The 144,179-nt window shown below is 40.6% G+C and overlaps 1 protein-coding gene across 1 annotated transcript; it reads right to left on the bottom strand.

Annotated features, from left to right (window-relative positions):
- Positions 1-34,971: 34,971 nt before the first annotated feature.
- On the bottom strand, positions 34,972-129,077 carry LOC134286182 (uncharacterized). Its single transcript, XM_062847758.1, has 3 exons — positions 128,963-129,077; positions 35,140-35,852; positions 34,972-35,067 (listed from the first exon to the last, which is right to left on the bottom strand). The coding sequence occupies exons 1-3, from the start codon at positions 129,075-129,077 to the stop codon at positions 34,972-34,974; spliced, it is 924 nt and encodes a 307-aa protein (XP_062703742.1).
- Between the last annotated feature and the right edge of the window lie 15,102 nt (positions 129,078-144,179).

The raw sequence follows: 144,179 nt of genomic DNA, 5'->3' as shown, positions 1-144,179 counted from the left end.
CTTTTCTATGTTTTACGAAAGTGACCCCAAACTTTTGGCCGATACATCATATTGAGGGGTGACCCCAAACTTTTGGTCGATGACATCAAGGATTAATTTACTTAATAACTTTTTTTTCTAGATTTTTTAGCTAAGTTCTGTAAAAAGCAGTTGAAAGCTAATAGAAAATGGGTCATATTACCGCTCTCATCTTAAAATTTGGTCGACCCAACTTCCAGCGACACTGCCGTAAGTTTATGTTCATTTTTTAGAAAATTTGGCAACTTTGGGTTAAGTTTACATACAAAATTTTTTGAAAAAGTTTCTTTTAAATCATGTTCAAAGTTTCTTTGACTTATTATCTTTTGAATGAAACCTAGGGTTTTGAAATCGGACGCAAATTGGCTTAGATATGGGCCTAAAAAAATGACATGTTTTTGAGGGGGTGACCCCAAACTTTTGAACGGGAGTGTACCTATGTCGCATTGGGTAGAATGTCGCAACAAATTTAGGTTGCGACATTGTCGTTATTGTTGCGCGATGGTTGAATTTTGATTCACTGGTGAGAAGTATGATGAAGTGAAAAATGAGAAGCAAAGAATGAAAAGTGAACAATCAAAAGAGAGGGTGAAGGAATGAATGAGAAGTGAGTAAGAATGTGTATTGAAAAAAAAAAAGTGAGTGAGTGTTGATCAGTGATAAATCTAAGTGGGTCAAAGAGGGTCCTGTGGGACCTATGGCCATTGGTCAATAAAACATCGTTTGTAAGATTTGTAATCATCAGAACGTTCCACATGTTCAACATATAGTTCAATTCTTAGTATTCTAGTGCCCTTTTGACTTCTCTACCTCATAAGTAAGCAGATAGAAATGCAAGCACGTGACAATCGGCCTCAATTGGTATGACGTAATGACATCAATGCAATGTTCAACCCCCTACCAACAGGTCAACATGTGCTGAATCAACCACAATAGTTTCAATTTGCAGCAGACGTTGCGCCATATACCAAATGATTTGACGACAAGCTGCTCCAAAAATCTTCCGACAGCCACACTAATCACAGACTTCCTATAGCCCTCAGCTTACCTCAGTTTTTCTCTGGTCTTGCCTTTTTGGGTCTCGTTGGAGAGAATGGGGCAATGTGCATGTTCAACCAATAAAATTAATCGGCAGCCTATTTATTGCACCCATAAACAAACAGAAACGCTCCATAGACAAAAAACATATGTTCCATGAAAATGTACAATGTTACCCATAAATAATTGAAAACGTCCCATACTTTATAGAAAATGTACCGGTAAAACATAAAATTTTCTCATTAAAAGTGCAATTTTGTACCAATAAATAATACTGAAATGCTCCATACTAAAACACAAATGCTCCATAATAAAATGCAAATGCTCCATGGAAAATTAATATTGTACTCATAGTAAATTGAGTATTGCTTCATAGAAAAATTAAATTGCTCCATAAAAAGTTGAAATTGCACCATAGAAAATAGATAAATGCTCCATAAGTATTATCAAATTGCACCATACAAAATATGAATTGCTCCATGAAAAATTGAAAATTCTCCATAGATAGCATATTGTCGTAATTTAAATTCGGCAGTGGTGAACTGCTTTACGTAGCACTACTTTAGTGGTGCAGATGTTTAAAGTTATGGAGAATTTTCAATTTTTTTATAGAGCAAATCATATTTTATATGGTGCGTTTGTTGATACTTATGGAGCATTAATCTTTTTTCTATGGTGCAATTTCAATTTTTTATGGTGCAATTTAATTTTTTTATAGAGCATTTGCATTTTATTATGGAGCATTTGTGTCTTAGTATGAAGCATTTCAGTATTATTTATTGGTACAAAATTGCACTTTTAATGAGAAAATTACATGTTCCACCGATACATTTTCTATAAAGTATGGAACGTTTTCAATTATGTATGGGTAACATTGCACATTTTCATGGAACATATGTTCATTCTTTAGGGAGCGCTTTTTGATTTTCTATGGAGCATTTGTAATTTGTTATGGTCGCAATAACATTTTGCCAAATTAATCTGAATTATGAAACGTTAAGCGAGTCCATAAAGCCGTTGGACAATTAGAGAAGGATTGTTAGTTCGGAATTCATAGCTAGGAAAGACAGCTGAATCCTCAGCATCTTCTGTATTGCTAAAATGTGTTACTATAAAGAATACTATTGACAGGGACTTTAGCTCCATGGGACCGTTTCACGCCCATCCCTTCTTCATATTAAGAAACACGACCGATACTGGTGCCTCTGCCCATGTTCCCCCTTGTTCCTTGGTGATGATCGTTGGTAATATCGTCCGGGTGTGAGGTGAGTGCGATGACGCAGACCCACAGCACAGCAGAGGAAGTAGCTGTTTAGACGGTTTTCACACCGTAAATAAAAACGCAGATCCGCCCCAACATGATTCCGAGCTTTGTTGTTGGTTGTTGTGTGTTGTTATGTTGTGCAGTTTTTTTTTGGTAGTTGCTCCGGTGCTTGCTTGATTCTACTTTGTGTTCTTTGTTCCATTGCTACGGGTCGCGCTGTGGTCTGGTTGGCGCGGTGGTGGCTGGCCCCGGACTCTCTTACATTGGCATTGGTGGTGTCCGTCCCTTTGAAATTGGAGCTTTCTTTGGGTTTTTTTGTTTCCTCCGCCCCCGAGCTATCCGGAGTGATGTGAATACTTGTCTAATTTCCGATGGTACTGCTATGATGCTACGTATGAGTACTGTGAACGATTTATGTTAATGTGGCATTGAATTAAAATGACGTCATATACACTCACAGCATCCATCTGCTTTGAGTTTACATTTCATGTTTACTTACTAACTTTACCATTTACTTACCTGCTTACTTACGTATTCACGAACTTACTTATTAATTTACTGACCATCTTACTAACTACTTACTTACATTCTCACCTTCGTACTCACTTATTAACTGACTGGCTTACTTACTTACTCATTTACTACCTGACTTACTTCCTAACTTACTTTCTTACTTACTTTTTCACTTATTTACTTACTTACTTGCTCACTTACTTAAATACTTTCGTACTTAGTTACCTACGCCCTTACGTACTTACTTAACTACCTACTTACTTACCCTTTCATTAACTTACTTTTTAACTTAAATTACTTACCTATAAATTCTCGAAACGATGGTCGGTGGATCATTTCCAACCATTGCTGTAGAATCAAAAATCTTTGTCCATCCCTTTCTATGTTCAAAAATTTTACACGAAATTAGGCATTTCATAGAGAAAAAAAAATACAATATACTATCTTTCATGATTCCGGGTTGCGCTGAGGTGTTAATACATTTTTCCTCTTTCATTTCACTGTTTCACTCATCAGCCGGAAAAGTTACAAATCGCAAAAATGCACTCCAACTGAGCTGATGCAATACGTCCGAGTACGACGAGAAACCATTCCAGATCTGTTCACTTATCCCGTTTGGTACGGTGTCATGTCCGAGTTGTATTTCATATTTATAATAATTATTAATCGTGCGCATTTTCGGAAAACAGTTAGGTCGTGTTGTTCGTTAAACAAAACAATATTTCTGATCATTTGTTGTTTTTTTCGGGACTGGCAGACGAAGTATTAATCACTTACCAAACAAGTACAGGGTCTGGCTGCGGTAAGTGATCTGTCTTGAGTTCAAGTGACACAGTTTACTTTCAGTGTGTCCAACCTTCACTTGACATTCAATGAACACTTTATTATTGTAACTTTAGTTCCGTCTCCAAAATATCTAACAAAACAATCACACGAAGTTTGTTAATCGTTACTCTGTTATGTGTTTCGCGGTAATGAAGTTTCCAGTTCCGGTCATAAAAAGCATATTAAAGCTTTTGCATTTTTCTTTCAAGTCACCAAAACACTCAAAACTAGTCCAAATGGTAATAACAAATAACATCCAATCTAGATTGAATTCACGCCATAAAGTGATAATCAATTCGTGTGTTGTCTCTCGACGATGCTTCATTGCAGTAGAATGGTGGGGTTTTACGAGGGTCTTTCACTGTGGTTGCCTACTCGTAACCAAGTTTTACGGGCTTTGCGCTCATTGGAGAGAAAACGTTCTGCGTCATTAATTCGTTGATTCATCTATTCGAATTATTCATTCAGTGATACAATCGCAATTAATTGGTGTTTGTGTGAGGCAACAAACCCCCAGACTTGGATACACAAGTTGTTTTCCTCTGGATTGAGTTACATTGAAGATACAGTAACATGAAGAGTGCAATAGAAAAAAAAAGAAAACTTCAAGGCAAAATTAATGGGTTCATTTGTGTAGCATATGACTAATATTTATGATAATGTAACATTCAATGTCTTAATCCATTCACTACGCGGATGATTGCCAATACGTCGAATGCCAAAACGTCGAAAGGACAAAATGTCGAAGGGGCCAAACGTCGAGAGGACAAAATGAGTTTCCTTTAAAAGAGGTTTACTAAGATTACTCGCTTTCGACATTTTATTCCTTTCGACGTTTTGGCATTCGACGTTTTGTCCATAAGCCCTGTGCCTTCTAATTACAAGTTTTTCTGCAGAAATTATGCAGAAAAACATGTACATAATTAGAAGGCACAGGATGTTGCTTATTGAAAAATTGAGAGATGAATTTGTGAAAAAAAAATCGCGTTCGGGTGGGATACGAACCCACGACTCCGTGTTCGCTAGACCGGCGCTTAAACCAACTAAGCCACTGAACTGATAATTACTCTGCGGAATAGAAAGCCATACTGAGCCCGAGCCCATACCATAAACACTCGAGGATCCTCACATGATTATGAAGTTATATTTTTTTCCTAACCGGCTGTTCGGCGAAATTAAACAACTGCGTCAAAACAGCTGAATTTTTGTAGCATGTAATCATGTTTGCATGATTTTCAAGAGCAATTTAAGAAATTTAAAATGTCCGTGAATTGAAAAGGGCATAAATAGCGGAAATTTTGTGCACACATTCAGTAACGGCTTTAATGAGGAAACTTTAAAAAAACACGGATACTGTCTTCAGTCAGAGACTGTACAGACTGAACGAAACCTAGCACTAGACAACGGACATGACACACATTACGAGCATCAGTATACGAAGAAGAGAAATCTCTATCGCAAAGTTTTCATCACTCGGAGTAGGAATCGAATCCTCACCCCATGGCATGGTACGGTTTTACGCTCGGTGTCGCTAATCGCATGGCCATGGCGAGGCTCCGCAACTTAGTTCATGAAAACAGGTCTTGCTCCTGGGTATTTGGGCCAAGGGGGTTTCCAGGAAATTCACAGAGAGCCAAAAAAAAGGGGGCTCTAACAGGCTTCAGGGACGTTTCAGGGAATCTTTTGAGGCGTTCCGATAGGTTTCATAAGCGTTTCAATATTATAACGGAAGTTTCATGGACATTTCACGGGGCTTTAAAGGCGATTTAGAAAAAGGGGTCTCAGGAGCCTTTACAAGGCGTTATAAGAGTTTTAAGGCATTTCAGGAGTGTCAGGAGTGTTCAGGAACGTATTCCAAGAAGTTTCAGGGGCATTTCAAATATAATATGAGGATTTCAATGGGGATATGGAGGATAAAAGGCAATTCGATGCATATCAGGGACATTTCAAGTTTCAGAAATTTAGGGCGTTCAATGGTATTTAAAGGTATTAAGGATAAGGTACGAGGATTTCAGGAGCGTTTCAATGTTGTGATGTGAAGCATTCCAGAGACCCTTTGGAACCTCTTGTGACCTCCTGAGACCTTCAGGTACCCCTTAAGACCCCCTAAAACTCCGGGTTCCCTAAAATACCCCGCTCTAATACACCCCTATTTCCCAAATGAAGGAGAACGTGCCTCTGGAGCCGACCTACTGAATACACCCCTACGACTCCTTAGATCGTCCCTGAGACCCCCTCAAGCGCCCTTGGGATCGCCTAAAACGCCCCTGAGATTCCCTAGAACGCTCTTTTCCCCTGAAACGCCCCTGGGGAGCCCCTGGGATCCCCTGGAACTCTCTGAAACCCTTGAAACTTTCTGGGACATCTTTGAGATCCCTTGAAACGCCCGAGAGAGATTCTTTAAGTCTCATCGAGCCCCCTGATACCACCTGTAGCAATGCAGCAAAAACTCATTTGAACAGTCACCAAAATATGTGTTTAGCCATTTTTGTTTCTACACAGCAAAAAACTTTGAAAATTACTCCCGGCATAAAACAAATGCATGTAGGTTTCTATTTTATTTTACTTAATTTTACATTTAAGAATTTCTTGTATCGAATGTTGAATACAAGCTTCATACTGAGAGCAAACAGTAAATTTATAAACAGATGCAGAAATGTGTGCGATATGACGGGGTCCTTCTGTTACAGGTAATATGCTGTAACATTTTTTAACTGTGTAATGATGTTTTAAATGATTTCAGTCAACAGGAGTGAAGAATGCTCGTGATTTTTTGTAATTTTAATGAATTGTCACTCAAATGATTGGCTGAACAAACGAAAACGAAAATCCTTAAATATGGTAAACCGAAAAATTATCGGATATGGGTCTCATTTTATCGAATGTTGGATCACAGCTGTTGGGCCCACATCGGGTAACTGCTAAAATAAAATCAGGTCAATAGTAGTTTAATAGTTAAAAAGCATTATTAGCTTTAAACCTGTAATTTAGCAATTTATGCTTGCTTGCTGGGGTTCAATTGAACGATTTGTGGTAGTCATAAGTCGTCGGAGAGTCTTGGTTGATGCTAAGGTTGGTGTCAATATAATGATCGGATGCCATTTAATTGATATCCTGATGGAAAAATTCAGCATGAAATGTCGGTCGATATTGAAAATTCACAACACTGCCTTGCAGTACTACTTAGGTCCCCTCAAACGCCCCTGAGATTTCCCTGGACCTCCTTGAAACACTCCTGGGTTCTTTTGGTACCTCCTAGAACCCCTTGCTATACCCTGAAACTCCAGTGTAACCTTATTCTTTACTCTTCTCTTAAAACGCCCTCTGACCGCCGTTGCCATAGTTACCGTCATTGTTACATTACCTTAAACACAATATTGGTTCCAAACGGCTCTCCCTCTTTTTAGGCACGGCATAAAAAAGGTGCATAAATCCAAAGTGCGGGGGTGGAAGCTCAGGTAAAATACTATCTCCTGGGCGCCCATTAAAAACACCACCCCCGGCGAAGGCTGGCGCTTGAGCCTAGCTATTTAGCACTGTAGTTGGAGGAAATGCCAATGCAGAACCCGTAGCTTCCGGGAAGGTAAGCCCAGCTCCTTGGGTTAGTGGGTTGGTGTCAGGCCCTGCGAGCCAGCCGTAAAAAAGACAAGCACCGGAAAATCAACAAGAGAAGAATGCGAACCGATACCAATGGCGACGACCACAGCGACGAAAAGAGACTTGCGATTGGAAGCTCGGTACGTGGAACTGCAGATCTCTCAACTTCATCGGGAGCACCCGCATACTCGCCGATATACTGAAGGACCGCGGATTCGAAAACGTAGCGCTGCAGAAGGTGTGTTAGACAGGATCTATGGTGCGAACGTTTAGAGGTAATCATACCATCTACCAGAGTTGCGGCAACACACGTGAGCTGGGAACAGCTTTTATAGTGATGGGCGATATGCAGAGGCGCGTGATCGATTGGTGGCCGATCGACGAAAGAATGTGCAGGTTGAGGATCAAGGGCCGATTCTTCAACATTAGCATAATAAACGTGCACAGCCCTCACTCCGGAAGCACTAATGATGACAAAGACGCATTTTAAGTGCAGCTCGAACGCGAGTACGACCGCTGCCCAAACCACGATGTCAAAATCATCATAGGGGATCTAAACGCTCAGGTAGGCCAGGAGGAGGAATTCAGACCGACGATTGGAAAGTTCAGCGCCCACCAGCTGACGACCGAAAATGGCCTACGCCTCATCGATTTCGCCGCCTCCAAGAACATGGCCATTCGTAGCACCTTCTTCCAGCACAGCCTCCCGTATCGTTACACCTGGAGATCACCACAACAAACGGAATCGCAAATCGACCACGTTCTGATTGATGGACGGCACTTCTCCGACATTATCGACGTCAGGACCTATCGTGGCACTAATATCGACTCTGATCACTACCTGGTGATGGTTTAACTGCGCCCAAATCTCTCCGTTATTAACAACGTACATTACCGGCGGCCGCCCCGGTATGGCCTAGAGCGACTGAAGCAACCGGATGTCGCCTCAGCATACGCGCAGAATCTCGAAGCCGCGTTTCCGGACGAGGGTGTGCTCGATGTGGCCCCTCTAGAGTACTGGAGTACAGTCAAAGCAGCCATCAACAACGCAGCTGAGAGCACTATCGGGTACGTAGAACGGAGTCGACGAAGCGATTGGTTCGACGAGGAGTGCAGAGCGGTTCTGGAGGAGAAGGATGCAGCGCGGGCGGTAATGCTGCAGCATGGAAAGCGACAGAATGTGGAGCGATACAGACAGAAGCGGAAGCAGCAGATCCGTCTCTTCCGGGAGAAGAAGCGCCGCCTGGAAGAAGCGGAGTGCGAGGAAATGGAACTGCTGTGCCGTTCACAAGAAACACGTAAGTTCTACCAGAAGCTCAACGCATCCAGCAAAGGCTACGTGCCGCAAGCCGAAATCTGCAGGGATAAGGACGGGAGCCTCCTGACGGACAAACGTGAGGTGATCGAAAGGTGGAAGCAGCACTTCGACGAGCACCTGAATGGTGAAGAGAATGTAGGCACGGAGGACCAAGGCAGCGGAGGAAATGACTTTGTTGGTGCAGCAGAGGACGCGAACGAACCAACTCCCACGCTGAGGGAAGTTAAGGATGCTATCCACCAGCTCAAAAACAACAAAACGACTGGTAATGACGGTATCGCAGCAGAACTCATCAAGATCTGGGAAACCGAACAGCTACCGGAGGAGTGGAAGGAAGGGATAATCTGTCCCATCTACAAGAAAGGCGACAAGTTAATGTGTGAGAACTTTCGAGCGATCACCATTTTGAATGCCGCCTACAAAGTGCTATCCCAGATCATCTTCCGTCGTTTTTCACCTAATGTAAATGAGTTCGTGGGAAGTTATCAAGCCGGTTTCATCGACGGCCGGTCGACAACGGACCAGATCTTCACTGTACGGCAAATCCTCCAGAAATGCCGTGAATACCAGGTCCCAACTCACCACCTGTTCATCGACTTCAAAGCTGCAAACGACAGTATCGACGGCACAGACCTATGGAAAATATGGACGAGAATAGCTTTCCCGGGAAGCTTTCCAGAATGATAAGAGCAACGATGGACGGTTTGCAGAACAGCGTAAGGATTTCGGGTGAACTATCCAGTTCATTCGAATCTCACCTTGTCGTTGGGTGATGAACTTTCCTGTCTACTATTCAACATCGCCCTGGAAGGTGTTATGCGACGAGCCGGGCTCAACAGCCGGGGTACGATCTTCACGAAATCCGGCCAATTTGTCTGTTTTGCGGATGACATGGATATTATTGCTAGAACATTTGGAACGGTGGCAGAACTGTAAACCCGCCTGTAACGTGAAGCAGCAAAGGTCGGACTGGTGGTGAATGCGGCTAAGACAAAGTACATGCTGGTAGGTGGGACTGAGCGAGACAGGACAAGCCTTGGCAGCAATGTTACGATAGACGGGGATACTTTCGATGTGGTAGAAGGGTTCCTTGCTAACGGCTGACAATAACGGGAGCCGTGAAATACGAAGGTGCATCATCAGTGGAAGTCGTGCCTACTATGGGCTCCAGAAGAAACTGCGGTCAAAAAGATTCACCCCCGCACCAAATGTACCATGTACAAGACGTTGATAAGACCGGTGGTTCTCTACGGGCACGAGACATGGACGATGCTCGAAAAGGACCTGCAAGAACTCGGAGTTTTCGAGCGACGGGTGCTAAGGACGATCTTCGGCGGCGTGCAGGACAACGGTGTGTGGTGGAGAAGGATGAACCACGAGCTCGCTGCACTCTACGGCGAACCCAGCATCCAGAAAGTGACCAAAGCCTGAAGGATTCGATGGGCAGGGCATGTTGCAAGAATGCCGGACAACAACCCTGCAAAGTTGGTGTTTGCTAACCATCCGGTTGGTACAAGAAGGCGTGGAGCGCAGAGAGCACGATGGGCGGACCAGGTGGAGCGTGATCTGGCGAGTGCTGCGCGTGACCGACGTTGGAGAGCTGCAGCTGCAAATCGAGTATTATGGCGGCAAATTATTGATTCAATATTATCATGAATTTGATGTTAACTAAATAAATAAGGGGCTGGTCAAATAATGCGGGTGTTTGTAGAATGAACTGCTAAAACAACATTCAACAGGAAACCAGTAATAGGTTGGTAACTTCGAGGATGGTCGCGAATCCCCTGGGCGCTCGTGGTTTAAATAGACTTTTATTGTGAACTATTCGACGTAACGGGAATCCATCCCAGATATTATCATCGTGATCTAGGTGAGTGTCTGCATTTTTGTCGCTTTGCCAACATAGGGTTATATTCCAAAAATAGTGTATCACTTATTTGTCTTTAAGTTCCACAAATGTGTTCCAAAATTCTAGTTTCCCCCGAAAAACACCGCTCTCAATGATATCTCCACACTAACCCCTCAGTTGGATCATATCCTCCCTCGGCTAAGTGATTACCATGCCGAGCGCCACCCATCCAGAATCGTCCCCCACCGCGGCGGTGTCGACCAACCGAGAGCATCCAGCACAGTGGTCGAATTTTGGCCTGGCGTTTGGTTTGGTGAAGAGAATACCACAACAAAAAAAAAAGACACCATCACTCCAGCAACAAAAAAGAGAGCCATGCTGTGACGATTTAACCGTGTATATGTACTGCTAGGAGGGAGGCTCCAGGGCAGACGATCAATCGCAAAATTCGACAATGAGAAAAAGTTTCGTTGGCCGCGGCGGAGTGGAAGGTAAGAAACACCGGTGGAGTCTCGGGGAACACACTGGAAGTGCACACAGAGAGAAAGAGAAGAAAGTCACGTAACAACGTCGTTGGTTCGTTTCACGCAGGTGTCAGTCAGTGCCAGTGGTAAGGTGGTGGCGGCAGTGAAGCCTCCGGGAGGCAAACTCAGTGAGCGCAACTCGAAACTAAACCGAATTTGTTCCGTCGAATCGCATGGTTCCAAGTTGCCGACGGCTTTTTTGCGGCGGCGGTGGCGGCGGCGCGGGTTTGGATGCAGCAGATATACTGGAGCGCGCGCGCTGCGTGGAAAAATGGTTGTGCGACACGCATCGGTGGATATTTGGAGATTCGTTTTTATGAGGAATAAATATCTGGTTTGAGTGTGGGAAGAATTAGGACGAGAGGAGTTTTTGTTCTGAGGATTGCCGAAATCGGTTTGAACTGGTTCATATGAAATACTGAGGCTTTTGGTTCATTGCTTAGTATTAGTCTAGTTGACAAATCTCGGGGTATAAATGTTCATGACAGTTCTGGTCAACACCATGGAGCAGAAGCTGTTGAATGTAGTATCACAGTTCAGTTCTACTTCTCATTGATTCTGGTTAAAGAAAAACATTTAATTTGAAAATTTGAGGAGTTCCTTGGGAACCATCGGAGAAAGAGTCAATGAGTGCATTGATAAATTCCTGAATCTCTGGTGAAATTTCTGGGGGAATCACTGGGGAAGTTATCAGAAGAATCCCTGGAGGAATTAGCGGAGATATCACTAGAAAATTTCTCGAAGGACAAGGAATCACTGGATACAATAAATACTGGACGAATGCTCAGAAGAGGCATCCCTTGAGAAACTCCTGGAAAAATCCCTAAAAAGGTTATTGGAGAAATATATATACAGTGATTCCAAGCATAATCTCTGGAGCAACTTTTAGAGATACTCCTTAGAGACATTGGAGTGTCCAAAAAGAAGACGAGCAGAGGAGAAAAGCTCAAAAACAAGCATATTTTGATATGGAGATCAAAAAGTAATATTTATTTGTTTGAGATAAGAAGTAAAAGTATTAAAAATAATATTTCAAATTTACTCCTGAAACATCGTCATCATAGCACATTTAGCTCTTGGTAAGATCTAACCAATAGCAGTGAGCTATTTTACTGATCTCAAATATCAAATTTTGCTATTCGTTAGATGGTTCAAGAACACATTTTTGCCATTATTTTCACAACTTTCACCAGTTATCTCAATCAATGCAATATCACATTTGATTTTATGCTCGTTATTTTTAAATATTTTTAGGGCCATTTCCAAGAAAATAACTAACGTCACCAATAAAAAAAAGTCAGACAGTTTTTTTTTTTTATCTAGTTCATTTATTTGGGGCTCAATCGCGTATAACGCTTTACGGAGCCGAAGATCTTTCTTTGTACTTAATAGTATACACTATACATAGTAATAACTTTTTAATGATATCTGTTAGTAATGGGTGGAAGCCAGGGTACTCGTGGCAGCTCGAGGTTAGAAGGTCACATTTTGAGGGATGGACAGGGTAAGGATTGGGCCAAAGGTTTCACTGCTGCTCATCCGGGGGTAATCGCATCTTGCTAGCGTATTCGGTGCCTTGTGGTGTTGGTACCAACTTGTTGTGGAACTTGGTCTTCCGGATGGCCAGGAGTAGCTTGGTAACACAAAGAGGACAAAACAGAGAAAAAAAACTGGAGAAGAAAACACAAGCGAATTAAACTTTTATACCAGCAGAGCGAAGAAAGTCGAAAATACATCCCATATATGTGACATCGCGGGTCCCCAACACATCTCTCACAAGAACAAAGGGTTGTCTACCTCGGGCCTCAAGGGTATCCAAAAGTAGTGCTCTGGAGGCGTCATTATCCGGGCATTGCCAAACTACGTGGTCGATGTCATCATAACCGGAACCGCACTTAGTACAAACATTGCTCAACGCGAGGTTAATCCTGTGTAAATGCGCGTCTAGCGAGTAATGGTTGGACATAAGTCTTGACATCACGCGAATGAAATTGCGACTTACATCCAGACCATACCACCACACTCGCAAAGAAACATTAGGAATAATGGAATGTAACCACCGTCCCAGCTGGCCATCTCGCCAATCATTTTGCCAACTTTGAAGAGAACTCTGGCGAACAAAATGGAAAAATTCATCATGTGAAATTCTTCTATCATAGATCTCACCTTCCTGTGCGCCCACCTTTGCGAGAGAGTCCGCCTTCTCATTGCCATAAATTGAGCAATGTGAGGGGACCCATACAAAGGTAATCTTGTAGGATCTTTCGACCAGTGCACCCATCTGCTCCCTTATTTTTGTAAGAAAGTAAGATGGATGTTTTACAGGTTTCATCGACCGGAGTGCCTCAATCGAACTAAGGCTATCCGAGAAGATGAAGAAATGGTCTACGGGCATGTTGGAAATCATCCCCAAAGCGAAATTGATTGCTGCCAGCTCAGCAACATAAACCGAACAAGGTTCCTGAAGTTTGCGGAAGGCGGTGAAATTTTCATTGAAGACACCGAAACCAGTGGATCCATTTATGCGAGACCCATCAGTGAAGAATCTCTTACAGGAATTGACATTTTGGTACTTTTCGTTAAAAATGCGAGGAATAGATAGACATCGAAGTTGATCTGGTATTCCATGAATAGCTTGTTTCATGGACAGATCGTATTTAACAGAGGAACTGTCATTAGTGAAGTGTACACGGGGAGGATTATAACTTGGTAGGCTTATGTCAGATGACATGTAGAACAGATAGATTCTCATGAATTTTGATTGAGTGTTCAGACTGAGCATTTCTTCGAAGTTTTCAATGACAAGTGTGTTGCTCACTCCACACTTGATAAGTAACCTTAGCGAGAGCTCCCAGAATCGGTTCTGGAGAGGTTTCACCCCTGCCAGGACCTCTAGGCTCGCATTATGCGTTGAGTGCATACAACCGAGAGCAATACGCAAACAACGGTATTGAATTCGTTCCAACTTTATTAGGTGACAGTTTGCTGCTGAGTGGAAGCAGAAAGAGCCATACTCGAGAACAGAGAGAATAGTCGTTTTGTAAAGTTTTATGAGGTCTTCCGGGTGAGCACCCCACCATGTTCCGGTAATTGTGCGTAGAAAATTGATCCTTTGTTGACATTTTTGCACCAAATACTTGATTTGGGCACCCCAAGTGCCTTTTGAATCAAACCAGACCCCAAGGTATTTCGAAGTCAAAGACTGGTCGATTTCTATTCCCAAAAGATTGAGTTTCAGTTGGGCTGGGTTCCGCTTTCTAGAAAACACAACCAATTGAGTTTTTTGCGGAGCAAACTCGATCCCCAAATCTCTTGCCCAGATTGACAGATTATTTAGAGAATTTTGCAATGGTCTTTGCAACATTTCTGCATGTGGGCCTTTTAGAGAAACCACAGCATCATCTGCAAGTTGTCTTAGCGTGCATTGTCCTTCCAAGCAACTATCAATGTCTTTCACGTAAAAATTATAAAGCAAGGGACTTAAACATGAGCCTTGGGGTAGGCCCATGTAACTAATTCTGGAAGTTGTCAGTTGTCCGAGATTGAAGCTCATATGTTTTTCTGACAACAAATTATACAAGAAATTATTTAAAATTCCTGGAAGTCCACTATTGTGCAGTTTTTCTGACAATATTCCTATGGAAACTGAATCAAAGGCGCCCTTAATATCCAAGAAAACTGAAGCCAGTTGCTCCTTTTCCGCAAAGGCCAGTTGAATATCTGTTGAAAGCAACGCTAGACAATCGTTTGTTCCTTTGCCCTTGCGAAACCCGAAATGTGTATTTGAAAGCAAATCATTCGATTCAACCCAATGGTCGAGTCGTGATAGGATCATTTTTTCTAACAATTTCCTTAAACATGATAACATAGCAATTGGGCGGTATGAATTATGATCAGACGCTGGTTTACCAGGCTTTTGAATAGCTATTACTTTGACCTGTCTCCATTCTGGCGGAACAATGTTATTCTCCATCAATGAGTTGAACAGGTCCAGTAATCGTCTTTTCGCGATATCTGGGAGATTTTTGAGAAGATTGAACTTGATCATATCGCGTCCCGGAGCGGAATTGTTTGATGAAAGAAGAGCCATAGAAAATTCCAGCATAGTGAATGGTCTGTCCAGAGAACCGTCTCCTGAGGATGTTTCCCAAGAAATCGGTTGTGCTGGGACTGAGTCTGGGCAGACCTTTTTCGCGAAGCTAAATATCCAACGGTTGGAGTATTCGTCACTCTCATTAGAAGAAGAGCGGTTTCGCATGTTGCGAGCCACTCTCCAAAGCGTTGTCATTGAAGTTTCTCTAGAGAGGCCCTCAATGAAGTGTCGCCAATAACTACGCTTCTTCGCTTTCAGCAGGTTCTTCAGCTGTCTTTCGAGCTTAGCATACTCTTGAAAAAGATCTGAAGTACCATGCCTACGAAAAGCTTTGAAAGCATCAGATTTTTTAAGATACAACTGGGTGCAATCATCATCCCAGCCTAGTGTGGCGGGTCTTCTTTTGAAAGTTGCACTTGGAACTCGTCGTTTTTGTGATTCTAATGCACTCTTGTATATCAGTTCTGATAGGAATCGATATTCATCCAAAGGTGGGAGGGGGTTGAATGATTCGATGCCAAAAGATACCGCTTCTGCATATTTTTGCCAATCGATATTCCTTGTGAGGTCAAAAGGAACCTGAATTGGTTGGTCTGACCTTTCACTATTATGCTTTATGGTGGTTATAATGGGCAAGTGATCACTACCATGAGGATCCTCGATTACCTTCCACAAGCAATCGAATGATAGTGAACTTGACCCCAGTGATAGGTCGAGACGACTTTCTTTGCCGTCAGATGCAATACGTGTCACTTCACCTGTATTTAAAATGTTCAAATTGAAATCGTCGCACAAATCATAGAAAATGGCCGCTCTATTATCGTCACATGGTTCGCCCCACCCTGTACCATGTGCGTTCATATCACCCAGAATTAAAACTGGATGTGATAGTGCAGCAACCGCATTCCAAAGATGACGGCGGTTAATTGAAATTCTTGGAGGAATGTAAACGGAAGCTACGCAAAGTTCTTTACCCTTTACGTTTATTTGGCAAGCGACGGTTTCTACGCCAGGATGAGTCGCGATTGGAATTCTATAAAATGAGTAAGTCTTTTTGATCCCCAAAAGAACCCCTCCATAATGGTCATCTCGATCCTGGCGTATAATGTTAAAATCGTGGAAGTTGAGTTCATCTTCAGAAGAAAGCCATGTTTCGCAAAGGGCAAATATATCACAGTCAGAGTTGTGAATCAAAAACTTAAACAGGTCTAATTTAGGTTTTAGACTATGACAGTTCCACTGTAGCACAGTGATCATATCTTGTACCTCACTTGATGAATTATCCATCGAAAGATATGATCGCAGCAAGGAGGGGCCATGATTGTGTCAGATTCCGAAGATATTCTTCTACTGTAGGTATAAACATATCAATAATGCCTCTAAATGTTTCTGGAAGGCTGAGGGCATTATATAAGCGATCCACGAGAACCCTAAAAGTAAACAGTCCTCGCTTGGGTCTAGGAGGCTTGCTTGAAGTGCGAGGAACTTTGGTAGCTTTTTTCTTGCTACCTTGTCGAATATTTGTCTTTGAAGTGTATTTAACAGGCGGAGACGGGGATGACAGATTCTTGCTACAACATGGATCTGAAGCTAAAGGAACCTCGGAGTTTTTAAATTTACCCCGCCTCCTTTGACATTAGGCAAACTTTTGAGGGAAGACTTCAAAAAGACCTTTCGGCGCAATCCCGGGGAAGATGATGACTTCCTTTTTCCAGGTGCGTGTACCTCCGATAGAGATCCACCCTCATCAGTTTCGCCATCGTCCTGATCATCGGAAGACAACTCCTGATAGGGATTTTCAACTGGGACAGCTGATTCAGACACGGAATCTGGTGTTTTAAAAGATTTCACCATCTCCGCATATGTCTGTTTGGAGCGCCTTATGATAGAGCGACTCTCATTTCGAATGCGTCTTTTGTAAGCCGGGCAAACTTGCAAGTCATGTGGATCTCCACCACAGTAGCTACATTTTTCCGCTTCCTGTGTGCAAGAGTCCTCCAAATGAGCTTGGTTGCATTTGCCACAACGGGGCTTGTTGTCGCAAAAGCTATCACTGTGACCAAACTGCTTGCATTTGGTACAATTAAAAACCTTCGGCCTAAAAAGATGCACTGGGTAAAAACCACCATCGATTACAACAAATTCCGGGAGGACGGAACCTGGAAAAGTCACTCGAAAAAACGCTGAAGGCGAGTACACCTTTTTATTTTCTTCCATGGAAGCCTTAGATAAGCGTTTACAGTCTAGGATAGCCACATCAGGAATTGACCTATTTTTGAATCGACCAAAGCCGGTCTTGATGTCCTCACATGTCAGCATTTCGTCGAGGATCTTCCCCTCCACCTCCACTTCTCGTGCTGGCACATAGACCACGTATTCAACAGTAAACGCTTCGTGTTGAACAATTTCATTTGCTGCTTTGTAGCTAGGTGCGGTAACACGCAGCTTGGATGCTTTCACTTGGTGAACAACGGTCCCAGGATACTTACGCGTCAGCTCTCGAGAAATCGAAAGCATATTCAATGGTTTGCATTTGCGCCGGAAATAGACAACCCAAGGCCCAGGCGAAGATGGCTGATAAAACCGCGTACGAGCAATGATATCATTGGGAGGCGTTTCGCCTCCATTGGATTCATCCATGCACAGGAGAAGAATTAATACAAAATTGGTTTATATTTTTATATTCTTATTCACTTAACCTAATTTACAGCTCTTTTTGTCCACTAGGGCACTACGTGAGCGATTCCAATTGGACGCTGCACTTTGTACAACGCCTACATGTATTCTATTCTTATTTTAACTATATCGAACTGGTGCCTTGTGCTGCTTCAACTTTTCTACCCTGTCCACGGTAGAATGATGAGCACGATGATGCTGATGTTTGGCTGCTGTTCCTTTTCCAGTACGATTGGGGGGTCCATTATGAGTTGCGGTTTGCCGATATCCAAATTCCGGGTCCGTTGGAGCTATATGCTCCGAAGAGGGTCAGGTGCCAGCTGCTCTCGGGGGGAAGAGCAACTGACGAAAAACTGCAAGTGCCGGGGCTGGGTTCGAACCAATGTGTGGAACGTTAGCTAATAAGAAGAGAAAAAAAACCGGCAAAAAAAAAAAATTCACAAGAAAAAATATATATATAAAGAGAAAAAAATTTTACAATTGCTCACTCTGGCCTCAGCCCACTGTTGAGCCTCAGCCCACTGTAGAGCCTCAGCCTACTGTTATTGCAAAGTGGACAAACAACTAACACGTGATGACGTGATGAGCGGAGGAATGGGACAACACAAAACGAGATCGAATATCGATTATACTTATCGAGTGTATAGATAGCTGTTTGTTGGTGATGCCTCGGATGCACAGACAAAACGCTGCTGCTGCTTTTGTATCACCCGTCACACTCGTCACCGCCGCCGCCGCGCGCCGCCGTTGATGTCGGGCCCGCTATTGATGGCGTGGGTAATTAAATTTCTGTTGCACAGTGCACTATTCCAATGCCTGCTTCCTTCCCGCGATCGCGGATCGCCCAAGACAATCGTCTTCGTCCTCGGTAGGATAAATAACTCGCGATATAAAAAACCACTAGGTGGGCAAAAAAACTCCACCGGCTACAAAGCGATTGACTGCGATTCAGACACGGTACACACGACCGCACAGTGGGATCATTCTGAAAAAAGACGATCAAAACCTCTAAGAGCCGTTAGATGACATTTCAGCATATAGGTGTCTTTGGAAGATATGTTCAGAAAAATCTTCTCTATTTTTATGCATATTCACTGTATGGTAAAACTGTAGGGTGAACCCTCTAAAAAAATATTTTTTCAAAATATTTTTTTAGAGGGTAGATGTCTTCGGCAAAGTTGTAGAACAAGTAATTTCAAGTAACTTTGCTGAAGACACCATATAGAGTAAAGTAGTAAAGTAGTAAAGTAGTAGTAGTAGTAAAGTCAACCACAGTGTTAGAAATGTAGACTATTTCAACAAGAATACTATTTGGATTAACAAATATTAATGTCGAAAAGTTTTCGTGAGTTTTCAGTTTGTATTAATTGATTTGTATGAAATTTGTGAATATTTTCATTGAAAAATGCCTATTGAAATAGCATCAGAAATCAAAGTGCCTTATCAGACCCGATTGTTGAGTCACTTTTGGCCTATTATGGACATGATAAAGCATTGAAATTTTGATAGCACGGCTGCCAAAAAGTGCCTATTCAAAAAATATTCAATAGTGAAAATAGTGAAAAATTTTCAAAAAAATCGGTTTACTGGAGCAATTTTCAATTTTACAGAGTTGGTGTCTTCGGCAAGATAGTGTATTCCAGTAGTATCTACAAACTTGTAGAACATATCACTTTGAAATTTTACGATATAATCATGGAAAAGTTCAAAAAACTGATTTTGAGGTAGTTTTTTAAACTTTCAAATTTTCTCCCAAAAAATGAAGTCCAAACTATATGGTGTCTTCAGTAAAGATACTTGAAATCACTTGTTCTATAACTTTGCTGAAGACATCTACCCTCTAAAAAATATTTTGAAAAAATATTTTTTTGCTCGGGTTCACCCTACAGTTTTACCATACAGTGAATATGCATAAAAATAGAGACGATATTTCTGAACACATCTTCCAAAGACATCTATATGCTAAAATGTCATCTAACGGCTCTTAGAGGTTTTGATCGTCTTTTTTCAGAATGATCCCACTGTGGACCGGCTGCTTCAAACGATCGGTAAGGAATGAAGTCAGACAGTTGATTGAATAAAAATTGCGCAACCTGTCAACGAAAAACGTTGTTTCAGCTACATACCACACGTACGGTTTCAATTGAGCCAAACTATTTACACACCTAAACAACCTTCGCTGCACCGATATCGGCAAGATCCCTCCCCCTGCACTGTTCCTCACAATCATGCACCACACTGAAATGTGTCAGAGTTGGGACCCCCGAAACGCACACGTTCCGGAGAGTGACGCCGGCCGCCGCCACCACGCTGCTCCGTTTAGAGATTCAGCCGAATGCGTCCAGCTGCGCGCGCGAGTCCACTTCTCAGCTTCTTTTCTATTTTTGGAATATCGCCTTTTTTTCTACTTCTTGGTTGGGCTGGCTGGTGATCGCGGTAGTCAGGTACCCCGTTTTTCAGTTACAGACAGCGGTAAGGAGTGGATTTCATTTCATTTATTTAGTATTACATCAAATTCAAGATAAAACTGAATCAACAATATTTCTCCATAATACACGGTTCGTGGCTGCCGCTCTCCATCCTCGGTCGCGCCCGATGCTCGCCAAGTCACGCTCCACCTGGTCCACCCATCGTGCTCTCTGCGCTCCACGCCTTCTTTTGCCAACCGGATCAGTTGCAAACACCAGCTTTGCAGGGTTGTTGTCCGGCATTCTTGCAACATGCCCTGCCCACCGTATCCTTCCGGCTTTGGCCACCTTCTGGATGCTGGGTTCGCCGTAAAGTGCAGCGAGCTCGTGGTTCATCCTTCTCCGCCACACACCGTTCTCCTGCACATCACCGAGATCGTCCTTAGCACGCGTCGCTCTAAAACTCCGAGTGCTTGCAGGTCCTCCTCGAGCATGGTCCTGGTCCATGTCTGGTGTCCACAGAGGATCACCGGTCTTATTAGCGTTTTGTACATGGTGCATTTGGTGCGTGGGTGAATCTTTTTCGACCGCAGTTTCATCTGGAGCCCGTAGTAGGCCCGACTTCCGCTGATGATGCGCCTCCGAATTTCACGGCTCACGTTGTTATCAGCCGTCAGTAAGGATCCGAGGTAGACAAATTCCTCCACCACCTCGAAAGTATCCCCGTCTATCGTAACATTACTACCCAGACGGATCCGGTCCTGTTCGGTTCCGCCTACCAGCATGTACTTTGTTTTTGAGGCATTCACCACCAGTCCGACCTTAGCTGCTTCGCGTTTCAGGCGGGTGTACAGCTCTGCCACCGTTCCAAATGTTCTGGAAATAATGTCCATGTCGTCCGCAAAGCACTCAAATTGTCCGGATTTTGTGAAAATCGTTCCTCGGCTGTTGAGCCCGGCTCGTCGCATCACACCTTCCAGAGCGATGTTGAAGAGTAGGCATGAGAGTCCATCACCACAGACAAACAGACGTAACACTCTGACATCCCAAGCAACACACTTGTTATAATAGAGTTACGACAGCGCAAGTTTTGGTTGTATAGAAGTTTATTTTACGTAATTCTAACATAGTGTTGAAATAACGTAAAATAAACTTCTATACAACCAAAACTTGCGCTGTCGTAACTTTTATATAACATGTGTGTTGCTTGGGATTTCCCATCGTACACCGATTTAACGGTCTATTTAAAAATTTGATAGTTGGCCAACTTCCCACCCGTGGCGCTCGCATCGTTTTTGTTCGAGTTTGACGTTTGCCCACTACCGCCACCTAGTTGATGGTCGGCCAAACTCAGTCCATTTAGTATTGGGCGAACAGATTTCCGGGACTATAATTTGAATCGGAAAACGTTCGTAGTGTTACGTCTGTTTGTCTGTGCCATCACCTTGTCGCAGTCCCCGGCGAATCGAATGAACTAGATAGTTCACCCGAAACCGTTACGCAGTTTTGCACACCGTCCATCGTTGCTTTAATCAGTCTAGTCAGCTTCACAGGAAAGCCGTTTTCGTTCATGATTCTCCATAGTTCGCCTTCCTTCCCCGGTAAGAAATGTATGTATACTCTGAAGTTCGAACGAAGTGATTACCACAAACTCGGGGAGCCATAGTTCAACCTGGGCTAGTCAGGATAGATAGATGAAAGAATAGCATCATAGGATTTTTTTTCCTCCCCTGTTGGGGAAATTAAGACACTGCGTCCAATAGTAAAAATGTAAAAAAATGTAAAAAAATACATTTTTTCGAGAAGATCCAAAAAGAAAAAGTTTCAATCCATGATAACTTTTTTCACAGTTCAAAAAGTACCTATGTTTTAATGACATGAGAAGCATCAATGTATTGTTGATAAACGTTCATAATTTCATTCAATTCGGTTCACTGGTTTCCGAGATGTGACAGTTCAAAACTAAGTTGTCTAGAAAATGGTGTTTTACCAGAATGATTCTAGCTTCGCGAAAGATTAACCAATCGAGCTTGAAATTATACCAATGGTGCACATATAGGTTAAAATTTGAGAATTGCACTTTAGGAAAAAGTACAGCGTTTTGAACTTTTTTGTGAGAGAAAAAAGTTTCCTATCCCAAATATTTTGACCACCCCCTGTAGACAAGCTGCAGCGTTTGTTTTTTCTGGAATAACGTTTCATAAGATATCATATGATTTTCATAAGAGCCTTCTTATGAAATTTTTCATAAGACCACTCTTATGAATTTCTTGAGAATTTTTTGCCTTAGTGTCTTGAATTTATTCAGGGAATTCTACAGACATTCCTTCAAAAATCTCTCCATTAATTTCTTCAGAAAATATTATAGAAGGATACTTCCAGGAGAATCCAGGGACTCCGCCTGAAGTTTATAAAGTAAGAGTTTCTTCTAAGATTCCTTCAGGATATCTCTAGGCGATTCCACGAGAAGTTCCTTTAGGGATTCTTCTAGGAGTTCTACCAGGGAGCGCTCCTGGGGCTCTTTCAAATTGTGAGATTTTCCAGGAGGACTGACGGCAGCCATCAGGAGTTACATCAGGGATTTCTCCAGAAGTTTGTTCAGAAATTCCTACAGGAGTTTCTTCAGGAAATCTTAATAATTTCCTTAGGATTATAATCAGGCATTTCTCTAGGATATTTATGAGGAATCTTTAATGGGGTTTCTACAAGTGTTCCTCCAGGATTTCCTTCTGGAATTCCCCCAAGAATTTTTCAGGAGATACCTCTTGCAAATCCTTCCCTCTACCCGGAAGAAGATTCCCTTTGGGAGATTCCGCAGAAAATCCTTCGAGGATTCCGCCTAAAAACCCTCCGGAGATTCCTACCGGAATTCTTTCGGCGTTTCCCCGTAGAATTCCTGCAGGGATTTTTCCTATAATTTCTTCAGTGATTGCTCCTGGACTTCCTTCAGGAATTCCCCTGGGATTCCTGCAGGGGTTTCTCCTGTAAGTACTTCGGGGATTTCTCGTGGAATTAATCCGAAGATTCCTCATAGACTTCCTTCAGAGATTTCCCTTAGAATTTCTTCGAGGATTCCTCCTGGAACTCCTTCGGAGATTCCTCCTTGAATTCTTTCTGGGATTCCTTTTGGAACTCCTCTGGGGATTCCTTCTTAAGATCCTTAGGAGAAACTGCTGGAATTCCTTCGGGGATTCCTCCTGGAATTCTGTCGGGGATTCCTTCTGGACTTCCTTCGAGAATTCTTCCTGAAATTTCTTCGGAGATTTCTCCTGGATTTCCTTCGGAGTTTCTTCTTGGAATTCCTCTGGTGATTCCTCTGGATATGTTCTGTTGATTTCTCTTTCTCTTTCTAGAATTCCTTTGAAAATTCCTTCCTTTGCGATTCGTACTGGAATTCCTTTTGGAATTCCTGCGGGGATTCCTCCTAGAATTATTCCAGGGGTTCCATGGAATTACTACGAGAATTTATTTAGGAACTCCTTCGGGCATTCCTCCTGGATATTTTTTGATGGTTCCTCCTAGAAATCCTCCGGGGATTCCTTCTCGATTTCTTTTGAACATCCTTTGAACTTTCTGCAATTTCTTTGGGGATTCCTCCTGGGCTTCTTCATTTCTCCTTAATTTTTTTCAGGAATTCTCTTGATATTCCGTCTTGGATTCCTCCTATAATTTCTTTCGTGATTCCTCTTAGAATTCCTTCGGAGATTCCTTCTGAAATTCCTGCTGTATTTCACTCTTGATTTTTTTCGATGATTTCTCCTGGATTTTCTATGGGGATTCCTCTTGAACTTCCTCTTGAAGAACCTTTGAGGATTCTGCTTGGAATTCCTTCGGAGATTCTTCCTAGAATTCCTTCGGGGATTCCTCCTAAAATACCTTCGGGTTTCCTCCTGGAATTCCTTCGGTGATTCTTCCTAGAACTCGTTCGAGAGTTTCTCCTGGAATTCTATTGGGGATTTCTTTTGGAATTCTTTAGGAGATTCCTCCTAGAGTTTCTTTGGGGATTGCTTCTAGAATTCCTTCGGGGGTTTATCCTGGGGAATTCTTCCTTCTAGGATACCTCCCAAAATTCCTTTGGGGATATCTCCTGATATTCCGTCGGGGATTCCCTCTTGAAATTCCTTTGGTGATCTCTCTTCGAATTTTTTCGGAGATTCCTCCTGGAATTCATTAAAAAAATGTTGTCATGGTTTTCATTACCACGTGGTTTCTGAACGGCTTCTTAGCGTGACAGTGGAGGTCGAGGGATCCAAAATCTCCAGAAAATTAAGAACCTCATATTCCTTAGCTGACAGCTCTGACAGCATATTTTACTACAGAAAATGTAGAGCATTTATTAATGTTTTGTTCCAGCACAACAATGAGCAATGAGAAAGTAAAGCACGTCCACATGAGTGAAATATTTTCTGTATCGCCCGCTTCTCCACCGCAAAACTAGGTTAATATTGAAGACAATACCTCAGCAGCAGCAGTGCGATCCCGTCCCTTATGATAACGAGCTCCGTCAGCATCAGCAACAGCGGCAGCAGTGTGATGATCGCACACAAGCTGAGATAAATTATGCTTTCACTATCAGATGGAACGAAATTTGAGTCCCCGGTCTTCGTCGCCAGCCGCCAGATTTTCAAGCTTCTACCGCACAACGATCATGGTGGAAGATACGTTGCGCCGCGCGCCGAGTTGTAAAACATCTAATCGCATCTGCTTTAAAATTTTGATTTGGCAATAAAGAGGGGACCCGGGAGATTTTACTCCACACTGCTGCGCGGTAAAAAATCGGGGAGCGACCATCAGCTATGTGTGCCACTCGAAACAATGTTATCAGTCAGTCAACCCGTTCGTGAAACTCGCCGGCTCGGTTGATGGCTTCGACGGACGTGATTTTCAACGACGACGACGACGATCGGTCGGAGAGACCAGAATTCCGTTCCAAATTTTCTCTGCTGCTGCTGCCGTTGAGTGCCAAATGACGGACCCCCGAATCCGGCTCTTCGGTCGACAGTCAGCGGTGGCGTTGATGTTCCCAAGTGTTCGGACAAACGTTTACCTCATGTATCTATCACGGAGGGGAATCAGACAGATAATAAATGTTTTACTTTCTTATCTTGACTGGACCGGGCTGCTAGGGAATAGGTGAGGGCTTCTTCATGGCCAGTTTGTTTTCATTTTCTCCGTTGCGCCACCGGTTTTGTGGAAGCATAGAAGCGAAGTGTACATCAGGAGATGAAGGGAAGACAGCAAGTCGGTGTGCTATGACATTGGTGACGGGGCGGAACGTGACCCTGGGAAGCGGAGTTGTGGTTAAGTTGAAGAGGTCTTCAAAACTTATAATGGCACAATATTTTGAACGAAATAATTACAGAAAGAAGATCGTAGATGTTTGATTCAACATTCAGATTCAAATCAAGTCAAGTGGAATCTACGGATAAGAGCCCTTCAGAATTTTGAAGCTCTAGTCTACAAAACGACAAAGTAATGCTTTAACATCGACGAATCTAAAAACGTAGCTTTGAATGATTTAATTTTCGTCTAATACCTGTCTTTGCTGTGTTATACAGGGGGTGGCCAAAATGTTTGGGATAGGCATTTTTTTCTCTCACAAAAAAGTTTAACAAGCTGTAACTTTTCATAGAGTGCATCAAAATTTCTCAAATTTTGGCTGCTTGTCAACTATATTATATGTGCATTATTGGCACAAATTTGAGCTCGATTGGTTAATCTTGCGCGAAGCTAGAATCGTTCTCGTAAAACACTATTTTTTAGGGAGCATATTTTTGAACTGTCATAACTCGGACACCAGTGGACCGAATTGAATGAAATTTTGAACGTTTATCAACAATATATAAAAAGTTGTGATGGAGAGTGTGTTTTTGGAGGCAAAGTCGAAATGCCGCTTTTTCATTTGATTCGGCCGCGAGTGCATCGTCGTCGTCTATTTCACAGTACTCATCTTCGTACGGGGCAGTTTGGTGTGTTTTAGGAGGCAAAGTCGAAATGCCGCTTTTTCATTTGATTCGGCCGCGAGCGCGTCGTCGTCGTCTATTTCACAGTACTCATCTTCGTACGGGGCAGTTTAGTGTGTTTTTGGAGGCAAAGTCGAAATGCTGGAGTGTGCGGTGGACGTGGATCGAGTCGGTTCCAAATTTTTTGCTTCCCGTCGGCGCTAGTTAACAATACACATTAAGTTGATAATACATATTTTCTTCCATTTTTTGCATTTACACAAAAGAGTGAAAAGTGTTTGATCGGGCTCGCCGGTCGAGAAAAAATCCGGGCGCCGACAAGTGAGTCGCGTTCAGTGTATTTCTGTGTGGAATAGACTAAAGGTTTCTGCTCCCTAGTGGAGTGGAGACGCGCGATAGAATCTTCTTATGGAGGAATTCCACGGAGTCATGTCAGTCGATCCTGAGCGACCATTTCAAAAATATCTGAAACTTTGCACAGTTTTTCAATTTCATCTAAATCGCCATTTTTCGATATCAAACCTTCATATTCACTCACGACTAACTTTTCAAAAGGGTGTATGCGAAAATAGTTCAAAAATATTCTAAAAGCTGTACAGCAAAAACGGATTGTTCGATTGTTATGAATTTTTCAGCAAAGTTAGATAACTAAATGATGATTCCTTAGAAAATATACACTGTAAAAAATTTATTTTTTTACTTAAAAAAAATATGATTTTTGTCACAAAAACTCAAATATCTCAAAACCCTATCTTTTTACCAACGTTAATTTTTTAGGGGAAATGGCCCTTTATATCAGCTATCTACCATAAAATTTTGGTGATGGTAAACTGATAAACAAAAAAGTTATGACATTTCAAACATTTCACAATTTTTACATTTAGTAACAAAAAAAAATTTTTTTTCTGTGTAAATTATTTCGAGAACTATATTTTGATGCTGATTTTATTGTAAAGGCTACCGCATGAATTAAACAAGTTGTTTTCATGATATTTTTGTTTGATTATTTATAATTACTATAGTATCTATTTGAACCTTACACGCGATCCAGTGTTGTGATCAAAAATATTGAGATTGTCATACTTTTTATTGTACGTGACTGGTGAAAAAATCCCTTGATAGTGTTGAAAAGCTGTTGATCATAAGAAAAATGGAATTAAACTTATTTTGAAGACGAAAGCTGCATAATAAAAGTTTTATATATACGCGTATACGTCTAGTTGATCTGCAAAAAAATACCTCTTAGAGAACAGACTTTATGATCGGAAAAATGCGAGTAACTTCAACAACAACAAATGCATGAGAGGTACATACCACAGACAAACAGACAAAACGCCTAGAACAATTTTCGTGAAAATCCATCGCCCAGTTCACACTACCACCACCTGGTGGAAATGTTTCACGAAACACAGCGTTGTGCAATATCGTCATCAGAAGGCGCTAGTGTGAAACGTCAAACGCAAAGAAAAACGATGGGCACTCTTCTGGTTATGAAAGCCACAACCAAGATTCAAAATGATCGTTAAAGGCGTGATCAATGAAAATTTCGTCAGTGTTACGTTTGTTTGTCTGTATAATAAATACCATGAAAAAGCAAAAAAATACTACCGCTATGGATATTAAAAATTTTATAGTAAATTTTTTCTTCGTCCAAGCAAACAACACCAAACTAGTCAGTTAAAACTAATAAGTGATTTTGTTTATTATAATGTAACGAACAACATGAACAGTCGCTTTCTCAAAGGTCTTCAACTCAACGCTCTCTTGTAGACCGCTTGTGAAAAAAAATGTTCAAAAGAGTTACGAAATCTCATAGATAAACTGAAAGAGACTGGTTATGCCCAAATTGAATACAAATTTACGCATTTGCACGTCCTGCCGTCTAGACTTTGACAAACGAGCCATCTGTATATCATCGGTAAAGCAGGGCGCAGGAAGTTCGAAAACGACAACAACTGAGAAATTGCCAGAAGTGCTAAGTGCAGAGAGTCATGCCACCGTACCATCAGCGACATCTGTTTAAACAATTTAATCACGCCTCTTTTCAAAAATGCTTTGAAATATACTTCAACATTTATACCCATTTCAATATTTTTAACGTTGCAAAACACGCTTTCAACATTCATCTTGAAGAAGAGGGAAAACACTTGTCCTCAAATGTAACAGCAAATTAATCAATAAACGACTAATGCGCGGAGGGCGTGATAAAATCGGAACAGTACTGTACATATAATATACATAATCTATATATATAAAAATGTAGTGGCATACGTGGGACCGCGCATAACTTGCGAACGGAAGGTCCGATTTTGATCGTCTTAGTTTTGTTCTGTAAGTTTTCACCCAAGGAAGGTTTATGAGGCAAAAAACATGGAAATATTGAGAGTTTTTGAAAATTGATCTTTCATACATTTTGTGAACGGGGACTTGGTCTTGGATAGAAGCTTGAAACGTCAAAAAACGCAGTAGGCAAGACAAAGTTTGCCGGGTACAGCTAGTACATAATAAAAACAGATTGTTTTACTCACGCAAGGCCATTAACAATAAAATCAGCATCAAACTGCGCTTTCCGGCCGAAATAATTTACACTAAAAAAAATTATTACTAAATGTGAAAATTGTGGAATGTTTGAATTGTCATAACTTTTTTGTTTATTAGTTTATCATCACCACATCAATTTTTATGGTAGATTGCTAATACAATGGACCGTTTTCCCTAAAAAATTACATTGGTAAAAAGATAGGGTTTTGAGATATTTGAGTTTTTGTGACAAAAATGATATTTTTTAATGTTAAAAAAAGATTTTTTTTTCACAGTGTACATTTTCTTAGGAATCACCATTTAGTTATCTAACTTTGCTGAACAATAAAATCTGCATGTAACTGCGATTTCTGATCGAAATAATTTACACAGAAAAAAATATTTACCAAATGTGAAAATTGTGAAATGTTTGAAATGTTATAACTTTTTTGTTTATTAGTTTACCATCACCAAATTTTTATGGTAGATTGCTAATACAATGGACCGTCTTCCCTAAAAAAATTACGTTGGTAAAAAGATAGGGTTTTGAGATATTTGAGTTTTTGTGACAAAAATGATATTTTTTAATGTTAAAAAAGATGTTTTTACAGTGTATATTTTCTTAGGAATCACCATTTAGTTATCTTACTTTGCTGAAAAATTTATTGCAATCGAACGAACCATTTTGGCTGTGCAGATTTTTGAATATTTTTGAACCATTTTCACATACACCCTTTTGAAAAGTTAGTCGTGATTCAAAATAAAAATTTGATATCGGAAAATGACGATTTAGATGGAACTTAAAAACTATGCAAAGTTTCAGTTCAATAGAAAATCATGAATTAAAAAATTTCCTTAATTTTGATGCTGTTGCTTGGAATCGCTCTATGGCTAGTTTTTGCGTCGAAAAGTGGTCGGTTGTTAACGGCGGTTTGTGTATATTGATCCATTGTCAAATCATATCACCAACCATAGGTGACTCCCGGACTGACAATGTACCTTACCCTACTAACAAAAATTCCTTCCTGAGACAAGCGTGGAGATGCAGCGATTCGCGGTCTTTATAACAACGTTTGTCTAACTAACATTCCCTCCCATCCTCGATGACCGTAAGGACGTGGCCGGCGCCGTTATTGACCTTATTAAAGTTGAGAGCTCTCGAACTGTGTTCATTGAGAATAGTAAGCTAGTCCCGAGCCCTATTCATTGGTTCCTTGTGCAATTTCGATTGCTCTGGTCAATCACGGAGTAGCAACTACGAATTGTGCGGTCATCTATGCTCATGCTCATGCTATGCTCAATATATAAAAAGTTGTGATGGATTGACACTTTTTGAATCTTTCCTGAAAAATTGTAAATTTTTTACAACAATGTGGTTCATTTTTAGTTTCGATATCCAAAGATTTTCTACTTCTGTTATCAAGATATCTTTACTTAATAAGATATATTGGAGTCTATTTGGAATAAATGAAGAACACATTTAGTATTTTTTGTGTGATATTGTAAATTTGAGTTATTTTCCTCTTTATGGGTGAAAATGTCAAACCACTATAACTTTATTCGCTGTAAGAAAATTTTAAATTTTAGAACGTCGTAGCAAGTATCAATATATTGTAGATAAACGTTCAAAATTTCATTCAATTCAGTTCACTGGTTTCCGGATATGACAGTTCAAATATTGGTTGTATAAAAATAGTGTTTAACGATTCTAGCTTTGCGAAAGATTAACCAATCGTGCCCAAATTTGTACTAATGATGCACATATAATAGGTTAACAAGCAGTAGAAATTTGTGAATTTTTGATGCACGCTATGAAAAGTTACAGCATGTTGATCTTTTTTTTTTTTATTCTTAATCACTTAACCTAATTACAGCTCTATTGTCCACTAGGGCACTACGTGAGCGATTTCAATTGACAGCTGCACTTACATTTTGTGCAGTGCCTAGATGTATATTCTATTTTACTTTATCGAACTGGTTGCCTTTCTGCTGCTTTCACTTTTCTACTCTATACATGGTAGAAGGATGAGCACAAGGATGATGGATGGCCGATGTTCCTTTCCAGTCCGATTGGGAGTCCATTATGAGTAGCAGTTCGCGATGTCCAGGTATCCGGGTCCGTTTGAGCCACGGGGCTCAGAAGAGGGTCACTGCCAGCCGCTCTCGGGAGAAGAGCAACTGACGAAAAATTGCAAGTGCCGGGGCTGGGAATCAAACCCATGACCATCCGCATATGAAGCGAACGTGTGACCAACTACGCCACGGGCCCCGGCTATGTTGATCTTTTTGTGAAAGAAAAAAAAAGTTGCCTATCACAAACATTTTGGCCACCCCCTGTACTTCTCTTCTTCATCTACATTCAGGGAAACCCTATACGCATACAGATGGACAGGAGATAGACAAACTGATCGGGACAGGCAAAATTTTCACTTATCAAAAAATGTTAAACTAGCTGTAACTTTTTGAATAATGGATCAAATATTCTTAAATTTTCACTGTAAGTTGATCAATTAGTTGTGTATCAGTGGTCAATATTTGTGAAAGATCGGGCTATTGTTATATTCTCCATTTTTTGCCTCTTAAACAACACAGTGAACCAAAGTTTGGCATAAATAGCATCAAATTTGGTAAGAAATCATGATACACTCTTTTAATACAATTCTGTTGCAGAAACGAAGATTTTACCTTCTCACCATACAAAAATGTATCTTATTACTACAAATCTAGTACTACACCGAACGTGCTCTGCAGGGATTACCACACAAATCCTTTGGAAAATCTTGTGAAATTCCAAAAGATATACTGGGGACGACTTTGAGGAAAATTCGATGGAAAAACAAATGCGATTCCAGTGAGAATTTCTATTAGCGTGTATATGAAAATTATAGTAGTATTCTGGGAGTAAATGTCACTTTAACTTTAACAAGCAACAGAATAATGCTGATTTTCCGTTACAATGGTTTTAAAGGGCTGGCTCGTAAGGCCTGACCACCAACCCCCTACTTTCCGGAGGATCATAGTGCACAGTTGAGCTTAGAGCCCTTCCCTGGCACTCGGACGTAGATCAGCCGCCCCTAACATGGGGATCAGACGCTGTTGTGAGCCGCTCCTCCTGGAGAGCAGACGCTCAGGTTTGCCGAAGCAAACCCCCCCCCCTTCCCTGTCATTCTTAGGTTCCCTAAGGTTGCTCATAGTTTCCGGCCGGTACCACGACGAGGTAGGGATAGGAGTTGATGGGCAGAGGCTAGTGGATCACAATGGGATCTGACTTGCGCAGCATACCCAGCCTTTACCGTGCCACGGTAAAGCACTTCGATCAGCACCAGAACGGCGTGGAGAACGTAGGCACGGGCCCACGGCAAGGGAGGAAACGACGACGCCAGTGCAGCGGAGGACGGAAATAAACCAACTCCCACGTTGAGGGAAGTTAAGGATGCCATTCATCAGCTCAAAACCAACAAAGCAGCTGGTAAGGATGGTATCGCAGCTGAACTCATCAAGATGGGCCCAGAAAAGTTGGCCACCTGTCTGCATCGGCTGATAGTCAGGATCTGGGAAACCGAACAGCTACCGGAGGAGTGGAAGGAAGAGGTAATCTGCCCCATTCACAAGAAAGGCGACCGTTTGGAATGTGAGAACTTCAGGGCGATCACTATTTTGAATGCAGCCTACAATGTGCTATCCCAGATCATCTTCCGTCGTCTGTCACCTAAAACAAATGAGTTCGTGGGAAGTTATCAAGCCGGCTCCATCGACGGCCGGTCGACAACGGACCAGATCTTTACCGTACGGCAAATCCTCCAGGAATGCCGTGAATACCAGGTCCCAACGCATCACCTGTTCATCGACTTCAAAGCGGCATACGACAGTATCGACCGCGCAGAGCTATGGAAAATCATGGACGGAATCGGCTTTCCTGGGAAGCTGACTAGACTGATTAAAGCAACGATGGACGGTGTGCAAAACTGCGTAAGGGTTTCGGGTGAACTATCCAGTTCATTCGAATCTCGCCGGGGACTGCGACAAGGTGATGGACTCTCATGCCTACTCTTTAACATCGCTCTCAAAGGTGTGATGCGACGAGCCGGGCTCAACAGCTGGGGAACGATTTTCACAAAATCCGGACAATTTGTGTGCTTTGCGGACGACATGGACATTATTGCAAGAACATTTGGAATGGTGGCAGAGCTGTACACCCGTCTGAAACGCGAAGCAGCAAAGGTCGGACTGGTGGTGAATGCTTCAAAAATAAAGTACATGCTGGTAGGCGGAACCAAAAACGACCGGATCCGTCTGGGTGGTAATGTTACGATAGACGGGGATACTTTCGAGGTGGTGGAGGAATTCGTCTACCTCGGATCCTTACTAACGGCTGACAACAACGTGAGCCGTGAAATCCGGAGGCGCATCATCAGCGGAAGTCTGGCCTACTACGGGCTCCAGAAGAAACTGCGGTCGAAAAAAATTCACCCACGCACCAAATGCACCACGAACAAAACGTTAATAAGACTGGTGATCCTCTACGGGCACGAGACATGGACCATGCTCGATGAGGACCTGCAAGTACTCGGAGTTTTCGAGCGACGCTTGCTAAGGACGATCTTGCGCGGTGTGCAGGAGAATGGTGTATGGCGGAAAAGGATGAACCACGAGCTCGCTGCACTTTACGGCGAACCCAGCATCCAGAAGGTGGCCAAAGCCGGAAGGATACAGTGGGCAGGGCATGTTGCAAGAATCCCGGACAACAACTCTGCAAAGCTGGTGTTTGCAACTGATCCGGTTGGCACAAGAAGGCGTGGAGCGCAGAGAGCACTATGGGCGGACCAGGTGGATCGTGACTTGGCGAGCATTGGGCGCGACCGAGGATGGAGAGCTGCATGTATTGTACGGCATTTCCATTTGCGCACATTCCGCTTCTTCCAGGCGGTCCTTTTTACCCGGAAGAGTCGGATGTGCTGTTTCCTCGTTCTTGCATGTCGCTCCACGTTCTGCCGGATCCGGTGCTGCAGCATGGTCGCCCTCGCTGCGTTCTCTCTCTACACTCATCGCCGCTTTTATCGTACACCAACAGTCCTCTAGAGGGACTTCATTGAGTTCAACAAACCGAAAAAAAAATCAACAAACAAGAAATATAAAACTCAACGGTGACCGAAACCCCATAAAGTGAAAACGGTAGTTTGTTAACTGCCCGACGTTTCGGCTGTATTTGGCAGCTGTATTCACCACTGATCTCGGACACTGTTCAACTGTCTGTTCAAAATGTGATACATTAGGTTTTGTGTTGTCATTTCTAGCCGAGTTGTTTTTAGAAGTGTTTTGTATGTGTGAAATATCCCTGCATAGGTGATACTAAGACCTTCTACATCGGTTCTCCGGTTCACTGTATTGGCCGTTTTGCTTATTTATATGGCACATTTCCAGTGTGGGGAGATTGCTTGTTTTGTGTGTTTTGACAATGATTTCAACCCGATTTGTGTCAAACATGTGTTTGTGTTTGATTATGTGTTCTATTAGAGCTGTTTGTCCACCTACTGTATCCATCTGCTGTTGTGTATCGTTGATACGGTTGATACCGTTGGCTATCATGGTGTTGTATTTGTTGATTCAGTTTGATGTCCGTATATTCCGGACAGTCGTTGCATGGTACTCGATATACGACGTTTGACTGATGCGGCGGTTCCATTGGATCTTTGTGATTGCCGATAATCTTCGCCGTGGTGTTTATTGCCTCGGATGCAATTTTAACGTTCGAAAATTCACTTTGTAGGATTCTGCTGATTTGGGATGAGAGGACAGGAACATACGGCAGCGAGCGGTACAGGTCGTTTTCGGTGGGCGCCCCACGATCATTGTTGCTGTTTGTGTTCACGGCTTGGCTGTTTTCTGGTGGATTTTTGGCCGTGGCGATTTCGTTTTGATGCGGCTGGGAGATTGTCAGCTTATTGGTCAGCCTGTTGATGAGCTTTGCCGGATAATCGTTCATTCGGAGTATTTTCAAGATTATCTGCTTCTATTGTTGAAGTGTTTGATTGTTGGTGAAGCGGTGGGTTTTCCGCAACGTTGATTTTCATGCTCATGGGACGGAACGACCAATAGTTAAGCAAACGGCCAGATGCAATTGGCTTTGCATACCATTGAGTGGATAGTGTTTGGTCAGGGTTTCGAGTAACGATCATATCCATGAATAGGAGCTTGCCATCAATGTCTTCCTCTTTAGTAAACTGGATATGTGGGTTGTAGGCGTTGAACATGTCTAGAACCATGTCGATCTGGTCTACAGGAAGCGTTAAGATCAGATCATTAACATTTTTTTTTTTTGAGGACAGGCATCTGTCGGAATCTGCCTTCTCATGTTGTGGAGGAGACTATTCATCACTATAACCGCCAGGATGGGCAATAGAGGGCTGCCCATCGCTGTACCGAACAGCTGGACGAAGAACTTGTCTCTGTAGCGAAAGTAGCTGTTTTTGAGACATAATTCGATCATTTCTATGAATATACACAGACAGACTGATATTCGTCGAATCTCTGACCTTGTCCCAACCCATGATCAGGTCGTGTGTCATCAACTGTTGGGGTATGTTGGTAAACAGGGAGATGACGTCGAAGGAAACGAGTACGTACCCGGTTGGTAGCGTTATGTTGCGTATGTATTCCGCGAACTCGAAACTGTCTTTGATGTTGTACTCACTGTGGGCGGATCTTTGGAGGACATCGGCCAAGAACTTCGACAGCTGGTAGGCGGGTGCTGTAACATTTGGCACCACCGGTCGAAGGGGAAGGTCAGGCTTATGAGTCTTTGGTTGGCCGTATATTCTTGGACAGACGGCTGTCGTAAACTGTAGACGATATTTTGTTCGTATGTCGATCAGCTGGAGATTGTAGAGCCGCTTGACCAGAGCATTCGTGCATTTCTGTATTCCTGTTGTTGGATCCCTGGCTACCACATTGTACGTATCGTCCTCCAGCAAGGATAGCATTTTGCGTTCGTAGTCCTGTTGATACATTATGACCATCCGTCTTCCCTTGTCCGATTTCAGTACACAGATGTCCTCGTGTTCGGCTAGGAACCTCATCGTGGCAATGGATGCGTGTTTGCAGAACGTTGTTAATGGGTCGTTGTGACTGTGGCTACGCGCGAGGTAGTTCTGGATGCATGTGGCTACCTGCTTCTTTATTGCGCTGTTTTGTCCGTTGATGTGGCGATTATCGATTCTACATCTGCTAGGATGCGGTACACCGGAATCTGATTGGTATTGCATGGGGGTAAGGAGAACTTAGGGCCCAAGCTAATCAGCACCTGTGGGATTTCTACGGTCGTTGCATTCAGGATAGCCCTTGATAGAATAGCCCAACTTGATCTCTCTAGTAGGCGTACGCGTTCGTTTTAGCATGCTGTATCTCCATGCGTGCATCATAAGACAGGTTTTGTGAACCGGTTGACAATGTTTGGATCCGCCCTGCTCTCCATTACGGGGATTATCCTTGACATTTATTGTTTGAAGCCTTTGATTTTGTGGAATGTTTGTTTGATCTCGATGTTTAGCAAAGCCTTTTTGAATTTTTCCGTGATTTTTTGAAGTTTGCTGATGAATGGGCTTTGTTCCTCTAGGAGAGAAAAGACACATTTCAGCGAGTTCACAATGTGGGATGGAAAAATTCCCATTCTGCGGCATTGCCCTTTCTGCGGCAAAGCCCTTTCTGACGGTTATGTTGCACAATTTAGCGTTCATGAGTGCATACTGTTTGAACAAACACAGTGTCCCGTGACCGTAGTCTCAGTCAATTTGCTTGTAAAAGCTGTTTTGAATAGAAGCCATCATGGAATTTTACAGTGGTTTTCGACTGGTAGTTTCTGATACTCGGACTTTTCGGCTATTCATTCTTAAGGCGAAACTGGAAGCATTTCCTCACTTTTTGGTTTTTGATTTTTTTATTGAATAACGAAGCAATATTTTCAAAATCGGTTTTCGTACACATGTAGAGCATGGATCAAAGTATCTTCTTATTTTTTTCGTGGTGGAAAATGTTTTTCGTTTTTTCAGAAACCATTTTTTGTGAACTTTTATTCAAAAATGGTTTCCGCAAAAACGAAAAACATTTTCCACTACAAAAAAAAAAAACCAGGAGATACCTTGATCCATGCCCTACATGTGTACGAAATCCGATTTTGAAAATATTGCTTTGTTATTTAATAAAACATCAAAAATCAAAAAGTGAAGAAATGCTTCCAGTTTCGCCTTAAGATTTTAAACGGTAGTTTGTTAACTGCCCGACGTTTCGGCTGTATTTGGCAGCCTACTCTTAGTGGAAACTGAAAAAGGGGTTTTTATTCAATTTAGCACTCTATCTCCCACAGATTCACGCTGAAAATGTATGACAAGCCAACACACGATATATGTTCACAAACGTAAACGATAGACCTAAGTATGAACAATTTTGATTAGTTGTCGAGCAAAAATTTGTATAAAAATCCTTCTTAGTATCCCCTAGAAAAAGGCTACCAAATACAACGGAAACGTCGGGCAGTTAACAAACTATCATTTGAAATCATAAGACTGAACTCTGAATTTCGTAAAGTTTCGGCATTGTTCCATAGAAATCACCAAATACCTCGTGTTTGACATCGATTCGTGGAGGCGGAGCTCACAAGTGATAAAACAGTCAGCTTGCATTAAATGTGCTATGTTACAGTCATGAACATCTGGTCGTTTGCAAACCTCTGGTTTGTTTGCTCAGATTAGGTTCCAAATATGTTGCGAAAAACATGCGCGTCTTTTTATTTGACAGTTCTATAACTTGTGACATATAAGGTGCAATGAAGTAACAAGTAACTTTAGTAGTTGAAGAAGTTTTATAAGGAATTTTCTTAACCCAGCTATCTATAAATTTCTGGAAGAATTGCATGATTAATTTATGAAAGGATCCGTCGAAGCCGTTTCAGAAGACCCTGGAGGTATAACTGCAGATATATGCGAATGGAGGGATAATTGCAGTAATAAATGAAAGATTTTCTAAAGGAATCCTTGGAGAAATTTCTGAAATAATGTCCCATAATTTGGTTTTTTGAAGAAAGCTTTAGAGGAATTTGTGAAGAAATGTATGGATAAAATTTCAACAACAACCCGCAAAAATATTTTTGAAGGAATACCTGGAGGAAATGCTGTATGAAACCCTGGACGATTTTCTTAAAGAATCTTTTGGTAAATCTGATAAGCTGGTTGCCGAGCGAGTGATTTTCAATCCTATTCGTAATGTTTCTCACAACTCTCTCTTCTTGGCGTAACGTCCTCATTGGGACAAAGCCTGCTTCTCAGCTTAGTGTTCTATGAGCATTTCCGCAGTTATTAACTGAGAGCTTCCTCTGCCAATGACCATTTTGCATGCGTATATCGTGTGGCAGGCACGAAGATACTCTATGCCCAAGGAAGTCAATGAAATTTCCTTTACGAAAAGATCCTGGACCGACCGGGAATCGAACCCGTCACCCTCAGCATGGTCATGCTGAATACCCGTGCGTTTACCGCCTCGGCTATATGGGCCCTGTTTCTCACAACTATAAGAATGTTTGAAAACATTCCATTAATATGCAGGAATTTAGTCTTTTGAACAATGAACTATAAGGGATATTTTTACCAATGGGAACGCTGCGTCGCGATGGAGAATATTTAATGAAATATCTTATATTATGTTAATTCCATTCTCATCCTCACGACAACACACTAGTTTCAAAATGCAAAGTGCTTGTCTGATCACCATTGAAAGCGAATGTTTCCCAAGTATGAAAACAAAAACATCTTTCTCTCGCACTTGCCATATCTTGTAGCAAGCCGGTGACAGATCCCCACTGGGCATGAGTAACATTGATACTGTCAACAGCGCGGCGCATCAGTGCGATGTGTAGTGTCGAGCAGGAATGTGCAATGATGCTTCATGAAGTTCATGAATTTGATGGCAGCTTTGAGAGAATGAAAAAAAAACAGAGGTTCATCGCTTGCTCATATGCTTCTGGGTGTTGGAGCAGCAAAAAAGTATGTTTTTTGTGCCTCACATGCGGGAATGTTCAAGGACTTTATCAAATAATTGCTCGTGAGCCGCGCAAACACCAGCCAGCGCAAGCCCCGCCAGAACAGAGTGCAGTCTCGTGGGACAAGATAAGACCTCGACGCGATGCGGCGATGATGGTGCGGCCCGGTGCGCGATGGATGTCTGAAGTCGGCTGGGGAGGATTCTGGCGAAACGAATGGACGTCGACTTTGCAGAGCATGGGATCCGTTTCACGTCCGGCCAGCCGAACCAAACCGAGGAAGGAAGATAAAAACCGCGCTTATCCGGGGGCAGTTTTCAGGTTCATGACTTGACTTGTCGGACGGGCACTTCTTTCGTCTGACATCGACGGCGGCCCCGACAACGACGACGGTTGGAGGCCGCGCCGCTGCTGATGCAATGCGATGTGTGGTGTGTTGTTATCCCGAGCAGGAATGAATATCTGCCTCATAACTGGAGCATACCAAAGTCAGGTATCATACCAAGACAAGGTACAGGCCGGACTCGATTATCCGGAGTATCGATTTTTGTTTCACTCCGGATAATCGAATTTTCCGGATAATCGAATCACATATAAAAATCAAATCAAAATTCAAAAACGTATGAAAATATATGTTTTTATTATTTCATTTTCATGAAGCAGTGGCGTAGCCAGAAATTCGAATAAGAGATCGTCCATAAATTACGTCAAAAAACTTTTTTTTGTTGTTTACCCTAGTCACACTTTTTATACAAGTTTTCTGAAGTTTTAATGGGTCAGCACAATTTGCTGCATCACTCCGCCCCTCTCAAATGTGACGTAATTTATGGACATTCCCTTTGTATGCTGTATTCAGTAAGATCCTTATAGTGTTTTAGGTTGATAAGATCGGGGCACTTTTCTGTCAATTTTGAACTAAATAAAAAGGTTATGGGTTCGTGAAACAAAACATAAACAGTACGTCACGTACGTATAAGAATTTCCAATTTTGGCGTAACGTACTTAATGGATGTTTCCTAAAGAAGGCATGGTTGAGGAAAACGGGTGTGATTTGTGTAAATTGGAGAAAATGTTGAGGGACGAGAAAAAAAAATTTTGAAGTGAATGGGGCTGTTGTATGATGAATTCAGCGTTAATTTTCAGAGTGTTCTAATCTAGAAACAGCCTCTTCCGTGTGTCTATGATACACACGATACTGGGAGCAGTGATGCCAACCCAACAAACATTTTGATCAAACTCCAGAAGAAATATAGGTGGAATAGGCATGTCTAATTTAAAAAAAAATGTTCTGCGATTCTCAAGTCCGCCCTCATCTTTTGATTGGCATCCAAAAAGAAATAACTGCTTCTGCTGATTATTTGCTTATTTGGCATCAATAATGTAGGAGTTGAGCGAAAATTATTAAAATTCGTGAAAGCCTAATGTGTCCTAAAATCTAGCTTTTCGGGGCCAATCATGCTTTAGACCTCTTAATTTCAATGGATTTGGCTGAAGTTTTGACTAGTTACTTTTTTTGGATGCCAATCAAAATATGGGAGTGGACTTGAGAATCAGAGAACATTTTTGAAAAAGTGGACAAGCCTAATTTCCTGGAGAAATCTCTAGAAGAGTTCTGAGGAATATCCGGGAGAATTTCTGCAGAAATCCATGCACAAAAACCCTGTAGAAAATAATGAAGAAAAATATCTGGAGGAATTCCTGAAAGAATCCCAGGAGAAATTTCTTCATGAATACCTAAAGAAATCCTCAAGGATTTTTGGTGGATTGTGAACAGAATATTCCAGAGGAAACTTTAAGAAATATCAAGAGAAATCCCCATAAAAATCCCATACATAATTCCTATAAAAAAACTGATGGAATCCCACCAAGAATTGCCCGGAAAATTTTTCGTAAAATCTCCTCGGAAAATATCTGGCGGAATTCCAGCAGAGATTGCTTGAGGAATCTCAGCAGAAATTCTCAAAGGAGTCTCAGGAGGAATTCTTGGAGGAATACCAAGCAAAAGGAAATAAATATCTGAAAAATTTCCATTTGAAGGAAAATTTGGAGAAATCCCAGAAATACTATCTGAAGAAATGCCAGCTATCATTCTTGAAATATTTCCTGGATGGTTCACGTCATGTTTTGAAAACAAATGCAACATTTAGCTTTTTCTAGCTGAGAAGAGATTTAAAATTGTTTGGCCCTTTTCATATATTACGCGAGATTTTTTTGTTACGTAATTTGTAGACTAACATAATCGGGTCAAAAAGCCAACAAAATCGGAGGAAAACGGAATCGGGGGCATTAAAAATCATGTCAGCACTATGTTATAATTCTTAATTATGTCAAATTTTATCATTGAAATAAAAAAAAATATCGCAATAAAAATACTCCGGATAATCGAGTCTAAAATTCCGGATAATCGAATTCCGGATAATCGAGTCTCCGGATAATCGAGTCCGATCTGTATTGGTCGGTTATCCAGGTATTGGAAATAACTTATTTTGGTATTTTGTAGGTATTTATGGAATACCTCAACGAGTTATTGGTTTGGTGTTGAGGACTGCTTGAGGTATTATTGAATTATGGAAAAATCGCTATTTGTATGGAAAAATCGCCGATTATTATTCAGGTATTGCCATACCTGATGTCATTATTTACGCGTTATGAATAGAATACACACCAGTTATTATTTTAGGTATTTTACCTCTTATGCAGGGCTACTTAATGCCTCATTCAGGTTGTAGGTATTCGGTTTTCCATACCTGAGTTTGTTATTCTTCAGCTATTTTCTCCTGCTCGGGATGTGAACCTACCGTGCGCTTCTAAATATAAACGTCCGACGTTACCGGGAGTGATATTTTCGGTTCCCTCCCTGCTCTCAGAATGAACCGAGTTAACTCTCTTCCCAGGCCCATGGTCCATTCCCAAGGTCTGTCGTATGCACGTAGAAAATTGTAGACTCGAATACCGAGAATCGGTAACAGAAGTAACAATCTCAGCAAAGCTTATTTTGCGGTTTAATTACGTATTCGTTTGCAATTACCCGTCAAAATGTAAGTGATGTATGATTAACGGCTTTTGAAAAATCTGGCAAAAAGAAATCACTCATAAAATTCGTTGACTCTCGAGGACCCGCAAATCCTTTCGATCTCTGTTGAGCCCCGAAACAACCGTGCAATCTTATCTCCGCGGTTCAATCAATCATTATGGATGGTGTGGTAGGAATATGTGAGTGCTTTCCTCCCAAGACTCATTCGAGTCAAGAAAAAGGGTATTATATCGCCGTAAAACGAAAACCGAAACAGTTTCCATCAGGCCAGCGCAATGCAATGGTGGAGGTGCATTGCGGAACGTTTTCCCATTCCCTCCCACTTTATGCAGCGGCCCGTGCGAAGAACCCCATTTGATGAATGGTATTTAATGCGAATTTAATATTGCGTTTGGTTGGCAGTTGCGAGTGGGGCAGAACCGCACGGAATTAACTTCCCCGGGTAGTTCATCAGAAGTGCATTACATTAGGTAGGTACATTTCCAACGGCAACAAGCTCGATTCCGAAGCGCAGTTATTGGCTGACGGGCAGATTCCTGCCCTTGTTACTCGATGCGATCATTAGCTGATGCATTTGGATCATTTGCGAAGATGGTTTTCCAGATAGACTTAATGCCATCTAAGTATGTATCTAGCTCGACTATTCGAAGGCAACAAACTATGTTTGAATATTTATTGAACTAAACAACATTTGTCCTAATCTAGCGATAGCAAACTACATGCCGGCATTTATCATGTTTTTATCGAATAATGTTCAATTTTGGTACATTCATTATTATTACATTTGTTTAGTTCAACATCCTTATAAAGATTGAATCTACGATTCTACGCCACGCATTTCAGTTAGTTGCTGCTTCACTCCAATCTCGGGAACGTCGTCTGGTACCATCCGTATTTGTTGCAAACACAGGAAAGTATTCTTTAATTTTACAAAATTATTAATATTTCCCATTGAACGTCCAGACGACTGACGAAGGGAAAATTTCTAAAGGTATCGCTGAAGGAGATCCTGGAGGTGTCACTGAAGGAGTTTCTGTGAAAACTTCTTAATCAATTCACAGCGTAACAAAAATTAACTTTTTGTCTGTCTCAAGAGCAAACTTATGTGTCTCCGAAGGATTTTGGGCCGCTGAATCCGAATCCGGGCTCAGATTTGCTCTAACACGTCACAATTTTGAGCTATACCTCAATTTATAGGGCAAAATATGCGATTTTGGGCTTTTTTGATTGCAAGCCACTAAGCAAGGAAATATTTTTTTTAAGCAATCAAAAGGTTAATTGGTCAATTAACATCTAAATTAACGACTCATGCAAAATATTTTGTTTTACCACATCGAATTTGATAGTTTTGAACGATTTATGTTAGGTACGATATTTCCCATACAAGTCATCCTCCAAAAGTTGCATGCAAGTTTTCATACTAACATAAAATGCTTAAATCTATCAAATTTGATTAGGTAAAACGAAATATTTTGCATAAGTCGTTAATTTAGATGTTAATTGACCAATTAACCTTTTGATTGCTTAAAAAAAATATTTCCTTGCTTTATGGCTTGCAGTCAAAAAAGCCCAAAATCACATATTTTGCCCTATAAATTGAGGTATAGCTCAAAATTGTGACGTGTTAGAGCAAATCTGAGCCCGGATTCGGATTCAGCGGCCCAAAATCCTTCAGAGACACATAAGTTTGCTCTTGAGACAAAAAAATGTTGCGCTGTGTTACAGGAGAAATCTCACCAACAATACAGTTGTATACACAGATAAAAATAAAGACATTTACACGTCATGTAAACTTAATTTTAGTAATGTAAACTTAGTGTTATGATGGTTTACATGATATATCATGTAAATTTACGTTATATGTCATGTAAAAACTCAGAGTCTTGCTGAATTACATGACATATAATGGAAGTTTACATGATGTTTCATGAATTTTACATGAAATGTCATGTAAACTTCTGTGATATCCCACGCTCCAATTATGTGCATCATATGTCACAGAATTTTACACTCTTTTTTCGATCTGTGTACAACTAAAAATCCCAAGAACTGCACAGAAAAAAATATTCATGTAAAATTAAGCGAAAAATCATGCACATAAAGGGAATGAGATATCATGTAAAATTACGTTACATTCGCGTAAATTTCCGCTAATAGCCGCGTAACCGGTTGGTGTCCATGATGATTTACGCGATGGTTGGCGGAAATTTACACGATGGTAATGTAATTTTACATTATATCTCATGTAAAAGTGCACTAACTCTAGCATTCCCTTTATTTGCATGATTTCTCGCTGAATTTTAATAACATATTTTTTTCTGTGTGGGGCCCGTGGCGCAAATGGTCACACGTTTGCTTCATCAGCAGATGGTCATGGGGGTTCGATCTCAACCCTGGTACTTTCGTCAGTTGCTCTTTCCCCCCGAGAGCAGGTGACACTGACCCTCATCTGAGCCCATGGCTCAAACGGACCCGGATACATGGACATCGGCGAACGGCCCCTCATAATGAACCTTTAATCGGACTGTAAAAAGGAACAACCAACAGCCACACATCAACATCCTCGTGCTCATCATTCTATAAGTACAGCTTCAAATTGGAATCGCTATGCAGTGCCATTGTGGACAAATGAGACAAAGTGACTGAAGAATAAAAACTAAAAATCCCTGAAGGAGTTTCCGTAGGGACCCCTTAATACGCAAGGGAGAATCCTTGAAGGAACTTCTGAATAAATTCCTCAAGAAATTTCTGAAGAATTTCAAGAAAAAAATCCACGAAGAATAACTGAAGACATGTCTAGAGAAATCCCTCAAAAAATTCCTAAAGGAATCTCTAAAAGAATTTCCAGACGCATTTCTGGAGGAATCTCTGACAGAGTTGCTAAAGGAGTTCCAGGATCAATTTCTTCAACTCCGTGAAAAAATCCTCTAAGGTGAACCCCTGAATAAACTCCTGGAGGAATTCCCCAAGGAATATCTGGAATATCTAGATGAATGTACATAGAGTCCCTGTAGGAGTCCCTAAAGGAATTCCTGGAGAAATCTCAGAGGAGAATCTCTGAAGAAAATCCTGAAGGAGTTCCTAAAAGAGCTCTCCAGCTATTACAGGACAACTTTTTCCTTCTACTTCAGAAGAAATCTTTCAAAAAATTCAAAGAAAACTCTCTGAAGGATTTCTTGGCGTAATCCCTGTTGAAATTCCTGGAGAAATCCTTGAGATCTTCAAGTGATGGATCCTTGAAGAAACTTCTGAAGAAAATACCGAAGGGAGTTCATGATGAATTGTTTTAAAAGATTCTTGATGATTTTTTCAGAGGAATCGCTGAAGAAATTCGTGAAGGAATCCCTAACGGAACTCTTGAAGAAATTTGTGAAAAAAAAATCGTGAAGGAATTTCTGAACAAACAATCTCAGGGGAATCCCTGAATGAAATTCCTGGAGGAATCTATGAACTAAATCCTCAATAAAAAAAAGATGAATATCCTGGATGAAATCCTTACAAAATACCTGGAGGAATTCACGATAAATCTTGGAGAAATTTCAGAAAAAAAAACTCTTGAGGAACCCTTGGATGAACTCCCGGAAAAACTTCTAACAGACCTTCTAGAAGAATGTCTTAAGAAGAAACTTCAGAGAATACAAATATAACTGCCACAATGACCGGCTAGGACCCCTATTCACGTTTTCAAGAGCACCAATCTTAAAGGTTCGTAAACGAATGCGCTCGATTTGGGAAAGCTGCCTCTTTTTGCAAGTGAGCAAAGCCAGGATGAACAAGTGCAGCTTGGTTCGATTCTTCGTTCGTCAGATTTGTGCCTCTAAAGTTTGTATGCAAAATTACCATGGGATTTCTTGATGTTTCACCTTAAGGAACTTCTAAATGAATCCACGAATAAATTTCTGGAGACATTCCTCAAATAATAAAAAAAAAGACTTTTTGGTAGAATCCCTGATGGAATTTTTTGGAGGTATCCCTGAACGAGTTCCTGAGGGAATCTTCGAAGAAGTACCTGAAAAAATCTTTCCAGCAATTAAAAGAAAAGTTTCTTCAGAAATTTCGAAACAATCTGTTTAAGAGTCTAGGATAATCCCAGAAGGATTTCCAAGAAAATAAAAGTCCGTGCAGAAATTCCTGGAGCACTTCCTAAATCAAACCTTGAAGAAACTGTTGGAGAATTCCCTGAAAGAGTTCCTGGTAGAATCCCTCCAGAAATTCCAGAAAAAGCTCTCTATGAATACCAGGTGAAACCTCTCAAATCATTGGAGGAACTTTTGGCGAAATTTTCCAAACATTTTTAGGAGAAATTTCCAGGAGGTTTTCCTATAGAAATCTTCAAAGGAGTTCCTGGAGAAATCTCAGGAGGGGGTCCTAGAGCAATCACTTATGGAATTCTTTATGGAGTCCCTGAAGGAGTTCCTTGAGGAGTTCCTGGAGATTTTTCTGCAGAAATCCATAAAAAAGGTCCTGGAAAAAACCCTGAAAGAGCATCGGGAGGAATTCCTGAAGGGGTTGCTGGAGAAATCTCTTTAGTGATTCCAGGAGGAATCTCTTAAAGAAAAATCCCTGAAGAATTCCTAGAGAAATCTCCGAAGAATCTCCGGAGAAATCACTGAAGGAGTTTCTGAAGGAATCCATGAAGTATTTAAAAAAAATCCCTTAAGGAATTCCAGGAGGAAATTCCTAGAGGAATTCTTAAACGAACTTCTGAAGGAGCTGCTGGAAGCAATCATATGAAATTTTTAGAGAAATCTCTTAAAGAATTCATTCAGGAATCTTTGGAGAAACTCCAAGAGGAATCTCTGAAGAAATATCTGGAGGAATCCTAGAGGAATCCCTAACGGAACTCCTGAAGAAATTTGTAATAAAATATCCTGAAGGAATTCCTGAAAAAACAATCTCAGGTGAATCCTGAATGAAATTCCTAGAGGAATCTATGAAATAAATCCTCAATAAAACCAAGATAAATATCCTGGACCCTTAAAGAATACTTGGAGGAATTCATGATAAATCTTGGAGAAATCTCAGAGAGAAACCTCTGGAGGAACCCTTGGATGAACTCCCGGAAAAACTTCTAACAGACCTTCTAGAAGAATGTCTTAAGAAACTTCTAAATGAATCAACGAATAAATTTCTGGAAACATTCCTCAAAGAATTTATACAAAAACGTTTTTGCTAGAATCCCTGATGGAAGTTTTTGGAGATATCCCTGAACGAGTTCCTGAATCATTCCAGCAATTAAAGGAAAAGTTTTTTCAGAAATTTCGAAACAATCTGATTAAGAGTCTATGAAAATCTCTGAAGGATTTCCAAGAAAAAAAAAATCCTGGAAGAGTCCCTGCAGAAATTCCTGAGCACTTCCTATATCAATCCTTGAAGAAACTGCTGGAGAAATCCCTGAAAGAGTTCCTGGTAGAATCCTTCCAGAAATTCCAGAAAAAGCCCTCTATGAATACCAGGTGAAACCTCTCAAATCCCTAGAGAAACTTTTGGTGAAATTTTCCAAACATTTTCATGAGAAATTTTCAGGAGGTTTTCCCACAGAAACCTTCAAAGGACTTCCTGGAGAAATCTCAGAAAGGGGTCCTAGAGTAATCACTTATGGATTTTTTTATGGAATCCCTGAAGGAGTTCCTTGAGGAGTCGCTGAAAAATTTTGAAATCCATAAAAAAGGTCCTGGAAAAAAAAAACCGAAAGAGCTTCGGGAGGAATCCCTGAAGGAGTTCTTAGAGAAATCTCTTTAGCGATTCCAGGAGAAATCTCTCATAGAAAAATCCCTGAAGAATTCCTTGAAAAATCTCCGAAGAATCCCTGGAGAAATCACTAAAGGAGTTTCTGAAGGAATCCTTTAAGTATTTAATAAAAAAAATCCCTAAAGGAATTCCAGGAGGGAATTCCTAGAGAAATTCTTAAACGAACTTCTGAAGGAACTGCTGGAGGCATTCATATGGAATTCCTAGAGAAATCGCTTGAAGATTTTTTAGGGATCTTTGAAGAAACTCCAAGAGGAATCTATGAAGAAATTTATTCAGGAATCCTGGAGGAAATTTCTGGAGTAAAACAAAAACTTAGAGGAATCCCTGAAGTAAATCATTGAGGAAATTATGGAGTAATTCCCGGATGAATCTCCCACGGAATGCAGGGAGGTTTTGAAGGAAAATATCTTGGAGGAAACTTTTAAAGAAATATTTGAGGAATCCTTGAATAAGCTCCTGGAGGAACCTCTATCAGAACTTCTAGAGACATGTTTGAAGGAACTCCTGAATAAATTTTGTATCCCTGAAGAACTTCCTGAATAAATCCCTGGTTCCTGGAGGTATCATCATTTTTTTTTCCTGGGAGAATGCCTGAATGAACTCCAAAAGAAACTCCTGACGGAGCTTTTAAAGATTTGCCTGAAAAATCCTTGCAGAATTTCTTGGAAGAAGCCTTGAACGAATTCTTTGATTAATTACTCGATAATTTTAGAATTGTAGAATTACAAGAGAGAACATTGATTTACGTTCAGTAAAATTTCCGGACGAAACTTCCGGAGGAATCCCTGAGAAAATTTCTGCAGGATTGGCAGATTCTCTTCTGGAGAAGGACCACCCTGCAGACAAGCGTTGTTCTGAGGCATACACTGCCCTGAATCGCATATCTGTCCCATTTGCATAGGAAATCCAGCAAAGATAGGACTGATATGCGATTCACGGCAGTACAGGCATGCATTTCCTAAACAGTTAGCATGTCGGAGACGTTCCCGGACCATTCCAGTTCCGGAAATTCAGGGCAGGGGTTCTCAAGGAGTTTCAGAAGGGTCAAAGACGTTTCAATGGGTTTCAAGCAGATTTAAAAGTTCCAGTCCAGAGGCATGTCAGGGGGCTTTTAAACCGCCAGAAACCCCATCTGAAAACACTTTGGAGTCCTAATGATACATCCTGAGCCCCCTGAAACTTGCTGCCTCACCAGGGATGCCAGATGGTTTTTCCAAAAATCTGTATCAGGATTTTAGAAAATCTGTATTTGTCTGTATTTTGAAACTGTGACTGAAAGCCATAAAACACCGAGTTTCCGTAAATCCAGCCAGACCCCGTAAGAAATCTGTTTGTTGCACATGTTAATTTTTGTGTCCCGAATTCTGCACTAACATGTCTATTTGCAGTAAGTTTTCTCTAAATGGTTTGAATAGCACAACGTTATGATTTTGCATAGTAAAATGAATATGTATATTCTTAATAATTCTAAACTTTCACGTCGCCGAATTTTTGGGAAAATTTCTCCAGGGATTCTTTCAGGAATTTCCCTGGGACTTTCCTGGGAGTTCCTCAAAAAATATCCTGAAACTAGTTCACGGGTTTGCGCAGAAATTCCTTTTGAAAATCCCCATGGGATTCTTTAAAGGATTAAAGAGAAAATTCCTTCAGGGATTGCTACATAAGTTATGTTTGAATTTCTTAATATATTTTTTTCCAATATTTTTGGAGAAATTACTCCAAATTTTTTCAGGAGTTTTTCTAAAGCATTTCTCCGAAAATTTATCAATGAATTTCTTCAGGGGTTTCTCCAAGAATTTCTTGTTACGTATCTTGAAAAGATGCATTTCCAGGAGATATTTTTCTTTAACAAGCATTCAGAGATTCCATCAGAAATTCAGAAACTTTCAGTTGGTATGAAGAACTTGCATAATTTAAAGTACACAAAAATAGAAAGATTATAAAAAATAAACTTCAAGAACCATTCCAGAAATTATTGCTTAAATTTCTACCTAAAGGATTACTCCATTTTTTAAGGTTTTTTTTAAATTCCTCTAGAAATTCTCAAATGATTTTTCTGGAAAGTTCAGGAGTTTATCCAAAAGTTCCTTGGGGTATAGCGTCAAGCACTGCTTTGGATTTGTTCAGACCTTTCTTCAGGTTTTTTTTTCTTTTTTTTTTCAAAAAGATTCTCACAACGATTGCTGCAGAACTTCAACTCATAAGCATTTTCCAAAAAAAAATCCAGAAATGTTTCAAAGAATGTTTGTAGAGGGTTCTCCATTTTTTTTTAAATTTCTTTATTGGTTTTCTAACGAATTGTTCCAAGTAATCTCTTCATAAACTGCACGAAATTTTTTTTTCGATGAATCTTTCAGAAGTACCTCCAGCAGTTCTTCCAAGGATGTCTTTAGAAATCCTCCAGGGAATCTTTAAAAATTCAATGAAGGATTTCATAAAAAATCCACAAGTATTTTTGTCTGTAATGTCTGCATTTTTTAAGAGATTGCTCCAGAAATTTCTCTACGGATTTTCCAGGATTCACTTCAGAAATATCTCAAGAATTCTTTCATTGATAGTTACTCCAGAAGTTTAACAAGTTTTTTCTTTCATTTTTTCAAAAAAAAAACATGAAGGAGTTTCTGCAGGAATCACTGAACGAATTTCTCAAAAAAAAATCTTGGAGAACCCTGGGAAGAGTTTTCGAACAAATCCCTTTAGGATTTGTGAGTAACTTACTTGAAGAATTTCAGAATTTTTATTTTTTCAGGAAAACTCCATGAAGTAACTTCTTAATTTTGAAGAAATCTCTGGAGATAAATATATCATCACATACGAATTTCTGAAGAAATCTAAGCAGGAAATTCTGAAAGAAAGAGTTAGAGGAAGTAAAGTTAGTGGTAATTAAAAAGAAAATCGGGTTAAGTACACAAGTAATCACGGTGCTGAAGCCTTATTGCATGCAGATATACGGTGTATTCAGAACAATCATTATTTTACATGCAAACTTAATGGGCAATTATAGAATCAAATTAAGATTATACTGGTATAATCTTAGAGCAGTCACATAATCGCCATGTCCACTTTAAATCAACCTTAAGTTTGCATGTAAAGTAATGATTGCTCTAAATACACCGTATATCTGCATGCAATAAGGCTTCAGCACCGTGGTTACTTGGGTACTGTTCCTTTTAATTCCACTAAGAATTTGCATCCTTTGACAGATACGTATTTCGACCTCAACTGTAAGATCGTCTTCGGTATCTCGTACTTGACTCGACTCCAGTCAAGTCCAGTCGAATCAAGTACGAGATACTGAAGACGACCTTACAGTTGAGGTCGAAATACGTATATGTCAAGGAATGCAAATTCTTAGTGGAATTGAAAGGAACAGTCCTTAACCCGAATTTCTTTTTTTACATCCTAGAAGAAGTTTCTTAAGAGCTTCCTGGAGAAATACCTGGAGAAACATTTCGGGAAATTCTTGGTGAAACGCATTACAAAACATTTGCAAAGATCCCAGAAATAAATTCTTCTGATATTTCTTAAGGAATTTCCGTAGAAATTCTTTGGAAATATTTATGAATGAATTTCTCAAAGAATCCGTGGAGATATTAATGGAGTTATCCGTCAAAAAGAAATTTTTGATAATTTTATAAAACAAATCTCCAAAAAGAATGTGTTAAGTTTTTCTTGCTGGAGTTTAAGAACGAACCCATAGAAATTTATTCAAAAGAATTCCTGGAGAAATTAATCAAGGAATATCTTAAGAATGCTCTCTAGACATTTCTCAAGGAATCTCTACAAGAATTTCTTTAAAAAAAAACCCTTCTCATTACCGGTGCTCCATATACTAGGCGCCTCTCCGCCTTTAACCGAAATTAGAAAAAAAAACCCTCCCATGCCGCCTTCTCTGTGCTTCAACAGGCTAAGATGGCCAACATTTTTAGATCGCGATATTCACACCCAAAGGACCTGAATTCAATTCGCGTTCGCAATCCTTTTCTTTTCATCTGCAAGGTAACGTTGAGAATGTTCAAAAAATTCCATCAAATATTACGTGTTCCTTTTGCTACATTCGATGCATCACATTTTTGCAAGTTGTTTTTGTACTCTGTAGTTTCCAAAAGCTCTATCGATTTTTAATCTTTAACACAATTTAATAGTTAGTAACTCAGTTGTTTGAAAGGGTGTGTAGTACTGGCTATTTCTTCTCAGGTTCGATTCGATACTATTATTTAAATAAACTGAAATTATTTTCAATTTTCAACGAAAACATTATTCGTAAGTTTTCTTATTATTTTCATTCTACATATAAGAATGAAAAGCATAAAGAAAACCAGGTATTTTGCTTAGCAAAGTTTCCAACTTTTATTTCACTTCAAGCTTCAAATTTTCCTTACAACTTAATGTTTCACAGGAAATTCGTGACTCTTGCAAATTGTCAAGCAAACAGCAATACACATAAAAAAATCAGCAAAGATATAATTTATTCGACATTTTCATATAACAACATAATCTTTGAAAACTTGCTGAAAAACTTAATTTTGGGCGAAAGTTGAAAAGTTATATTTTACAAGATTAAGATTTCAACGTGATAAAAACGTAAAGAAGCCCGCCCTTAACGTTTGCTTATTGAATATCTAGGACGTTTTATGGTTCGTAATATTTTTTTTATTAAATTCAATTCGAAAGAAAAATTTTCCTTTAATGGAACGATTGAAAATTGAGGTCAAATGTCAAAAATATGAATAGTTAAATGGGTTTGTAATCTCAATAATTTTTATCACTTTATTTTTTGTCTTGCGTGAATGTATGAGGAAAAACATATGTGGAGGAAAAATCTGTATCATGATCATGACATCTGTATTTTTTCTGTACTCTGTATCCTGTCTGTATCAACCTCTAAAAATCTGTATAATACAGAAAAATCTGTATATCTGGCATCTCTGTGCCTCACTACCAAAACATCCTGGAAGTACCTGACCGAGGTTATTATTTGTGCCTTTTCATACTAAAATATCGGCATGTACGGAGGGTTCAAGCCTTTATAAACTGCATTGAAGAACTTCCAAAAAACTCCTTCGGAAACTTCCTGAACCGAATTTTACTAACATCGATTATGTTATTATAAATCCTGCCAAAACCTGGCTCAATTCTAAAAATCTGCTTTTGGTTGTGATATATTGATCACAACGAATATGTTCCGGTTCCAAAAATGCTGCGAAAGAAGCAATCCATCCCGACAGGCAATTTCACGTCAAATCAAGAATCGATCCGGCTTTAAGCTTTGTGAAAGGATTTTTCGTCGATTCTCAGAACTGCCGCTTTGGTTGATCCTTCGTCTGACTTTGCTCACCCGATAGCCATTCGGAACCATTCAAGCGGTAGGTCCCGGCCAAAACGCATTTCCTGACATCGGTTCCACCTTAAACAAAACACCATTTTTTGAGAAAGAGAAGGAGAAGAAACCACCTGGCGCTCTCTATCTCTCTGCTTCAGAAAAATGTGTATCACCATCGGACTGGACGGACAGCCAGCCGTGGTAAGTCGAGCAGCCTGCATACGGAATTTCTAAAAGTGATTAATGGCTTTTTTGCTGCCTGCATCGATTCCTAACCGACGACGACAACGACCAAAGGAACCTTCGTTTCCTCTTTCCGTGCTGACGGAGAATACCTGGCACCCGTCCGGTGCGTCTCCCAAGATCGGAAAAGGCGCAACGGAGACGTGGCTGAGCCGCATATACGCGACCAAAGAAGCCGAATCCCGAAAATGGGATGCCTTAATTTCCGAGCTCGTCGGACCTCCTCGGATTAGCCAGCCTGCCTCGAACCCAACCAAGTCGTTCCGTTCCGATCCGTCGTTTGCCAGTTCGGTTGAGGTGATTATTTATTTTCTATTAAACTTTCTTTGACTAAACGCTATTCGCTACTGCATTTTTGCTACCTGAGTGAATGTCGCCGACGACGACGACGAAGTTTGGATGAGCTGACCAAGCGCGCGGTCTTTTGCTACGGGTCCCAAGAGGACGGATGGATGGTGCGTGTGCAAAGTGAGTACGCCAAACAAACAAACAAACAAAAAAAACGTTCACATTTAGAGCAATAGATTCGCCAGGCCTTGACCAGGCGGAAGGTGAAAGCATTTTCCTGTTTGAAGATGTAAAGCCGGGCTTTTTAGTTTTTGCGCTCGACTCGGATTGCGGGTTTTCTGACAGTCTGTCAGGGGCTGCTCGGAAATCGGATTAATTTTTATCGCAACCATTTGTTAGCACACACTGACTGACTGGACTGGCTGCAACAACAGACGCAGAAGTGCTGCAATAGGTAGACGAGCAGCAGTTGCGCGGAGTGAGGAATTAAGGGGATGCAGGCAAGTGGCAAATTTGCAGGCGCTTCGGAACGTTGTAGTCCATGTTGGGGATGGTAAAACCACTTTCAATGTTATTAATTTTAATCAACGAGTTTGAAGGGTGTGGGAACACTTTCTGGTGAGTGATTGTGCAACTTGGCTGTACACATTTGGGGTTGAGTAACAAGCTACTGGTGCACAATTTAGTCAATGGGCTATTTGGCCAAATTTATGGTGGCAATGGTGCTTGGGATAGATTCGTACAATGACCTTAGAAGGGTATGATTAGGTTTCTTAAGATAGTTTACTCCGTATTCAACCAGAAACTGAACAGAGTGAACATTGCTAATATGTTCTAGCCAACGGACAACATCCAGTGGTCTAGTAGACAATTTTCTGTTTGACAATAACTTTTCCATAAAAGGAGTAACCATTGCAGATTATGGAAATATTCGCCTGGGAGTGGAGCGGACCTGGTGTAATGGTTAGAACACTTAACTATCACGCCGAGGACCTGGGATCGAATCCCACTCCCGACAAACTCACAAAATGTGGGTTCTTCCTTCGGAAGGGAAGTAAAGCGTGGGTCCCGAGATGAACTAGCCTAGGGCTAAAAATCTCGTTAATACAGATAATAAAAAAATAAAATAAAATATTCGCCTGGGATTTTTGATAGCTATGGAGTTTTCAGGCTTTTAGTCACGGGAAAAGCGTTAATAACTTGATATCATTGCCAACGTTTCGATCCCTAGGTTGGATCTTCCACAGGGCTCGATCTTATACAATTTGCAAGGATCGTACTTTGCACACGATCGTTTGTCTGTTTTTCATTCCATAAAACACTAATCAGCACCCCGTGTGCAAAGTACGATCCTTATAAGTTGATTAAGATTTAGACCTGAAGAAGATCCTACCCAAGCATCGGAACGTTGACAATGATATATAATTATAAACGCATTTCCCGTGATTGAAAGCCTGAAAAACCCATACTCCAGAAGATACGACGATACGCCTAGACGATTAACGCCTCTATCGGCCACGAATCTGGTAATGAGAGGCGAGATCGTACTTACATACATCTATACTACTTTTTTAAACGATTGGAATACAAAATAGGCTTTTTTATTCCTGTTCGGGTTTGTCACTGCGACCAGTTTTTAGATCTATTGTGACATTACCCGTATCGTTTGTGTAGTGCATGTCGCATTACTCAATTGCCATTGAGGGGCAATAAACTATCGATTTTGATACAGTTTTTGTTTTGTTTTCTTAGAATTCTTAGAATTCTAGTATGTTCCTTGAGTACTAGCACTTTCCAGTCTTCGAAGATTTAGTACATACATGGATCCTTAACCCAATTTGATTTTCTTTGCATTGAGTTTAGCCTCAGATGGTGAGGTTTTTAACTACATGCAAAGTAAAGTTGGTAAACTAAGTTTTATTCGAAAACTGGAAGTCACCAAAACACCAGTAGTAAGGACTGAATACTATAATTCCTTGAATTGCCTGAACACATATTCCAAAATTGAAAAATAGGACGACACTAGATTTCGGTTTGGTAGATCTTTCACCGCAACGCAACCCAAAAAGGCGATCTACCCACGCTACGGGCTCCGTTAAAGATCGAGCATCTTTTAAACCCCCTCAACCATTCATCCCTCAGCACGGGTCGCCTGACACCTTGGATTGGGGTTACCTGTTTGGTGGACTTTTACCCCCGGAACAGGTGGTTCGTAGTGCTATTCTAAGTCGGTCGCTACACGGCTACAAAATAGGCTTATTCTAGGTGGTGCAGGCTATTCATATCTTTACATCTGGAAATCAATAGGTTGATAGACAAGAGGCAATATAATTATTTATAATCAAGATAGGAAGCTTTTACTCTTGACATCTATTGCTTATTCTACTATGCCATAATTGGGTAGTTAATAATTGATAATAATTAGGTAGTTTAATATACACTCAAACCTCCATTTAGGTCGAATCCTTTTATGCAAAATCTATTTTATTCCCTTCATTTATGTATCGTTGCCTAATGGAATCTGATTGTGTTCAGAGCAGTTGGAGTGTTTTAGATTAGGGTTATGGTTGGTTTAAGGACATTAAGTTGCAATTGGAATGAAGGGGAGTTCAGGGCGTGCTCAGGGAAGCAATAAGGGGGAATGGGGTTGGTTTAGGACTGTTTAAGGTTTCCAAAGAACTTTCTTGTAGCATAAGTCATCGAATCTACATGCATAACTTGTGCGCTTTAAGCAATCATTTAATGATTGAATAAAAGTCATGCTTGCACAGCCTCATGCAACTTTGTGCTGACAAGAGGTAAGTTCAATGTACGTTTAAGAATCTCTAAGTGCTCCCTTGAGTATAGGTCATCGGATCTACAATCGTAAACAGTCTGGATCGCCATGAATCTCTTCTAAAACCACCTAAAACGATTAAGAAACGCTTTAAAGCGCCGTGAAATCTTCCTGGAGCTTACTTAAGAGCTGTGATCCAAATTGTATTTTCAGAAACTGGGCCCCCTTAACTCCGCTCAAAATCCCCTGCAACACCCCTGAGACCCTCCGAAACCCCCGAAAACGTTTTGTAACGCCTCAGAAACCCGTCAAAAATCTTCTAAAGCTTCCTACAACCCCTCGGAATCCCTCCAAGAGCCTCTCGGACACCATGTAACGCACCTGATACCCCCCAAAACGCCTACATAACGCCTGAGTAACGCCTATGAAACTCAGCAAAAATCATTTGAAGCAGTCTGAAATGCCTTAGATATCCCCCTAAAACCCCCTCGGACCCCATGTAACGCACCTGAGACCCTCAGAAACCCCCGAAAACACCTTCGTAACGCCTCTAAAACTCGTCAAAAATCCTCTAAAGCTTTCTGAAATGCCTTCGAAATCCCCCCAAAACCTCCTCGGATATCATGTAACGCAACTGAGACTCTTCAAAACTCCCCGAAAATACCCTGAAGCCCGGTACAATGCCTCTGGCAAACCACCCCCTCCTGAAACCCCCATGAAATCCCTCTGGAACCCCGCATGGCCCCCTTTAAATATCCAGGCCACTCGCTCTTCTTTGAAATCTTCAAATCCGTTTAGGTAATGAACTGAATTCATTTAGGTAAAAATTTTACTTATGCAGTCCCGATTCGTTACCTAAATGGAGGTTTTGGTGTATTACACTGAGAAGCTTATTTCAGGATATCATCGGAGACTGCGACAAAATGATGAGCTTTCATGGCTTCTTTTCAAAATCTCCTTGCTGGGTGCAATACGACGAGCCAGTCTCGTTCGATTGCGCTGCATTGCATGGTAACGGAGTAATTCGTAGATTGCATACTGAAAGTTGTCACGTTAAAGCCTTTGATACTCTTATTCCAATTACTTATGGAATGCTAAAAAGAAAATACATGAAAACTTCCATTGCCGGCCAAACCCATCATCTCCGATACCCACATATCACAGAAGAGTCACACGCAGCGCAGTTTTTTGGTTGCACATGAGTTATCGTTATGTTATTCCAAACCCATGCTAGAATTACTTGACTTACACTCGTGTTTTTCTTCTTCTAAACCATGGGAGGAAAATTTGCTCAACATACACCTGGACAGGAAGGTCTAGGTAGTGTGGGGTTAACCCTTCCGTTACAAACCCTCCCTAACGAGAGTAACTTTTTGGTTTTTCAATATTTTTCAACCAAATTTTGACACAAGAAGCACATCTCATTCTAGTTAGGGATTCGTTGGGGATTGTTAGGATGGCGACCTGGTTCCGGAGTTATTCCGGAATCAAAATGGGTCATTGGCCAATTCATTTTGGGAAAAAATGAGTTTCCGATATGAGAATAATTTAGTTTTCTGACCTAAGTGAACTGGAATGAAAGAATAATACATATGTCTGAAAGTCCATCCCGGTCACTGAGTGCGTTGGAATCAGTATTACGGATGTTCCGGGGAACCAGTTCCGGGATTATTTTTTTGAATATGTTTAAATACCATCATACGACATCCCAAACTTCGTGATTTTTTCAAGATACATCATTCTGAGCTGTTTTTGTGTTATCTGAAATACTTCTGGCCATTTTGGAACCAATATGCGGATTTCACGGAACAATCGATTCCGGGTCCCATTTTTCGAGGATGAACAAATACCATCATGTGACATATCATACTTCATGATTTTGGAAGTCATAGCATATTATCACGATGATTGATCATTTAGAATACATTTGGGCATTTTGGAATTAGTTAAACGATTTCCCGAAATCCAGTTCTGGAACCAGATATTGAAAAAAAGTTCAAAATTGTCATGCGGCATATCAAACATCACGGTTTAGTGCTAGTTTTACGTTGTCTGAAACACTTCTGGTCATTTGGAACCCGATATACGGATATCTTGAGAAACCGGTTCCGGTGGTTCCCGGATCATTTTTTCAAAATACATCATTCTGAGCCATTTTTTTAGTTATCCGAAATATTTGTTCTTGCGGTTCATTCTAGGACACTTCCAAGACTTCCTCTAGGCATACCTCTATCGATTCTTCTAGGGATTTCTCAAGTTATCCCTTTTTGGGTTATTTCTTCTATGAACTTCTCTTATTTAGGATTCCTCCAGGAAGTCCTGATGGGGTGTCACTAGTGATTGCAGAGATTCCTTCAGAAATCCCTCCTAGGATTCTCTAGAAATTGCTATTGGGATTCCTTCAGGAACTCCTAGTGGGATTTTTCAAGGCAATCTCCTGGGATTGTTCCAGAAGTCCCTCCGGTGATTTTTCCAGGAATTCCATCAGAGTTTTTATCCGGGGATCTCTCGAGAAATTCCTCATGGGATTCCCCCAGAAGCTCATATTGGCCTTGCTTTGGGAATTCGAGAAAACTATTGCTGTGGTTTTCCAGTAATTTCTCCTAGAATTCTTTTAGAAATTCGAACTGTGATACCTTCAGGAATTATACTAGGGATTGCTCTGCAGTTTTCTTGTAGCATTCCTACTGGCATTCTTCCTTCGGGAAATCCCTTCGGTGAATCTTGCAGAGATTTCTTTAAGGATTTATCCAGGATTTCCTCCTTAGATTTCATATGAGGGTGCTTCCAGAAAATTCTACTGGGATTTCTCCAGGATCTCATATTGGTCTTTCTTCTTGTATTCCAGCTGAAATTCCCCAAGAAATTTATATTTGGACCCCTCAAGAAATTCTAACTGACGTATTTCCAGGAATATCCCACGAAGTATTCCTCTAGGGATTTCTCTTATAATAGTTGCAGCAATACTCTTGGGAAATCTCACTGGATTCATCCAGAAATGTCTCTTGCGATTCCATCACTACTTACTTTCAGTCCTGGGCACCCACGGTGGTGCCGAGGGCCGAATTGAAGGATTTCCATCCTGGACGATTGTCAGCCATCGCCCTAACCTGTGGCCAGGTCAAATTACTGTCGACTTGCTTAATTTCGTTATTGAGGCTGCGCCGCCATAAGCCTCTAGGTCTGCCTCTGCTGCGATGTCCTGCTGGGTTCCAGTCTAACGTTTGTTTGCAGATTTCGTTTCCACCCCTGCGTCGAGTGTGGCCGACCCACCTCCACTTTCGCTTCCGAATTTCTGTCGCTATCGGCTTTTGATGACATCGACGATGGAGCTCCACGTTGGAGATCCAATTGTGAGGCCACCATGCACAAATTATAATACCGCAGGCATCTATTAATGAAGACCTGCAGGCGTTGAGTGTTCTCCACTGATACACACCAGGTTTCACTGGCGTATAGCAGCACAGATTTCACGATCGAGTTGAAAATTCGGATTTTGGTGTGTCGACTAATCTGGTTATTTTTCCAGACGTTTCTTAAACTCGCAAAAGTAGCCCTCGCCTTCTTGATTCGTGAACCTATATCGATCTTGGTGCCGCCATCGGCCGCCATTTGACTACCAAGATATTGGAAGCTTTCAACATTCCCCACTGATTGCCCAGCTACCGTAAAGCTGGAAGGGTTGACCGTGTTTACATACAATGATTTGGTCTTGTTGACGTTGATGGTAAGACCTGCCGCTGAGGAGCGATTGGCAAGATCATCGAGCTTGCTCTGCATATCACAGCGCCTTTTAGCAACGTCATCAGCCAATTCGATGTCATTTAGGTGCTCCATGGTGATGGACTGCCACAGCAATCCACGATTTGGTTCACGGTCAATCGCACCTACCAGGATCTCGTCGATTACGATGAGGAACAGTAGCAGTGATAGTATACATCCTTGCCTCACTCCAGCAACGACCCGGATGGGATCGGACAAAACACCGTTGTGCAGTACTCTGCACGAAAATGCTCTGTACTGTGCTTCAATGACGCCGATGATTTTCTCAGGGACACCCTTGCGCCTGAGGGCTCCCACATGTTTCCATGATTGATACGGTTGAAAGCTTTTTCGTGATCAATGAACACCAGGTAGAGAAACTCTTGAAATTCATTGATTTGCTCCAGAATGATACGGAGCGTGACAATATGGTTCACACAGGAACGTCTGGCATGGAATCCTGCTTGCTGCCGTCGGAAAGTTGCGTCAATCTACTCCTGTATCCGGTTTAGGATCACTTTACAGAGGACTTTTAGAACGATACACAGTACCATGATGCCCTGCCAATTATCGCATACAGTCAAGTCACCCTTTTTGGGTACCTTTACTTAGACGCCTTGCATCTGGTCGGCTGGAAATGTCGCGGTTTCCCATATGTTGCAGAGTGCGATATGCGATCGACCCCTGGGGCTCTGTTCGATTTCATGCTACGGATGGTTTCGGTGTTGAGACGGGTAATGATTCAAACCTTTGGCGGATCATGCTGAGGTGTTGATGGCGTGCCCGACACTTGGAAAAGTTTCCAAAGTGCTCGAACCAGTGTTTAAACTAGTCAGCTGGGTCGATCAGTAACTGTCCTGACGTGTCTTTCACGGGCATCGTAGCATTCATCTTGGTCCCACTAAGGCACCGTGACACATCGTAGAGGAGACGGATGTCGCCTGTGTTTGCTTCTTTCTCGCCTTCGTCGGCTAGAGAGTCCGCCCACGCTCTTTTATCCCGTCTACATGAGCGTTTCACTTCCTTCTCGAGAGCCGAATAGCGCTGATGGGCTACGGCTTTGACTCCTCGTGTTTTCGCTCGCTCCATCGCGGTTTTGGCATTCCTTTGCTCCTCTATCTTCCTCCAGGTATCTTCTGTGACCCACTGCTTTCTTCGGGTGCGTAGTTCACCCAAAATATTCTCGCCGGGGGCGATGAAGGCGTTCTTGATGGCGCTCCATTAATTTTCTACGCTCCCACCTTCTGCAATATTCACAGCACGGTTCTCTAACTCCTCGACGAAGGACCTTTTCACCGCAGCGTCTTCCAGTCGGCGTTTGTTAAACCGGCGCCCGATTTTCTCCTCCTGTCGCTGGATCCTGGCAATGCGCAGTCGGACCTCTCCGATTAGGAGATGATGGTCGGACGCAATGTCGGCGCCACGTTTGTTCCGCAAATCAAGAAGGCTCCGTCTCCATTTTCGGCTGATGCAGATGTAGTCGATTTGGTTTTCCGTGACGCCATCACGGGAAACCCATGTCACTTTGTGCATTGGTCGATGAGGAAAGAGCGATCCCCCAATCACCATATCATTGTTGCCACAAAACTCTGCAAACAACTCTCTGTTTTCGCTCATTTCTCCGAGTCCATGGCGTCCCATGACGAGCTCATAGTCCGAGTTGTCGGAACCAACCTTCGCGTTGAAGTCAGCCATGAGCATCTTGATGTCACCTTTCGGAATCTTTTCCACGAAAACATTCAGTTGACTGTAGAAGTTCTTTTTATCTTGCAATTCAGCAGCATCGGTTGGCGCGTAACACTGGATCATGGTAAGGTTTCGAACCCGTGTTCTGAATCTGGCTACAATTATCCTCTCTTTAATAGGTTCTGAGCAGGTGAGTGTAATTTGCATTCACTTCGTGGAGAGTCGTTTACCTAAATATGTAGCTCTCTCACCAGGCCCGTGAACAGAAATTCGCGACTACGAAGGTTGATGAGCCGGGAAACACTCTTTCTTTCTACGGGGTTTCTTATGGGAGAATGAGTGAAAAAAAAGCAAAAAATCTTCCCTCCTTCACTTTCTCACAGAAAACCGCAAACAAAATCATCACCTTCGTAGTCCCCAATGGCGCCAAGGGAGGGTTTTGCCTTTCTATTTTCTGCAAAAGGCGGAGGGCGCCTAGTGTATGGAACATCGGGGGGAAGTCTTTAACCACCAAAACCCTCCCCTCCCCCCTTGTGCACGGGCTTGACTCTCACGACTTTGGCATGTGTGTACGACCTTCAATTTATTCGGCAAACTTTTAGATAAAACTGCATGGTTCTCCATACACATGTTTTCATATTTTGATAGCATGCTTCTGAGCTAAGAAAATAGCAAATGAAAGTAACTTTTTGTAAATGAGTGTTCCCATCCCTCTCAGCAACCAAGATTCAGCTTCTGTCAACGTTATTCCCATCAGTTACTTTCTGACACTCCTCATCAGACCAACTGTTTCGGGGTCGTCTATGAGCAATTCCAATCACATTCGCACTGCTGCGACCACGGATTCGTGAACAGATTTCCATAGACTGTTGAGGTTGTTGTCGTCTACGTCGATTCTCTCTATTCACTCATCCACAGGGTACGAAAAACGGATCACGCCGAAAAACAAACGCTTTGTCCTAAGCGGTGCATGTTGATAACAAAGGCGCTCCGCAACAAACGCATGTCAGGCGATGAGAGCAATAAAACAAATACCGCTTGCCGTGCGTGTGCCGACATTCCGGCTTTTCTGCTGAAATTTTCGACCCACATCATCAAATTCATAAGCATTTGGACGAATCAAGACGCTTGCAAAACAATGCGAAAATCACGATGTGAACAGAACGAGTCAAATATTCCTACCGTTTTTGTTGTGAACAAACTCGGGAGCGATTTTGTCATTATCTGCTAACGAAAAAACAAAGCGTGCCTTCTTTGTTGCCTATTTTTTCGCTTGCGGTGGCATATTCTGCGTACACTGCTCATCCAGCTTTCGGCGGTACTCATTTGGCACTCCTTCTGCCGAAAGATGCAGAATATTGAAACGCAACGGTTGGAGACTTCTTGAGTACCCCACGGTTTACAACCGTGCTCGAATCTTGCTGACAACGAGATAGTGATCAGATTGAAAGATATTCAGCAGGAAGGACAACAGTACCCAAGATGAACTACCAACTTAGCGCAACTACCAACTCTTAGCTGACGGTTTTGTCATTGACTGACCCATGGAAGTATGTGCTAGGAGTAGAGTGTCCATTTCCCGGCCAATTTTCGTAACCCGGGATTCGGGACAAAATACTTAGCCAGTCCCGGGAAATCCCGGGATCCCGGGATTTTTTAAAATTTCAATAAAACCCAGAAAATTGATTTGTTTAGCTTTTGTGCAGTTGAAATATTCATTTTTTAAGTTATGGTTATTTCTGTATCCATCACAAGAAGTATTATAAAATGTCTATACAATGTACTGCACTACTACTTGATGTACAAATGACAATAACGAAATACATATAAAAGTATCAACGTTATGTTCACCAAGAACAGTCTGTTTTCAACTATTTAGTAGTTAATTTATTGCAAGTAATTTTCTACCGATATCTTATAGTTTAAGAGTAATAATTATCATAATCTGTATTATATCGCTACGGAAGATGTTTGTATTGTTGATATGTATCGTAAAAATCGCACTTCAATATAACTTTAGAGTACCTTTTGAACTCTTAGTTTCCGAATATTTCAATACAAAAGGTTGGACTTTTTTTGCAATTGCGGTTTTCCATAATTTTAAAACTTTTGTACTTGTTATTGAGATTCATTAATTCTCTTCTGAAAAATTCAAATTATTTACATAATATAGTAAAAGTTTGGTCCCAGATTTCCAAAATTACAATGTAATATGGTATGTGGGCTATGTCCAGTTTGTTCTTGCTGCTACTGAATAAACCAATAAATAGAAAAAGATGAATGAAATGCATAACATGATACCAAGTTTATCATTAATGATTGATTTTTTTTTTCAAGTATGACCTAGTGTCCAAAGCCCGATGGTGGTGTGTGAGAAAACCGCTCATATTTCGAAAGTGAAAATGGTCAGATAAAGTTTTTGCCTTGATATTTGGCAGTTTTATCTACAAATTGTCTTCATCCCGGGATTCCCGGGATTGTCGGGATTTCTGAAATGATATCCCGGGATTCGGGAAATCCCGAGATCACTCAAATCCCGGGAATTCTTGTCCCGGGATATCCCGGGAAGGACACTCTAGCTAGGAGCTTGTGAAGATGTTGGACGCTCCATCCAGATTTTCGACTCACTATTTTGCAGACCGTATGAGTTTTTATATAAATACATTGATAAATGTTAAACATAACCAGAGATTTTAGCATTCGTTCAAATTTTCCCTCTCTGCCGATCAAAGCTCATGCGTTCCATGCGAAATCCCGAAATGGTTCACTTTATGACTTAGTCATCACTCCACTATGTCACATCATGTTTCCAAACCCCATACCAATCCCAATAACAGCCAACACTTTTGTTGTTTATTGCCGATCCTATGCTCAACCCATCGAAAAGACCGTAAAAACTGGTTCTACCCTCCTCTCGATCCGTCTCCCATCGCCTTCCTCACCCACCATCGTCCCAACCAAAGCCCATTCATCCATCCGTCTATCCCCTTGCTTGCTGCTAACGTTGTTGCTGTTCGTCTTCTTCTGATGATGGACTCTCGGGTTCCACCTTCACCACACCTGACGGCTATGTTTTGATCGTGAAGATTTACATAATTGTACAGCGCAGACGATCGCATCTTGGGTCCCGAAGTAGCAGCACCAGCAGCAGCACCAGCAGTCCAGCATCAGACAGCTCACGTCCCGCAGTCGAGCCCAAGCGTTTCTCTTTCTCTCTCTCTGCCTCTCTTTCTGATCTGATCTGAGGAAATTTTGTACTGATTTGTTGTTATTTGCAAATTGCTCCACACACAATTTATGATGCATGGAGCAGAGCAGTGGAGTAAAGGAATGTTACGCGCGATGACGCGTATCAAATCAACGCGTGGTTTTTGTCCCCTCTTTGGAGAATGACTGTTCGGCTTCGGATCTAGAGCTTCGTTTTGGTGTGCTTATCGGAAAAGAAACATGCCTACGAACGATGCTCTCCAAAGTCACTCATTTCTCCAAACAACCGTAACAGCTATAAAATTAATTTTATTTGTGATGACGCTTTCCCATCCCGGCACACACGTGCATTCCGAAGCTGTTGTGATAGGGTGATCCAGGATTTCCAGATGCAGTGCTGTCATGGTAAAATCAGAGCTGGTTACTCAAAGTTCCTAATCTCAACTCCCCAGATACTGGTACGCCCATAAGGAAATGGCTTCACACATTCTGGGAAAACCCCTCCATGCATTACTTTTTCACGTTTTTCTTAACGATCGTGGAATGGACATATATGCTGGAAAGAAATTCCAGTTAAGCAGGAATTCTTTAGAAGAAGATAATATAGACAGGGATATCTTTCGGAGATTTTTGCAGGGTTTATCATAAAACTCCTGGAATGTTTACAGAAAGAAGACTTTCGCAGGCTTTCTTGAAATAGTTTCAACAGTTGTCTAATTATTTCTCTTGAAATCCCTTCAAAAAGTATCGCTGCATATACATTTCTTTACAAATTTGTCCAGGGTTTCCTCCAGCTATTATTTTAAGAATTACCGCCAGAATTTTTCAAGGAACATCAGAAGTTTTTCAAGTAAGTTCTCAAAAGTTTAATCCTGAAACTTGCCCACGGGTTTCCCCAGAAATTATTTCCGAAATTCCTGCTGAGATTTCTTATAGGAAACTCCATCAAGGATTTCTACATGAGTTCATGATTATCATTATATTCCTTCATATATTTCATCAAACATTTCTGAAGAAATTCCTCCAGAAATATTGTCGGATTTTTTTCCAGAAGTTGTTCATTGGAATCTCTCTGAAATTTCTTCAAGTTATTTGTCTAGAAATTTCTGCAGCGGTTTCTCCAAGAATTCCTCTAAACGTTTCTTCAAAATATGCAATTCCAGAAGATTTTTTTTTGCAAAGATTCAGAGATTTTTAAGAATTTCCTCCTTTAGCAATTGTTCCACAAACTTTTCCGGAAATATTTACTTGAATTTCTTGGAATTTATTTGTAAAGGGTTTCTCCAATAGTTCATTCAAGTATTCCTCCAGGCATTGCTTTCGCTGAATCAGCAAAATGGACAGAGTTTGTGGATGACTCATCTAAGTAATGGCGATTCATGAATAGTGGTTAGCATCAAGTTGATTCATCGGTGTTGGATGACTGTAGTTTAGGGGTTTTTGTATCAAAATGTCATCAGAAATTGTACAAGAAATTTTTCTGAGAATTCTTTCAGGTGGAGGATTGCTTCAGAAAACCCTCTACAGATCTTTCAGAAATCTATTGAGGGACTTCTTCAAGAACTCCACAAGCACCTTTGTCTATGACTTATACGCATATTTTTAGGAAAATGCCTTCAGAAATTTATCTTCGGGTTTTTACTGGAATCCTTTCTAAAATTTATTAGGCATTTAAGGGGATGTCCTTAAACCACGTGATCATTTTTTCCTGAACTCTGTGGCTTTTCGTGGTTTTAAGCAGACCCCCTCCCCCTTAGTTATCACATGGTTTATGGATGGCCCCTTATACCTCGACATTACTTGCATGAGTTCCCCCAAGTCTCTCATGATTTTTTTCCTGAGACTAAAGGAGGTATCTTAAGGTGTTTTCTCAAGCATTCTTCTAGGTATTGTCCTAGGCATTCATACAGTTCTTATTCTTCTTATTTATGGCTCTACGTCCGCACTGGGACTTGGCCTACCTCGTTTCAACTTAGTGTTCTTTGAGCACTTCCACAGTTATTAATTGAAGGGCTTTCTTTGTCTGCCATTACATGAATATTGAATATACATATATGTATATTGTGAGGCAAGTACAATGATACTCTATGGCCAGGGAGAAAAATTTCCAGACCGGAACGGGAATAGAACCCGCCGTCTCCGGATTGACGAACCATAGCCTTAATCACTAGGCTAGCTGGAGACCTATTCATTCAAAAATTGATCCAGAGATAGCTTCAGAAATTGCCTGAGAAATATTTATCCAGTGATTCCACCAAGAATTTGTATTAGTAGTTTGTAAAAGTATCAACATTTCTTCAGAAATTTTTTGAAATAATTGAGAAATTCCTTAATGGATTCTTCAGTAATGTTTGTGCAATTATCGAAAAAAAATCCTCTGAAAGAGAAACATCTGATCAAATTCAGCAGGGATCTCTAATGACATCCTAGAAGACAGGCATTTCAAATGGAACCGCAGCAGCAATTTCTTAAAAAAAAACTTGAAAAAAGAAATTTATGCAGGAATCACTGAAGGAATTTTGCATAAAATTCTTGTAGAATTTCCGAAGAAATTCCCGTAGAATTTGTAAATAATCTTTAAGAAGAATATCTCAAAAATGCCGTGAAAGAACTTGTGGAGAACTATTTGCTGAAATTCCAGAAGAAACCCTAAAATGTTTAAAAAGTCTCTGAGAAGAAATTTTTCCTTGAACGATTTTCTATTGAAATCCCAACAGGAATTTCGAAAGGTACTCCTGAAGGTACTTTTGAAGATATTTTCGGTAGAATCCTTGTTTAAATCTTCGGAGGTACTTTTTAAGAAATCTCTCGAGGAATATCTGGAGAAATTAATGAAGGATTTCCAGAAGGAACCATTTAAGAACTTACTGAAGAAAAATCTGGCGAAACTTCTCGGGAAACCCTTGGTGGAATCCTAGAATGACATTTCTGATAAATGTTTAGGAAAATTCCTGGAGAAATCAAATCATAACACTTTTGGAGGATTTTGGAAAACCTTGTGGACGATTTTTTAAAGGAACGGGTGAAACGCATAGAAAAACTCCATGAAATCTTGAGATATTTCTAAAGGAATGTCCGTAGAAATTCCTAGAATATATTTTCGAACAAAATTTTCTAGATAGTTCTTGGAGAAATCATTGCAGATATCCTTGGTTGAAATGTCGAATATATTTCTGGGGAAATACAGAAAGGAATATCAGAAGGAAACCTTGAAGGAATCTCTGTATGAATTCCTCCAGGAGTCTCTTGAGAAATTTTTGCGGGATTTTCTGGACGAATCCCTTAAAAATACCTGGACACATTCAATCGGAAATTTTCTATGGAATAGTTAGAGCAATTCTGAAAAAATCTTTATGAAAATATTTCTTAAGGAATCCCCGCAGAAAAGTCTAAAGGAATCCTTTATGAAACTTCCTATAGAAAAGTCTAAAAGAAACTTGTAATTGTCTAGAGGATTCAGTGGAAGAATTTATGACAGATTGCTTAGAAAAATTTCCGAAGGAATCTCTGGCAGAATTTCTTAAAAATAGCTGGAAGATTTCCGAAGGAATCACTGAAGAAATTACTGAAGAAGTACTTGGAGGATTGTTGAATAAACTTCTGCAAAGATATCTTGCATGGTTTTTAACTAAATCCTGCAATGCTTTTCTGGAGGAATCTTTCAATGAATTATTGAAGAAATCACTTAAGATTTCCTAAAGAAATACATGCGAGATTTTCTAAAATAATTTTTAAAGGCATTTTGGGGGAACAACGAGAAAAACCCTTCATTAATCCCTGTAAAACTAAAGAAAATCATTATGGAAATTTCAGAAAGAATCGTTTATTGATTTTTAAAGAGCCCGTAGCGGAATTTCAAGAGAGATTTGTGTGGTAATCCTTGAATAAGTTTCCTTGAAAAGATATCCCGAATATTCATTTTATTTGGAGATCCCTAATACAAGTATGTCAGCGCAAAACGATCAGAATGAGTATTCGAGAACTCCCCGGAGTTTAGGTCATCTGATCTTCAAGTATAATCAGTGATCTGTTGCAGCATAATTAATGAAATTTACAGCCTCATGTAACTATATGTTGCCAAGTGGTGGGCTATTTGCCAGTTGAAGGATCTACAAAAACTCTCTTGGATATAGGTCATCGGATCTACCAAGGCTGTTGGCTGTATCTAAGAGCTTTATGACTAAGGTTCATACTTACACAGCTTCGGGCAGCTATGATCTATCAAGTGGTGATTTCAATGATTCTTTAAGAGCCTCTGAGAACTCCCTTGAGTAAAGGTCATCGAATCTACGAGAGAAAGTAGATGTATCCAATCGTGGAGCGGACCTGGTGTGATGGTTTGAGCACTTGATTATCACGCTGAGGACCTGGGATCGGATCCCACTCCTGACCAAATCGAAAAATGTGAGCTCTTCCTTCGGAAGGGATGTAAAGCGTGGGTCGCGAAATGAACTAGCTAAGGGCTTAAAATCTCGTTAATACAGATAAAAAAAAAAGATGTATCCAAAAGCATTATAAATAAGGTTTATACTGTTACAGCCTCAGGCGTCTATGTTCTATCAAGTGGTGGGTATAGAGATTGTATAGGAGTATCCGAGAGCTCCCTGAAGTTTAGGCCATCTGATCTACAAGTGCAATCAGTGACGAGCATTATGAATGAAATTCATGCTCACACAGCCTTATGTAACCATATGTTGTCAAGTGATGAGTTCTTTGTCAGCATGAGGCGAAGATCTCCAAGAAATTCCTTGAGTATAGGTTATCGAATCTACTAACGTAGCTGGTGGTCCTTAAGAGCTTTATGATTAACCCTAAAAGGGATACCTGGGGTCCATTGGACCCCAGGCGCCTTTCAGAGCTCGTCTTTGATGGAACACACTCAGCGAGGTGACGAAACTGAGGCCATGAAGGTATCCCTTTTAGGGTTAAAGTAATGTAAAGTTTGTAATGTAGTAAAGTGCCTTAAGTAAGTAACGCTTTGAAACGCCTCCTAAACTCCCATGAAACCTCTCTGAAATTTACTTGAGAGCCTCTGAAGGCCCCTAAAACGCATCTGAAACTCTCTGAAGTACATTGAAACGCCTTGACACGCTTTGAAACACCTCTGAAACCCCCATGACACCTCCGTAAAATTCCCCTCTAACGCCCTCTTGAACCCCCTCTGAAACCTCTTGAGAAGCCTTGAAATGACCTTAAATTGATGGAAACGCCTTGAAACGCTTTATAAGGCCTCTAAAACCCCATGAACCTAAACGAAATTTATCTGAGAGCTTCTGAAGCCCCCTAAAAGCCCTATTAAATTACTTCCAATGTCATGAAACGTATTGAAACGTCTTGAAACTCTATGAAACGGCTCTGAAAGCCCCCAGTAACCTCCGCAAGACTCACTAGAGAGGGTCAGAATTTCCCCAAAATGCATCACAACACCCTGAAACGCCTTAAACGTTTTGAAACACCTTTGAAGCCCCATGGAAGCTCTTTGAGCCCCACCTGGGAGCCTCTTAACCTTTTGGAGCCGGAGGAGTCAATATGATTCCGGCGATGAAACCGAGCATAACAAATTCGCCATTGCGGTTGTGGCACCAGTGGCGGCGAAATTATCCGGCTAAAAAGGGTTAAGTCTCCATGAAATAACCTCTGTGAAACTAGCCTGAGAACCTCCTAAACCTAAAACACCTCTCTAACGTCCCGAAAGTCAATACGACTTGCTTCTAAACGTATCTCAATTCCCTCTTAAATCACCGTGAAGCTCACCTGAGTGCCCATAAAGCCCCTTATGTGGAGCCTCGTAGCCGTGCGGTTAAGGTCACCAAGCTTATAATCGCACCATGCTATGGGGTGAGGGTTTGATTCCCGCTTCGGGCGTTGAAACTTTTCGTGAGTATAGTTTCTTCCCCGTTAACACTGGTGCATGCTCCGTTGTCCGTTGTCTAATGTTAAGTTTAAAACAGTATGTACAACCGAAAGCTGAAGACGTTGTCCGTGTCTTTTTAAAACACCTTGAAACGCTTTGCAACGCATCAAAACGTTTTGAATTTCCTGTGAAATCCCCCTGAAGTTCACCTGAGAAACGCATGTAAACGCCTTTGCCTCCCCTCCCTTGGAACTACCTTGGTATACCTCTCTCTCTCCTCCCCTTACAACACCTAGAAGATTTTTCTATAACCAGTACCGGCAGAAATAATTCTCAATTTCAATGTGAATCTATTTTCTTACATGTTTGGATGGAAGCACAAAAACTAAGGTTTATTTCTATTGGGAATTGAAAAATATTTCAATAGCTAATTACTGAGTCAATAGCTTGAATTAATGCGTCTTGATGGGTAAAATAGAGTAAAAATTCCAGGAACCACCTTTTTTAAAACATGCATCACCCTAATTCGACAGAGATAGCATCCATAGAGACCCGCGAGTACCTTTCGGACGCAACACCGCCACCACCATCGGCATCGGCCATCCAGCAGTCCCGTATCAGATCCAAGAATGGTACCACAACCATCTACGGTCGGTTCTTCCGACGCCTAAACATAACAGCAGCAACAACAACAACTAGTTCGTGGTTCATTTGCTCTAGCTGCCCCAGAAGAAAACCCCCAGCGCAAGGTGATGAACCGACCGACCGCAGAATCAGGCCAGGGACTTGAACTACATTAGGCATGCCAGAGCCGATCGTCGTCCCCTTGGCCCTTCGTTCGTCATCGTCTTCGTCGCGGTCTTTTCGAATATCTGTACACTAGTGCAAGGAGAGTGTTCGGGTTCGGGTTCGTCGCTTGCAGCTACAATGTTTCACCCAAATCACTCGAAGCGACGACCGACGACCGACGACCGACGACGACGACTGCGCTCGCTCGAACTGGGTCGCAATTGGAGCACCTTTGAACGTGATCGCGTTTGCATCTGGATGATGATCCTAGGCCGGTGCATTTGTGCCGGTTCGCCACTGCCGCCGCGCCGGTTGGGATGGAAATTGTTGCCTCGCCGATAGTGGTGGGTAATGGCGATCGGTCGCAGCGTGGTGTGAGAAAAAGCAAATCAATAATGGGTAATTAAACTTTGCTCCTTGCGGTTTGGTTGGACATACTCTCAGCGAGTGTTTTGTCGTGATCTTTACTGGCGAGGAGGCCTCATCATCGCTTGTTTGTGGATTTTGAGCGCTGTAACGTTTTATTTTCAGCAGAAGCTAAGTTACTTTTCGTTGTTAAATGAATAAGGTATAGTAACAGAGAAATCACATACTGCGATCTAAAATTGAAGATATTGAAATTAACGCACACCATTTATACCACTTATCTTCATCAAATCGACCGATTTACCTAATCCGTTCGCCCAGGTGCACCCAATTTTCCCACCCATTCACTGCATTCAAGCGGCAACCTTTGAAAACCAGGCTCGATATCGAACCAATTCCCAGTTTGGTGTCCCTCCATCCACGTCCCATCGATCTTCTCCCCTCACACACCCCTTCGAACCTGAAATCCCCCTCCCAATCGCCGTCGGAGCGCCCCAATCGCGGAATCTGAAAAGATCAATCAACATAGAGGAAAACAATCGCAATCTCGGTTGGGCTTTCTTGGACTGACTGGGAGGACCGAGACTGGCGCACGTTCGCTCACGCCATTTCGGTGATTGATATCGATTCTATTCAAATGAAGTTTCGAAATTGGAACTACATTGAAGTGGAAATATCAACTCGCCAGCCGACGTCGTCGTCATCATCGTCGTCGGCCCTCCGATGGCAGCTAATCGCATTCCCTATTATCTACAACGGAACGATATCTCTGCATTTTTCTTCTTTCTTTTGGAGGCTGAGGGATCGAATTAATCTTTAGCCACGCGCGAAACTTTCGAAGTTTATGAGCCGTTTGGTTGGGGGCTGTCCATGTATCACTTCGCACCGAGATGGCCAGGTTTGTTTCACTGATTTTGATTCCTTGAAGCTTTGAAAATTAATAAAAATGCACAAGGTTGATGCCTCAGAAAATTCCACAAAAAATCGCGTCACTAGTTATGGTTTCCTGAAAATCCATTGGAACATATCCAAAATTTGTTCAAAAACTCTCCTAAATCATGTTTCGAAATTTGTTGATTTTTTTCGGTGAAATCAGTTCTGCATCCCTAGAGAAGTCTACCTTCTGCTGCTTTGTTTTCTTTTCAATCTTCGTTAATTTTCTTTTTGGAGTTACGTCACAATTGGGGCAAATCCTGCTTCTATGCTTAGTCTTCTCTGAGCACTCCCACAGTTATTCCAAAAGGGTTTTTGTATCGTAAATAAATAACTAAAGGTAGCTTATTAATAAGACGTCCGATTTGAATGTGGTTATCGGTGAAGTTGTAGCTGATAGCGTAGCTTAAGGGTACGGTCAAACAACTTTCTAGAACACTTGAGGAAATGCCACGGTCAAATAAAAGATAATTTATTGGACAACATACAAACTTTGAAGGGCTCGTGCAATCTTCATTATTAATCAAATTAGCCTCTATGAGCTGAGGGTGAGAAGGCATGGAATCTGGCTATAAAAGCGATGTGGAGCAAAAACGATTTTTTGATCCACCTTTAGTCAAGTTACAATGAAAATCAAACAAATCAAGAAATATGTAAGGGACCCTGTAAAATAATATTCGAGAATTAGTTTACTGCTTCATTCAAAAAAGGTTCAATTATATCTCAGATACACTGTGGTCCAAATTTGATCGGACAAATTCCGATTTTCATACAAAATGACTAAGTTTGAGATGCTGTAACAAAGGTTTGTTTTAATGGATTGAGTTTATTTTTTGACACGAAACTTGCTGAAAATGTCAAGACCTCCATTGACCTCCTGAAATGCCCCTGAGATCCTCCCTCATATGCCTCTGATTCCCTCTAAAGCACCACTAAAACGCCATGGAATGCCCCCGACAACTTCCGGCATCTTGGAACCACTGAAACCCCCAAACCATATATTTGTAGGGAGTTCTGGAACCTCGACAAAATGATGATTTTGACAATGTTGGGCTGCTCAGAACAACAACCGCTCGTCGGTGATGTAGGTATTCCATTAGCCCTAAGCTTGACGCTAGTGTACGAAATTACTTCCGGTACGACTTTGCAGAGCGCACGAAATTCAAGCCAGATAGGAAGGCAAGATCTTCGACAATGTTGTTTAGATTCACAAGCACTTCGAAGTGATGAGTTACATAATTCTGAAGTTATTACCACGCGGCACGGCAGTTACTTCTAGTACAAATTTGGAACGATAAGCCAAGTAAGTTGTTCAGAACTACAATCACTTACGAGTGATAGATCGCTTTGTTCCAAATCTAATCACAACGTGGTGCTAGTGTACATAAGTCCTTCTATTTAAATTTTAATTATTACGAAACATAAGTCAAATAGGAAGAAACGATTCTAACAAAATTGTTTAGTTCTTAACTTAAGTACCACGAGGTGCTAGTGACGAAAGTTATGTTTTGCGCGACTTTAGGAAGATGTATGCATGTATATATGTGCTGGCATAACTCTGGAATACCTCAACCATTTAAAATCAAATTTGGGATACACATCCTTTAGATTAGGTTTGGGTTCCAAGATGATGGACAATACTCCAGAATTTATGCTGTTTAACGGCGACTGTTTAGCGCTGCTTCGGATACTATACGCTATGTGTATCTATAGGTCGGGCTCGATGAGTAGAACTTGAAAATCGGAATCCGACCACCTTCAGGAATTCTTTGCGGGATTTCTTCAGGCATTCGTTTCGAGAATTTTCTCCTGCCATGATTCCTCTAAGGATTCCATCAGGTATTCTCTACGGGATTCCTTCATGAATAACGTCAGAGATGTTTGCCGGGATTGCTTTAGAAAATCCTGAAAGGATTCTTTCAGAAATTCAAGCCAGTTTTCCTGCTGGAAATACTTCACGCCAAGAAAGAGCAGCCAATCAGAATTCGTTAAGGTATAAGTTTTGGGATTGCAACCGGTATTCCTTGAAAGTTTCTTTCCGGAATTTTTCATCGACTCCTCTCCCTGGGATTTTTCCACAAATCCCTCCTGTATGTCTTCTGTAATTCTTTCAGGAATTCCTATCGAGCTTTTTGATGGGATTCCGCTCAGGATTCTTCCAGATATTTCTGCCAGAAATCCTTTAGGAAATCCCCCAGGATTCCTTCAAAGATTTCTACCGGATTTGATTTAAAAAACATCTGTATAAAAAAAAATAGATTTTTTTACGAACCGTAACACTGTTGTGGATCCATTCCCTCCCTCGGTAGCGTTACGTAGGTTATGTAAAAATATTGGAGGGGAAGAAAGAGTATTGGAACAGAACGTGAGTTAGTGCTAATGAAAATGGAAGGGTAAGAGAAAAATAGCGAAACAGTGAGGAATAGGCTTTTTGATACACATGAATATCTCTAATAAACCAAGCTGTCATCTGACAGTCAATTTTAGTCAATCCTCTCGTTCATTGATTATAGGTGCATTGTTTCTATATGGATCAGAGTACAATGAGAATATGAAAGTTGTACTAAAATAAAGCACGAAAAATTTATCAGATGTTCAGGACCTACGTTGACTTCATCATAGACTTCATTTTTTTGTTGATATGTATCATGCTTATTTTGAATAAAACTTGACTATTGATAAAAAATGTTCATGAATATTTCTCTTCAAAAGGTTTCTTTTGAAGATTCCTTCGGAAATTCCTTTGAGGTTCCATCCTCTAGCGATTTCTTTGGAAATTTATCCAGAGCTCTAGGGTTTCCTCTGATGTTCCGTAACTAGTCATCCCTCTAGCGATTTTTTTCAAGAATTCATCCCGGAGTTCCATCAGTGATTTTTGAACCCTTAAGGGATTCTGCTGATTCTAACGGCCATTGCGTCGATGCCGGGAATTCGGTAGCTCCTTGTCACAGGCTTAACACAGAACACTGGGTGACGTCTTCACGGATGCACGAGCAGAAAAGAATATCATATATTTTATTGACCGCGTGACAACTGTACTGATTACTTCTTATAAACAAACAGTATTTTCGGTCAAGTCTACAGATAATTTTCAGACTAATCATTTTCTATTAGGGTGTGCGATGGACTTGTAAAGTCTATAAAATTATACTATTTGGCTCCCCGAAATGTCTCTTAATTTGTAGAAAAAATGGTGGTATTTTTTAATGTACCTATTTTGTTCATCCTATAAGAACACTAGTTCCATAAGAATTAGATATCATATGCTCGAATGGAACTGTGAGACTAAAACACGTTAATACAAATTCCTTCAAGATTCGTTCAAGGATTTTTGCAAGGGTTCTTTCGAAAATTATTCCAATGATTCCATTGGAAGTTCCTTGCCAGATTTCTTTACCAATTCTTCAGCGATTCCTTCAGAAATTCCTAGAGGGACTCTATTGAAAACTCCTTCGAAAATATTTACAGTGATTTCAGGAAGTGGTCCAGAAGGCTAGAAGGGGAGGGGATTCGAGAAAAGTCCGCGCTTATTCATGGAGAGAGATTGTGGGGCTCTGTCAGATGTCCACGTGGACAGCACTCGTCGAGTCATGTACAAGACACTGAAGACGACCTTACAGTTGAGGTCGAAATACGTCAAATCTGTCAAAGGATGCAAATTCTTAGTGGAATTCAAAGGAACAGTACTTAACGCGATTTTCTTTTTATTTACAGATATTCCCCTAACAAGCCCAGGTTAATCATCATCACATAACTATGTTATTCTAATTTCTCCCAAAACTCTAATTATTTTCAGGTAAGAGGTAGTCGATCTTTGTGTGTAAACATAGATTTATGTCGACTACCTTGTCATTCCAAAATTTACTTTTTACAGTAGTTGCACTAACGTAAGAACTATACGACACGCATAACACGCGACACGAAACAAGACATGAAACTTATCGCTCTTACAATTGTCAAGAAAAGATTAAAAATTACTTTTACGTCGACCGGTTTCGGGCGTGATCTAGCCCATCTCCAGGACAATGTCCGACTGACTGCGTTGTGTTCGTACGTCATTCGTACACGTTTAAAGTAAAAAGAGAGTTACTCTATCGTCAAGTCTGCGAGGTCGAAGAGGGACGATAAGGTCGTCCTCATTCATCAATGGCTTTTTCGTACCTCTTATGAACATGAGCTCCCATGCATTCTAATGTGAAGCTTTATTGACACATTTGAGTAGTTTCGCTTCTTCCCAGTTGATGCTGTGGATTGTGCTTTCGATGTGAACTGCCACGCTGGATTCATTTCGTTTGTTTATGTCAACGGCAGTCTTGTGTTCTCGAGTTCTAGTTTTAAATTTACGTCGTGTTTGGCCTATGTAGACGGAATTTGCTGAATTCCTGACTGCTCATTAGGGGGAGCCTTATACTTCGAATAGCACAGTAGTTCACGTAACGTGTTGGTGCTTTTGTGTAATACTTGCAATCCATGTCGTTGTAGTTTGGCTTTTATTAGATTGATTGCTTTCGGGTAGAACGGTAGGCTAATTCTTCTGGTTTTGTCTATTATTGGTTCCAATGTCGTTATATTCTGGCGGTTCTATAAAACATTATTGAATTATTTCAAATGAACATAATTCGACTATCGTTTAAATTGATATTTTTGAATAATGTAATGCAATTTAAGTGTTACTAATATAACGATGTTTTTTTTATCGACTCACGGGGTCATTTGCTTGATTTCGTTTAAAATGTCAATGATTTTTCATTACGGTCTATCTGACATTATCGATTGCTTTTCGTCGATCATCTTTCTGTGTAACTTAAAAAAGTGTATTTAGTTTGCCAAATATGTTTGATAAAAGTCTAGAGAAGACAGTTACCGTGATTTCAGGTGAATTGATCACTTTTCACAGTCTTTGGATTCTTATTTTTGAATAGTTATAGATATCGTTAAACTCAATACTTTAAAACAAGTACGACCACGAGTTTCATCAGTCAACTAGGTTGAAACTTTTACTGCAAATCATTTTATTGCAATATTTGAGCTGATAGCTCGGGTTCGTCGGACCGCGCGTCGTGTGTGTGGGTTTTTTTTTTTCTAGTTTCTAGTTCCCTCGCAAACGGCATTCAGGATGGCAGTGCTACAAAGAAGTAGCCACCTAGCCATCAGTGAAAAGTAATATTGACGTTTTCCCCCCTTATCGAACGCGACGATTTGCATCCGTCGCGGATGAAACCGTCGCCAGAGTCGTCGCAGCCAATCAGCAGGCGGGAGTCTGGCGTTTCTCCGGTCTCACTAACACAAACAGCAGCAGAGATGGTGCTTGATTCGTTGCGATGATTCAGAAATGCCGACTGGAAGTTGGCAGCGCGTTTTGTTATGAAAGCTACATACAATAGCTCGGATTCGTCGGACCGCGCGTCTTCGTTTCTTTTATCTGGTGAGTTTGGGGCTGTCCATAAACCACGTGGTCATTTTTTTGGGACTTTTCAAACCCCCCCCCCCTCCCCCCGTGGTCATTAGTCCATAAAAAAATTTTTATTTGTCCATACAAAATGGTCATTGGCCGCACACCCCCCCCCTCCCCCCCTAATGACCACGTGGTTTATGGACAGCCCCTTTGTTCCTTGTTGCTTCTTTGTTATTTCATTTCTGTATGTGGACTCTGTTTCCATTATTTTATTTATTCATTATGTGTGTATGTATCTTTTAAACATTTTGATCAAATTTGTATAGTTCGTCACCATGAGTGTCGACTTGGTTTTTTTTGTCAAAGTCGAAAGTTACATCTTCAAAATTATCTCTTCCACTTTGTCTATCGTGTATCTGTTTGTTTATGTTACTCATACTCATCTTTCGTGTATTTACACTACAAGCATTGCAAAGTTCAAGTGTCGGCGCAAATTCTCGCTATTCACATTTTTTTTCAATAAAATTTTTCTATAATATTATTGTACAGTCCGCCACTCAAAGGCAGTGGCGTAGCAAGGGGGGGGGGCGGAGGGTGCGGTCCGCACCGGGCCCCCGAATCTAGGGGGCCTCCAAATCAGGGCAGCCCAGCAAACATTTTTGCTGTACAAGAGTGGAACAAACTACTCTCAAGCAAACTTTAGCTTAAGAAACTGTTATTCAGCTAGTTCTGTTACTTGGGAGGTCTAGTGTTATAAACCTTCCCTGATTTGGAGGCCCCCTGAATTCAGGGACCCAGTTTGAATAAAGTTCTGTGATTAGCGAAAGATTCCTACAGGGGATACTCAAAATAACTGGGACAGGTAAAATTTTCACTTCTCAAAAAATGTTCAACTCGCTGTAACTTTTCGAAAAAGGCATCGAATATTCTCAAATTATTACTGTAAATTCATCAACTAGTTGTGTATCAGTGGTCAAAATTTGAAAAATATCGGGCCATTCTACACGAAGTTATGAAGATTCTAGAAAAAGGTATAATTATTCGATAGCCGACTTTGAGCTGTTATATCTCCGGATTTAATGCACCGAATGCAATGAAATTTTGATCATTTATGACTTATATAATGAGCTATTGAAAACATTTGACCAAACTTAAAATTATTTACACGAAAGAAAATTATAACGATTATCCTATTTTTCTAATATAAAACCAATTGTGGCTTCGTGGTCGTGCGGCTAGTGTCACCAAGCATGTAGTCGCATCGTGCTGGGAGCGCGGGTTCGATTCCCGCCGCAGCTGTCAGGAAAAGTTTTCGGCTGTGCCACTGGGCGTTGCATGCTAGTCCGTTGTCTAGTGTCGTGCTTCCTTCAAAGAGCGAATAGCTCACTGGAAGTACTAAGCGTGTCCGTGTCTTTTTTTTTTTCAATTTATCCAAAACTTCATCATCGTTTCAAAATTCGAGATAGTAATTATAGTTCTTTTAAATTCCCTCTAATTGACTTGAATATATTTATGTTTCAAAGGAAAGCAACCAAATAGCCGGCCATAAATTGAAAAAGTAATGGGATGCATATGAAAAATAGACAAATTTACTAAAAAAACATAGAATAAATGCAATCGCTATAACTTTTTTTTCTTATTATTAATTTCAAATTAAGCCAACTGTTTTTCACAGTTCATTATATAAGTCATAAATGATCAAAATTTCATTGCATTCGGCTCATTGAATCCGGAGATATAACAGCTCAAAGTTGGCTATCAGATAATTATACCTTTTTCTAGAATTTTTATAACTTCGTGTAGAACTAGTTGATGAATTTACAGTAAAAATTTGAGAATATTTAATGCCCTTTTCGAAAAGTTACAACGAGTTGAACATTTTTTGAAAAGTGAAAATTTTACCTGTCCCAGTAATTTTGAGTATCCCCTGTATAAGTATAAGTTAAATACTTATCGATCTGCTGATAGGTATGTAGGGGCCTCTTCGTGATTATAAAGAGATTTTGGAATGGGGAACACAGATGGCTATTTTGATGTTCCATTATTAACAATTATAAATGTACACACTTTAGTCATGTAGTTTCGTTAGTTTTGTTTATATTAATTTGATGACTACTCTGCACCTGCAGAAGCCCCAAAATACAATAAAAAATGTATTCGAAGTCATTATTGAATTTTACGATATTCAGTACCGATATGGAAGTATAATTCATGAGCATTATGAAAACGTCCCTGATATCCTAACAACAGAACCAAATATAGGTGTTGATTTAGCATAAGATAGCAGCTGAAATTCAGGGGCCCCATTTATCAAAATTAAGAACTGAACGCATGTTACGTTCTTGAAGGGTTTCTGCGGGAATTCCTTCGGGCAAGAATATATTTTTCGATTTATCAGGCAGTTACTTCAAAGACTTCTACAAAAATTCCTCTATGATTTACTTCAGAATTTTTTTCAGGGATTGCTTTAGAAAACTTTCTTAAATCAATGCTTGCTTACGAATACTTACAATGATTGCTTCAGGAACTCCTCCTGACATTTCTTCAAGAATTTCTTCAAACAATTATCAAGAAATCCTTCAGGAATTCCTTTGAGATTTTTTTTTGTAAGAATTTCTTCAAGCAGTCGTTCAGAAATACCATTTCGGGACCGTTCATAAAGCCATTCAAGGATTATATCATGAAACTCTTCCAGAAATCCTTCAGATGGACCTCAAGGAATTTCTCCAAGAATGATTTTAGAGATTTCTTCAAGAAGGAATCTTGCAGTAGTTCCTCATGGAAAATATATTTGATGATTTTTTGAGATTTTTGAAGCCATACCCGAATGGATCCTTGGGAGATTTTTCAAAGAAATTTGAATGTATTCCCGAAAGGAACTTTTGTAGAAATGTTTGTAGAATTGTTTGTAGAAATTTCTAAAAAAAATCTTTAAGAATCGCCTAGATGAATTCTAAGATGTATTAGAAAAGAATCATTGGGTTGATTTTGAAGGTATATTTGATGATGTTCTGGAAAGATTACTACAGTACTATAAAGTAGTACTAGAAGTATAGGAGTACTATGAGTAATTACTTAAAGGATTCCTGAAAAAAAATCTGTAAGCAAAGGGATTTTTGGAAGAACTAATTATGAAATGCCTAGATAATTTCTCAAGAAATCAATGACGGAAACTCCAAAGAATTCCAAATTCTTTGGTGCAAATAAAAAAAAACAAAACTTTTTAAAAATTTCCTATATATTTCCTTGGAGGAATTTCCGCAGGAGGCCTTGGGCGAATTTCTGTAAGACACCCTGAGGAAATTTGTGCAGGAATTCTTTAGGAATGAATGTGTTTATCCTTGTAGGGCTATCTGAAGAAAAACTTCGAGAAATCCATGAACGAATCTTTATACGTAACTTGAAAAACAAAACCCTTGTTGAAAAGATTAAATTTTTACTGGATTTTCGTAAAAGATTCTTGAACGAATTGTGAAAAAGGACTTAAAAACATTGCCTAAGGAATCTTTGAATGATTTTCTACAGAAATTATTAGAGGCATTTCTGAGGAAATCCCTGCAGGTATGATTACTAAAGAAATGCTTGAACAAATTCTTAAGATATCCTTGAAAGGACTTCCAAGAAAAATCGTATGAGGCAGTGCAAAAAGAACCCTTGAAGAAGTTTCTAAAAAAAATCTTGAAGGAACTCCAAAGTATTCCTCTGAAAAAATGCTGAAGAGAACATGTGGGAATCGTTTGTGGATATCTTTAAGAAACTCTTTATAGAGTTCTTGGGATTACATAATTCTGAAAAAAAAATCCTTCAAGGAATTGAAGAAGAAGTTTCCCAAGGAATCGCTGTAGCAACTTTCGCAGAAAATCTTCGAGGAATTTGTAAAGAAGTCCTTGAAGTATTTCCCAGATGAATCGTAACTTCTATGCCAATCCCCACGGGAATTGATTGGGTAATTCATTTGGCATTTTTTTGGTAATTTATTCGGCGAATTTTCTGTGAGTTACCTGGAAAAAAGTTTCAAATATCTTTTGGCGGTTTTTTTTGGCAAATTCTTGAGAAATGCTTTGATTGGATTTGATCCGAAAGTTCCTATAAGAGAATTCTTGGAATTTTCTCTGCAAATGTTTTTGAAAACTATTTCGGCATAACTCTTTTGGAATTTCTCGGCAATAATATTCAAAGTTGAATTAGGTTATTATTTTTGCAAATATCTCTGACAGAACTTTTTGAAATTCTTTGGGTTTGGAAATTTATTACGGGATTCAGCAATTTCTCTTAAAGTTCTACCAGCAGTCCCTTTGCTCATATACCTGACAATTACTTTTGTAATTCTTTCAATAGCACAGCGTAACAAAAATTAACTTTTGGTCTGTCTCAAGAACAAACTAATGTGTCTCTGACAGATTTTGGGCCGCGGTTATGTTAGGTACCATACAAACCACCCCTAAAAATTAAATAACATAAAATGCTTAAATCTTTCAAATTTGATTTGATAAAACGAAATATTTTGCATGAGTCGTAAATATAGATGTCAATTAACCATTTTACCTTTTAATTGCTTAAAAAATATTTCCATGCTTAACGGCTTGCAGTCAAAAAAGCCCAAAATCGCATATTTTGCCCTATAAATTGAGGTATAGCTCAAAGTTGTGGCGTCCTGAAACAAATCTGAGCCCGGATTCGGATTCAGCGGCCTAAAACCTGTCAGAGACACATACAGGTACTTTGAAAACTAATTAGTCGATTCGTTTGTAAATTTAAGTGGCAACTTTTAAAAGCTTCTTTGGTAATTCCTCTGTAAATTTCTTCTGATAATTCTTTATTAAATTCCATCTGTTATAAGTTTTGATGTTCTATGAGATACATCTTTGCAAATTAAAAATAAATCCACGAATTTACAACGGAACGGCTGAGAAAAAGCTCAAGAGAATTACCAAAAGAATTTCCAAAAAAATAAGATGATTACCAGAAGAGATCACAAACAATTTCCTTAAAATGTATGAAGAAATTTCTATAGAATTTCTAGGAGGAATTTCTGTGAGAATATTGAAAGAATTCTTATATTTTTTTATTTGAGTTTCTAAAGTATTCATTGGAGGAATTGATGAATCCTTGAATAGGCTTATTAGAGGAATTTCTAAAAAAAAAATCTAACAAAAACACTCACTGCATCCCCTGGAGGAACTCCTATGGAATTTCTTGGAGGAATTTGTGTAAATCAGTTTAGGAATGAATGAATGAAATCAATTTAAGAAACTCTAAGAGAATACAGTCTGGATTCGCTGGTTGGGTCACGACTGCGCCCCGATTATCGAATCGTGTTCGTTCGTTGGGGCAACTGACAACTGATCAAAATGATCTAGACACACGCAAGTGACAAGAAAGACGTCATGAAACACTCACATACTTGCGCAAACGTTCTGTATACAGGAGCTGTGATGCGACGGCAGTCAGACGTCAAACTCGTTCTGACATTGACAGTGCTTTTTAGTTGGGTTTTGCCCCAACCAGTGAACATTCAACCATCGAGACAGCTCATCCAACGAGCTCTCAACGAACGAATCGTCACTGTACTTAAATAAAATCTGAACGAATCTTCGGGCAAATCGCAAGAGAATTACTAAAGAAATCTCTGGAAAAAATCCTGAAGGAATTTTGGGAGCAATTTCTAAAGGCTTCTTTAAAGGAAATCCTTTAGAATTTTGAATAACCTTAGAACATTTCCTAAATCCTTGGAGAGACTTCTGGAGAAGTTATTTGTTTTGATAAGATAGGGTATCTGTTCCTTTACTATTTAGCCATTTACGCTGCCATTTTTATCCCACTCAAAACAATGGAACGAAGCGTTTTTGTTCTGTTTCTTATTTTTGTATATTTTTTAGAAGTGAGCACGGATTATATAAAAAAAATAACGTAATAATTCTGGAGGAATCAATCATAAATTCTGAAGAGATAGATTTTTTTTTGAAAAGTAGCCAGAGGAATACTAGCAAAAACTCCTGAAGGAACTCTTGAAAAAACTCCTAGAGTTGGTGGATATTGAAAAATTCGTTAGAGGAAGTCCAGAAGGATTTTTCGAAAGAATTCCTACAGAACTCCTACAAAAGTTCATCTAAAAATTTAATTTAATTAATTTAATTTTATTAATTTAATTTTTTCAGTAGGAATCCTTGGAGATTTTGTTTAAATAATGGAGAAATCCGATGACGAATCTCTTAGTAAAACATTAGAGAAACTTCTTGAAGAATCCTTGAAGATTTTTTTTTTTGGAAAAGGAAATGCTTGAGGAAATTCCAAGCTTAACTATTGGAGAAATATCTAAAAGAGTTATTTGAGGGAAGAATTGAGAAATACTTGAAGAATCTATGAAGAAATACTTGACTTTCGTGGAAAATCACCAAAGGAATATTAAGAGGATTCTCTGAAAGAAACGGAAGAATATTTAAAGAAACCCTAGAAGGGCTTCTCTTCCTCTGAGGGAATCCCGATGTAATTTCTTGGAAGAATACCTGGTTCTAAATGAATCATTGCTGATTTTTTGTAGCATTTTTTCTGGAATTTGAAAGAATTCTTTAGATGATCTTCTAGATGAATCCTCAGAGAATAATTGATAGATTCTTGAACTAATATTTCGAGAAATACTCAATGAAGCCTTTGCAATAATCTTTCGAATTACTCTGTAGTATTTTGAGAACATTCCTGCATGTCTGAGGTGAACCAGCCAAGGGACTGAAAGCCTCATTAATAAGGCTAATTATAATCATATCATTCCTGAAGGAGTGCTTTTAGAGGAATACTGAATGATATCCTTGCATTTACAACTTAAAAGTTTCTTGAATACAAATTATTCTTCAAGAAAAATTTCTTAAAGAAAAAAGTAAAGCAATCTTTGAAAGCGTTTATATATGATTATTTGGTGAAATTTCTAAATAAATTGTTAAAACACTTTCAGCATAATGTATAGATTTATCATTGTAAACATAGGCGCCAACTTGTGACGTAGTTGGGGGGGCGAAGCTCTCCAAAATTGGACTATATTCATCTTTTTTCAGCTCAATGCACTAGTTTTCACGTGAATATGCCTAAACAAGATGAATTGGGTCGATATTTTTCGAATTTCATTGATTTTGAGAGGCTTTGCCCCCCCAACTACGTCACAAGTTGGCGCGTATGATTGTAAAATATGTACATATTATGTAATTTTCATGGGGGCCTACCAATTTGCTTCCGCACCGGGCCCCCAAATTCCTAGCTACGCCACTGCTCAAAGGTGCTGGCCACAGTATTCTGTTTATCAATATGTTTCAGTATTGCTTTCCCTAATAAGTACGTTTCGTCACAATTGGTGTCGGCGCAAAATTTTGTCTCAAGATTTCGTGTCCATAGTATCAAAAGCAAGTAACATTTTATATTGGTTCACCAGTCCTCTTAATTGCGAGGTGACGCAAGATATCTTTGGTTCAATAAGGCATTCTCTAATTTCCTATAAGGAATTTTCAAGGTTTCACCATTCCTCCAAACTGTGAGGTGGCACAATTCTGTGAATATATGTTTTGTGTATGCTCAAGGTTACATAGATTGCTACGCTTACCAAAGTGAATCCTGATTTATGTAACTATAAATCTAACAAAAACTCCTTCCCGTGACAACTGTGGAGGGCACAGTAGTATATACAACCTCTAGTAGCAACGGTTGTCCAACTAACATTCCTTCCCTTCCCCGGTTGACCGTAAGGACGTGGCCGGCGCCGTTATTGACCTATTAAAATTCGAGTTCTCGGAACGTGCACATTGAAGAAGGTGTGCTAATCCCAAGGCCCATCTATTGGTTCTCTGTGCAATTCCGCTAGCTCTAGTCAATCACGGAGTAGCAACTATGAAGTGTACGGTCATCAATGCTCATGCTCATGCTCAAATCATTTTATTGCAATATTTTTTTTTATTTAAAACAAAAAATCAGAAATTTTAGTTACGATGTGAAATTGATCAGTCAGTGAAATGTCTTTGTAAGTTCTGAAAATTTATTTTCCATCTGATTTAACCACCCCAGAATGCGAAAAGCTTTGTAAAACTTATACGAGTTCAGTAATTTCTCAATTATTTAAATTTAAAGTTTAACAAATCTAAAACAAACGCCTAAAAGTATGCAATTTTCATACTAAACATGTCATTACTTTAGAAAAAGTATAATTCCATGCATAAATATAAACATTTATAGAACTTTTGATGACGAAATCAGGTTTAGCGAACACTTGGCAGCTATAAACATTCATTCGGATAGTTATTCCATGTGCGATATAGCTACGGAAACAAAAGTTTGAAAGTGTCTTTGAAATTCGCCAAACACGCAGTTTCGTAAAATAATAAACTTAATACATAAACATGTGACTTATTAGCTGTAAAACATGTAAACTCATCATTCAATAACCGTTGAGCCAGATGATGGTCGTTTTCGTCAAATTGTTCTAAGTTCAAAGCTTCATATTTGACAAATCAACTTGCCCTCACGTCGATCAATTTCACCCGAAATCACGGTACATTATGCTTTAGGAACAAGTAGAGTAACGATTTACTTTGCTTTCATCAAATTATTAGCGAAACAGAAAATCGACGAAGAAGAATCGATCAAGTCAGTAAGGGTTCTAAAGGAAATGTTTGGCGTACTAACGTATCTTACAAAAAAAAACAAGGACCTGTATTTTTATGTCAACTTTCGAAGACTATTCATGGTCTTTCTTTCTCAGTTTAAATGGATTGATTTAAATTAGTTTTCATTGGAATAAAGGTCAACTGTATTTTAATTGTTCCATGCCAACTAGTTATCCCATAAGAAACTCCTGTATTAATTCTACGAAGAGTCCCTGGAGGAATCCTAGGAAAAATTTCTGTAGGAGTAGGAATGCCTCAAGGAATCCCACGAGGAATTGCTGAAGAAATCTTAGAAGAAATTCCTGTGAGAATCCTAGGAGAAGCTCCTGAAGAAATTCCTTGAAATATTCTTGTTGGAATCCCCAGAGGATTTCTAGGAGTAATTTCTGGAGGAATCCGAGACGAACTTCCAGAAGAAATCCCAGGAAGAATTATTCATGGAACCCCAGATATGGGGTAAATTAGGTTGCCCCATATCTTCGTGTTGTGATCGTTGCATTCAGCTCAGAACTCTTTAATAACGCACCACACGATTGCATCCACCTTATGATGTTTGATTTACGAACTTATATTTCTGCCACAAGCGGCACATCATGCAACAGTTCAATCCCGCAGTAATCACAACTCGCGTGTTCTATGGACGATCCCTCGATTGTTGGTTCAGAAGTTATCAACAACGCTCTGCTGCTATGATGTTCGGTACCGCAAAACGGATGCTGTTATGTGATTTTAATGAACCGGGCGTCCCCATCCACCGCCACCGCAGAAGGGTGCCTGCCGGCCTGTAGGGGAACTGCGGCCATAACGCCCATAGGGGGCAAGTTGCGCCACCCTTGTTTTAGGCAAACCACGTTATTTTCAGTACTTTTTTCAATTGCAATTGCTAAAATAAGAATAAAAATGCTTCTTTACATTTGAGTTTTCATATTTTTAATAAAAAAATTGTACAAAAACTTCGAAAAAAGATTTTGGTTACTTTTGATGTAATTTTAGCCTGTCAAATGTATGCACTTTTTTACATCATTTAAAAGATTTTTTTTCTCGCTATCCCCACAAACTGTTTTGCACACTCCCATTATTTGTGTACCAAGCGGAAAAAGTATAGAATTTGACCCTTACAACTTTCTTACAAGGGTCCAAACTTCTGAGGCGTGTGTGGGGTAAAATGCCCACCCCTAGTTATTTACATTAAAATAGCCATTTAGATCCAAATTCTGGCACAAATTATGTAGAACACAAGTTGGAACCAAGCAACAGCACGTTTTTACTATAGATAAGTTCACTAAACACACAGCCATGCGTCATTTTGTAGTAATTATTGATAAAACAGCTCATAATGACGTTTACATGGAATTGACCCATAATTACAAGTGATCCATAATTATGTAATGACTGTATATCATTCTCGAACAATAGCGGTTGACAATAAATCAGGCGCACAAGTATATTTACACAAATTGGCATCCGGGCGTTAGCTGTGACTAGTGGCGCGTTTTACCCCGCATTAAAACAAAAATTCTGAAAATCAAACTTTTTTCAAATTTGAATTTTTTAGTAGTAAAACATAACACTGGTTTATGGTTTCTTCCATTTGGAAGGAAACATGTTGATGCTTCATGTAAGTGCCAAAAAAGTGTGTATTATGAAGTGTTTCTTGATTAAAATTGGACTCTTCCTTAACGTGGGCGTCTTACCCCCAGTTCCCCTAGGTAGGTCAGCCCCAGTCAGCGCAGAGCGCAGATCAAGCGTCAACGGGCAAGACAGTATCTCAATTAAGCCCCATAAAAAGTGTGTCTCCGTCGATATTTTTGTCGTTCAAGAAATGATAAATGAAAATTTAATTTAATAGCGCTCGTAAAAAATTAGTCACATTCTAAGTCGGGGCACAGAGCGAGCTCAGAGGCTTGAACCGGTTTTGGCGATATTGTCATCATCTGATGATGCTGATACCTTACCGAACAACGCGCTCGGTAACTGTATGAGTTTTGGCCGCGGATTTTTGACACCGGTGCGGTGCGGTGGTGCATCCAAATATCGCGCTCGATTCGTCGGCAACGAGCAACATTTTATGTCTTTTCGCGGTTTTGCCTTTCCACGGTGCTTGCTGGACCGATATTGGTTTTGGCGGAGTGCTTTGGAATCGGCGGCGTCATCATCTTTTGTGAAACGGAAAGTCTTCTGCCGACAGACCGATCGAGTTCGCGGGCGCAGCTCATTACGGGTGTCACAAATTGTGATAACGCGAACATTTGCAACAGTCGATTTCCTTCTGGCAGTATAAGTAGGATAAGAGAAAGTGGAAATAAGCGCAGACCATCAAGAGCGGTATTAAGTGGGACATAAACGTGAGATTTTTTCTACACTCGTAAAGCTGTTAGTACACAGGGTCAAATATTTGACCTAAAAGAAACAAATGCTCAAACATCTTGTTTGACTCGATCGAATTTTCATTAGTGTCAAACTGACGTTGTTTCTTGAGTTCTTTCCTTGTCGAATATTTGACCCTGTGTACTACTGGCATAAGGATGTGAAAAGATCAATTATTGTAAAAATCGGAAAAGGTCATCGATGCTTAAACTCAGCATAATCATTGCTATGTAGAGCAATTTTATTATGAGGACAGTATTTTAAAATAGGTAACTTAACAAACTGGGGATCGCGGATAGGTTTTTAAAAAGAAAGAAGGCCGAACTGAATCAATTAACTACTAAAACAAGACTGATTTTTATTTTCAATATCAAACCTGAGCTAAGTTCCCTAGCAAGGCGCACGTTGACACGTTCTGCTGGTCGTGCGGTTCGTCGTCGCAGGTGCTGTTGTGCATCCAATCGATCGGTGGAGTTCAATCTGGTTAAGGAGCTGAGCTATCAGAATACGTATCGTATGATGGTTCGATGGTGGTGTTGATGGTGCAATAATTAGTCGGGCCGAGAATGATGATGCGCTGCTAGAAATGTACGATCGTTGCCATGCGTTGTCGTCAGGTATGGCTGGAGGTCCTCGTATGCTGAGTTGGCGATACTGGTGAACTTAGAATATGAATCGTGGCTGGGGTTTGGGTGTTAAGTGGTTCTCGTTAGGTGTTGTTGGGGAACCTCTTGTTAACTGGTATATAATGAATGCAATTCTTATGAAACGCTTGCCATTTAATTTACGTCGAAAATGAAGAAAATTATATTTAACTCTTGACTTAAAATGTATCCTGGCGTTATCTGTACCTACTTTACCGATCAGGCTATGGCCGGGGTGGCCTCTGCTGTACCATGGTCCACCCACTTAGCTCGCTGGGCTCCACGTCTTCTTGTGACCGGTACAATGGATGACTCTCGAGAACCATTTTAGTCGGGTTGCTATTCGACATCCGCCCACCATAGCCTCCCGATTTTCGCGGTATGGACGATGGTTGGTTCTCTCAGCAGCTGATGCAGCTCGTGGTTCATTCGCCTTATCCAAGTCCCGTCTCCATCTGCACTCCGCCGTAGATGGTACGCAACACCTTCCGTTCGAAAACTCCAAGGGCGCGTTGGTCCTCTGCACGTAGGGTCCATGTTTCGTGCCCATAGAGGACGACCGGTCTAATCAACGTTTTGTAGATGTAACCATCTACAAAACGTTGATTAGACCGGTCGTCCTCTATGGGCACGAAACATGGACCCTACGTGCAGAGGACCAATGCGCCTTTGGTCTTCGTGTTACGGCAACTTTATTCGATCGTAGAGTTCTGCGGAGTCCAAAGTAAGCACGATTTCCTGCCACAATGCGCCTCTGAATTTCTCTGCTGGTGTCATTGTCGGCGGTCACCAGTGAGCCCAAGTACACGAATTGTTCAACCGCCTCGATTTCACCACCGTCGATAAAAATTCGGGGTGGCGGGCGCGGTGATTCCTCCCTGGAGCCCTTTGCCATCATGTACTTTATCTTCGACATATTAATGACTAATCTGATTCGCCTGGCTTCACGCTTTAGTCGGATGTACGTTTCCGCCATCGTCTCAAATTTACGAGCAATAATATCAATATCATCAGCGAAACCAAGCAGCTGAACGGACTTCGTGAAAATCTAAAGGAATGTTGAACAGCAAGCACGAAATACAATCACCTTGCCGTAACCCTCTGCGAGATTCGAAGGGACTCGAGAGTGTCTCTCATACTCGAACTACGCACATCACTCGATCCATCGTCGCCTTGATCAACCGTGTCAGTTTATCCCGGAATCCGCATTCGTGCATACTCTGCCATAGCTGGTGTCGATCGATTGTATCATACGCCGATTTGAAATCGATGAACGAGTGATGTGTGGGCACGTTGTATTCGCGGCATTTCTGCAACACCTGGCGGATGGCGAACATCTGGTCCGTTGTAGCGCGTTCACCCATGAATCCAGCCTGATATTGCCCCACGAACTCTCTTGCAATCGGTGATAGTCAGCGGCATAAAATTTGAGAGAGTATCTTGTAGGCAGCGCTTAGTAGTGTGATCGCGCGGTAGTTCCCGCAATCCAACTTGTTGCCCTTTTTGTAGATGGGATACACGATACCTTTTGCTGTCTGTTCGAGTCCGTATGAAGTTGATCATCAATATTAACTTCTTTTCTCGATCAGCCTAGATAGCTGTGTAGTGTCGGTAGCGATTGTCTCAATTGGCTAAGAATAACACTACGGACCGCCTGTTCCGGTGGTAAGAATCCACCAACAGGTGACCCCTAATTCATGGTGTGATGCGGCTTTATGCTTACCGTGCCTAGGAATGAATGGCTAGGGGGGGTCTAATAAAAACCTAACCGCTAACGGAGCCTGTGGAGTACCAGGGCGCCCTCCACAGTATGTAGCCCTTACTGCGCTAACCGGAGCAATGGTGCAGTGGACCTTGTGTTTCTCCGAGACAATCAGCTGCCCTTCTTTAGTCTCACTTGAGGCTAAATAAGGGCGGGATTATGAAGATGTTGTTAATTAATTTAAATTTTCACCTATATGGTTTCGCATTATGCGATTTACACAGTGTATTCTGTGTATCCTCGCCTTCGGCGTTTTCCAATCGATACCGATTTGGTTTTATTGTTGCTGTTCTTTGTTGTGCTGTTGTTGCGAAGAGTTTAAACTTACCTAGTTTGGGTAGTGGCTACGGTTAGGATAGCTCAGATCAATCTTCAGCATAAAAGAACAGCAACGATCAATCTTTGCAGACTTATGCAAAATGGTACAGCCCAAGTGGCCTTGGTACAAGAACCTTACTTTCGTAAGGGAAATTTCTATCTAGGAAACCTTGTGAACCCGGTGTTTGCCACTTTCAGTAAACATGAAATGGCAAACTCGCGTGTCATGCCTCGAGCCTGTGTGCTTGTCAACAACGCAATAGTTGCTACACTCATCTCTGAACAAACCACCAGAGATGTATGTGCTAACACAATTGATGTATCTGTTGGAAACCTCAACAGGAAATACGTCTATTGTTCTGTGTATTTACCGCATGATGAACCATCCCCTACGGATGCTTTCAAACAAGCCATCGCATACTGCACTTCAAAAGGCCTTCCGCTAATTGTTGGCAGTGATGCTAATGCTCACCACATCATCTGGGGCAGCTCAGACATTAACTTGAGAGGCTCCAGTTTGATGGAGCACTTAAGTAGTACAGATATTGCATTACTTAACATAGGCAACCGCCCAACCTTCATGGTATCTGCTAGAGAGGAAGTGTTAGATATAACGCTTTGCTCTAGCAGAATTAGTCACGAGCTGACCAATTGGCATGTGTCAGATGAAGAATCTTTATCTGACCATCGCTATATCTTTTTTGAACATTTAAATGTTACTTCGCAAACATTGCGTTTCAGGAATCCTCGGTCAACAAACTGGGATCTTTAAACAGATTTGGTTGCAGCCAAATTTCATGGATATTCACCATCCATTGACACTCCAAGTGATTTAGATGATGCCGTTGATACTACAACGACCTTCATCATGGAAGCTTTTGAAGAAGCATGCCCTCTACGGTCTGTGAAGATCACAAGAGGAACCCCTTGGTGGAACTCTGATCTGGCGAAACTCAGGAAACAATGTAGAAAGAGTTGGAACAGACGACGTTCGGCTGGTTCGGAGGCTTTCAGGTCGGCTCGCAAGGTCTACAGGAAAGCTCTCCGGTCTGCTGAACGATCCGGCTGGAAAAACCTTTGTACAAATGTTTCCAGCTTGAGTGAAGTCAGTCGGTTAAACAAAATCCTTGCGAAATCTAAGGATTTCCGGGTGAACGAACTTCGTTTGCCAAATGGCGATCTGACTTCCTCTGATAAGGAAGTTCTGGAATGCTTATTCAGCACACACTTCCCTGGATGTGTGGATTTTACATCTTCGGATGATCCTGATGTCTTTTCTTGTAGTTATGATTCTTTAGCTTCGGCTCGAAGTATTGTAACTATAGAATCGATTGAGTGGGCTCTTAATAGCTTTGCTCCTTTCAAATTTCCTGGGGCAGATGGGATTTATCCTATTTTGCTTCAGAAGGGATTTGATTATTTCAAACATGTTTTGAAACAACTACTTGTTTGCAGTTTTGCTACAGGGTATATTCCCAAATCCTGGAGGGATATTACTGTGAAGTTTATTCCGAAAGTGGGTCGTGCGTCGTACGAAGAAGCAAAGAGTTTCAGACCTATCAGTTTGACCTCTTTTCTTCTGAAATGCTTAGAACGCATTGTGGATCATCACATCCGTGATGTTCAACTGGCCAACGTGCCTCTTCATGTGAACCAACATGCCTACCAATCTGGTAAGTCCACTGTGACTCTTTTACACAAGGTTGTTTACGATATCGAGAAAGCATTCGCTCAAAAGCAATCTTGTTTGGGTGTTTTCTTAGATATCGAGGGTGCCTTTGACAACGTGCCTTTCGATGCCATATTGGAAGCCACAGGGAGTCATGGTATATCTTCAATGATTTCCAATTGGATTCACCAAATGCTCAAAAACCGATATCTCTTCTCGACATTGCGTCTAGCAGGGATTAGGAAATTGAGTGTTTGTGGATGCCCCCAAGGGGGAGTCTTATCACCGCTTTTGTGGAATCTCGTAGCAGATACGCTATTGAGGCAACTCAATAATAGCGGTTTTCCTACTTATGGTTTTGCCGACGACTATCTAACATTGTTAGTTGGTATGTGCATCAGCACCCTTTTCGACCTGATGCAAAACGCCCTTCAGGTAGTTGAGGGTTGGTGTCGCCAATATGGCCTTTCGGTTAATCCGAGTAAAACATCTATTGTTCTTTTCACGGAAAGGTGAAACCGTAATGGCGTTCGACCCTTGCGTCTCTTTGATTCTGAAATCGATGTGACTGAACAGGTAAAGAGCGTTGGAGTCATTCTTGATTCCAAGCTTTCCTGGACACCTCACATTGAGTTCAGAAGTAAGAAAGCTTGTATGGCCTTCGGGCAATGCCGGCGTACTTTTGGTACAACTTGGGGTCTAAAACCCAAGTATATCAAATGGATCTACACAACTGTTGTTCGGCCAATATTGGCTTATGGATGTCTTGTGTGGTGGCAAAAGGGTGAAGTGAGAACGGTCCAATCAAAATTAGGCCATCTCCAAAGGATGTGCTTAATGGCGATGTCTGGAGCGTTCTCTTCAACTCCCACGGCAGCGCTCGAAGTTCTCTTTGACGTTGCCCCACTACACATTCATCTCAAACAAGAAGCCCTTTCTTGCACTTACCGGTTACGGGTACTCGGTCTACTAGAGGAAACTCCTGTGAACCGCACATCAACACACACCTCGTTGTTTCCACTTTTGGTGAATTGGGACAAAATTGTCCTTGCTCCAAGTGATCTTACAATTGCTTGTAATTTTCCATATAGGACATTTTCCACGAAATTCCCTTCCCGGGAAGAGTGGACATCTGGTTATCTGGAACGAAGTATTTCAGACGGCATCGTATGTTACACTGATGGCTCCCTTCTCGAAGGTCGAGCAGGTGTTTATTCTCGTGAGCTAAGGCTGTATCAGTCTTACTCACTTGGTAGACACTGCACCGTTTTTCAGGCCGAAATCTTTGCTCTTATGTGCGGAGTGCAATCAGCACTTCAGCAGCACGTAATGGGCAAAGTAATATACTTCTGTTCAGATAGCCAGGCTGCTATTAAAGCACTTGCTTCGGCCAATTCCAGGTCGAAGATAGTTATCGCTTGTCGAACTCAAATCGAGGAGCTGAGTTCAGCAAACGCTGTTCACCTTGTATGGGTACCTGGCCATTCTTCCATCGCTGGAAATGAATTGGCTGATGAGTTAGCTCGCTCTGGAGCATTACATGACTTCATTGGCCCTGAGCTAGCTATTCCGATATCGAAGTGTTGGATTAAGCTTCAGATTCACACCTGGGCTGTCACTCAACACAGACAATATTGGAATAGTTTGGAGTCATGTCGTCAAACCAAATTGTATAGTGCTGAGCCATCTCTACGGGTGGCGAAGTATCTAACTAATCTGTCTAAGCAGAATTGCAGTATGCTGGTCAAAGCATTGACTGGCCACATGGCGAATATTCAGCAAGCTGATTCATTTGCCTGTGATAGCTGTGAATCCGATTATGGAACTTCGTATCATTTGATACAGGGGATGGCCAAAATGTTTGGGATAGGCAACTTTTTTTTCTCTCACAAAAAAGTTTAACATGCAATAACTTTTCATAGAGTGCATCAAAAAATCTCAAATTTTGACTGTTTGTCAACCTATTATATGTGCATCGTTGGTACAAATTTGGGCTCGATTGATTATTCTTTCGCAAAGTTAGAACCGTTCGGGTAAAACACTATTTTTTAGACAACTCATTTTTGAGCTGTCATATCTCGGAAATCAGTGAACCGAATTGAATGAAATTTTGTACGTACACTAACAATATATAAATGCTTCTCAAACCATTAAAGCATAGATACTTTTTGAACGTTGAAAAAAGTTATTTTGGATAAACATTTTTTGGATTTTTTTCGAAAAAATGTAATTTTTTTACATCAATGCCAATAAATTTTAGTGCTGATATACAAAGATTTTCCACTTCTGATCTCAAGTTATCTCCAATCAGAAATATTAGAGCTTATTTCGATTGAAGGAAGAATACATTTAGTAATTTTTGTGTGGTATTGTAAAATTGACTTATTTTCCTCTAAATAGGTAAAAATTTCAACCCGGTATAACTCAATTAGCCGTGAGAAAATATTACATTTTTTAACGTTGTATTTAGTATCAATATATTGTTGATAAACGTTAAAAAATTCATTCAATTCGGTTCACTACTTTCCGAGATATGACAGCTCAAAAATAAGTTTTCTAAAAAATAGTGTTTTACCCGAACGGTTCTAACTTCGCGAAAAATTATTCAATCGAGTCCAAATTTGTACCAATGATGCACATATAATAGTTTGATAAACAGTCAAAATTTGAGATTTTTTGATGCACTCTATGAAAAGTTATCGCATGTTGAACTTTTTTGTGAGAAAAAAAAAGTTGCCTATCCCAAACATTGTGGCCATCCCCTGTATGTAACTGTCCAGTTTTCGCGCAACTGCGTTTCCGAGTATTCGGTAAACACTTATTAAGTGAAACTGACTTCAGAAACCTGAATCTTCAGGATATTCTGTTGTTCTTAACCCGCTGTGGTAAAGAGCTATAGGCTCTCTTTCACTTTATGCGTTATTACAGTGCCCTTTTCAGGGCGCTGTTTAAACCCATTGTGGTACGCTTGTGCGTTAGTATCCTCTTCCAGGGTATTTTTCCTATTTCCCTACCTGTCCCTATCCCCATCCAAATCCCTTTTCCTTCCTTTTCCCTCAGGTAGATGATGGAATAGGCTGTTATTTTGGCGATGGCACAAATGTCACAAATGGAGGATAACGTGCCTCTGGAGCCGGCCTTCTGATACCTGATACCTGCCCTTTTTGTAGATGGGACATACGATACCTTCCATCCACTCCTCCGGTTATACTTCCTCCTCCCAAATCTTGGTAATGACTCAGTGTAGTGCTTTCACCAGTGCTTCTCCACCATATTTTAGAAGCTCGCTTGGTAGTTGATCTGCTCCAGCGTTGTTGTTGTTTTTCAACCGGCCAACCTGTGGCCAACCGGCGTTATTTGTGGATTGTTTGTATTCAATTGGGAGAAAGCCAGTTTTAACATAATTTGTCTAACATCTCTACCATAGATCGCATGTTTGTCCCATACGCATACGAAAATTAATCAAAGATGGGACTGATATGCGTTTCACGGCAGTATACAGTGTGTATTTACGTCCACGAAAACACCAAACCAAAACAAAGTTACCGCTTCGAACCGTGCCTTCCGTATTCGATCGCTTCGCCGGAACTAATAAGCCCGAGTGCGGGATCTGTCATCTTGGCGGCAATTTCTTCCAATTTGTTCGCTTCCAGGTTCCAGTTTTACACTCCACTGCCAAGTGGCGGCATCCGACGCTTTGTTTTTCTCTCTGAATGCTCCCCAACTCCGGGAGGAAATTACGATTCTCCCGTATGCCCGCGGGTTCTGTACCTCCCGACTGAGCTGCGTTAGCCCTACGCGACGCCCAAGAGCTCCGTGCGCAGCCGGCGAACTGTGCTTCCTCCGATTGATTCCAATAAATTAATTTGTTTCCATCGTTTCAAGCTACTCTGCTGGTGCTGCTGCGTCATCGCCGCCGTTGTCGTCATCATCGTTTGCTCGTTTCGATGGACTGTGGACAGACGCCGAAGAGAGTCAATGACACCACCGGGGAGTCGGTCGTCGTAATGGTGCGCATCGCTTGCAATACTTTGCATCTTTTCTGTTCTGATGAACGGACACCGGGAACGATTGTCGACGGTTGGGTGTTAATTGACCAGATCTCCGAGCGGACAAGTTGACAAAAGCGTTTTTCTCTTCAATCATTCGCTTCGCGGGATGTCCGCAGGGTTTGGGATCGGCTCGAGGGTGGAAACGATACTCTATTAAGAGATTCTTCGTTGGAGAGCATGGATTCTGTTTGAGACAGAACTTCTTTCGGGATATGGGAGGCAGAGATGGACCACAGAGGCCAATAACTATGTTTACCAATTAGCGTATTGGTGTGAATGATAATGAGATGTAGTTTGTGGTGCCTTTAGAGTTTATTTCTCGTTTTTGTGAGTGGATGTCTACATCTCTCACAATTCATTCAATCATGATCATCAACATTCATTTCTGTTTATATGTAGGGAAAACCCCGGCTTAGATTGTTTTTCAAACTAATAGGGTAAAAACACTTGGCTTCGCCCCCCTAAAATTCTGCTCTAATCTTCGCCACTTCATACATAAAAAAATGGAATTTGTATGAAAGACCGAAGACTAGAGCAGTGGCGAAGTCTATTGCTTTTACCCTATTAGGTGTAAGAAGGGGAAGAATGAGAACCTAAGTACAGGCAACTTCAAAGAGAACTTCGAGTACTGCCGTTGGAGTTGAAGAAGACGCTCCAGACATCACCATTAAGTACATCCTTTGGAGATAGTATAATTTTTAAAGGATCGTTCTCACTTCCCCTTTTGCCACCACACAAGACATTCATAGGCCAATATTGGTCGAACAAAAGATATGTAAATCCATTTGATATGCTTGGTTTTTAGACCCTAAGTTGTACCAAAGGTTCGCCGGCATTGCCCGAAAGCCATACAAGCTTTTTTGATTCTGAACTCAATATGAGGTGTCCAAGAGAGCTTGGAATCAAGAATAACTCCAACGTACTTTACCTGATCAGTCACACTGATTTCAGGATCAAAGATACGCAAAGGTCGAACGCCATCACGGTTTCGCCTTTCCGTGAAAAGAACAATAGATGTGTTACCGAAAGACCATATTGGCGACACCAACCCTCAACAACCTGGAGAGCGCTCTGCATCAGGTTGAAAAGAGTGCTGATGCACATACCGACTAACATTGTTAGGTAGTCGTCGGCAAAACTATACATATTTAGGAAAACCGTTATTACCCTAGTCGCATTTTTTCAGTTAAATAGACTAGAAAAGGTTCTTATAATTATCAAAAAACTAAAATAAAACAAACCTCTACACAAGACCTTGTCATCAATATGTTACTTGGGTACTATTGAGTTGTCTAATTAGCGTAACTGCTACGAGGTTCCACAAAAGCGGTGCCAAGACTCTTAGGCTGATACAAATTATATTTTGACTTTTTGTCTCCCCCCCCTTCAAAAATTTTTGGCTGGATTTTGCATTTTGAGGGGGCAGACAAAAAAATATTTATCAAAATATCGGGTTTTGCTAAAAATTCTTTAACAAATCCGATGAGTTTTTAATATTTTTCAGATTAAATGCTTTATTATTTTTATCCCCCCCCCCCTCGACCAGCCAAAGAGCGGTGGGACAAAAAGTGAAATAAATATTTGTAACGGCCTTATTGGAGGCATCCACAAACACTTAATTTCGTAATCGTTGATTGATGCAATATTTTTATGGTATACATTTTCCAAATGGAAGAGAGCGTGCCTCAGGAGTCGACCTACTGATGATCTCGTGCGGCTTTCAATATGGCATCGAAAGGCACTCTCGATGTTTAAGAAAACACCCAAGCAGGATTGCTTTTGAGCGTATGCCTTTACAATATCGTAAACAACCTTGTGTACAAGAGTCACAGTTGACTTTCCAGATTGGTAAGCATATTGGTTCACATGAAGAGGCTCGCTTGTCGGATGTACATCACGGATGTGATGATCTACAATGCGTTCTTAGCATTTCAGAAAAAAAGAGGTCAAATTAAATGACCTGAAACTCTTGAGATGACGCATGACCGACTTTCGGAATGAACTTTACGATAATATCCCGCCAAGATTTGGAAATATACCCTGCAGCAAAACTGCTTACAAGTAGTTTTTACAAATCATCTTTGAAATATTTAAATCCCGTCTGAATCAAAATAGGATAAATTCTATCTACCCCAAGAAATTTAGTTACAACACTCCGGGCCAAAGACAGAGAATTATAACGACAGGAAGAGACACCAGGTGCATCCGAAGATGATCCACATCCGGGGTAGTATGTGCTGAATAAGCATTCCAGAACTTTCTGGATGAGGAAGTGAAATCGCCATTTAGCAACAAAGTTCGTACACTCGGAAATCCTTAGATTTCGCAAGGATTTTGTATATCCCACTACTGCCTTCACTCATTTTTTCTTTTGCTGTCTTCTATGGCTAAGATCTTAGGTGATCAATCTCGCCTTTTACCATTTTTAATCTTGTGCCATAAAATATTGGGATTTTTCTTTATTATAGAGGAAAGCATCCAACTTTTGGTAATAGTTTATAAGCACAAGCAGGGGAAGCTTTTTTTTCTTTTTTTTCTCATTCTCCTTGATGAACACAAAAGGTGGATGGAAAAGTATGCAAGTGCCTCATAACTTCCGTTCCTGCCTTTTCATGTATTTGTTTGAGCGAGAATGAGTTAGAAAAACAGAAAAGCTGCTCACGCTAGTGATCGCGAGGTTTATCTACATCTACATTTTTCTATTCTATTCTATTCTATTCTATTCTAGTGCATGCACAGTCAGTATTGAAAAGCATCCTGGAAATATCATTTTTTTCGATATTTTCTTGTCAGCATTAATGTTTGCAGCTTATCAGTGATATTATACAAATATTAAAATGGCCAGGCCCACTGTGTAGACTAACTGGGTTTGAAGGGAATCCAAACATATACGGCAATCAGATTATCTACTTATGAATAACATGATTAACGTAATGTTTTGAATTTGAAAGGAAAAAAACGGGGAAGAAACCGTACCAACCGTTTCGTTGGGAGTGACGCAACTAAGAAGGTTAATGCACACTCCGTTGTAGTTGGCGTCTTTTCTCCTGGGATAGGACATAGGTTTATAGGCCTTGTGTCCTGGATTTAGAGCCTAGGCTCAAGCGCCATTACTCGCTCTCTGAAACGAGAATAGGAGAAATGCAGGTTCCTAGACCCTTTTGAAATTGTGCGCTACGGATTGCATACAATAAATTAATATGTGTGAAACTAGCAAAGTATTAACAAGAATTTTCAACTGCATTTCTCGCACAGAATTATCAGGTACAAAAAATATGATAAAAGGAACATTCTCACCGAGTATCAACGATGAACGGCTGCAACATCCAAACACAACTTCTTATTTCTGCATAAGGAACTCCAAGTTTCACAATCTTTTTGTTATGGACAGCAAAAAGCACCACCTTCTATTGTTGTCTTTCAAACTATTTAATTTGTGCGCAATTTTTCCACAAAAAGAACACTCGCGAGTCGCGATCCTAACAACTAGAGGCGTTGAAGAACGGACGTTATGCACTCACCGAATCTTCAGCGTGAATTCATTTTTAACTGCCTTCGTGAAAAGCGAAACAAAATCCTATTTGTTTTTACAAGACGCTCAATCCTTTGCATCTTCTGGATGGGCCACCGCTGCACATAACTAGCCCAAAAACAGGTTCAACATTCACTCGCGATTCATAGTCAGGAAGGCGTAGTCCCGACCGAATAATATCTTAATCGACATTACGACCGCCGAAATTAAAACTTAACGGATACATGACAGAAAAGCTTAATTTTCATTTCCTAAACACTATTAATATCCAACCAAATGGTACCAAGCCATTTCACTTCAACCCATTCGGAAATCACACGGCAACAAGAAAACGCGTGACAGAAAATATGAAGCTCCTCGCGAGGTTTGTCAACATTTTTTCATCAAAACAAACCAACTCTACTGAAATCCATAAAGAAAGCCTTTGGATCATTTCTGAATAAATTCGTGGAGAAATTTCAAAAGCAAATCCTTGAACTCCTAAAGTTGTGAAAGACGGACCCGGTTTAGGGTGGTGCTTCGAATCCAAAATTGAAAATCCAAATCGAAATTCTATTCTGCAGAGTTGTAACTTGTTCTGTAGCTTAGTTGGTTAAAGCGCCGGATTAGCGATAACGGAGTCGTGGGTTCGAATCCCACCAAAACAAGTGGTAATTTTTTCACAAATTTATCTCTCAATTTGCCAATTAAACGTACTTTGCCTAAAATACTTCAAGTTTTTACGTCTATTTCAGACATACTAGCCGACTGGCATAGCCGGAAAAGGGCAATAAAATCATTGTCCTTGAACTCCTGTTGACATATTTGAAAGAATTCTTGACTGAATTCCCAAACGAATATCTGGAGAAATCCCTTGCGAGTATTCCGGTGGAATCCCTGAAAAAGCTGTAGGAGCATTTTTAGAATTATTCTCAGAAAAGCCCCAAATAAAAGGCCTGTTCGATTTTTACGGGAATTCACAAGAATCTGGAAAGAAACAAACAAATAAATCAAATCAAATGTTCCTATTAAAATGCCTCGATATGTTCCTTTAACATTTTCTGGAGAAAGGTTCTGGGGGGGGGGGGGGGGGCTCATGGTCTCCCAGGTGAACGTCACGAGGATTTCAGAGGTGTATAAAACGTTTCAAAGCGTTTCAAAGTGTTTCAAGGTGTTTCAGGAGGTTTCGGAGGCGTTCGAAAGAGAAGACAAATCGTTCTATGTTGGTCATTCAAAATACGATTCGCTAGGGTTCAACTGCTCAGAGAGATTGATTATGGCTAGTGAGTTACCTGAGTTGATTATGTATTATAGTGTAGATGTGTTGAGATCAACAAACAGATCGCACTGACGCTGGGATTTCTATTCGGTTATTAGTTTGATCTTGCAGACGGCGTACCATGGAACGGAACCGAAGTTATGGCATCGTGGTGTTGAACGAAAAATACGATCGAATAACAAGTGTCTGTGATCCAGAGCTATTCTACTCGAACCACATATACAGGATTGTCATTTATCTATGTTCATTCACAAAGGAAAAGATCGTTCGTTATTTGTAGCGCCTGCAAACCATACCACAAACCATCACCAGGTTACAAAGCTGTTTCTTAGGACAAATATTTGGACAGTAGCCCAGAATGAGCAGCGGATCCACAAACAACCAAAGGAATATGAACATAAATGTAGAATGAAAGTACGCAACTGAGAATTCAGAATAGAAGTACACGGGGTGGGGTATGTTGAACATATCAAGGGAATTTCATCTAGCGTTTAGTGACTCCAGCCTTCTCTATTACGATTGACGAATAAGGGGATTAAAAGGGGAATTTGTCAGATGAGTAGCCATAAAACCCATCTTTAGTTTAAGTATAACTATTGAAGTCAAAGTCATACTATTGTTAGATTTCTTAACTATGCAAATATAAAGAAATACGATGTTAGGCGAGTCGTATCTCGGAGAGATAATCGCGAGACTTTAATGTAAGTCATTTGAAATGCGCATATCTGTAAATTCTAAAAGCTTAATAAAATTACAGTCTTGAAGCTGCTGAACTACCAAGCTGCTGTCGAGAGGTTTCCATCACTCTCGAGATAGAAACGGCCCCAACAAATGGTAGCAGAGCGTAGTGGGGGGCTACGAAGGCTCTCATGTGTGTTTCAGATTGATTTGATGGGGGGTTCAGAGGCGTTTCAAGGCGTTCCACGATGTTTTCGGGTAGTTTGAAGGGGCTTCAGAGGCACGCAGGTTAATTTCACGTAGATTTCAGAGGCGTTTCAAGGCGTTTCAATGCATTTAGGGACATTTCAGGAAGTTTTAAAGGGATTTTAGGAGGCTTCAGAACTTTCAGCTGAATTTCATGGAGATTTAATGTAAACACTCATTGATTTATACGCGTGCCCCTCATACCCCTTTGATTTATACGCGTGCCGCTGTCCGATCACTTTTGCAATTTTTTCAACGCCTTGCCATGCCCAGACCTGTGAACGAAAACATTTTATACTTTGTATACACAAAATTCAGCATATTTGTAGTTCCGTGTCAAAAATTGAGCTCAATCCATCAAAGCAAACCATAGTTACAGCATCTCAAACTTGGCTATTTTGTATGAAAATCGGCGTTTGTCCGATCAATTATGCACCACAGTGTATATCCCTGTTGATCTGCTATTGATATAACATAGGATACAACTTAGAATTTTTCGATTCACCTGACATTTTTATTGCGTAACGTTTCGAGCTTAGTGTACTATGAGCACATCCACAATTAAGGCGAAACTGGAAGCATTTTCTCATTTTTTCGGTTTTTGATTTTTTATTAAATAACGAAGCAATATTTTCAAAATCAGTTTCGTGCACATGTAGAGTATGGATCAAGGTATCTTCTGAATTTTTTTGAGGTGGAAAATGTTTTCCATTTTTGCAGAAACCATTTTTATGTGAAATTTTGTTCAAAAATGGTTTCTGCAAAAAACGAAAAACATTTTCCACTACAAAAAAAAATCAGAAGATACCTTGATCCATACTCTACATGTGCACGAAACCCGATTTTGAAAATATTGCTTCGTAATTTAATAAAAAATCAAAAACCAAAAAGTGAGGAAATGCTTCCAGTTTCGCCTTAAGCTAGAGAGTTTCTTCTGGCAAGGACTGCTCTTGACACTTGCAGCACTGGTTCTGGAAATTTCCACAAGGCTTACGAAAGTATTGTCATGTCACTTTGTTGTAGGCCTCATCCAAATGTTTCAAATTACCCACGTTGCACTCCAAATCATTACGCAATGTTGACCTTATTTTTTGTCAGTCTAGTGAATTCTCTGGCACAACCGTTCTCCTCCATGATTTTCCACAGCCCTGCACAGCCACCTTCAAGAACATTTGATTTTTGAGCAATTGAATGTCAACCTTAGCTAGAAAGAGAACTTGACTGCCATATTGTCCGCAAAAAAAGTTCATTGCCGCCGTTAGCTGCTTGCAACGATTTCGTAGAAAACCCTGTCCTCAACAGATCCCCACATTGCGTGCGGTGGAGTCGTTTCCCTCAGCCTTAGCAGCGAGTGGTCGGATTTTCAACCCATGATTCTTGTGAGAAAATGAGACCGATTCTACCGCCACGGGCAAGTTCGCTTCGCTTCCAAACTGACCTGCATGAGAATGGGGAGTCTCGCCACAAAGTTCTACACACCGCTATCCGTGCCCAGCAGCCAGCAGCGCAGTTCAGCGACGAGTACTTACCTACCTACCTACCTACAGAACAGTCAGGCTTGAAACTGAACCTAAACCCCGGTGAAGATAAACGCGAGTCAGCAGAAGCAGCAGCAGCGGAAAAAAAGTTTAGCCAACAACGAAGAATGAAATTATAAGCGCCGATATGTTTATTACATGGTTTAATTACACATACACACACCCTCGAAACAGATTTTTTCCTTGCTGCTGTTGCTGCTAAGGCTGATTCCTTCATGCTTAGCTTTGCGCATCCCATCCCATCATCGATCGACCGCCGGCCGCTTTGGATCGCATCGCATCGCCCAACGATCGTCAATGTGCTTCGAAATGGGGGAAGTGGTTCAAAATGCTGAACGCCTCGCTAAGATTAACATAAAATTTAAGGATTTTCGAGTGAATGGTACACTGTCCAGGTACCTCGGATGAACCAGTTCCATTCCGTAACATTACGTCAAGAAACGCAGCGATTAAAGTTTAGTTCAGTGTATGCGAATGCCCCAAATAGGGAGTGTTGTTACCAATTTCACTTATTATCCCACTAGTTTGCTGTCGCATTAATTATTAGAATTGAACCACTTTGCAACAATCTAGTTGAATGTGACAGCCAAATCCATCCTCCCCAATGACTCCAACCGGGGGAAGCTTCTTGGCCGCATGGCTTATGGCCTCCTTCCCATCCGGCGGCGGTGGCGGTGCGGTGGGGCGAACGGTAATAGGAGAGTTTCAGCCCAGAGAAGTCTGTCAGAGTCAGAGTCGCAGAGTGCGAAGGAGGAACGCGCCCGGATCCAGCCCAGATCAAACGGCTTCTCAAAAGACCCCACGAACGGAACGGGGAATATGATGTTGAGGATGATGATGTTGATGGTCCGCCAAGATGGAAACAACAAGCGCGGGAGAGGAGGCGACCATATAGGGACGTGGCCATTTCACGCGTGCCCCGAGCTGAAGCGATTTTTCTCCCTCATCTTGGCACCGGAGGCGAAAGAACGAGTCGAAACAATGTTTCTCGCCGGTGGTTTCTGTGCAAAAATCTTCCCATATAATTCCTGCCTCGCCTGCCTCCGCTTCGAAGGGGAGCAAATGAGTATGATTTGGGCTTGCTCGCAAATTTTTATTGGAGAAAATGTGAATGAAAGAGGAGGGAAGTTCGAAATTGTGCAAGTTGATCGTTTATCGGCAAGTGAATAATGAAATTGTTCGGGGAAACAGATGATTTGGAGTCGATGCAGCGAGGGCAATGAGAACCGTCAAAAATCGCTGATATGATGAAGAAAGGAAATCCAACTGAACCGGTTGACTCTAGTAGGAGTAGATGATCTAAGCATTCACACCGTAGCTAGTTGTTGTAGGGTTACGGACATGAATGAATCTTCACGGATTGTTATCTCATGACAGTATAATCGACTCGGCCATAAAATACACATATTGAACGGAAAAAAACCTCAGCCGCTCTTTCTAGTTATGTTGCATAGCAATGGATGAAACCTGTCTTCATCCATAGCATAAAGTCGACAAACTTTAATTTAAGGAGCTCGCTTAAGATGATCTGTAATAGTGAAAGGGTTACATACATACCGTTCCGCGGAAGTCGGTCGCTACATATAGGGTAACGGTTGAATTTTGGACCCCTAGAGGACATTAGTTTGAATTTAAGTCAAAATCAAACAGATTCAGAGGGTATTTACACATAATAATGATGTTAGTATATTCGTAAAAGCCTCCACTGTCCGTTAAAAATACCCACAAAGTCATTTCTGGTTGAAAATTTGATGAAAATAACTGATTTTTGAAGCATCAGTTTTCACTGTTTTGGACACCCCAATATATTTTGGACCCTCCTCAGTATATATTTTGGACACCCGGTGTTTAAACTCGTTTGAAACTATTTTGGAACATTTTGCCGCTTGAATATGCTGGATCACATCCTAATTACTTGATTGACAAAGGCTGATTAGACGAACATTGCGAATTTAATGCGCTAGAATGATAAACATTTTTGTTTACATTTGCAAGTTTCCTCAGCACCGCAATCTCTTTTTGTAAACATGAACGACACTCGCACGGATGACGAGATTGGCAAAAATTAATTTCAAGGCAAATAAGGATATTTCCAGTAAGGAAATGATTGCCGCCCGTGCAGAGCAATCTTATTTAGCGAATGATTCTAAAAATTTCCGTCATCCTATCATTAAACCTGTGTAAGTTGTGATAATACGACTCAGGGGGTCCAAAATATATGGGGGTCCAAATTATATTGGTTACCCTAACACTTCGTTTCGCGGGTGAACTAAAGACTTGTTTTTACTCAATCAGAAAAACTACACTTCTATTGATCGCACGGTAAATTGCAAGAAAACGATAAGAGATAGAAGTTTAATTTCAAAGAACGAATTGTAGAGTGGAACAGGGGCCACAACTTTGCCTAAGAGCCAGTTAAGGCAATAAGAGTCAAAAACATGGGAAGTTCAATAACTTCGTAACGGATGAGATTTGACCATATGCGTGGAACAATTTGTTTCATCATTTATGGTCCTCTATCACCCTTTAAAAAGTTTGCACTCAGGAACCTAACACCCTGTATTTTTTTTTTTTTTTTTTTTTTATAGAATGAGGAAACCTGTTGGTTAGCAACACCGTAGGAAAACCACATTCTGCACTACCTGACCTTGCTCCGCGGCACGCCCGTTAAGGATTACTTCGTAGAGGAGGGGGGGGGACTGTGCTTTCGCACTCTCGCTCATCTGTCAGCCATCACACTCGGCATATCTCTAGGGGGCCAACTCGACTAACTGTTGGTCGGCCCGCCATTTCCTTTGGAGGTGGAGCACGATTGTGGATACCGTGTTCGACACGACATTCCACTCGTCCACCCCCGTACACATCCTCTCAATAATGTTATCGGGAGTAGTATCCCTGCCGCATACCTCTAACATGCTCGACCTCTGCTCCGCAAAACGCGGGCACTCGAAGAGTACATGTTCCGCCGTCTCCGCCCTGTTTGCACACTCCGGGCATGAGGGTGAGTTTGCATGCCCGAACCTGTGCAGGTACCACCTAAAGCACCCATGGCCCGACAGAAATTGTGTCAGGTGAAAGTTCACTTCGCCATGGGGTCTACACGTCCACCGGGACACGCTCGGTATGAGCCTGTGTGTCCACCTACCCTTTGTTGAAGAGTCCCAGACTCTTTGCCATTTCACCATAGACGAAGTTCTGGCGTTTCGTCGCGCTCCTCTCGTACCTCTTTCATCGTAGCACTCAACATCCTCGGCCAACACCAGTGCTATCGGCATCATGCCCGCTAACACGCATACCGCGTCTTTCGAGACAGTCCGGTATGCACTGGCCACCCTGAGGCACATATTTTTTCAAAATATTTTTTTAGAGGGTAGATGTTTTCAGCAAAGTTGTAGAAAAAGTAATTTCAAGTAACTTTGCTGAAGACACCATATAGCTTGAACTTCATTTTTAGGGAGAAAATATGAAAGTTTAAAAAAACATCCTCAAAATCAGTTTTTTGAACTTTTCCATGATTGTATCGTAAAATTTCAACGTGATATGTTCTACAAATTTGTAGGTACTACTGGAATACATTATCCTGCCGAAGACACCAACTCTGTAAAATTGAAAATTGCTCCAGTAAACCAATTTTTTTGAAATTTTTTCATTATTTTCACTATTGAATATTTTTTGAATAGGCACTTTTTGGCAATCGTGCTATCAAAATTTCACTGCCTCATCATGTCCAGAATAGACCAAAAGTGACTTAACAATCGGGTCTGATAAGGCACTTTGATTTCTGATGCTATTTTAATAGTCATTTTTCAAAGGAAATATTCACAAATTTCATACAAATCATTTAATACAAACTGAAAACTCACGAAAACATTTCGACATTAATATTTGTAATTCAAAATAGTATTCTTGTTGAAATAGTCTACATTTCTAACACTGTGGTTGACTTTACATTGAATACCCGACAAAAAGTATCGCTTTTTATATGTTTAGATGAGTTAAAATCTCACTATTGAATTTTTTTGAGTAGGCACTTTTTGGCAGCCGTGCTGTCAAAATTTCTATGATTCATTATGTCCAGAATAGACCAAAATTGACTTAACAATCGGGTCTGTTAAGGCACTTTGATATCTGAAGCTATTTAAATAGTAATTTTCAAAGAAAATATTCACAAATCTCATACAACCGATATTATTTTTAGCTCACCCGAGTAGTAATTCTGAATAAAAAAAAACAAGTTAAATAAATGTAGACTATTTCAACTGTTAGTGTCATTTATTTTGAACTACAAATTTTGAAAGAGGGAAAAGCCTCTTTGAGTGATTTCCTCATCTACGAAATCTTTCTCAAAAAGGCACAAAACCTTTTTATCTTTTCAAAAAATCGTTATAATATAAACTTAAAACTAAAGGCTCCTCCGGAAAAGTATCCATAATCGAGCCGTGATCGTGATGCGGATTTGTCAAGGGATGAACCAAGGTAATATGTCTACGACGAAGGAATTTTGAAAATCATGGACAGGAATCGACCTAACGGACGCAGTTCTTGAAAACCGCAAAAAATAAATTTTAAAGAGTATCAAACAGCATAACCAATTTCAATAAAATATCTGTGAAGAATTTTCATCATGGCGTAAGATTTACAACCTAGAATATCTCTAACAGATACTGGCTGTTTCAATGTGATGTAATGTTTCACTCGTTTTATTATTATTTTTCTATTTTCAACACAAAACTTGTAAAGGCATTCATTATATTTTCGCCTTTTTAGTTTTTTAACTGAAGTTATAATGTTAACATAGCAAATGAACAGAAATGTTATCATTGTTTTAGTTAATTGATTAATGTTTGTATTTTAACATAGATATTGGGAATTACAATAAAAAATTAGATAAAAAACACAGTTTTTAAATAGTGTTAAAACTCATCTAAAAATTTAAAAAGCGATATTTTTTGTCATATATTCAATGTAAAGTCAACCACAGTGTTAGAAATGTAGACTATTTCAACAAGAATACTATTTGGATTAACAAATAATAATGTCGAAAAGTTTTCGTGAGTTTTCAGTAAATGATTTGTATGAAATTTGTGAATATTTCCTTTGAAAAATGACTATTAAAATAGCATCAGAAATCAAAGTGCCTTATCAGACCCGAATGTTAAGTCATTTTTGGTCTATTCTGGACATGATAAAGCATTGAAATTTTGATAGCACGGCTGCCAAAAAGTGCCTATTCAAAAAATATTCAACAGTGAAAATAGTGAAAAATTTTCAAAAAAATTAGTTTACTGGAGCAATTTTCAATTCTACAGAGTTGGTGTCTTCGGCAAGATAGTGTATTTCAGTAGTATCTACAAACTTGTAGAACATATCACGTTGAAATTTTACAATATAATCATGGAAAAGTTCAAAAAACTGATTTTGAGGATGTTTTTTAAAACTTTCATATTTTCTCCCTAAAAATGAAGTCCAAGCTATATGGTGTCTTCAGCAAAGTTACTTGAAATTACTTGTTTTACAACTTTGCTGAAGACATCTACCCTCTAAAAAAATATTTTGAAAAAATATTTTTTTGCTCGGGTTCACCCTATAGTTTTACCATACAGTGAATATGCATAAAAATAGAGAAGATTTTTCTGAACACATCTTCCAAAGACACCTATATGCTAAAATGTCATCTAACGGCTCTTAGAGGTTTCGATCGTCTTTTTTCAGAATGATCCCACTGTGCGGCGGCGCCATACCGTAGTATGGACACCGCGACTGACGCGAGCAGCTTCCGCTTACTCGAGACAACTGCCGAACTGTTTGACATCATCCTAGACAATGCCATAACCGCTACACTCGCCCTCTTACAAGCATACTCGACATGACTACTGAAGCTCAACTTGTCGTCGACCATGACTCCAAGGAGCTTCAGTGAGCGACAGGACTCGATCGAGCACCCGCCCGTGGTGACCACTGCCTGCTGTGCAGACTGGCGGTTGTTCACCACCACCACCTCTGTCTTGTGGTGTGCGAGTGTCAGTTGCCTCGACCTCATCCAGCCCTCCACTATGTCAATCGCATGCGCTGCCGTCAATTCCACCTCTTCGAGCGACTCACCGTATACCACCAGGGTAATGTCGTCGGCGAAGCCAACCAACTTTACTCCCGGTGGTAGTGCTAGCCTCAGTACTCCATCATATGCCGCGTTCCACAGTACCGGACCCAAGATGGATCCTTGCGGTACACCTGCAGTGACATTGTACTGTTTTTGGCCTTCCTCGGTGTCGTAAATCAGCACCCTGTTCTGGAAGTAACTACCCAGAATACGCCTTAGGCCAGCCGGGACACCTAAGCGAGATATGGCGCTCTCTATGGCGGCCCAGCTTACACTATTGAAGGCGTTTCTAACGTCTAGCGTTACGATCGCGCAGTACCGTATGCCTCTCCTCTTTTTCTGCAGCGCAATTTCGGCCAATCCAGTCACCGACCTAATGGCATCCACTGTCGATCTACCTTTGCGAAACCCGTACTGGCTGTCTGATAGCCCCGCGTTGTCCGACCTCTCGGTATAGACCAATAACCTTGACAGAATGATCCGCTCTAGGAGTTTCCCGGCCGTGTCCAGGAGGCAAATTGGTCTATAAGCCGACGGGTCGCCTGGTGGCTTCCCGTGCTTGGGCAGTAGAACCAACTTTTGCCTTTTCCACCTCTCCGGAAACTCGCCTCTATCCAAGCATCTCTGCATAGCCGATCTGATCATGTCAGGGCTAGCCTCGATGGCCGATTTGATAGCCACCGTCGGAATGCCATCCGGGCCCGGGGCCTTGTTCAGCTTAAGTGATTTCGCAATTGCGGCTAACTCCTCATTCGTCACTGGGGGAACCTCACTCGGACCAGGATGGTCTTGTGGTGTGGGTGCCCATGGTCTCACCTCGTGGTGCGGGAACAACGTTTCCACGATCCTCTGCAGCATCGCGGGAGAGCGTTCCGGTGGTGCAGATGTGCCTTTCGTTTTGCACATGACTACGCGGTACGCATCACCCCAGGGGGTTGTGTTGGCCGTCTGACAGAGATCGTTGAAGCACGCCCGCTTACGCGCCTTGATCTCTTTGTTCAGTGCCAACTTTGCCGCCCTGTATGCCACCTCTCGCTCCGCTCTCGACTCATCGGTCCGGGCTCTCTGCATCCTTCTCCTTGCCCTGTGGCAAGATGCACGGAGCTCCGCGATTTCTTGACACCACCAGTACACCGGTCTTCGTCCATTCCTGGGTATGGATCGCCTCGGCATTGCCGCATCACACGCTCGTCTCAAGGTACCAACTAGACCGTCGCTAGACAAGTAGTCTGTATTCTGCTCCATGAGCATCCGCTCCACAAATGCCGGCTTATCGAAACTCGAGGTTAGCCATCCTCGGTGAGTGTCGGTTATCCTCGACTGCTGCCGTCTACCGCCCTGTTCGATACTGTATCGAATCGCCAGGTAATCACTATGCGTGTACCCGTTATCAACTCTCCAGTCTGAGCTAGGGTTAAGCCCTGGGCTCCAGAAGGTCACATCAATGATGGACTCCGCACCGTTTCTGCTAAAAGTGCTTACACTGCCGACATTCGCGATCTCAACGTTCAATCCCGCCATAGCTTCGAGTAGAGCCCAACCTCTCTCGTTCGTAGAGCGACTGCCCCACTCGACCGCCCACGCGTTAAAGTCCCCACCGATGACCAAGGGGCTCAGTCCAGCTAGAGCGCTTGACAGCGAATCCAGCATGGACGAGAACTGACCTATCGGCCACCTAGGTGGGGCATAGCAGCTGCAGTAGTAGACTCCGCCGATCTTCGCAATCGCGAAGCCCTCGCACGTCATGGAGGTTATCTCCTGGACCGGGTACCGACCGGTCGTACAGATCGCCGCTTTCTTGGCCTTATCCGCAACCCAGTTCCCGTTATTGGGGGGGATGCGGTATGGGTCCGAAAGAAGCGCGATGTCTATACTCGACTCCGAGGCGGATTGCCACAACAGCTGCTGCGCGGCTTCACAGTGATTCAGGTTCAACTGTGTGACTTGCGTCATTTTCGGCCGTTACGTCCACTTATGCTTGGGCACTTAGGCCCACCCGTCACATGGCCCTTGTTCGTCGTGCAAATCAGACACTTTGGCGCCGATTTGCACTCCCTGACGAAGTGGCCTTCTACTCCGCATCTCCTGCAGAGCTTGCTCCTATCCGGGCCTTTGCATGCCCACGACTTGTGGCCTCGTCCGAAACACCTGAAGCACACTTCCGGCGGCTCACATACACTGAGCGGGCACTCCGACCATCCGACTTCGACCATGCCCTTAGCAGTCGCTTTCTTCGCTTCCCCGACTGGAAGCTTGATCGTCGCGATCTGCATACCTGCTGGGCCTCGCCTCATGCGGATCGATGCGCATGGCGCGTCCACATTACACTGCTGTTTAAGCACAGCAGAGAGCTCCTCCGCGGTGGTGATCTCATCCATGTTCTTACACTGGATGGTCATCTCCGGCGTCAGAGCCCTCACCCGCACTTTTTCACCAAGCACTTCTTGTGCTAGAGCCGTGTAGGAAGAGCCCTTGTTAACGGCATTCTTCTTCAGCTCTAGCATCATCTCTCCAGTCCTAGTGCGCCGGATGCTTTTAACATCCGCACCTAGTCCCGAGAGACGATCCTCGCTCCGCATAGCCCGCAGCACATCTGCGTAGCTATTGCCCTCTGCTTTGAGCACCAGTGCGTCGCCTTTCGTACGCTTACGCGCCGGCTTCGCCTTGGTTTTGCTCAAAACCTTCTCTCTTTCTACGCGCCCTCTCTTGCCAACCGTGATCCAAGGGTTCACCTTCCCTTGGACCGGTTGGTCACTGCTACCGCTCTTAGCAGTCTCGCCTCGGGGTTTCGGCTCTTTGCCCCGAGCCCGTTTCGCGACCGGCTTGGCGTTACTCGCACTACGCGGGCGTTTGCCACTCACCGGCCGCTCCACATCCATCGATCTCGGCCGTTTGGTTTGGGCCGAGATTTTTCCACTCTCTGCAGCCCCACCTGGCTGCACCTTGCACACACTCTCTGTGGAGGAGCGGTCCGTTTGCGTGGACCTCTCCTCTCTACCCGCACTACGATCAAACAGGAGATCGTACTCCCTCCGGGCCTGGGCGACCGAATCGCGGAGCCTCAGCAGACCTTTTTTAAGGTCTTTACTGATGTTGTTCCGCCCACTGGTGTATCCGATCAGCTCGTCGAGCTGTTCGGAGACCACCAGCAGCTTCGGAAGTCCATCCCTGTTGCGAGTCAGCGCACGCGTGAGCTCTGCTCCACTCATCTGCGTGTCCTCTATTGCCGACCCGACCCTCGGAGTGCCGTACTCCGACACTTGCGGGGATTCTACCCTCGGGGATGGTAACATAAGGCTGAATTTCAAAAGGCTGAATGCACATAAGGCTGAATACAAAAGGCTGAAACTATGGATATGTAACAAAAGGCTGAAATTACAAAAGGCTAAAATAACAAAAGGCTGAAAACATGGCAAATTCCAAAACTTGAAATATGCATAATAATGAACTCTATAGAATCTGAGCTGAGGGTTTAATGATTTAAAAGATGGTATTACACATGGTATTATATTTTCCGGAATACTATTCCCCGGAGTGGCATTTGCCGAAATGTCGTTCTCGTTGGTGCTGTGTCATTATGCCGAAGGATCTCTCTCTCTCTCTTCTTGGCGTAACGTCCTCATTGGGACAAAGCCTGCTTCTCAGCTTCTGTTCTATGAGCACTTCCACAGTTATTAACTGAGAGCTTCCTCTGCCAATGACCATTTTGCATGCGTATATCGTGTGGCAGGCACGAAGATACTCTATGCCCAAGGAAGTCAAGGAAATTTCCTTTACGAAAAGATCCTGGACCGACCGGGAATCGAACCCGTCACCCTCAGCATGGTCAAGCTGAATACCCGTGCGTTTACCGCCTCGGCTATATGGGCCCTTTATGTCGAAGGATATCAGGCCTCAAATGCCACTAAGGCGAATGGGTTATAATGATTTTAATGCAAAGGAGGTTTACTAGGCAGCCTAGTTGAATGGTTAAATTATAATCTATGCATTTACCTCGAAAGAACAGCCTTTCTAAAAAAGCGGAAAAATCTCTGATGGAAGAGTAAGAATTGTGGCCGCAAATAGTACAGTATAACGACCAAGCGGAAAGATTTGATGATAATATCTGCATACTAATAACTCACCCGTGAGTGATTTTTCCTTCTTTTAAAAATAGGCTGTTCTTTTGAGGTATTTGCATATATTCAGTGTTGGCGTTCTTACCAATGTGTAAAATGCAGCGAGCTTCTGCGTGCGCATATTCCTTAAAAACAATTCATCGGAGATTTCCCCTTCTTTTGAACATAGGCTGTTCTTGCTGTGTTTGAATGTTATAGCTGCATCTTTTTTATCAAAGGTTTTCCTTCCAAAATTTAAGTTTAGGTGTAGAAGCTGCTTACTTTTTACCAAATGTTTCTCCTTCTTATAAAATAGGCTATTCTTTCAAGCAGTATTGTATTCAAACAGAACGTGAGCCAAAAATAAACTGAACACTTTAAATTTTTTGGTCGACAAAGCATTGAACTTGCCTGTCAGAGCTTTTTTTGCTTAAGAGCGCCCGCTCGGTTTCTATTCGACTCTGAGTTCACATGCGCTTATCTTCATCATTTAATCCTATGTGTCTTTTTTCCTAGGACTAGAACCTTGTGCCGCATCTACATGTATGGACGTTATTATGTTATGTCACAGGGAAATGCATCATAGATCCTTTGGTACGACATTGTGGTCTCGGATATTGAAATACAGCTCCAGGAATTTAGATTTTTCGAAACATACGCTGGTCGGACTGGTTCACTCTTCAATAAAAGGAGATTGAATTAGCCCAAAAGATTGCAAAAATTGAAGGGAGAAATGGCGCAAATATGACCATTTTAGTATCACAGATACCAGGGTAACATGTTAGTCAGCATGCTACGGGTTCAGTCCTTTCCAGTTCATGCCGCGTTCAATTTGCATGTTCAAATATATTTGATCGCAGTGTGCCGAGTATGAACTTCAATGCAAATTAAACGCGTTCACACTGCAGTGCTGCAATTCGGTTCTGAATTCTTATGCGCACAACATTGGGGGAAATAGTTTTTGTCGATATGTGATGCTAATAATAATAAACCTGTTTAGTCACCCGGAGTTCCTTGAGAAACTTAATCAGGAATGGTCAACTGATGGATCGACGATCAGACTCTGTTGGTTTACTCAATTTTATGATTTTCGATAATTCATGCCAATAACTCCGTTACTGTATTGTATTAAATCATATGATTGGAAATCCGGATTTTCCAAAACCCATGTTGACCGGACTGGTACGCTCAGATGTGGTTCCAATAGCAAAAGAATTTCTGAATCTCATGAGCTCAAAATGTTTGAAATCTGTGGAAACATGGTGGAGGTATGGCCAATTCAGTTTCGCGGATTTCGCTAGTGTTCAATTTAGAGCTCGCACGCGTTATAAATTTAGAACTGAACAAAGTTCAAACATTTTTCCATAACATTATGTTCCACTTCAATGTCTTTTCATCAGTTAGAGTTATCTCACGTAACCAGATGTCCATTCGATGAATAGTCAAATCGATTGAATGTCATATACTTCCTCTTCCGTAAAATGGGTTTTGACCAAATGACCGTTTGACCAAATGTACTTTCGAGCAAAGATTCTTTCGTTTTCTATGATCATTTTCAAGTCGAGTCAAATGTTTATCAAAGACCAATAGATTAACAATAAATGTCCAAAATGTCATTTCATTCGATTCTCTACAACTTTCAAAACATGTTGATATCTTTCAGCCTTTTGATATATTTCAGCCTTTTGATGTTTTCTGCCTTTTGATCATTCAGCCTTATGTGTTTCAGCCTTTTGATCATTCAGCCTTATGTGATTCAGCCTTTTGTACGTAACCCCTACCCTCGACGCCTGCGTTGGTGATCTGACCAGTCCGCTTTTCGCGAACGGGTTGATCACCTCACCCTCCACGTTCTCAGATTCCCTAATCAAATACGTTTCCATCACTGCTGTAAGGGTCCCCCTTAGAGCCGCTATCCCTCACTGCCACTGAAGTAGTCGCCCAAGGATCCCGGTGGTTATCTATGCAAGCAGGGAGGCCACCCACGGGTTGGCACAGGCCCTTATGGGACCTGAGCTCAGAGCCAGGATCAGCGCAAATCAGGATACTTCAACTGAACCTACCTCCACCCAGTTAGTTTCCTAAGCTGGATACAGTTCGGGAACGTACTCTAAGGCCTTGCCAAGGTTTTATGGGACGGAAGGCGGCTCCGACATTAGCCCATCCGTCGTTTCAGGTCAGTGTCACCCGGCCCTACTAAGAGGATAGAATGCCGTCACCACCAGCACTCCTCTACTCCGCGGTCCTCTTATAGACTGTTTCAGAAATTATAAATACACTAACGATTGACTGTCATTTTATTTTAAGAGTGATATGCAGGAAAGTTTCTAATAGGTCATGTAGTAAACACTCTAAGGATACAAATAATACCAACTTTGTTACCATTTCGTGCAAAAGATAGAAAATCGAGATCTGTAAAACAAAGGTTGAAAAATGGAAGTTGCACAAAATGGTCATGAAATATAAGACAGTGAAATATAAAAAGTTTCATAAATGATACATTTCTTTAACAAACATTACGGAAATCACTGTATCTATAAGAAAAGATGTTTCTCTTTTTGCCAAAGTAATTTTGGCCGAAAAAAAATGTCAAGAACCACCATTTAAAGCCCACGGTGCTCCCCAGACCGTTATTATAAAACAAAAATCTCCATTCAATCGGTGCCCACCATCCGTTTTCTATGACTATCCTGCATGTCTGGGCAAAATTTGAAAAAAATCGTAGGGCCCATTTTTGAGTTAGGCCCTTTTAAAGGGCGTAAAGCCATATTTTCAAAGAAAACATCAAAATATTTATGCACTCAGCCATTTTTGAACGATTTTGATGAAATATGTTCAAGAATAATTGTATTGCATTGAATATTAGATATGTTTAGCATAGTTTTTGTTGAACTTTTTGAAGAAAATATGAACATTTTTATTAGTTGACATAAACAAATGTGAATTTATATGAAAATATTTCAATAATGTTTGTTACTTCTTTAGTTCAACAACGTTAAGAAAATCGTGAATGTAAAAAACAAAAAAGTAAATGAAGGGAATGCACATTATGTGCGTAAGAATAAAATGAAGAAGAGTTTTTTTTTATCTAGTTCATTTATTCGGGGCTCAATCGCGTATAACGCTTTACGGAGCCGAAGATCTTTTTGAACTAAATATATACAATATACTCACGATAACAACTTTTAATCATATCTGTTAGTTATGGGAGGAAGCGACAACACTCGTGGCAGCTCAAGGTTAGAAGGTCACAATTTGAGGGATGAACAGGATAAGGATTGAAGCAAAAGTTCTACCCGGGGTGAATCGCATCTTGCTAGCATAGAAGAAGAGTTTACATTGTTTTAAGCCCTTAACAGGTAATTCATTTTATACGATATATTATTTCCTGCTGGGAAAATACCGATAATCATGTGCAGAGGGTCTCTACTCATAGTGACCGATCGCCTTGAGAAACGGTTAAACATTAAAGTGGGTGGTGTATCACAATAGATCAGAGAAATGGTCGCAGTGATAAGTTACCCTACAAAAAAAAGCCCTTAACAGACTAGTTTTATTTGCAGAAGAATAAAAAAACGAATAAATTCTGTATAAAATCAGGAACACCAATATGTGATGATTCATAAATTTCGATTGGCAAATACATTCAATCAAGTATGTATTGTATTTAAAAAGTAATATCTTGAATACGAAAATAGCGTATTAAAAATAATAATAATACCAACACTGAAAGCCGCTTTGCAGTGAAGACCACAACAATGTGTTTAAATTTACTATGAGAAAACATGATCATCACACCACAAGTGCTTCTTGACAGCGATTTGTCTTCTCTTTTATCATCTAATTCGATAGTCACGAGGTGCTTTGTTCGAAACTGATTGGCCGCAGAATCTTTATTTTAAGTGTGAAAAGATGCCATACCATGGTGAAATTGAGTTAATATTAATCGTTGAAGTGAAACGAAACGCAGTCCCCTCAAACTCATTGACGTTGAGTATTAGGTTCAATTCTGCAGAATAGTAATACTAACCACAAGCGGTTTTAAGCATATGAGTATGATAAATGCCGAATCGCTGACACTATGTGGACGTGTATTGCAAATTAAAAGACTCTAATGCCTAAGCAAGTCTGTATATATCTACTTTTACAGAGACATCTGCATATTTTATGTGAGTGAGTATTTTTTTCAATAATTTTCGCGGCTCATTTCAACTGGCGCAGTCCATAATCAACGTAAGGTATCTGTTCTGGTTTGTTTTTTGTATTATTTTTGTTGTTTTTTTTTGAAAGAAGTGAGAATAAACGATAAAAACAAGAAAGGAATCGATCGGTGGCCATCTTAACCCCCTCCCCCTTTTGTCCACACAATATTTTCAACATATAAGGGACCGAAATATTGACTTTCAGATGGTTGATTTATCAATCCTATATTTTTTTTTAACAGATATAAAAACTTTTTGTATAAATGTACCAGATGTATTGACATGGTATTCTTAAAATAACTATTTATCTGTTTTAACTAGCTTTTAGCCCAATAAGATTTCTAGTCGAAATGGCTTACTTTCCTACTTCTACTTTACATTAGAAGTGGGATTCAGGTCCCAGTCTTAAAGCACATGTGCTTCACACTTGAATGTTCAAACATCGGGATGGATATCATTTTACCAACTCTTGAGAATGATTAAATATTAATAGATTCGAGAGGCATAAAACACTGCAAAAACGATTGATATCTTGTAGCAAATATTTTCAAACCCATTCCTTTGAATAAGATATTTTGTTGGGATCTGCTCTGCCTCATACTTGGGTATTTATTTTGTGTTTCATTCATGTGTGAAAACGAACTTATATGGATAAATTTTCATGGCTCTAACTTTTTACTACAATTTCTATTATAACCCCTGAAATTCTATTTAAATTTCCTCATCACTTTTATCATGTATTAGGTTTATAGATATCTTAATATTTTCCTTTTCTTGTAATTTCGTCCGCATTTTATTTCTAGTTGAAGCAAACATAGATGTTCAGAATTTATTGTAATATTCACGTTATAGTACTCACTTATCCATATTACAACACTCAAATGTCCACATTTTCATAAAAAAATCTAGACTAGCATTTGAAAATGGCATAACAACCATTGCATATTTCTGCAACCTCTGACCAGTAACAGGTAGAACAGACTCCCTTGTGTCTGATAACGGTATATGTTTTCATAAATAAATCGAAATACGCCTAGGAGGGACGGAAGAAACAGAGGCATGCAATGGTTGTTCCGCCCTTTTCACATGTAGGTGGAAATCAGTCAAAATCATGTTTGACACTACTGGTACTCAATACAAAACAATTCTTCGTGAAAATATTTCATAACAATCGTTAAAAAAATAGCTGAGCACATAAATATTTTGATTTTTACTTTGAATATATGGCTTTACGCCCTTTAAAAGGGCCTAACTCAAAAATGGGCCCTACGATTTTTTTCAAATTTTGGCCAGACATGCAGGATAGTCATAGAAAACGAATGGTGGGCACCGATTGAATGGAGATTTTTATTTTATAATAACGGTCTGGGGAGCACCGTGAAGCCTTCATAATGCAAGAAAAAAGTAGCAAAATTTTGAACACCACTAGCTGAAACAAACATAAAACAAACTAATACCTCAACAACTGTGAATTACATTCGCTTTGATAGTATGACAAGCATTGCCATCTGAAGGATAGGATTACCTGCAAAAAATACTTATTTGTAATGGAATATGTTCATAAACGCTGAGAAACTGCATTGAAGTCCTTAAGTTGCTTAGAAAAACCTTGAAAAAATAAGAAAGTTGATCTCATCAAAATTCTATGGTAGTGGCCTCATGATTTTTTCCCTGATTTTGATGAAGGCATTTCTTAGACAAGCTATTGAGGTAGCGAATGTGATAAAGAATAAAATAATTTTTGAGATTTAGTAAGAAATAATGTTGAAAACACCCTTGTGCATATTAAATTTTTAAGTATGAAGTAAATAATTGAAGAACTCGATTGTTTTTCAAAATATCATGACAGTTTACATGAAACATAAAAATGTGGAGTGCAATATACTGTATTGTGAAAACAATTGGTTAAAATCAGCAAAACACATTTTTTTATTAGAAAAACAAAGTGTATTTATAATTTCTGAAACAGTCTATAGAGTGTACCATCTCATTGACCAGTAACGTCGCGCGCCAGTATATCGTAATCAGGAGCTTACTGACATCGCTCCTGATGTGCCCGAGGCACCCCTGACTAGGCTGTGGCACTTTGGAAGCGGTGCCGGTTCGCTTGAACAGAGTTGATGCTTCCGGATGTGTGGTATTTCTGAAGAGGCCCAGCAGAGCCCACTGCTGAACCCCCGCCACGCCTAGGCAAACCCCGCTTGAACAGTTCGTGTGCAGCGCACATGATGCTCGGTCACCTTGCGATGCCAAAGGTGGTGAGTCCTCACTGATGTTAGAACATGCTTCGCCTAAGAAACGCCATCTTAAGCTCCCACCGACTAACACCCTGTATAACGGAGAGTGAGTGACCACATGCTAGAGTGGCCCTCAAATCAATTATTTACTACTGGATCACACAAAATTTTCGTAAGAATTCTTGAGAGAAACCTTTGAAGAGTTTCTGGAGAATAACTTGAAGGAATTACTGCTGCAATCCTGCTGACGGATTTTTTAAAGAAAAATTTGAAGAAATTTTTAAAAGATTCCATTAGAAATTCGTCAAAAAGAATCCTTGGAGGAATCTCAAAAGTACGCATGAAGCAATACCTGAAGGAAGAATGTGTGGAATGAATTCTTGGGAGAGTTCCTGAAATAATCCTTGAAGAAGTTGCCACTGGAGGCATTTCTAAAGCAAACTTTGGAAGAATTCCTGGAAGAATACATGGGAAATTATCAGAAAGAATCGTTTCAGTTTCTAAAAATTCCTGATTTTAGTACCCAAAGAAATCGTGTGCAATAATTTCTAAGGAAATTGGCACAACGTACCAATTTGGTGTTTTATTAACCTTCATCCAGCCAACGTACATTTCCTACCTTCGGAAAAGCACAAAAATAGTCATAGCTTTTTTTGTTTTTCTTTATTTAAAAAAAAAAAAGACACTACACCGTCTTCAACCAGAGGTTGCACAGACAGAACAATCACAAACATGAGATAACGGACAACACACGAAACACCCAGTGGTCCAGTGGAGGATTTTCCGTTTGACGAAAAGTTTTCACCGACTGGAGCGGGAATCGAACCCACACTCCAAGGCTAACGAAACGGCCAGACGACTGACGCCTCCAACCGCACGGCCACGAAGCCCACGATGGATTTTGATGAAATTTTAACAACTTCCCGAAAAAACTCTTCTAGTTTATGATGCCGGGGACATGGGTTTAGACGTGTGCGCCGAAGCAGTTTTCACCGGCGGCGGCGTGTACAGCAAATTGAGGCAGCGGCGGCGGCGACGCCGGTGCCACGCCGTTCGCCCTATTCGGCGGCGGCGGCGGCGGCGGCGGCGTAATCGGCGTGACCTTATTTTTTTGTGAAATGCTAGAAAATATTAATACAGAATAATTTATTTCCTGTACTTGAGTACATTTTTCATCTATTTTGTGTGAAGGGTGTAAACGTATGTAAATCAGAGATTTCAAGAAAAACTATCCTTGCAAGAAGTATGCTATACATTTAAGAGAGAATTCTTGAGGACGTTTATCAGGAATTTTATAAAGGATTCCTCTCGAGTGAAATTCACAACGCTGCACGTCTCTTCATAGGATATTATTTTCTAAAACTCATTTTAGACCAGTGCTGTTATGGTAAAATATGATTTCCTTTGGAGTTCTGTTATGGTTCATTTCAGGAATGTCTAGAAGGAAACTAAGAATTCTTTCATGCGTTCCTTCAGGAATTTCTCCAGAAAATTTTCAACAATTTTCTGGAAGTTCCTCCAGGGGGCTTCCTGGAAGATCCTCAGATATTCCCCCACGGGTGGGATCGCAAACTTCTCTAGAGATTTATGGAAACCTTCCTCCATGGATTCTTTTTCCGGCGATCCTTAAAAAATCTCTCCAAAGATTCTTTCAGGAGTTCCTTTAGAAATCACTTCAGGAATTATTTCTTGACGTTTCTTCAGAAATATCTCAAGAATATCTCTTCTTGGAATTACTGCACAGCAATATCCAGGTTATTTTTTATTGCACGAATTCCTGATGAATTGCTTTCAAGCATTCTTTCAGAAACTTCTTCATGATTTAATTCAGAAATTCCTCAAGGATGTTCTTTAAAAATGCCTTCAGCGATTTTATCAGAAACTAATCCATTTTTTTCCTTAAATATTTCCAAAAATTTCTCATAACATTCTTCTACAAATTCCTTCAAAGTTATCTCAGGAGTTTTTTTTTCTTACCCTGTTGGGTAAAATTAACCACTGCGTCCAATTAACTGATCTTTTGTGGTGAATCTCAGGAGCTCCTCCAAAGACTTTAACAAGAGCTCTTCCAACGATTATTTCTGAAATGGTCGCAATGAAATTAAATCTTGTCAGGAATTGTCTATAGAAATTCTTTGAGATAACCCTCCAAGAGTAACTCGGAGGAATCTCCAAAGGAATCTCTGGAAATATTTCTGAAAGAATTGAAAGAGGCATTCCAAAGAGAAACCGTCTAGGCATTTCAAGGCTTTCTTCTTAAACCCTGACGATATTTACCAAGGGATCCCTTCTGAAGAAATCGGAAAAATGTTTAAGGTCATTTCTAACTGACATTCTCGAAAAATCCTTAAACTAGAGAAGGAGTTTCTAGTGATATTTTAGATGGAATCCTTTAGTAGGCTGATGGAATCCATGGAGGAATTTCTGGAAGCATCTTTGTTTATCTAATTCCTGAGCATTATGTGAAAGAATCCCAAGGAATTTTCTGAAATAATTCTAGAAAGAGTTGCTATAGAAATTCCGGATACTCTCTATCAGAAACCTTTGGTGGAATTCCCACAAGGATTTATTAATAAACATTTAGAAAAAATCCAAGACAAATCTTTTAACAAAATTCATAGTGGATGTTCGAAAAGAATTCCTGAAGAATTTATGAACATAGTTTTAAAAGAATCCCTGAAAAATACTCTTATAAATTTCTTAAAGAATCCGAAGAATAATTCCTAATGCTATCCTTAGAAAAATTTCAGGAGGAATTACTGGTGAAATACGTGAAGGAAGACGCTTAGGAATTCATGAACTGTATATTTTTTCAGAAATCATTGAAAGAATATCTACATTTTCTTGAAAAAAAAAACAACGGACAGTTTTCCTTAGAAAAAATCCGGATATATTCCTGGGGAAACTCCTGGAAAAATTCCCGGAGAAATTCCTAGAGAAGTTCTTGGAGGAATACCTATAGAACATCCCGGAGGAATTCCTGAAGAAATTCCCGGAAGAGTTCATGGAGAAATTCCCGGAGGCACTCATGGACGAATTCCTGGGAAAATTCTCAGTGAAATTTCCGGAGAAAATCTTGGAAAAAAAGTCCGGAGGAATTCCTGGAAAAAGTCCCAGAAAAAATTCTGCAGAAATTCCTGAAGGAGTTCCTGATGGGAGTTTTAGATGAAATCCTGGGGAAATTTCCGGAGGAATCCCCGGAGGAATTCCTAAATCCTACATGATTTCCAGGAGAAACTTCTGGAGGATGTCCTAGTAGAATTCCCAGAAGATTTCCTGAAGAAATTCCTGGAGGAAGATCTTGAAGCATTCCCAGTGGAATTTTTGGATGAATTTCCGGAAAAATCCTGGAAAAATTCCCCGGAGAGATCCTGCGCCACCTAGCGGATAAATCCAGCTTGCTGAAATTTTTTGCCGAAGACAGCATCATTCTATCTTATCAGGTTTCTGAAATATGAGGGTTTGAACATTTCCGACACTGGCGCCGCCCAGCGGCCCAATCGCGAACCAAAGTCGCCATTGACAGTTAGTTCTTAACCTGCTGAACAAATTCGCCGAAGACACTATACTTCTACCTCATCGGGATCTTGAGATATACGTTGCGCAAAGTATGTGGCCAATTTTGATACCCCAAGACAATACGGAATAACTCCGGAACCATGTGGACCAGGCACCCATGTCCCCGGCATCATAAACTAGAAGAGTTTTTCGGGAAGTTGTTAAAATTTCATCAAAATCCATCGAAAAACAAAAAAGTTATGACCATTTTTGTGCTTTTCCGAAGGTGGGAAATGTACGTTGGCTGGATGAAGGTTAACAATTCCGCAGTTATAAATCACGAGCTTTCTTTTCCCATGACCATTTTGTATTTGTTATATCAACAGGCACGAAGATGCACAAGAAAGAATTTCTGCAGAAACCTTTTGAAATATTTCTGAGGGTTGAATATGAGCAATTTTTTAAGAAGCTTTTAGGTAAACATTTGATTGAATACTTGGAGAAATATTTGAAAGGGTTCATGACCTGAATAAGTCATGACGAGATTTTCCTCAAAAAGGATGTAATGGTGTAATAAATATGTGTGGCTTCGTGGCCGTGCGGCTAGTGTCACCAAGCATTTAGTCGCATTGTGCTAGGGAGCGCAGGTTTATTTATTTTTTTAATTTCTGCAGGGGCACCTTCACCCAAGGATTCCTTCTATAATTCGTCCAGAAACTATTTCATACATGGATTCTTTTAGATTTTTATTCCTTGGGATACCCACAGTAATTCTTCCATGAGTTTGTTTAGAAATCGATTATGGAATATCCTGAGGAATTCCTCATGAGATTGCTTCCGGGATTCACCCTAGGGTTACTTAAGGAATTCCCCCGGTTATTTCTCCAGGAGTTCCCCCAGGGATTCTCTCAGGAATTCTTCTAGGAATTCACTCCGGAACTCCGTCTGCAATTCTTTCATGAACAGCTCCAGGGATAATTAAAAAAAATCCTCCTGAAACTCCATCAGGAATTATTGCAGGAATTGTTAAGGGATTCCTTTAGAATTTGCATCCGGGATTCCGCCTGGGGTTTCTATTGGAATTTTTCAAGGATTCTTCAGGAATTTCTTCAGTAACTGCTGCAAGGATTCCGCCAGGAGCTCCTCCATGAACTCTTCTTGGGATTCCTTAAGGATTTTTAAAAATATCTTCTGCGATACATTTAGTACATCATCCTGCGAACTCTTTATAAATTCCTCCTGGGATTCCTTCAGGAATTCCTCCTAGGATTTCTTCCGGAATTTTTCCTGGGATTTATCCAGTAATTCCTCCAAAGGTTCCTCTAAGAATTCCACCAAAGATTTTTCTGGATATTCCTCCAGGTATTCGTCCGGGAATTCCTACAGAGATCACTGCAGAAATGCCTCTGGAAATTCCTCCAGGAATTCCTCTACAAATTTCTCCAGGAATTCCCATAGAGTTTCCTCCAGGAAATCTTACAGGCATTCCTCCAGGAATGTCTCGAAAGATTCCTCCTCTGATGGTTCCTGAAATTGCTGCAGTGATCCTTCAACGAATTCCTCCAGGGATGACTCCAGAAGTTCCTCCTGGGAGTTTGACAGAAATTCCTCCAAACGTTCCTAGAATTCCACCAGAAATTCCTGTAGCATTCCTCCAGGGATTCCCTCAAGGATTCGTCCAGGAATTCCTTCAGGGAATCCTTCAGGAATTCCTCCAGTGGCTCATCCTGGAATTGATTCAGTGATTTTTTTAAGGAAATCCTACAAGAATATCTCCTGAAGTTTCTTCAGGAATTCATCCAAGAATTCCTCCGGGAATTCCTCCAAGGATTCCTCCGGGAATTCCTCCATGGATTCCTCTTAGAATTCATCCAGAGATTTTTCCAGAAATTCCTCTGGGAATTCATCCAGGTAACCCGAAAGGAATGCTTTCAGAGATTCCGCTAGGAATTTATCCAAGGATTCTTCCCAAGGAATCCTCCAGGCTTTCTATCAGGCATTCATCCATGAATACCTCCCAGGGTTTCTCTTGAGATTCCTAAAAGAATTCCTCCAGGGACTCATTCAGGAATTCCTCCAGACATTCCACCTGAGAAACTTTCAGAAATTCTTCCAGGGATTCCTCCAAGAAAGGTTTTTTTTTGGTTTTCTCCAGGGATTGCTCCAGAAACTCCTACAGGGATTCCTCCGGGATTTTTTTCAGAAATACCTGAAGAATTTTCTCTGGGAATTTCTCTAGAGATTGCGCTAGGAGTTCTAGGGATTTCTTCAGGAGTTTCTTCAGACTTTCCTACAGGAATTCCTACGAGAATTTTTTTTTTCAGGAATTCCTCCAGGAATTGCTTTTGAGATTGAGAGGAAATCTCTCCAGAGTTTGCTCCAAGAATTCTTCCAGGGATTCATCCGGAAACTCCTGCAGAGATTCCTCTAGGAATTACTGCATATTTTTTTTCTAGAAATTCCTCTAGAGATTCCTCCAGCGATTCCTCCAGGAATTATCATCAATGATTCTTCAAGAAATTCCTACAGGCATTTCTCCAGAAATTGTTCCACGGATTCATCCAGGGATTGTTCCAGAAATTCATCCTGGGATATGTCAAGAATTTCTCCAGGAATTGCTCCAGGAATTTGCCAAGAAATTTCCCCAAGGATTCCTCCAGGCCTTTCATCAAGCATTCCTTCATACCTTCGTCCTTCATACTTCCCAGGATTCCTATAAGAATTCCTCTAGGAAGTCTTTCAGGAATTCCTTCAGATATTCACCAGGGATACTTTCAGAAATTCCTCTAGGGATTCCTCCAAGAATTGTTCCTGGGATTTATGTTCCCTGGAATTCCTCCATTGATTCCTCCAGGGATTGCTTCGGGAATTTCTCCAGAAATTCCTCCAGAAATTAATCCAGAGATTCCTCCAGCCATTCCCAAAGAGTTTTCTCCAGGAATTCCTCTAGAGATTGCTCCTGAAATTCCTCTAGTGATATCTCTTCAGAAGTTTCTCTAGACAACCCTACAGGAATTTCTCCAGGGACTCCTCCAAGAGTAATTCAGGGATTTATCCAGGAATTGCTCCAGGGACTTTTCCTGCAATTGCTTTTTTATTTGTGAAATTTTCCTGGAATTCCTCAAGAGATTTCTCCTGGCTTCCCTCCAGGGATTGCTCCAAGAATTCTTCCAGGGATTCCTCTGGGAACTCCTGCAGAGATTCCTCCAGGAATTCCTGTAGCGATTCCTCCAGTAATTCATCCGGTGATTTCTTTTTATGATTACTTACTGAAAGAACTGCTGTTAGTCATGGAGGACATTGTTTTGACATTTCGTTCACTTCATAGATGAATGGTCATGGGTTCGATCCCAGCTGCTCTTTCCCCCGAAAGCGGCTGATACTTATGCTCTTCTTAGCTCATATGTAAAACGGACCCGGACAACTGGATATCGACAAAACGGCAACTCATAAGCGTCTCCAGTTGGCTTAGTGGTTAAGGCTATGGATCACCAATCTGGAGACGGCGGGTTCGATTCCCGTTCCGGTCGGGAATGTTGCAAGCAAACATTACGTGATAAATGTTGAGGTCATGTGACATCAATGGTGAATTATTGTGATTCTAACTGGTGTGATGATGTTAGACAGCTGTTGATAGCTGTTTGCTATAGACGTGGACATAATGAATAAGTGAGAACAGTTCGCGTTGAGCATCCGAAGCAATCGGTCACTCAGCCATTCCGTACCTTTACTTAGAAGTATTTTTTTCGTTGCATACCACTTTCAGTAGCGCTACTCCATCCGGACCTAGCGCTGCGCCCTCCGGCTGCACGAATTACGAGGTGTGACGTGATCGCGAGTGTTACGCGTAACCCGTGTGACGTTTTTCTCAACACACCCGAACTTTCTTGATACCAGGGTATCAGGAGCAGGTAGAAATATTCCACCTTCTCAAGTACCTCGCGTCTCCACCGGCGCGAATCAGGCGAATAGACTTCAAGTGAGAGAAGTGACGAACCCGATCATTTGAAAATATTGTAAACCGTGCGCCTCCATTGAACCAAGTGATATTTAAGTGAAGTTGGTTTTTCAATTACGTGCTACCAAATAGTGTTCCCCTCCCAATCCTTCCCTTTCCGGCCGCAACCGGGGTAGATAGCAGGTGACTGCTATCACTTTCTGCGGTTCAGCTAGCAGTGCAACTGCACTCATGTTAAATCTGTTTTGACCCCAGCTCTTCCATGGCCTTCGCCAATGTAGACGACCCAGGGGGGTCGTACGGCAGAAGCTTTCCAAGTTTCATGGATCCTAGGAACGAGTTCGGAGCTGTTACCACACTGCTCTTAACAGGCAAAGATGGACGCAATCTACCGATCGAGCCTTTCATCATCGCCAAAACCATTGAAGATGCTGCAGGACCAATCGAAGACGCGAGAAGTGAAGACAAAGGAAATCGTTACGTTTTGCGAACCCGAAAAGCTCATCAGGTGGAAAAGCTCTTGAAAATTACCCGACTGATCGACGGCACGGACGTTGAGATTAAGTTACACCCAAGGTTGAATGTGAGCCGGTGCGTAATATCGACGTTCGATCTCATCCACAAGAGTGAAGCAGAAATTGCAACTGGACTAGAACACCAAGGAGTCATCGCAGTCCGTAGGATTTTGAGGAGTAACAAGGAGAACACTCCCGCGCTTATCTTGACTTTCAACAAGCCAGTTTACCCAGAAGTTGTTAAAGTTGGGCTCACCCGAGTCACAACAAAACCGTATTATCCAAATCCTCTACTGTGCTTCAAATGCTTCGATTATGGTCACCCCCGAAAAAACTGCACTAATCCTCCGCGGTGCTACAATTGCTCTCAGGGTCATAAAGCAAGAGAAGTATGCGAGGACGAACCGTTTTGCCTAAACTGTGAAGGCGGACATAGACCAAGCAGTCGTCAATGCGGAATCTACAAAAAGGAATTAGAAGTGATTCGCACAAAAATTGATTCCAATCTTTCATATGCCGAAGCCAGAAAAAGAGTAGAATCAGGAAACGGTAGCTATGCACATGCTGCAGCGCAACCTCGTCTAGATCAAGCCAGATTCAATGCACTCTCTTCGCAACTGCAAGAGATGCAGAATAAGGTTGTGCAGCTGGAACAGCAACTGAAACAGAAGCAGTCAGTAGAGGAGAAACTTGACCAACTAATGGAGCAGAACAGGCAAAAAGAAGCAAGAAACAGCGAACTTTTGGAGCTTCTCCGCGTACGTGAAGCAAAAATTGCGAAATTGGAAACACAAGTCCAAAACATGACGTCCTCCTTCGAATGTGCACGCAGCGAACCAACAGAATCAGTCAACAGCGAATCCGAGTACCTTACCAAACCATCGAGAACACTTCTGGTTTACACGCTAGTATAGCCAGGATCGGAAAACCATGGAACATTACGGTTGTATCAATCTATGTACCACACAACCTTAACAATCAGGAACTGATCGGTAAGTTGAACCATCTCTTACTAACACTTGAGCCACCATTCTTGTTCTGTGGGGACTTCAATGCGGCTCACGAAGTCTGGGGCAGCAAAAAATCAAACTACAGAGGTGGGCTACTGTTGGAGTGGGCTGTAGACAACGATCTCCTTGTGCTGAACGATGGGTCTCCGACTCATTACCACAATGCAACGGGTTCCTTTACTGCTATTGATGTATCTTTTGCTTCCAACTCGCTGGCATCTAAACTGTTGTGGCACTGTGAAGATGACCTACATGGGAGTGATCATTTCCCCATCCACATTAAAACCCAGAATCCACACACCAAACCTGTTATGAGGAAACGTTGGCTTTATAAAGATGCTGACTGGGAAACATTTGAGCAGCTTGTGTCTCAAAAAATTCCAGCCGGAACAAACCCCGATATTAATCATATCACTAAAGGCATACTTGAAGCGGCATTAGAATGGATACCCAGAACCAAAGGCGTACAGGGGAGGAAAAACCAAATTTGGTGGAATCAAAAAGTTGCAGAAGTGATAAAAAAGCGAAGAAAAGCCCTGAGGAGACTACGTAAAATGCACGACGAGGATCCAGCAAAAGAAGAAGCGAAGCTGCAATTCAACATCGCGAAAAGTGAAGCTAGAAGAGAAGTAGAAGAGGCCAAAGCCAAATCCTGGGATAACTTCCAGGAGATATTTACGAGCAACTCATCAACATCGGAGCTGTGGCAAAACTTTAACCGCTTAAGCGGTAAAAAGCGATCTAAGGAACTCGGCCTAATCATCGATGGGAAGCACTGCACTAACCCAGCAGAAATTTCAGACCGATTTGCTGAAATATTTGCTGCAAACTCTGCAACAGCCAGTTATCCAGAAGAATTTCTAAGGAAAAAGCAGCGATGCGAAGGAACAACAATTGAACTGGATGATAACGAAGAATCTCCGATCAACGATGATTTTACCATCCAGGAACTATTCCGTGCCCTAGACAGTACAAAAGGAACATCAGTGGGGCCTGACGAGATAGGCTACCCTATGTTGAAGCACCTCCCTTTTCACTGCAAAGTGAACCTATTAGGAGCATTTAACCGAATATGGTCCAGTGGCGAAATTCCTGAGAGCTGGAAGGAAAGCGTCGTTATACCAATCCCTAAACCAGGTGGAAATGCGAACTGTATCGATAATTTTAGACCAATTTCTCTTACGAGTTGCATCTCTAAGACATTTGAAAGGATGGTCAACCACCGGCTTATTTCCCACCTGGAAGATCAAGGTAGTCTACACCATAGGCAATTTGCATTTCGAAGAGGGAAAGGCACTAGTAATCTTTTTGTTGAGATAGATGACATTATAACGGAGGCTGCCAGGAAAGGTGAACATTGTGAAATAGTTACACTCGATCTTAAAAAAGCATACGACAGGGTTTGGCATTGGAATCTCATCAAGTCAGTGGTAGAACACAAAATGGGAAGTAGAATGAACAGATTTATAAACAACTTTTTGCGACATCGTACGTTCAGAGTGAGCTTCGCAGGACACACATCGAAATCAACCTTCCAAGAGAACGGTGTCCCACAAGGATCTGTATTATCGGTTAGCCTTTTTCTTATTGCCATGAATTCCCTCTTTTCGATTACTCCAAGAAATGTGCAAATATTTCTGTATGCGGATGATATCACCATCATAGCCACCGGAAAGCGAGTAGGTTTTCTGCGACGAAGGCTTCAGAAAGCTGTGACAGCGGTAGAAAAGTGGGCCAACAGCATTGGTTTTCAGATGTCTCCCACTAAATCAAACACTATGCATTGCTGTAAATTGCCACGTCACAAGAACTGGCACTTAGAAGGAGGAAAAATTGAACTGTACGAAGAAGAGATTCCCAGGGTAAAATCAGCGAGAATATTGGGCGTTATATTCGACAGAAAATGTAAATTCAACCTTCATACAAAGCAAACCAAAGAGGACTGCAGAAGCCGACTCAACTTTCTTAAAGCCATATCGAGGAAAGCAGACAGGAAAACCCTCATCAACATCGGCAAAGCTACAGTAGCATCAAAGCTTCTTTATGGAATCGAAATCCTAAGGAAAGAGAATGTTGAAGCTCTAACCCCGATCTACAACGAAATAATGAGGATAGCATCAGGAGCGCTACGGACCAGTCCGGTTCTGCCTCTTTTCGTAGAATCTGGGTGCTTACCCTTCCACCTACAAGTAGCAATAACGTTGATTACAAAAGGCTGCTCCATACTTGAAAAGTCTTCTGGAAACACCAACGGACTGTGGATAAAAGCAAGATCTACTTTTCAACAACTTACTGGCGAATCTCTGCCACTACTGCGCAACAGAGTGTCAGCGCACGACAGGCCATGGAACAAAAAAGTGCCAACCATAGACTGGACAATCAAATCCAAAATAAGAGCCGGACAGATGCCTCAAGTAGCAGCGAGTACTTTCCGAGAACATGTGCAACAGACCTACCATCAGCACCACCTATGGTACACAGACGGTTCATTAGCAGATGGAAAAGTTGGCTTTGGCATAATTGGTCCAAATGTTAGGAAAGAAGGCGGTCTTCCGCACCAATGCTCAGTGTTTTCGGCAGAAGCAGCAGCTCTAGCATATGCAACTCGGTTAGTGGAAGGACCATCCGTTATATTCAGCGATTCTGCCAGTTGTCTGATGGCCCTGGAAGCTGGAAAATCAAGACATCCATACATACAAGCGTTAGGAAGAGAAGCGGAAGCAAAAGATGTTACATACTGCTGGATCCCGGGCCACTCGGGGATTTCCGGAAATGAGGAAGCTGATCAGGCAGCAAACCAAGGAAGACAACAGGAAAGAGTTACCAAGGCCGTTCCAGCAGCAGATATCGTAAGATGGAGCAAAACGGAAATATGGAAGATATACCAACAAACATGGGACTCAACGGACAGAAGAACGACCAGAATAGTGAAATCGACGGTGACAAAATGGACAGATTTACCCAACAGAAGAGATCAAATCGTATTAACGCGCTTACGATTAGGACATACGTGGTTTACCAAGCACCATTTGTTCGAGAAAAAACCAGCGGAAGTATGCGAGCCCTGCAGGAGAGTGAAAAACATTCACCATATTTTAGTTAGTTGTCCGCAGTACACTCCACAAAGACAGGAAGTGGATCTTGCTGATAACTTGAAAGAAATCTTGAAAAATGACCTAGAATCTTAAGCAAAAGTGATTAGCTATCTAAGAAAAATTGGAATGTATAAATTTATATGAAATTCTTTACCATTGTTAGAATGTAACAGCTTAGTTATGTAATAGGCTACAAATAATAAAGCATCAGAGACGAATGCCCCAGAGGTAAAGTCTCTCTAAACAAAAAAAAATAATAATAAGTGAGAAGCTGTTGGCACTGAGTTTCTGTAACTTGTCGCAAAAATCTTTCGCCTTTTCCAACTAGTTTATACGTCTTTTTACTGCTTGATTCGTCAGTTTCCTTCCTTCCATTTTACCTAGATATACCTCAATCACGAATGTTTCAATGTAAATGCTTATGGAGAGTTTGGAGTCTTTTCATCAGTCATCACACTGAAACCGGCCGGCAAATGACGACGACGGGACGCGACCGGCAACCAATTTCCCCAATATAGATACCTACTCCCTGCCACCACACGGCGCCGTTGTCCGTCCGAGAGTCCGAAAGTCATCCTCTTGTGGTGTGTTTGTGTACTCGACGAGAGCGAAAAGCACTTGTACGATCGTTAGCCTTGTTGTTGTCGATATGTCCGATTGTAACAAGCCAACCAGCCGGTGAAAATTCACACCCATCATATGCAGCAGCAGAAGCGGCAGCACCATTTGCGCATTACTGGCTGGAGAAGGGCCCGGGACTCGTTGGCTATCATCTCTCCCTCTGTCTCTATGATGGGTGGTGTCGGTCGGTATGAGCGCCCAACCAGTCAGTATATGAGTAATAAAAAGAAATCACCATGCATGTGTAAATCTTCCCACAGCCCGAGCCGACGTTCTCGACTGGAAGGTGCAAGTATGAAGACTGTTAAACGGAGTAACGTTATTCTGATCAGTAGTTTATACATGTTCTGATTAATGAACATTCAGCAGAAAAAAAAAACAAAATTTGTTGAAGCATCCATGTAAGTACTTTTAGTTATGAATGAAGTCAAAATGAACGAACAATTAAATCAAATCAAGAAAGATAACTAGCAAAGAAAAATTCAAAATATCAATCAACACTTTCGGAAAGTTAAGGGAAAAACTAGTTTCTTTTATTTCCAGAAAATTTGAATTGTGTATCAACGTTACACCCACTCACGGAATCTCCTGATTGCTCAGACCGGGGGAAAACTTACAGTTTAGTGGTTATGGCCGGAGTTGCTGCGGCTGCTGCTTCTGCTGTTCATCGAGAGGTGGCATCGATTGATCCATTGAGACAGGCAAATCGCTTCCGTGGTCTAGCCCGGACCGCGCTGCTGCTGGATGGGGTGTTGTTGGTTGGATTCGGTGCGAAGAGGTGCGTGCGGCCGCCCCCGAAACGGTAGCCAAACGGGAAGCGTTTTTTTTTTCTTCAGGGAGTGCTAATATGTGTGGCTAATTTGGGTTGAACCGATCTGAATGAAATTGTAAAGAAGTCCGAAATTCCTCGTTCGAACCGATGATGAATCGATGCATATTTCTGAAGGCTTTCCGGTGAGGTTGTATTTCTTGTGGGAGAGATATTTGTGCCTTTGTGAAGAAGGTTACGCCGGGAATGATGAAGATCGTTGAAAAAAGTCGCTGAATGGATCAGCATCTTTGTAAGGGTTTGAGCGATGATCTAATAATATTTTAGAACAGTTAAATTTTTGCACTCCGTTAGGAAGGCAGTGCTATCAAGAGCTTAGAATCTCGAGTTTCTGAAAATGTTGGTTGGATATAGGAAATGACGGCTTTGCAGTTTCTTGTTTTTTAAGCAGTAACATAATAAGAAATAAGATGGAAAGGAAAAGAACAAAGTTGACAAGAATCCGAGCAGAAAAAAAGCTGTTAAATACCCAACTTAGATATGCAAAATTCTCTAAATATTCAGAAAATCTTCCAAGGACTTTTCGATAAATTCTACCAGGGATTCCTTCAGAGATACCTCTAAGATTATTTCAAGGATTTCTTTGGAAAATCCATAGTATCTCTTCTAATGTTATTCATAGTTTTCTAGAGATTAATCCTGAAATTTATTCAAACACTCCTTTACAAATTATTTTTTTAGATTTCCAGAATTGTTTAGAAAATCTTCGAAAGTGGATTGCTTCAAAATTACCTCTAGGTTTTCCTTTAGAAATTTTCCCGGTAATTCGTTCGCAAAATCGAAAGTCCAGAAACCCTCCAGGAACAAAGGATTCAAGAATTTCTCTAGATAATCTTCAACTAACTCCTTCAGAAACTCTTTCAGGGATTTCTCCCAAAAGTACGTCATAAATTCCTTCTGAAAGTACTTTAGGGATCTAATTTTTTAATATAGTAATCTATATAATTGAATAAGTTTGGAATAGTGTTTGTATGTCACAATTTGGCTCGAGAACTGCTCGACGAATCTTCTTAATTCTTTGTCTTTGTCTGTTTTTTTTTTTCTAATCGACCGAGAAACAAGAAAATCCGAAAAATATTGAAATTGCATTTAGCGGGCCATTTCTTTGCAGATCTGCATGTCAAAAAATGCAGTAGGCAGGCAGTACGATGTTTGGTGGGACCAGAGATGCCAGATTTTTTTTTATAAAAATCTGTATCAATACAGATTTTTCTGTATCGACGTATTTGAGGGAATAGCAGACACCAAGAGTCCTAGATTTCAATAGAAACTAACAGAAATATTTTACGTTTTGACGGTTTTAAATTTTTACTGGTATTTATTTTCTAAAGCGTGTGTGAAAAAGTACAATTTTTCATAAATTCTTTAAAATTTAAGCAACAATTTATAAGTTTTCATTAAATTTATTGAAAATAACTTCAAATCTGGAGAAATCTGTATCACATTTCAATAATCTGTATTTTTCTGTACTCTGTATCTTGTCTTTATAGAAGGTCAAAAATCTGTATATCTGGCATCTCTGGGTGGGACAGCTAGTATCAAATATTTTTTACAGAAATTTCTCCAACGGTTTTTCCTCAATTCCATATGAAGTTTCTCCAGGTGCGTTCTCGATTAAAAATTTAGAATTTTCTCCCAGAATTTTGGAATATTATTAGAAATAGTTCTCTTCAACATTTCTTCTAAGGATGATTCCAAGTATTTTTCAATGGGTTATTGAAGGAATTTATTCAGAAATATTTCTACTAGAATTCCTTTAGAAATTCTTCAAAAAAAAAAGAAAAGAAAATTGTGTTAAGTACTGTTCCTTTAAATTCCACATATAATTTGCATCCTCTGACAGATACGTATTTCGACCTCAACTGTAAGATTGTCTTCAGTGTCTTATACTTGACTCGAGTCGAGTTGAGGTCGAAATACGTATCTGTCAATGGATGCAAATTCTTAGTGGAATTAAAAGGAACAATCCCAGGTTCATCATCATTTTCTGAGCACTCTATAGGAATTTCTTCAAAAATACATCCACAGGATACTTTAAGGCCTGTCCATAACCTACGTAGACTCTTAGGGGGCCAAAGTCTACGCTCCATACAAATTACGAAAATTTTGTATGAACGAAAGTCTACGGAGGGGGAGGGGGAGTTCTGAGATGGCCCAAAATGAGTCTACGTAGTTTATGGACAGCGCCTAAGTTACCGGGTATCAGAAAATCTTCCAGTAATATTACTAAAGAGAATTTCTCCTGGAATTTTGCCTAATATTTAACAAACTTTATTGGAATTCCTCCGAAAATTTTGCGGAGAATTAGTTCCGAAATTTCCGAAACTTTTTGAAAATCGTTGGATACCTTTTGATTTTTTTCTGCGATTTTTCCAGATTTTTTTTTCTGAGGATTCGTTCAAAAATACCTCGAGAGATTTTTGCAAAAGTTATATCCGGGATTTTTTTTTCAGAAATGTCTTCTAAAATTTGTCCCAGGGTTTTTGAAAAAAAAATATGCACAGAGGCTCCTGCAATATTTCAGGGATTTCTTCATATGTTTCAGCATGAGATTTATTCAAATGGAGTCCCTTACGGAGTTTTTCAAAAAATATAAAAAATTCCCTTGAAAATCCTACAGAAATTCCTCAAGAAATTTACACAAAGGTTCGATCAAGAATTCTTAGGGATATTCCTTCATGGATTCTCTTGGAAATTCCTTAAAGGTATTTTTTTTAGAAATTGATTCTCCGATTCCGTCAGAAATAACTCCGGGGGTTCCCTCAAAGTTTTATTCTGTTTTTTTTTCAGAAATTGCACACAAATAACAGAATAACTCTTGAAGGTACTTCTAGGAATCCCAAGCCTGGAGGAATCCCTTATATGATCGAATACCATCGGAAAGAATGGGTTGATTGGTCGAATTCAGAGGAAGTTTATTTTTTTAATTATTGTTGTGTATTTTAACTTATGCTAATTCTAACAGGAAGTATATGATCATCAGAAATATTTCCTTCTTTTTATCATAGGCTATAGTTTCAAGTATTGCCATTTGGGGATTAGTTGGCATTGAAACTGACAATATTTTATCAAAGATTTTTCCTTCTTTAAATTATAGGCTGTTCTTTCGAATTACAGTGATACGGAGTTCATCATTTATTTTTCGATCAAACGGCGTTCGGTCAAAAGGCATTCGACTTTACGGCATTCGGTCAAATGACCTGGAACCCCCTTATATACATCCTGGTAAAACATCTGGAGATTCATAAGAAATTCTAGAAATTATTCCCCCGATGCAACTTCTGAAGTAATCTCTGGATTAATTTATGGTATATTTTCTTGTTTGGATACAAGAAGGAATTTTTCAAGATAGGTACCTCTGGAGGAATGCCCATGAAAATTTTTCAAAGAGTTTCCTGGAGAAATGCCTTGAAGAAGTTCAAAAAAAATGTTATTTGTCTGCATGAATTGCAGACAAAGGTATTAGTGGAGTTCATGCAGAAATCCCTCAATAAATGTCTTATGAAATGTCTCAATAAATGTCCCTGAAGGACTTCCTGGAGGAAACCTGGAGATATCTCTGCAGAAATTTCAAGAAGAATTTCTTGAACACATTTTGTTGGAATGTGCACACAAAAATCTCTGAAGTAAATTGTGAAAGTGTACCTGTAGGAATTTCTAAAGGTAGTGATTTAAGAGTTAGAGGAATCTTTTAAAATTCTCGAAGGAATATCTACAAGAACTGAAGAACCTTCTGCCAGTATTCATAGGATATTTTTTTTATTCTTTCTTAAATCTTAAATGTAATCTCTGAAAGAATGCCAGAAGAAACTTATGGAAAAAAAACTTGTCGGAACTTCTAGAAGACTTTCTTGAAAATTTTCTTGAATAATACCTGAGAGAACCCCCGAATAAATGGAATAATAGTTGAAGAAAGCTCTGGAAGGATTCCAACAAAAACTTCTAAAAAAAAATCCTGGTAAAGTTTTCAAAAAAAAAATCGCAAGAGGAATTTCTGTAAGAACCTGTGAAGTAATCTCCGAACCTTCATGGCATCATTTCGGCTGGAGTTGCATCTTTTATATAAAACTGTAGAAAATTTCGTAACAAATTTCTAGAAGAATTTCTGAAAAAATCTTGTACATAAAATTTTGGTAAAGTTGTCTTACATAAATTTAGGAATAAATACACTTTCCTAAAGAATTCCTAAAGGAATCTCACGAAGTTTTTCAAATAATTCATAAAGAATCTCGTGGAGTAGTCTCAAGATATTTTTTTTGAGAAATTCCTTAAGACAACCCAACGAAAATCCCTGTTGGAATCCCCAAAATAATCTTTGGATGAATTCTTGAACAAATACATGGAGAGGAATGCATTTAGAATGTGAACCTAGTGGATTTTTTGGAGAAATCCTTACTGAAATCATTCATTCCTGTAATTTCTGTCAACAATCATTCCAAAAAAATAATAGGTCCTGAAAGAATCCCCAATATCCAAATATTTTGACCACAGATTGGTCCTGGGCTTGATATCTAAAAAAAATCCTCGATAGCTCCCTGAATCCGCAAGAAACCCTCCCTGAGATGCACATAAAACCTTTCAGAAAACCCCGTGCAGCTTTCTGAAAGGCACCTTGCGGGCATCATATGCCATCTATTGAACATTCCGCTTATCTTCCTTCTTACCTTTTCAGTGGTGGCAACGTAATCAACAGTGCAACAGGTCCACGTAAACCTCGTTCGTCGTTCAAAGCATTGGCGTAGTGGTTTTTAGACCTTAAGCAGTGTTCTCACTGGAAGTTTTAACTCCACATCCTCAAAGAATGAGACTTTCCTGAAAATCCTCTGAAAATCTTTGGAACTTCTTTTGTATCTTACTATAACCCACGCTCCTTCAATGTCCATGAAATCAATATAGGGTAATTTTCCAATTGTTGCACGTTAAAAACTTGCCTATTGTTGCACACTCCATGTTATTCTTATGAGGTGTGCAACAATTGGCGAATTTTTAGCCGTTTTTTTTATTTATTTTTTTATTTTTTTTTTAAACACAGTAGACAGGCAATACGACGTTTGCCGGGACAGCTAGTCGATATAAATAAAAATGGAATGGTGTTTGTATGTCACGAATAGGCTCGGGAACGGGTCAACAGATCGACATGATTCTTTCACTATTGCATTCCGCCAGGGCTCCGACGTGTTTGTACGAAAAAATAATTAGAAAAAGTGACCGGGAAGGCAAGAAAAACGAGAAAATCTGAAATTCCATTTTGAGGGGCATTTCTTCATGGAACCGGATGTCAAAAAACAGAGTAGGCAGGCAGGACCACGTTTGCCGGGACTGCAAGTTATTTATAAAACCTCTGTCAAACTACTTGAAACTACCTTTAACTTATGCGCTTGACTTTTCCCTGGAACGGCCTTAAACCCTAATTAGCCCCTTCTTAATGGCCTGCCAACCAAACCTGCCCTGAAAAATTGAAACTCCAGAGGATTTCGTGGTGGAATTTCAAGGAATATTGGGAAAATACAGGTTTCTAAGGGAATTTGGAAAAAAATTCTGCACCTCAAGGAATTTCAAGGGCGTTTTAGGATGTTTCTAAGCATCTTTGGGGTTTTCACTAGCATTTCAAGAGTTTTCAGAGGATTTCAGGAGGTGTTTCAGGGAGCTTCAGGTTTCAGCAACATTGTTGGAAGCAATTATATCTCTAAAAGTTCTTCAAAGGATACCTTTTGAAATTCCCCGATCTACTCCAGGGATCCCTCAAAATTTTTTGAATGATTTTTTCAAGAACCCCGTCATTATAGTTTTCTTCAGAATCCTATTGAAGATTTCTTCATGAATCGCTACAGAAAATTCTCAAAAACTTCCCCAGTTTTTTACTTTAAGTCCTCCTCCATACTTAAAAAAAACTCTATCTGGAAAATTCCAGAAGGAATCTTTGAAGAAAACCCAGGATGTATTTCTGACAGCATAATAGAGGCGATTCCTGAAAAAAAAAACCTTCCAAGAATGTCTGCAGGAATCTCTGAAGGAATGCTAAGAGTTACCACTGAAAGTATTTTCGAACGAATTTATTCACGAATAGAAGTTGTTAGAGAAGTTTCCGAAAAATTCCATGAAAAAAACTTTTGAAGACATCCTTTGCTGATTTTCTTAAAGAAAACGCCGAAATTCTGAAGAAGTCTATGGAATTTAAGCAGAAACAATCTCTTAAGAATTTCTGAAGAAATATCTAGGAGAACCTCAGTGAAATCTCAGGGAGGTACACTTGCAGGAATTTCTTAAGGAAGATCAAAAGAAATCCCACGGAAACTCTTGAAGGTATCCCTAGAGCATTATTTTTTTTTTAACTTGGATAAATATGTAGTTGGAACAAATGCTTAAATCCTTTGTGATATTGTTTAAAAAAAAATATTGGGGATTTAAAGAAAAAAATACTAAAATTTTTGGACCTATTTTCAAAGAAATAATAGATAAACTTAAAAATCTCAAGAAAAAAACTGTTGAAATATTTCTGATTGAGATCATGTGGAAATTGTTCAAAGAATCTATAGATAAATTCTTAGAGTAATGTTCAAATGAAATGCCGGATAAACTTCTAGTTTACTACATAGAACTATATCTGGAGGGAATCTTGAAGCAAACGCTGTATGAACTCCTGAAGATAACTCTAGAGTAATTCTTGCAGGCATCACTGATAGTAATCATGCAAGAATCTTTGGAATGGTTCCTGGAAGGTTTTCTGGATGAATCATTGAATCTTTTGATAAATTCCAGAAAAAAAAAACAGTGGAAGCACTTATTGAGTGGATTTCTGAAGGAATCCCTGAAGAAAAATCCGAAAGATTATCTAAGCGAATCCCTTGAAAAATTTCTAAATTAATCTTTGATGGAGTTTCAGAAGAAACCCAAGGAAATATATTTTAAAGGATTCTTAAAAAAATACAGTAGAAGTTGATGAATGAATTTTGAAAGAAAGCCCTGGAAAAAAATCTTAAAGAATCTCTGGTAGAATTTCTAAAGAAATGGACACATGTAACAATTTTGGAAAATATCCGAATAAAGGTTTCCTTAAGAAGTCCTTTGTCAAATTCATGGAAGGGTCTCATAAAGAACTTCTGGAACAATTAGCAGAAAAATCTATAAAAATCCCCTGGAAGAATTTGTAGGGAAACTTTACCATATTTCTGAAGAAGTCAGGAATCCTTGGTGAATTTTTTGGAAAAATCCCTTACTTTTGATTTATTTTTAAAGCTTTTTTGAAGGAATCGGTGGATAATTTTCTTAAAGATATCTCGTTCTGACTTCTGAAAGAATGTATGGAGGATTTATTAAGGAAATCCGTGCGAACTATTCTTGAGGATTTAGTGAAGAAGTTTCGGGAAGATCCTCAGGCGAAAATTTTTTTAGATTAATTTCTGAACTTAGACCGTTACAAACATTTATTTCACTTTTTGTCTTTTCCCTCTTTGGCTGGTCGAGGGGGGGATAAAAATAATAAAGCATTTGATCTGAAAAGTTTTAAAAATTTATCATATTTGTTGACGAATTTCTTTATTTGTCCCCTCAAAATACAAAATCCAGCCACAATTTTTTGAAGGGAGGTGGGGGGTGGAGTCAAAAATTAAATTTGTATCAGACTTATCAAAATGTTCTGAGAAAACTTTCAAGAATCCGCAGAAGACTTTCTAAAAATAATTCCTGGAGGATTTTCCAAAGCAATCCATGGCGCAATTTCGGATGGAAGCATTTCTAAGGAAAAACATAGTTTTCCAAAATAAATCCTTCGATATTTTTTTAACGAATCTCTCAAGAATTTATGGAGGAATTTTTAAAGCAATCTATGCAAGATTTGTCAAAACAAATTTTTGGGAAATTTTAGAGAAATATCTAGTAAAATATCAGAAACAATCCTTTTCAGAAACTGAATTTTTAATTCCTGGAGAAAATTTACGAATGAATCTTTGAAACATTTTTCAAAGATCCGATTGAGGAATTTTCGGGAGAATTTGTGGAATAGTCCTTGAATAATTTTCGGAAGTAATCCTTGGATGAATTTTCGAAAGAATTTCTAAAATGTTAATTATATTTCTGAAAGATGAAAGAAGTTCCAATCCCCAGCAACATTGTTTAGTCAAATCGACTAGAAGAGGTTCTTAAAACCATCAATAAACCAAAATAAAAGGTATTAGGTTTTATAACGGTTGCCAAAACCTCTATAAAACTCATTTGGTCATCAAATGTTATCAAAATGTCACATTTTTTGCCCGAGAAAAATATAGAACTCTAAGGTATTTTTCTACGTACATGGGGGCAAAAACAAACATTGAGTAATATGATTGTAAGAGCAACATAATGCAACTATTTTTCATTATGCACTTATTTCAGTATTTAGGAGGTTCATGGCTTTTTAAGGGTGTTTCAAAAAAATTCAGGCGTTTCCAGGTTTGCTTTTAGGGGGTTTTCAGGTTTGTTTTAGGTTACTTCAGGACGATTCAAGGATCACTTTTCAAGTGGATTCAGGAAGTTTCAGGATGGTTTTTAGATGTGGTGTCGAAGGTATCAATTTCATTTTCAGAGGTTTCAAGGGGTTTTCGGAGTATTTTGGGGCGCTCCTGTAGGTCTTTGAGAGTTTCTGAAGCCTTCATGGGATTTAAAGAGATGGGATGTTTACTGTTTGTTTGGATGTTTGGGAAACAAGTCCCAGAAAAAAAAATCCTAGCGGACTGAAACTTAATTACCATTGACAAGTACCAGCATCAATGCGATATCATCAATAGAGCAAGAGCACACATTAAAAAATCTCTCCGCCAATTCCGCGCAATGAAGTAGGAACATTATGCACGCAACACAAGCTCCAGTTCACGATCACGATCGATATTCTTCACAACACCACCACCACCGCTCGACAGTAGCAGCCATTGGCTTCACACGGAAGAGTATCTTTCTCCACTCTCCCAAAACAGACGAATAAAAAATCGTACAATATCACCTCTCGAATAGTTTTTTTCTTCTTGTATCTTCTTTCCGTCATATAGAGGACAACAACGGTCTTCTTGTAGCATTTTGTCTGGCCCTTGCCAATGCCAAGCCACGCATAGTCTCTCGCCACTATAGGTAGTTGTGCGCTTCCGTTGTGATACCAAGCCCTGCTTTTGCCGCTGTGGTATGCATATTTTATGCTGCAATTATTTTGAAAAATGTGCGTTTAATTTACGGCTTTCTCTCGGTTGCCAGAGCTTCGCTGGGTCATCCGTCGACGAGCGCGACGACGTCGCAGTCA

This window comes from Aedes albopictus, chromosome 2 (assembly GCF_035046485.1).
Source record: "Aedes albopictus strain Foshan chromosome 2, AalbF5, whole genome shotgun sequence".
NCBI classification, from domain to species: domain Eukaryota; kingdom Metazoa; phylum Arthropoda; class Insecta; order Diptera; family Culicidae; genus Aedes; species Aedes albopictus.
The sequence above is the reverse complement of the archived record's forward strand: the minus strand, read 5'-3'. Positions and strand labels throughout refer to the sequence as shown.

Bases quoted from the DNA above. Each gene is read 5' to 3' on its own strand.
- LOC134286182 (XM_062847758.1), bottom strand. From the start codon at position 129,077: ATGAGTGCAGTTGCACTGCTAGCTGAACCGCAGAAAGTGATAGCAGTC. The intron at 35,853-128,962 runs GTAATTGAAAAA...AATACCAATCAG, and splicing joins GGAACACTATTTGGTAGCAC to ATTCCGGTGTACCGCATCCT. The intron at 35,068-35,139 runs GTCAGAGATTCG...TCTCAAAAACAG, and splicing joins TGATCATGGGTTGGGACAAG to CTACTTTCGCTACAGAGACA.